Genomic DNA, 125,472 nt, shown 5'->3' with positions numbered 1-125,472 from the left:
TCATCCATCCTCTCCCAGGATGCTATCTTTGTCTACTCCCTCCATCTTGTCTATCAGCCCAGCTGTCTCTCCCTTGCTCTCTGTCCTTCCCATCTGTTGCCAGGCCAATAGCTTGGGTAGTTCCCTCTTAAGATGGCCCAGACTGGAGGCCTTGGACCCCTACTGCCCTCCCCTGCCCTACTCCAGTGAAGAACAACGACCATCTCCAAAGCGTCTCTGAGTCCAGATAGGAGTGCAGCCCTGGGTCCTGAGCTTCTAGGACAGTATGGGGGAAGATCTTGGGAGGTGGCAGGAAATTAGATGTCTTATTGCTCCCATGAATCTATAACTTTTGCCAGAAAGAAGTATCTTTGGCGAGCACCCAGGAAGCAGATACCGATCTTGGTGAAAGGAACAGAGGGGATAATCATTACTAGTAGCAGGCTCTACTTATTGAGCACCTACTATGGGTTAAGCACCATGCTAAGTGCTTTATAGGTATCTTCTCATTTAACCCTCATGACCATCAGCGAAGTGGGTACTATTAATATCCCTGTTGTATAGCTGAAGAAACTGAGGCTCATGAACGTGATTCTATCCCAGGTCAGACTTCAGAGGCCAGCCTACACCCCACTCCTCCTCAAAAATACTGCTGTGGATGGGGAAACCTCATTATCATAAAGTTGTCCACTCTTACCACATCTATAATTGTAGCACACTTCCAACCAAAATCCCAACAGGGGTTTTGTAGAACTTGATAAACAGATTCTAAACTATATGGTAGAACTAAAGGCCAACAATAGCTGAGATAATTTTGAAGAGCAAGATGGGAAACTCACTCTACCAGATACTGAGATTTACATTAAAGTAAGATAACATGGTGTCGGTGCAGTGATAGACGAGTGAACCAAAGGAACAAAAGAGCATGGAAATTGGTCTGGATATATAATGACATATAGCATGACAAATCAGTGAGGGAAGGATGGACTTTGCCATAGCATGGCAGGAACAAGTGGTTAAATACATGAGGGGGAAAAAACCCATAAAATCAGATCCAATGGAAACGTCTCTCCCTGCAAATTAAAATTTGTGGCATGGCCTCTATCATTACAATCAGGATTTTTGTTGCAAATAGACTCACAGATCACTGGAGCTTAAAGGACTTCTACAATATTGAGCCCAAGCCCCTCACTGTTTTGAGGGGGACATGGAAGCATGAAGAGGGTTGGGTCTTCCTCAAGATTACACAGCAAGACAGTAATAGAGCCAGCTCTAGAAGCTAGGTCTTCTTACTCTTTCCACACATTCTGGCCAGCTCTCCTGCCCTGTTGTGACCCCTTAGCTCTGCACAAGGCTAGAATAAAGTGAGGTGTGGAGGGAGCAGGTGCCAGATGGGGGCAGGATTGAAGACAGGGGTTAGTGCCTCTTCAAAGCTAGGTTGTGGGAAGGATGATGAGCCTAACACCTGGGTTGGGTCACTTCCAGTTTTTGGAATTAGTCCTTTGATGACTGTGCCAAGGATGCAATGAGAGAACATTGGGTTAAGGACCTATTTCTGCCCATCGCCCAGGGGAAAGAGGAAGGTTTCCAAGAGACCCAGCTCTTAGCTGATTTGGGACTTTCTCTCTAGAGTGGTTGACTCAACCAGGAGTACGAAGCTACATTTTTGCAAGGTGGTAGAGTGTGACAGGGAAGACATTGGGCTCTAGAATCTAACAGACCTCATTTCAAATGCAGTGTCACCACTTCCTGGCTGTGTGACCTTGCACAGTTCTCTTTGCCTGTCTGAACCTCAGTTTCTTCATTTCATTATTATAGAAATAATAATCTTTACCTCATGTTGGTTGTGAGGATTAAATGCAACAATACTTGTGCAATGGAACAGCACCTTACTTGGTCAAGGTGAAAACTGAATGATGTCAAAACTATCCTGGACAGCTACTGCATTAAATGAAGCACTTGGATTGCAAGTAGGGATCACATTATACCAAAAAATGTATATCTTTAAATATTAGAACCATATTCAATGTAGTAGGACATTCACATCAAGAAAGTCATCTGGGGCGCCTGGGTGGCTCAGTGGGTTAAGCCGCTGCCTTCGGCTCAGGTCATGATCTCGGGGTCCTGGGATCGAGTCCCGCATTGGGCTCTCTGCTCGGCAGGGAGCCTGCCTCCTCCTCTCTCTCTCTCTCTCTGCCTGCCTCTCTGCCTACTTGTGATTTCTCTCTGTCAAATAAATAAATAAAATCTTAAAAAAAAAAAAAAAGAAAGAAAGTCATCTGGAGGGGCGCCTGGGTGGCTCAGTAGGTTAAAGCCTCTGCCTTCGGCTCAGGTCATGATCCTAGGGTCCTGGGATTAAGCCCCACGTCGGGCTCTCTGCTCTGCAGGGAGCCTGCTTCCTCCCCCCTCTCTCTCTGCCTGCCTCTCTGCCTACTCGTGATTTCTCTCTCTCTGTCAAATAAATAAGATCTTTAAAAAAAAAAAAAAAAGAAAAGAAAAAGAAAGTAATCTGGATACTGAAGACCAAATGCAATTGCAGATTTCCATCTTTTGCTGACTCTGTCTCTAGAGTAGTCATTGAACAGGAGACATAGTTGCCAGCACTAGTGAAATTCATCTGTAAGAGGAATGAAGATCATGCATCAGTTCAGATCTATTCACACAGGGCTGGCACATAAATGAAAGTGAGTCAGCAATAGTGTAGTTGGTGTTGATAAGATTTTTATTGACTCTTCAAATAAAGATAATTCAACAGAACATTTGAAAAGAACTCTGGATTGGTGGAGGGAACAGGTGTATTGGTTTCTTTTTGTTTGTTTGTTTGTTTACAGGCACTATTACAACTCAGGGGGTTGAATCAAATACAGCAGACTCCACAAAAATCTCTGTGCCTAAGGGACCTACAGCATGCTCACTGAAACCTTGGCTGTATCCAACAATGGAAGAGACAACAGCTCTGCAGTTCCCCTTAACCTCTCACCAACAACCAGGAGGACAGTAATGTCAGAGTCCAGAAGAGTACACCACTAGCTACTCCTCCCATTTTACCACAAGCCAACAGCTCTGCTGGGTCCACTGAGCAGACTACCCCAATACTTGAGACTCCAAATGAGAGATCCAGAAGCACAGCCTCATCTAGAACAGCTACTTCAGCTAAGCACTAAAACAAAATCAGAGAGCTCCAATCAGAGCCCCATTAGCATCAAGCTCCATAATCAATGGATTGGAATCATCAGTGTCCACTGACTCTCAGATATCAGCCACGATCACAGTTCTAACAGCATTAAGCATACCAGGTGATGGCGTCCTATCAATGGGGTCCATGACAGCCACTGTGTCTGAGGAGTAAGCTACAATGATTTCCCCAACCACACTGAACAAGATCACTAATGGGAAAGAATCTCTACCCACGACAACCAGTGCGGTCATCCACACCACTTCACTAGCCTTGACCATCCTAGGGATAACTGTTCCTGGAACAAGCATGTCCGGGACTCAGCAAGGGGAAAGTACAGCTGCGCACCCAGCCCCAACAATAGCCCTCATGATAAGCATACTGTCCAAAACACATCACAGCGCTGCCACACAGACACCTTCCTGGCCAGTGGAATCAGCCCGAGTGTTGGTGCTGCAGCAGCCTAGTCACCTGAGACAGTAGCTGCTCACTCAACAGCCCTCATCACCCAGCTCCTCAGGGACAGCAAAGTCCTCTGACTTGAATGGGTCCAGTCAGGTGTCCCTAAATGCACCGAGAGCAGTAGTCCCGGAGCAGGAGCCCATGCTTTGGATGAGTACCCAGCTGGTGGGGGTGTTTATACGTGCAAGGACAACTACTGCGCCCACTCAGGTGAGTCGGAGCAGCTCATGTCTCTACAGCAAAGAAGAGGCGGGGGCCAGAGTGGACACTGTAACTCTGGGAAGGCCCAGACAAAATGTGCGTCCAGCGACTATGGGAGGACCAGTGAGGTTTGGCCAGACACTGGCATCTGAAGAGTCCGTTGGGGAGAGGTGATTTTCTAGGAAGAGGACAAGCAGCCGAGCATATGTTGTGACAGTAGGTTTAGCCTGCTGGGAGAGAATACCACAGACTGGGCAGCTTTTAAAGAACAGAATTTTATTTCTCATAGTTCTGGAGGCTAGAAATCTAAGGTCAAGGCACCAGCAGATTAGGTATCTGGTAAGAGCCCACCTCCTGGTTCGCAGTCTTCTCTCTGTGTCCTCACGTAGTACACGGGGCAAGAGGGCTCTCTGGGGTCTTCTTTATAAGGGCAATAATCCCATCCGTGTGGGCCTGTCTTCATGAACTAATCACCCCCAAAGTTCTTACCTCCTAATACCATCATTATTCAGTGTTAGGATTTAACCTAACATAAAAATTCACTCTGTAGCAGAGCTAGAATGGACAATTCATCAGCCCCCAACCCCTGGGACCCCAGCTGACCAGAGAATGGGATTTCAATGTTGGATTTCAACAGATGTTTCACACACTCAGAAGGGTTCTATTGTTAAATATATTGGGAAAATACCAGATTAAACAAAATAGTTTCTTGACTTCAGGACTTTTCAGAGCCTTTAATATTCCAAGACTCCCTTAAAAATAATATTTTTAAAGCAGATCATAGCATGCATTTCCCCAGAGTATCTGTTCCTAGACTCCTCATTCTGAGGAACACTTATGCAGCCCCTTAGAATATACCCAGCTGCAGAGGAGAGGAATTCAAATGAAAGTAGAGCAGCGTGGGGCAGGCAGAAGTGACTGGGGTGACTAGCCCAACCCGGGGTGGGGTGGGGGTTAGTAAAGCCCTGAGTATGTGCTGGTGCATTAGAAGGTTGTCCATTTGTCAACAAACCGTATTGGTGAGATACTTGCAAAATGCTGTAAAATCCTTCCCTAGAAATTAGGAAGTATATCATTGTGTTTTCATGCACTGAGAATGAGACAGCTTTTGTTTTGGTGTTAATTTTTTTCCGGGTTGGTAGGAACATGGACTCTGCAACATAGACTGTCTGGGTTTGAACTACGCCTCATTTTCTTCTGCTGGGAGTAATAAGAGCATGTTTACTGCATAGCATTTGTGTTTATGAGGGTTAGCTTTATTGATATGATTACTTGGCATTCTGTATCACAAGATACTGCTGACTGCAACAGCAGAAAGTTATATGACTGAGTTGACCCCCACCCTGCCCCGCCGAGCACATATTGGTACAAAGCACCTGCTCTTAAATTATAACCCAATCCTCCAACCAAACCTGCCTGCCAAAACAGAAAACAGTGGGCTTTTAAAAAGGAAAAGGAGAAAAGTCTTTAAATTCAAAATAATAAGCCCAGATGCATTTAACACTAGTATCTCCATTATGTTTTGCTTTTTAATGACCAGATGCATTTAACACTAGTATCTCCATTATGTTTTGCTTTTTAATGACTTTTAAACAGTTCATCCCAAATTCAGTAGGAAGTGTGGAAAGAGGGGGCGCCTGGGTGTTTTAGTTGGTTAAGCATCTGCCTTCGGCTCCAGTCATGATCCCAGGGTCCTGGGATCGAGTCCCACATCCCATTCCTCAATGGGGAGTCTGCTTCTCCCTCTCCTTTTGTCTATTGCTCCCTCTGCTTGTGCTCTCTCTGTGTTAAATAAATAAATAAAATCTAAAAAAACCCCCACAAAACTTGGAAAGAGCAGGCACAGAAAGAAGGGAAGGGTTAAGTATGAGCTTCTCTTTCATCACCCCAAAAGCATCACTGTTTGACATGTATCAGGACACTGTGTATTGCAAGTGGCAGAAAACCCAACTCTGACTGGCTTGAGCCAAATAGATAGATAGATAGATAGATACCGTGAAAAAAAATAAAACAGAATTTGTTGATCCATGAAACGAAAATGTCCTAAAGAGGACTTGAAGATGCAGACGCCGCTGCCTCCTGATTCCCAGAGTGAGAGTGACCCCTCCCCACCTCCTCCCTCCTTCCCCTCTACTCCTCTCCCTTCCCTCCCTCAGGGTTGTCTCTTCATTTGTTTCAAGATCTTATTTTTAAATAATCTCTACAACAAACGTGGGGTTTGAACTCACAACCCTGAGATCAAGAGCCCCATATTCCACGACTACAGCAGCACGGCACCCTAGTGCCGGGCTTCAGATTCGACTTTTAGGAGACAAAAAGAGCCCTTGACTTCAAACAGTTTGGGTCCTTCAAACACCCCAAAGCCCAGACTGCCTGTTGGAATGAGAGAGAAATCAAAGAACAAATCAAATTAGTATCTCTAAACAAACAACCTTGCCAGACAAGTAACAGAAACCCAACTGGGCTGTTCAGTGAAGACAGGAGAACTTATTATAGGGTGTTTCCTGGGGGCTCCTGAGTGGCTCAGTAGGTTAAGCATCTGCCTTCAGCTCAGGTCAAGACCCCAGAGTCCTGGGATTGAGTCCTGCATCAAGCTCCATGTCAAGGCCTACTCAGGCTCATTGCTCAGTGGGGAGTCTGCTTGTCCTTCTCCCTCTGCTCCTCTCCCTGCTTGTGCTCTCTCTCTCTCAAATAAATAAATACAATCTTTAAAAAAAAAAAAAAAGTGTCTCCTGGAGGCCAAGGATAGGCTCCAAGCAGGTTCTCCAGAGACTAGGACTTGGAACTTCCAAGTGGCAGGAATCAGGGAATTCCCCTTCTCTCTCCTCCCATTCTTTACCTGAACCTGCTCTGTTCCTCCCTCTATACACTGGCTCCCCCACCTCTTAGCACACATGACAGAGAATGGCTGTCTCAGAATCTCGAGTTTTATACCACCTTCTTTTTGTTTTGTTTTGTTTCAAAATTTTTACTTATTTGACAGAGAGAGATCACAAGTAGGCAAAGAGGCAGGCAGAGAGAGTGGGGGAAGCAGGCTCCTGGCTGGGCAGAGAGCCCAATGCGGGGCTCGATCCTAGGACCCTGAGACCATGACCCAAGCTGAAGGCAGAGGCTTAATCCACTGAGCCACCCAGGTGCCCCATACCACCTTCTTAATTTAGGTTTAGTTCCTAAGAGATTGTGAGTGGATCAGGGTCCCTCAGGGCCATCATGGTGTAAGGGTTTCACCTCCAATACCCCCACAACATCTCTACCCAGATTAGAATAGTACCCCTTCCTATGTCCTCATCCCAGGAAGCTCTGAGATGTCATACTGGCTCTGGTCCTCCTGCAGACCTGTCCCTGGTGTAGGTGGCCCTGCGTAGACAACTGAGGTGGTCCTGAGCAGCCGCTTGCTGAAGATTCACTGCTGGATCCAGAGGGAAGGTGCCTTCTTAGGATGTCTCAATGTTGGCAAGACAGAGGAGGGTTGTCACCATGTGTGGGTTTCCATGATGGAGAAGAAGGAGGGTACTTGTGGACCACGCTTCTCTGTAAGCAAGCTGCCTGACAAGAATGGGGGAGTCTCTGGGGGAGAGGCGGGATGTGGAGAGGACTGCGAAATAGGTGGTTGGTGCCAGTCATGACTTTATATCCATCCATGGTCAGAAGGAAATGGAAAACAGTGATTAAAGGTATGGGTGGGCACAGCAACCAGGCTACTAACTGAAGAGACTTCAGCAACGTATTTAACTTCTGTGAGCCTCAGTTTTCACATCTCCTTCAAAAAGAAAGGGTCAGGGTGGAACTTGGAATGGATTTACTGATGATGAGCTTGAGCCCTGGAAATAGAGACCATGGGATAAAAAGATTAAATGGGTCCCAGGGAGTACATGAGACAGAGATTAAACAGGTGATCCCCTAATGCCCACAGGAGGTAGCATCTGTGCAGACAGGTACTTGGTGGGTAAGTAATTTGCTGTCCCTTGGACTTGTGCATTAGTTGTTTTCTCTTCCTGGAAACCCTCAACTCCCTGATACCCATAGAGAAAACTCTCATCTCCTTCAAGTCTTTGCTAAAATGTGACCATTTCAATGAAGCCCAGCCCACCCATGCTGTTTAAAATTGCAACTACCCTCCACTCATCCATTCTAGATCAGTTTCTTTCTTTTATGTATCACCTCCTAACTATATGCCATATTATATGAGATCATTTGCATTTTTAAAAATGAAGTTATTCATCTAAAATTAATGATATACTAGCATATGTTGGCTAATTGAATTGAATTGAAAGAAAGAAAGAAACAAAGAAAGAAAGTTATTAACTGTATGCCCTTACCCACTAGAGAATGGGAGGTTTGGGTCTGTTTTGTTCACTCATGTTTCCTAATTTTCCCAAGGACCCAGAATAGAGTCTATATATAGTAAGAATTTCTTTCTGCCATGCACTATACAGCACAGGCCTATCCAAATATTATTGGTTATAGAAGGGGTTACATTTAGGTTACTGTCACCTCAAAAAAAGTCACCATGACAATAGTGTGGACAGTTCATACCACTATTTCCTAATCCCTTAGCTCAGAATTTTCTTTCTTTCTTTCTTTCTTTCTTTCTTTCTTTTTTTCTTTCTTTCTTTTCTTTCTTTTTTAAAAGGATTTTGATGGGACACCTGGGTGGCTCAATCAGTTAAGCTGCTGCCTTCGGCTCAGGTCATGATGCCAGGGTCCCCTTGCTCGGCAGGGAGCCTCTTTCTCACTCCACCTCTGCCTGCCTCTCTGCCTGCTTGTGCACTCTCTCTCTCTCTCTCTCTCTCTGACAAATAAGTAAATAAAATCTTTTTTAAAAAATTATTTAAAAAATTTTTGCTTGTTTATTTGACAGAGAGAGACACAGCAAGAAAGGGAGCACAAGCCAGGGGAGTAGAAGAGGGGGAAACAGGCTTCCCACCAAGCAAGGAGCCCAATGTGGGGCTTGATCCCAGTATCCTGGTATGACCTGGCAGACCCTTAAGGTCTGAGCCACCCAGGTGCCCCAGCTCAGAATTTTCTATGTCTATCAGAGTTTGCCCACCAATCCCTACATTGCCACCAATAACTGAGGTTTATTTTTATTTTTAATTTTTTTTCCAGTTTGGAGCAATTATTGCTAATAAGTGATGATTGATAAACTATGCCCAATCAAGCAAACTTTACCGAAAGAAGAGAGCCTTATAAAAACAAATAAAATTAAGACAAAGAAAATGAAAAGATTGGGGCACCTAGGCTGGCTCCATCTGTTCAACATTAGACTTTTGGTTTTGGTTGAAAATCTCAGGGTGGTAGGATAAAAACTCTCAGCGGGGAGTCCTCTTCTCTCCCTCTGGCTCTGCTCCTCCTCCCACTGGTGGGAGAAAGAAAGAAAACTAAAAGATCATCGTGCCATGAATTATCACCACCACACCACCAAAGTAATAGTGAAGAGAAGAAGAAACCAAAACACAGAGGGAGAATAAAGATAGAAAGAGAAAAGGAAGAAACAAAGAAGAAAAAAGAAAAGAGAAAAAGAAAGAGGGAGGGAGGGAGTAGGCGGGAGGAAAGAGTCAGGGGAGAGAGAAAGAGAAAGGGAAGGGGCAAAAGTATAATCTTCCGCCTAGGATTGATTCGAGGATGGAATGAAATAATGCACGTAAAGTTCTCAGTTGGAGACGCAGCATCTACACTCAAACAGCACAAGAGAAAAGAAGGGAAATCCATGTTTCTGCGCCCACAGAGCCAGCCCAAGCCGGGACTCCAAACAGTGAGAGACGCTGCCTCTCCCTCACAGCTGCCCAGTCAGCAACTGGCTGCTCAGAGGCTGCGGGCCAAGGGGGCCTCTCTGCCAGGGACGCTGGCCTTCATTCAACGCGTTCCACTTCGTGACCAACGACACGTTCTACCTGCACAGCCAAGTGACCTTGTGTGACGAGCGAGAGGGATACCTGTGCCAACCAGTAAGCAGGCAGCCCTGGAGATTCCAGGCCGTCGCGGCTGGGGCGGCCACTGGGCACCGCCACTGGGGAGCCAGACGCCTAGCAATATACCAATGCTGCCATCCTGGGGGCGGGACTAAGGAGGGGCCTGGAGGACAGCGAAGTTGGGGATTGGCTTATCTTGCCAGGGGCGTAACCAAGGTTGGGGCTTGTGGAGCGCGGGGCCGTGGATTGTCCCATGGGACGGGATTTTGGAGAAAACACCTAGCTCCTTGCTGTCTCCCGCAAAGGCCTTCCCTGGCTGAGGCTGGGAGGGACCTTGCTACCTTTATGCTGTGTCCTCCGCAGACCTGCAGGCAGAAGACCTCACCTGGGAGACCCCAGCCCAAGAGCTCCTGGAGAGCGGCGCAGGCTGGATGGTGTGCGGGCCCAACCGGATAAGCGGTTACTGGGTCCTTTAGGAACTTCCTTGACTCCTTGCAGAGCCTCCCAGGGACCTGCTCTGAGGTCCCTAACCTCCTTGTCCTACACTCCTCCCTCGGTCCAGGCTCATATCCCCACCAAATCTATATCCTCAGCTTCTCCTCTGCTCTGGAGGCGTCCCCTCCCTTCACGTATCCTGTTCTCATTCAATTTCTACTCCTCCTCCATTCCCACCTTTCCTGCCACACCAGTTCACTCTTCTAGTCTGTCCCTGCACCAGTCTGCTTTTGCATATTCCTGCTAGTCTGAACAGTCTCTTCTTTCTATTCCATTCCATCTTCATTTCTTTTTTTTTCTTTTTAAAGATTATATTTATTTATTTTTGACGGAGAGAGATCACAAGTAGGCAGAGAGGCAGGCAGAGAGAGAAGGGGAAGCAGGCTCCCCGCTGAGCAGAGAGCCCCACGTGGGCCAGATCCCAGGACCCTGAGACCTTGACCTAAGCTGAAGGCAGAGGCTTTAACCCACTGAGCCACTCAGGCGCCCCTCCATCTTCATTTCTATTCCATGAGAGCTGACCCTCAGGGGAAAGCCTATCTTAGGAAGTCCGTTCTAATTAGAGGCAAAATGGTCATCATCACACACTTCTGAGGCCCTGCTTCAACAAAGGGTCAGCCCTTTCTCTCTATCTTGTTGAAGCAATGGGAATTCTGTCAGGATGGTTCATCAAGCTCAGTCTTTCTTTTTATGGGGTTTCGGAGTCCAATGCCTCCAGCAGATGGTGCTTAGCAGGTTGGTGCATAGGGACTGGTGTGAAATTCTGGTAGGTGCACCAGGCCTTGGGGGTGCACACTGGGTTCTGGATGGTGCTGGTCTTGGATCCTGTCTCTGCTCAACTCTATGTGACTTGGGAGAAGTCAGTTACCCTCTCCAATTCTCAGCTTACTCAGCAGAATATGGCAGAGTTGTCATTGTGGGGTTGTTGGTGGTCACAGAGCTTTACACCTCATCAGAACCTAAGACTATTCAGAAATGACTTAGAGTAGGGGGTTAGGGCCAGGCAGGTAATAAGTGAGGGAGGCTGAGTGGGGTCCCCATTGAACTAGAGAGTGCATTTCATCCCTATACTCCATCTGCCTCACCCCCATTTTAAGGGAGGGACTGTCAGAGAGTTGGGACAGTGGGACCCAGGAAAGCTTTGTTGAAAGAATGCTTGACTGGATGGCTAAATAATCCCCCAAAGTGGAATATTTAAGCCTAAAAAGTTTCCCAGGCTCCCAAAGCCACTGAACCCTATTTGTAATCATTTCTTTCTTTCCTGCAGGAGCCTGGATGACTGACTTTCTTCTGCTAGGCTTGCTGCTGGAATAAAATCCTGTCCAGATATTTCCCCCAACTCTAGCCTTTGTCTTCTAGTTTCATTGTCTGAGCTAAGGGTGGGGTGGAGGAAGACTTAGGGAGAGGGAAGTAGTCTGTCCTTTTTTTAGGGAGTAGAGATGGAACCCCTGTGTTTCCCAACTACTGTCTGGTACTTCTACTATCTTGAGCTGAGCCTTGAGCGGTGCTTCCTCATCCCACCATCCCTTGCCAGCTCTGGAATTCTTCCAAAGGCAGGGCTGGGCTGCTCAATGTGGTAGAGGGCTAGGCAAAGAGAATGGCCAATAAACAGCAAGGAATTCTACTTTGACCTCCCTTTCTGTGTAATCTGACTATAGATCTTGTATATATGTGAAAAGTCACTTTCTTCTCTATGGCTTCTGGTTCCTCTATATGTGAAAGACTTTGACCAGATCATCTCTGTCTCAATGCAGGGACTGAATGACTGGTTCCAGGGAAGGTGTCTGGGCATTGGCCAATTGGTCCTGTCTCCTCTCTTCTGCAGAATGTGCGGAATGGACACTCAATTTCAGAATTAGGATTAAATGATTCCTTCCATATGATATATTATCGTGCATATTAATTACTTCCGACCTCATAATCCCCCTCTCCTTAGGAGTAGAGGGGGATATAGGGAGCAGTGTTTGTGTTACTATCATTTATCCATTCAAAAATGGGCTGGAATCTACTATGTACCAGTTCCTGTGTTAAGCCCTGGGGATTAAACAGTACATAAGACATGCTCTTTGGACCTTACAGAAAGGACAGGTGAGTCCAGGAAGTAGGTGATATGGACCAGGAAATAGGATAGGCTTTGTAAGCTGGCAGAGGTGGATCTTTCACAAAATCACAAGAAGGCCTCTTTTTTGTTGTTTTGTTTTTGAAATACTACTTTTGATTGATATCTGTGATCATTTTGGAAATTAATTTCTTGGGAAAATATTTTGGTACAAACAATAAAAGCTAAACTTAACAGTCCTGATGTTTCATTTGCAAGAACCTTTCTTGTCATTTAATGCTTTCACAGCTCCTGAAAATAATTAAGTCGGATGATCAATACATTTTGTATTTTTAGGTACACCAAAATCACACATTCATTAAATCAGCACGCAAGTAACTACATTTCATTGGGAATTCATATTCACTTTATGGGTCTGGAGTAGTTTGTTTATTTATTTATGAGTAGACTATTTAAATAGACCTGTTGGTGAGGGCATTAACCTATGCTCTTATTTAAAATATACCCTGGGGGCACCCGGGTGGCTCAGCTGGCTAAATGTCTGCTTTGGTTAAGCATCTGCCTTCAGCTCAGGTCATGATCTCAGGGTCCTGGGATCTGAGCCTTCTGTCAGGTTCCCTGCTCAGTGGGGAATCTGCTTCTGCCTCTGCCCCTCCGGCCCCCACCCCCGTACTCTCCCACTCTCTCAATTAAATAAACAAATCTTTAAAAATAAAAAATTAGGGCACCCAGGTGGCTCAGTGGGTTAAAGCCTCTGCCTTCGGCTCAGGTCATGATCCCAGGGTCCTGGGATGGAGTCCCGCATCGGGCTCTCTGTTCAGCAGGGAGCCTGCTTCTCCATCTCTCTCTGCCTGCCTCTCTGCCAACTTGTGATCTTTGGCTGTCAAATAAATAAAATCTTTAAAATATAAAAATTAAAATTAAAAATTAAATAAAATATATCCTGGAGGATAAAGGCAAAAAGATTATGACTATACTATACTAAATATCTCCAAAAGAAAATAGAATGAAACAAAATTAAGTAAACAAGGAAGCTATTGAACTTGAACTATACTTGGTTGAGCACATGAAAGAAACCTCTGTGCTGTGTAACAATAGATGCTTATAAATTAAGCCACTGGACAACACTAATGCATGTGAAAAGTGGTAGCTCTAATGATATGATTATAACTAAAATTCAGTTGGTTTTCTCATGTTCTTTAATTAAGCTGAGGTGGCACATATCTGGCTAACCTTTTTCAGTCATGTCAGGTGATAGTTCCATTGACATCTTATTTTTTTTTTCCATTGACATTTAAATTCTCAGCAAGTTTTTTTTTTTTTAAGATTTATTTATTTTGGAGAGAGAGCGCATGCACGTGCATGTGTGTGTGTGTGTGTGTGTGTGCAAGCAAGCATGGAGGGGAGAAAAGGGGAGGATGTGAGAATCTCAAGCCCACTCCCTGCTGAGCTGTGGAGAGCAGTTTGGGGCTCAAGCCCACAGCCCTGAGGTCATGACCTGAGCTGAAATCAAGAGCCAGTCACTTAACCGACTGAGCCATGCAGGGACCCCTTTCAGCAAGTCTTTTTAAAATAATAGAGTAACTGAAGATTTAAGACTACCTCTTATCTAAAAATTGATTGTGAATATTCTCTGAAATTAACACCAAATCGTGGTAAAAATATGAAGACTCAATCCCATTTGAAAATTAGTAGTATGATAATGGAGTTACTTTTAAAATACAGATATCTGGTTCAGTCTGTTGGGCATCTGCCTTTGGCTCAGGTCATGATCCCAGGGTCCTGGGATCCAGTTCTAAGTTGGGCTCCCTGCTCAATGGGGAGCCTGCTTCTCCTTCTGCCTGCTGCTCCCTCTGCTTGTGCGTGCTCACACACTCTCTATCAAATAAATAAAATCTTTTTAAAGATTTAAATATTTATTAAAAATAAATAAAAATAAAAAGAAATAAAATACAGAGATCTGTATTTTTAATAAAAAGAAATAAAATAAAGAGATCTGGGGCACCTGGTTGGTTCAGTTGGACCATGCGACTCTTGATCATGTTGTGAGTTCTTGGGTGTAGAGATTACTTAAAGATAAAATCTTTAAAAAAAATCCACTGGAGGGGCACCTGGGTGGCTCAGTGGGTTAAAGCCTCTGCCTTTGGCTCAGGTCATGATCCCAGATCAAACCTCTGCTCAGCAGGGAGCCTGCTTCTCTTTCGCGCTCTCTCTCTCTCTCTCTGTCTGCCTCTCTGCCTACTTGTGATCTCTGTCAAATAAAAAATAAATAAAATCTTTAAAAAAATCCATTGGAGTAAACTGTACAAATGCAGTATTTGCCATTTGTAAATTTAAATCTTAGCACTACCACTATGTTTCCAATTAGGTTTGTCTTCCCTTCTCTGCATCAGCTCTTCAAATCCTCCCCGTTCTTCTCAGACCTCTACAGGTCCCTGTTCCCTCCCTCTTCACAGATGTTTCTCACAAAAGAAACAGAAGCAATCAAGTAGATGTTTCCACCACCCATCAGTCTACTTCCTACCCACTAGTCCACAAATTTATTCATTTAGATACATATCCTTACCATTTATGTTTTTTTAAAAAGCGTTTGGTCCTAATTTCAGAGAATACCCCCTAAATGCATCTATCACATCATACCCTGATTCATTACCCATTAAGCCTATTTTATGCCTTCTATATGCTTACCTTAAAATGTTATATGAAGCTGGGGGCGTGGTGGGGGAACGGAGCAGAATTTTGGAGCACATCCCCAGAGTCCTAACTCTGAAGTGAATTTCATCCGGTAATTAACTCTCTTTAAGTCTGGTTCTTCAAAGTTAAGAAATCACACAAGTTTTCCATGCCTCTTCCTCCCGTCAGGTTTCCAGAAGCCTGGAATTTATCACTATCCTTTGGCTGATGGCTTTGTTCCTCTTTTTAATAATTCCCCAGTGTGATTCTTAAGAATATATTAATGCAAATGAACTTAGTTCTTTTCCTGGGGACCGAGGTTGAGTAGGGAGGCAAGATCGATCTGTTAGTTATCCTTCAACCTGAGTTCTGGTCACAGTCTGACCACTGACCCTAAGCCAGCCCAAGCCCTGACCCCAGCCACAGACAGCACTAACCCTGACATGGCAGTGACTCGGCCACACACTAACTCGGGACCACTACCTGACTGACCCCTGGTTCATTTCAGATGGGAGTACTGACAGGCCCTGGGGAATGGGAGAAGGGTGGGGCAGGTGTTTGGGGATGGGGCTCCCAAATGATTTTCCCTGGCCTCCAGCTCCTCCAACCGCCCAAGCCCAGCAAGCCACTCCAGACCCGAGAGACGAGGGCTCTGCTCACAGGCGAGACCTGGCGAGAGGCTGAAGAAGAGGTTCGGAGGAGCGGAGAGGTCATGCGCAGAGAGATCCGGCCGCTCCCGGCGCGGAGCGCAGCGTGCGGGGGCGGGACACCGGCGCGGCCAGACTCCTGATTGGCCACAGGCGGGCAGAAAGGGGCGGGGTGGGGCGGTGCGCGCTCTGAGGCGCGCGGCCTGGCGGGTGTGTAACGGCCGTTAGGCGAGCTGAGGAAGTGAACCGTCGCCCGCGGCCGACGTGGTGGCCGCATTCGGCGTCCCTGGGTAAGGGATTTCGCCGCCCGCTTTCGGCCCTATGTAAGTCCTGCTCCCCTCGGGAGCCCTTCTCGGGCTAGGACACCCCGCCCCACCTTGGGGAGCCCGGGAGGAGCCTCAGAGGAGCTCCAGACACTCATGACCTACCTTCGGGGGCCGTGGGAGAGCGAAGCGCATGCGCAGAGCTATTAAGTCGGCGCGTCTGGGTTTTCACCGGCTGGGCTTCCTAAAATAATGCCGCGCACACGCCCCCTCGCGACTCGCTTGCCTCCCTGCCCTCTTTATGTGGCTTTCTCCAACGTTCACTCCCTAGCTGTTGCTTTACCTTTGTAAAGGGTAGGCCCTGTGCCAGTCGCCGGGGGAGGGGATGGCGGGTAGCGCGTTGCTTGCCTTTGCGGAGCGGACGGTCCCAGAGAGGAGTAGACGTGAAGCGGGTGACGACTCGGTTAGCGCTGCATGGTGTGGGCCGGAGAAGTACACAGCACTAGGCAGAAGGCGCCGGTGTAGTCCGAGAGGGCGGGGAGCCCTCCCTGAGGAAGGGAAGTTGGGACTGGGGGTTACAGGATGAATGGGGACTTAGGGTTGGGAGACAGCTCTCGTGAAGGCGTTAGGCTGGAGTTTCCCAGCCCGCACTAGTAGTTGACAGTGTCAGGAGACATTTTCATTTGCATCAACTCAGGGATTGCTGCTGGTACTAGTGGATAGAAAGGGCTGCTGCGAAACATCCGACTTTGTGCAGCACAGCCCCCCCCCCACACCCCCCGGCCCCCAAGCAAAGATTTATCTGACCTAAAATGTCAAGAGCATCCAGATTGTCTAGACCACCCTGCTCTAGATGAGGCAAGGAGGAGCTGGTGCTTTGGACGGACCACAAGTTTAGTGGGTTACAACGAATTTGTTCAGTAAAGGGTATTCAGCACTCCCATCGCGCTAAAACAGGAAAATCAGAACCCCGTTTGCCTTTTACATCAGGGTATTTCCACCACATGGCACAGAGCCAGGCGAATAGTAGGCCCTCAGTAAATTTTGTTTGATGAATCGAATACTGTGTGCTAGGTACGGAAGGGTGGTGATACCAGGATGATTAAGATAACCGTGCCTCATTATTTGCCCCTAGGCCTTGTAGGTTTTATAATGGTCTGGTGGTAGTGTAGGTCTCAAGACTTTGTAAAGGCAACTTCTTGGGAAGAATTTGGCTTCTCTTTCTTTTGGTCTGGTTTAATGAATGATCAAGGTCATGAAAATACTGCCAGGGTGTGAGATTCCTTTTTTTAATTATTATTAAAGATTTTACTTATTTATTAGAGATCACAAGTAGGCAGAGAGGCAGGCAGAGAGAGAGGAGGAAGCAGGCTCCCCACTGAGCAGAGAGCCCAGTGTGGGGCTCGATCCCAGGACCCTGAAACCATGACTTGAGCGGAAAGCAGAGGCTTTAACCCGCTGAGCCACCCAGGTACCCCAGTGGTGTGAGATTCTTAATGTGCTTTTGTCAGCTGCGTATCCCTTCATATCCTCTCCTGTCTTGATGTGCATTCTCAACAGCTGCACAAAGTGTGACATTCCACACTAACATAATTCTTCAAGGGGAGAAATACTTAAAACAATCAAAACCTAATTCTTGGTAGGCAACTTGGGAAATAGAGCCGGGGTGATGACCAAGAGCAACATGAAGAAATTGTATTGTATGAGCTGTCCCTGCTTCTAACTACCTTGGGGCTTTCAGCTCTGGCTGTGTCTGAAGCAGAAATTCCCAACTTATGGTGCCTTCATAACTACCTTTATTTCTTTTTGTCACACAGAGAAAGAATGCAGACTAGAATCTCTATAGCATTAGAACACAGTCCTGGCTTTGAAGCCTCTTCCTAGCTATATGACCTTCCCTTCTCTCAACCTTCATTTTTTTTCATCCATAAAATAAGGGTAATAATAACTGCCTCATAGATTTGATGTGAGCATTAAGTATAAGACATTATACCTGTAATAGAGTCTTTAGCACAGTGCCTTGTGGGTAGTAAATATTCAGTACTTGTTAAATTTGTTGAATGAATACTTCAATAGTTTAAAGGGCTTTGAAGGTAGAAACCATCAATGTGGGTGTTTTTTATGTCTGCTTCATTCACTCCTACCTTTCTTGGCTGTGTAATCGGTTATTTTTGTTACTTCTTGTACATTCATTTCTCTTACTTTTATCTCAGGAAATCTTTATGTCCTTCAGATGGTCCTAGTAACCATCAGTAGCTCATCTACTTCTGAACTTAGTAGGAAAAACTCAAGAATTACCTCTTCCAGGGGCACCTAGGTGGCTCAGTCGGTTAAGCATCCAACTCTTGGTCTTGGCTCAGGTCTTGATCTCAGGGTTGTGGGTTTGAGCCCTATATTGGGCCCCATTCTGGGCTTGGAGTTCTACTTAAGAAAAAAGAGAATTATCGTTTCCATACAGTTTTACTCCTTGTGGGAGTCTTTCTTTCTTTTTTTTTTTAATTGAGGTAAAATTCATGTATAATAAAATTCAGTTTTATGTGCGTACAATTCAGTGGTTTTAGTACATTCACAAGGTTGTGCAGCCACCACCACTATCCAATCTCAGGAGATTTTGATCACCCTGGAAAGAAACACCATGTCCATTAGTAGTTGTTACCCATTCCCTGACCTCCCACCTCTTAGTACTTGGTAACCATTAATCTGCTGTGTATATGGATTTTCTAGTTCTGGACACTTCATATAAATGGAATTTACCTGTTTATCAGTTGATGGACATTTGAGTTTTTTCTGCTTCTTAGCTATTATAAGTAATGCTACTGTGAATATTCATGTACAAAATTTTGTGTGAACATGTTTTTATTTCTCTTGAACATATACTTAGGAATGGAATTTCCGAGTTACAGAGTAACTCTTTTTTTTTTTTAAGATTTTATTTATTTATTTGACAGATGGAGATCACAAGTAGGCATAGAGGCAGGAAGGGAAGCAGGCTCCCCGCTGAGCAGAGACCCGGACACGGGGCTCGATCCCAGGACCCCAGGACCACGACCTGAGCTTTCGAAGGCAGAGGCTTTAATCCACTGAGCCATCCACTTTCTTCATAAGTGAAGAAAAGGATTTTGATATTGACCATTTGATACCACTGCTAGGTAGATAATCTAATCCTTCTGTGTCACCATTAACACACTAAATGATAATAGCCATAAATTGAAACTTTTACTGAAGAGTCATTTCTTACCCACTATGTGAAGAACTGGGATGTCAGGGGATGGTACCATTTCTGTTTATAGATGCCTTGAATTAGTAAGGGTTTGTGTTGTTGTTACTAAGAGAAAACTATAGAGGTCAGTAAAGCACATTAAAGAAATAGTACCCATATAGCCTTTGTTTTCTCACCAAAGTTGAATTTCACTTCTAAGAATTGTGATCTACCAATTGAGTTTGTCCCAGACTCTTTAGGGACTCTTATAAGTTTCTAAATTCTTGGGCGCCTGGGTGGCTCAGTGGGTTAAGCTGCTGCCTTCGGCTCAGGTCATGATCTCAGGGTCCTGGGATCGAGTCCCACATCGGGCTCTCTGCTCAGCAGGGAGCCTGCTTCCTCCTCTCTCTCTCTGCCTACTTGTGATCTCTCTCTCTGTCGAATAAATAAATAAAATCTTTAAAAAAAAAAAAAAAATAAGTTTCTAAATTCTTATCAGTTTCCAAATTCAAACTGTATCTTCCTAGGATGATCATATCTCATTTTTTATTGATATAAACTGCCAAGTAATAATAATGAAAACATAATTAATCACTTACATGTGTCAGGCACTGTTGTGAGTTAATTTTAAATGAATTGGCATGAATTAGGTCCTGTCTTTATTCTAATTTTTATTTATTTTTATTGTTACTATTTTAAGTAGGCTCCACCCCGAGCATGGAGCCCAACACAGGGCTTGAACTCACAGCCCTGACATCAAGACCTGAGCTGAGATTAAGAGTTGGACGTTTAGGGGCACCTGGGTGGCTCAGAGGGTTACGCCTTTGCCTTCAGCTCAGGTCATGGTCCCAGGGTCCTGGGATCAAGTCCCATATCGGGCTCTCTGCTCAACGGGAGCCTGCTTCTTTCTCTCCCTCTGCCTATCATTTCCTCTGTTTGTGCTCTCTGGCAAATAAATAAATAAAATCTTAAAAAAAAAAAAAAAGAGTTGGACGTTTAACTGACAGACCCAACCAACCACTCCTATCCTCATTTTCACTTATTTTTTTTTTAAGATTTACTTATTAATTATCTGAGAGAGGGAGGCAGTGAGTGCATGCACACAAGCAGGGGGAGGGACAGACGGAGAGGGAAAGAGAATCTCAAGCAGATTCCCTGCTGAATGCGCAGCCAAACGTGGAGCTTCATCAAAACCCTGAGACCATGACCTGAGTGGAAATCAAGAGTCAGATGCCCAACTGACTGAGCCACCCAAGTGCCTCCATCTCATTTTTATTTATTTGTTTAAAGATTTTGTTATTTGAGACAGAGAGAGACAGAGATAGCATCAGCGGGGAGGAGAGGGAGAAGCAGACTACCTGCTGAGCAGGGAGCCCGACTCAGGACTCAATCTCAGACCCAGGACCCCAGGATCATGACCTGAGTCCAAGGCAGGTGCTTAACCAACTGAGCTACCCAGGTGCCCCCATCTTCATTTTTATGTGAAGGAACTGAGGTATAGAGATACTACAAAATTTGCCCAGCATTACACAGCTAATGAAGTCAGACTTCAAACCCAAGCTGTCTGATCACAAGTACATACTCTGAACCACTTCCCTGTATTGCCATGCCTCTCAGGTACTATGCAAATATAAGATATTATTTGCTACTGTTAGTTACAGTTATTTAAGGCTTTTGTTTACACAGATATTAATCAGACATTTGCTGAATTTTCACAGCCTACCATTAGAATAAATATAAATGGGAAGAAAATCTTGTGTTCCCAGCTGCGAATTGGGGTTCTTCTTATGACCAAGAATTCTATTTGTGCATCTTATTTATTTTTTTTATGCATCTTATAATTAACTTTCATTACTGGAGGAATTGGGGAATTTATGTTGATAATTGAGTCATAATAATACACTGTTGGTTTGGTTATTTAGTTCTTTCTCTACCCTACTCTCTCATCCTGCTTCCATGGCTAAGAAAATCTGTGGTAAAGTGTGTTAATTGAGAGTAATATTATGGGGCACGTGGGTGGCTCAGTCAGTTATGTGTCTGCCTTCAGCTCAGATCATGATTCCAGGGTCCTGGGATTGAGCCCAGAGTCACTGGGCTCCCTGCTTACTGGACAGCCTGCTTCTGCCTCTCCCTTTGCCCCTCCTCCTACTCTTATATGCCTGTGCCCCTCTCCCTCTCCCTCTTGATCTCAAATAAATAAATAAATAAAATCTTTTAAAAAAATAAAATGAAAATAATATTATTTTTAATTTTTGCAACAGTTGAGGAATTCTAGGACATATAGGATCAGTATTGAGAATCTCTATTTGGTTCTAGATTTTCTCTCATTTTAGGAAGAGAAATAGGATGGACTATTAGGAGTTGCTTTGCCTTAAAAAATATCTGTAGGAAAGGCACCTGGGTGGCTCCATCAGTTAAGCCTCTGCTTTCGGCTCAGGTCATGATCCTGGGATCCTGGAATTGAGCCCCGTGTTGGGCTCCCTGCTCAGCAGGGAAGTCTGCTTCTCCTTCTTCCTCCATCCCTCCCCCGGCTCATGCTTTCTCTCTCCTCTCTTACATAAATAAATAAAATATTTTTTAAAAATATATATTTAGGGGGCGCCTGGGTGGCTCAGTGGGTTAAAGCCTCTGCCTTTGGCTCAGGTCATGGTCTCAGGGTCCTGGGATCGAGCCCCACGTGGGGCTCTTTCCTCGGCAGGGAGCCTGCTTCCTCCCTCTCTCTCTGCCTGCCTCTCTGCCTACTTGTGATCTCGGTCTGTCAAATAAATAAATAAAATCTTTAGAAAAAATATATGTATCTTTAGGAGTAAAATATGTGGAAGACGAATCCTGTGTGGGTTTGACAGTTTCAGTTGAATGGGAGCGAGTTACAAGGAGTTAAAAGATAATGGAGAGCTCTGAATGGTTATTCCTTCATTTTACAGTTGGCTCAAATAACGGTGTTGATGGCCATGCAGGAGAAATACCCAAGTGAGAGGATTTCTCATGCCACTTCACCAGGTGAGTAAGCAGAGTTTTCTGACTTTTGCTGTGTTTTTTCGTAACAGAAATATCCTTTAAAGGAAATACATAGCAAACAAACATTCACTAAAATGCTGGTACTTGAAGAACAAAAATAATATGAGGCTATATTGAATAGAAAAACAGGCCTCTCCAAAAGAACAACTATTTATCTCTGGTCCTTCATGACTTCCAAGAAGACCACATGACTGATGGGGACGGGAGGACACATTAAGGAACAGAATGACTTTAGAACATAGTTCCATTTGAAATCAGAAAAACACAGCATAAATTACTGTGTTCTATGTTGTCTTTGTAGTCCTGTGGGTGGGTCAGTCATCTGCTAGCCCACAAAGATTGGAATTCTTCTTGGATGCCAACAGTCTCAGTTATGTTGTCACTAGAGACTCAGGAATTTATCTTTAGAATGGATTGACAAGATTTTGAAAGCTCAGTAGATATATTAAGTGGATATATTAAATATATATGTTAAATGTACATAAATATGTAAATAAACACAGATGTGGTATATTTAAATAGAAGGTAGGATAGAAAAGTAGCTTTTGGAATTCTGAGTTGTTTATGAAGAGAGGGGTACCTTTTTTCAACTAAGGATATATTTTATTTAACTTTAAAATCCTACAGTGCCTTACAGCATGTATTAGATGTTTGTTGTATTCTCCTGGGAGTGCTGCTTGCATAGATTAAGCATTTTGAAAAACATTTGTTGAATCAGTTCAAGATACCTTCAGCAAATATTTATTGAACGTCTGCTACATGCCATTCACTGTTTTGGGGCTGGATTGTATAATTTCTAATGACAATTATGTTATAACACACAAATTTGGGGGATGTAGCAATTTCTAACAAAACTCACTGCTTTTCTGATGACTTTGTCTTTAGTAGTCTTTCATTTGATTAATAATAGTCTTAATATTTTGATTAAAAATATGTTAGTGATAGGACATATGACATAACAAAAAAATTTCAGCTTTCAAATTTGAATTTTGAAATAAGCATAAGGCTCTGTACCTATACCAAAATACATTTTAAAAAGTTTTATTCATTTACGTGATCTCTAGGGCTCCTGGGTGGCTCAGTCCGTTAAGCATCTGCCTTCGGCTTGAGTGGTGATCCTGGAGTTCTGGGATCAAGTCCTGCATTGGGCTCCTTGCTCAGCGGGGAGTCTGCTTCTTCCTCTACCCCTACCCCATGCTTATGATCTTTCTCTCAAATAAATAAATAAAATCTTTAAAAAAAAAAAAAAAGTGATCTCTACACCCAGCATAGGGCTTGAACTCACAACCCCAAGATAAAGAGTTGGATGTTCTACCAACTTAGCCAGTCAATTTACATTTACAAAAATGTAAAATACATTTTTATTTTAGCAAATATCTCTTCAGAATTGATGTATGGAGTGAGCAGATAGAAAAGTGGTACTGGTAAAGAATGGAAGGTTAGTAGTGGTAACAAGAAGTAAGAGGCCAGAAAGATGGTAATAGAGGCCCTCAATCGATTTTCAATATTTTAGAAGGCCTGGAAATTTGTCTACTGGCTAGAGAGATAACACCATATAGACTTACCTAGAAGTCAAATTTCTTTCCTTCTAGCTAGAATTATGCTTATATGTACAGATAGTAACACCAGCTAATCTTAGCTAATCAAATGCTCTGATCATTGGGTATGTCTTATGAAAGATTATTATAGATTACTGCATGAATATAGATTCTTTCACATCAGGCAGTCCACTGTGACCCCAAGAATAAGTCCTTGGGGAAAGTTAGAGTGCCTTCAGTAGAAGGCAGAGGGTAGCAAAAGTAGAAGAAAGTGAGTTAAAAAGATGGGAGAAGCACTATAATTGGAAGAAGAGAATAAGGTGATTTGTGTTCCAATATCATTTGCTTCCCATAAATCAAAGAGTCTGTAGAACCTCGTTTTCTGATTTCAGCTAAAACTCTGACATTTTAAATGGATAAGTAGCCATCATTACGTTTTTGTCCATTTGTTTACATGGATCATCAGATACAGTTTAGAAAAATTATAGTTTTTTTTAAACAATAAATACTAGTAAATCAAGTGTTTATTGAATGCTTGCTACCTATGGCCCTCAAGTAGCAACCTAATAAAGTTCAGTAAATCTCCTCAGTCTTGGGGCACCTGGGTGGCTCAGTTGGTTAAAGGATTACCTTCGGCTCAGGTCATGATCCCTGGGTCCTGGGATTGAGCTCCCTTGTGGGGAGCCTGCTTCTCCCTCCCATCTGCCTGCCACTCTGCCTACTTGTTCTCTCTGTCTGTCTCTCTGTTGAATAAATAAATAAAAATCTTATTTTTAAAAAATTTTTTTTTATAAATAAAAATCTTTAAAAAAAATGTCCTCAATCTAGTTTTGTCTTACCCACTTAGAAATTTTAGTGGTTTATTTGCATTGCATTCAAAATAGTGTTAAACTCTTCAGATTGACTTTTAAGGCTTAACCTTGATCTGGATTCACCCTGCCCACTAGGTATCCCAGTTTAGTCAAGCAACGGTTTTCTTCTTTTTTCTTTCTCTCCTTCCTTCCTTCCTCTCTCTCTCTCTCTTCAATTTATTTATTTGAGAGAGAGCCCACATGCACACGAGTGGGGTAAAGGGCAGAGGGAGAGAAGCAAACTCCTTGCTGAGCACAAAGTTCAACATAGGGCTTGATCCCAGTACCCCTAGATCATGAATTGACTTAAAGTCAGACACTTAATCAGTTGAGCCACCTCGGCACCCCCAAGCAATGGGTTTCAACAAGAGACTGGACTGCCTGTTACCCTAAGGAGCATTTGGAAACATATGGTATATTTTCATGTTTCATAGTGATGGTGGAATAGGTTTAGGGCTGCTACTGGCATTTAATAGGGACCAAGGATGCTAAACCATCCTGACATGTATAGACTACACATTGAGGAATTGTCATGCCCAGTATGCCAGAAGCACCTACTGAGAAATCCTTTAATAGGAAAGAATGTGGATATTGTAATCAAAACAGCCTGGGTTCAAATCTTAGCTCTGTCTTCTGTTAAATGGGGTGATGATTCTAAGTAGATGAGATCATGTTGGTAAAGTGTTAGGACTTCTAGATTTCAAAAAATGGTAGCTACTGATAGATTCCTAGGTTCTTGATAAGTCTTTTTTCTGTCTGTGAACATTCTCACATCTCATGCTATTTCCATTCAAAATTAACTAATTTAGAGAAGCTGAAAAAGGCACAGGAGAGAGAATGATGCTGTTTTTTCATAGGTTTAAGTGCTTTATTTAAACAGTCTTGTGGGGTTACATCAACTGGTTCACACTAAAGATGGGAAATGCCGCTTGTTTCAGGTTCCGGTGTAATTCAAAAGGGTAGTTCCCTGGGAACTGAATGGCAGACCCCAGTTATCTCAGAGGCTTTTCGGAGTCGCTTCAGCCGCTGCTCAAGTGTAGCTGACAGTGGAGACACAGCCATTGGCACATCATGCTCAGACATTGCAGAGGGTAAGTTTGGATTACTGTTTTGATTACTAGTATGTGTTGTCCTTTTCAGATTGTGTTCCATGTATACTGTCAATTCCAGAATATTCATGACTTGGGCCCTTCAGCCAAGGAGTTTGCTTGATTTTTTTACTCTGTGTTTCTTACATTTGGCCCTTTTCTTTCAGTTTTTACTGTTTGTCCTATTTTAATAACTTTTCATAGGTTTCTTGTCCTCAAGTCTTTTTCCCTCTACTGCCAGGTTAATCTTTCTAAAAGCCTGGTTTTATGGTTTCCCTTTCCTGTAAATCCTCGACTGCTTGTTACTTGGAGGATAAAGTTCAGAGGCCTTAATTTTGTGATCTGGCTTTCCCACCCAATCAGACATATTTCTTACTGTTACAGAGTGTGGTGTTTTCCTATGCAATGAAAACTTTTTTTGTTGTTTTTGTTTTGGATATCTGAGCTCTTTTCTTCTTTAATCCAGGCCCATTTTTGTTGTTTCCACCTCTTCTTGCTCTTCCCAGCTGTGCTGATCTTATTTTTCAAAATCTAGTGAAGTGTCTGACTAGACTTTTCCCATCCCTTCCACCCATTACATCTCCCTCTCTGCAATCTTTTTATTTATTTTTATTTTTAATGTTTTAAAGATTTTATTTATTTATTTGAGAGAGAGAAAGAAAGAGAGCATGAGAGGGGGTAGGTCAGAGGAAGAAGCAGACTCCCTGTGGAGCAGGGAGCCCTATGTGGGACTCAGTCCTGGGACTCCAGGATCAAGACCTGAGCCAAAGGCAGTGGCCTAACTAAGTGAGCCACCCAGGTGCCCTGCAATCTTTTTTAAAAAAATAAGATTTCATTTATTTTGAGAGGGAGAGTGGAGAGAAAGAGAGAACAAAGCAGGGGGAGAGAGAAACAGACTCCTTGCTGAGCAGGGAGCCCTATGTGATGCCTGGGATTATGACCTGAGCTAAAGGCAGGCACTCATTCCACTGAGCCACCCAGGCACCCCTCCCTCTCTGCCATCTTGTAATCTTCATTGTGTCTGTCATTTGAGGGGCACTTAAATTAAGTAATAACTGTCAGACAGTGTTTTACAAGAGTATTTCTTTTTTTAAAAATTTTATTTATTTAAGTAATCTCTATACCCAATATGGCTTTGAACTCACAAGCCAAGATGAAGAGCCCCATGCTCTACTGACTGAGCCAGCCAAGCATCACAAGTGTATTTTATTTTTTCATTTAGATAGTGAGTTCCTAGAGGGCAGAGGAACTGATGGTAATAATAACTATTTATTAAATACTTTGTGATGGACACTATACTAAATTTTTTCTACATTTTTTCATTAACATCTTTGAGAACACTATGAAATATTATTTCCATTTTACAGCTGAGAAACCTGAATTGCTTTTTTTTTTTTTTTTTAAGATTTTATTTATTTATTTATTTGTCAGAGCGAGAGAGAAAGCACAAGCAGGCAGAGCGTCAGGCAGAGGCAGAGAGAGAGGCAGGCTCCCCACTGAGCAAGAAGGCTGATGCTGGACTCGATCCTAAGACCCCAGGACCACCACCCAAGCTGAAGGCAGTGGCCCAGCCAACTGAGCCACCCAGGCATCCCTGAATTTCTTTTTTTTTTTTTTTTCAAAGAGTTATTTATTTGGGAGAGAAAGAGAAAGATCATAAGTGGGAGGAGGGGCTGAGGAAGAGAATCTTCAAGCAGACTCCCTGCTGAGTGCAGAGCCCTACACAGGGCTAGATCCCACAACCCTTGAGATCATGACCTGAGCCAAAACCAAGAGTTGGACACTCAACCAACTGAGCCACCCAGGCACCTGGAGAAAGCTGAATTTCAAAGTGATTAGATTACTTGATTAAAGTTACAAAACTAGTCACTTTAGTACTTTATCAGATGTCACACCCACTATGATAGCTATAATCAAAAAGATAATAACAAGTTTTGGTGAGAATGTCAAGGAATTGGAACCTCTATACATTATTGGTGGGAGTGTAAAATGTTGAAGCTGCTTTGGAAAGCATTTTGGCAGATCTTCAAAAGGGTAAAACATGGAGTTACCCTATGACTCAACAGTTCTACTCCTACCTATATACCCAAGAGAAATAAAAGCATATATCCACACATAAACTTGTTACAGGAATATTCATAGCAGCATTATTCATAGTAGCCAAAAAATGGAAACAACCCAGATGTTTATCAGCTAGTGAATGGATGAGTCAGATGTAGTATATCCATATAATAGAATATTATTCCACAGTAAGAAATGAAGTACTAATACCTGTTACAAAATAGTTGAACTTTTTAAACATTTATGCCAAGTAAAGCCAGACACAAAAGGCCACATACTGTATGATTCCATTTATATGAAATGTCTAAAATAGGCAGATCCAGAGAGACAGAAAATGAGTGGTTGTTCAAGGCTAGGGAAGTTAGGATAAATGGAATGTGACTGCTAAAGAGTAAGAGGTTTCTTTTTGTGATAATAAAATATTCTATAATTAATTATAGTGATGGTTACACAACAATGAATAATAAAAACCATTGAATTGTACACTTCAAGTGGGTGAATTGAATGTTATGTGAATTATGTTTCAGTAAAGCTGTTTTTTAAAGAAAAGGATAGGGGCGCCTGGGTGGCTCAGTGGGTTAAAGCCTCTGCCTTCAGCTCAGGTCATGATCCCAGGGTCCTGGGATCGAGCCTCGCGTCGGGCTCTCTGCTCAGCGGGGAGCCTGCTCCCTCCTCTCTCTCTGCCTGCCTCTCTGCCTATTTGTGACCTCTGTCTGTCAAATAAATTAAAAAAAAAAAAGAAAAGGATAGAAATGTTTGAAAATAGAAATGGGTAAAAAAAACCAAACCAGTTATCTACTGTATTGACCCTTAGACACCTGGCATTTAATAGTTTGATAGCTGTGTGTATATGGCGTGGTGCTCATAAATGTTGAGTAGAACTGAATCATAGATGTTGTTGTAGACGGACTTTGAAAGTCATTTAATCCAGTTCCTTTTTGCTGGTGAGTAACAAAAATTCTCCAAGGGGTTAAGTAATTTGCCTGATGTCACACAACTAGTCAGATTCAGGTCTCCCAGCTGTAGTATTTTTTCTGTCACTTCTGTAATCAAGTGTTATTCTCAGTTTAGTTATTTGTTAAGGTTTTGTCTACATTGCAGTCATGGGACCTTTTTCATTTTGACTAAATAGTTCTTTTAAAAATCAAACAATGGTCTAGATTTCCCCCTATTAAATTTAGTGACTGTATTTAATTCAGTCATGTTGTTACACAGATTCTGTGCTTTTTATTCCTTTGAGGGGGGAAATATATTTCCAGTATAGTGTATTCTTTTTAAATTGTAGTAGCCTTGATGTGATGCCTTTTTTTTCCCTTTTTAAAGGATCCAAGGTGGGGCACCTGGGTGGCTCAGTCAGTTAAGAGTCCAACTTTGGATTTCAGCCCAGGTCATGATCTCAGGGTGAGATTGTGAGATTGAGCCCTTCATCGGACTCCACATTCAGTGCACTCTGCTCGAGATTCTCTCCTTCTCCCCCTACTTCTACACACACACTCCCTCTAAATAAATATATAAATAAATCTTTGAAAAAAAATAAAGGATCCAAGATGTCTTCTCTGCCATGTTTGTTATGTACAGTGGTCTTTATCTTAACCCTTGCTTATTGTGTCCGTCCATCTAGCTTGGTTTTATTAGGAGCCCAGTTGACAAGAACCCTTATGACTGGTATAAAATATAGTTCATTGTTGCATCTTCTTTTTTTCATCTTTAAAGTGAACAGGTTGCTTTTGATTCTACCCTTCATTAAAATGTTTTACCTCGAGGGGCACCTGGGTGGCTCGGTTGTTAAGCGTCTGCCCTCAACTCAGGTCATGATCCCAGGGTACTTGGATCGAGCCCCGCATTGGGCTCCCGGCTCGGCAGGAAGCCTGCTTCTTCCTCTCCCACTCCCCCTGATTGTGTTCCCTCTCTGTGTCTTTCTCTCTCTCTCTGTCAAATAATAAATAAAATCTTTAAAAAAAAAAGTTTTACCTTGACGAATTGTAAGGGATGGGGTAGGGGTGGATACTGACGACGTCAGAAGACTTTCAGCTTTTTGCTAAAGACTGCAGTAATTGGGCGCCTGGGTGGCTCAGTGGGTTAAGCCGCTGCCTTCAGCTCAGGTCATGATCTCGGGGTCCTGAGATCGAGTCCCGCATCAATCAGGCTCTCTGCTCAGCAGGGAGCCTGCTTCTCTCTCTCTCTCTCTCTCTCTGCCTGCCTCTCTGTCTACTTGTGATCTCTCTGTCAAATAAATAAATAAATAAATCTTAAAAAAAAAAAAAAAGACTGCAGTAGTTAACTGGCTTAGTTCAGACTCCCTTACTTCATAAACCAGTAAGAGATATAGACAGAAGTGATCAAGATTTAGTAATAGCTAAATCTACCCCTCACTAAGAAAGCGTGGTTTTTAGAAAGAATTAGGGAGTGGGGCAGAAGGTATGGTTGAAGAGAGTAGAGATTTAGAAATATGAATATCCTTAAAGTGGCAAAACCCCAATATTCTGGTAACTGTAGACTTCTTTAAAAATCACATATCCCATACACTAAATTTTGAGTCTTTGAAAATTGTAAAAGGTAAGTGGCCCTTTTGAAAATGAGTTTTGTGGGACACCTGGGTGGCTCAGTCGGTTAAGCATCTGCCTTCAGCTTAGGTGATGATTCAGGGGTCCTGGGATTGAGTACCACATCAGGCTCCCTGCTCAGCTTCTTCTCTCTCTCCCTCTGTCTCTCCCCCTGCTTGGGCTTATTCTCTCCCTCTCTCTCAAATAAATAAATCTTTAAAGAAAAATGAGTTTTGCTGTTTTGCTTCAAAATGTTTCAAAATACAAACCAGACTTAAGGTGTAACTTGACATTTTATAGCAGTTTGTCAGAATTGCCAGTTTTCTGGGTCCCTGGGTGGCTCATTCAATTAAGTGGCTATCTTCAGCTCAGGTAATGATCCCAGGATCCTGGGGTCCCTGCTCAGCAGAGAGCCTGTTTCTCCCTCTCCCTCTGCCTGCCGCTCTGCTTACTTGTGCTCTCTCTCTGTCAAATAAATAAATAAATTCTTTAAAAAAAAAAAAAGAATGCCAGTTTTCTTACTATAAATAAGCTTAATAGATAAGTGACATGCTGAAAAAGATTTTTATTTTTTTATCAGTGGATCAACCACACTTCTAGAAAGTTAGAAGTCCTGGGTCATTTGATACCTTTCCAGGCTTTGGTTTTGGCATTACTACTTTGGGGGTTATGGGCTCAAAACTGAATTTGGTGAGTCTTGAGAGTAGGTGGTGCTGTAGATGGAGAATGGAAGGAGGGGTTACAAAGTTCAGCACAATAGCAGTCCTTCATATGCTACAACTTCATGATCTTCTGTTCCATAATTATACTTTGAGAGCAGAGACCCTTGGTGAGAGTGAATATTATGGTGCCGTTACAGAGGGTTTCAAGTAGAGAGCTTGCTATTCTTGGAAGTTTTCATCACCACAGTCTACTTTAGCCTGTTGCCTATTCCTGTGTATAAGTTATGGGACATCAAAAACTGTGTCCTTAGCCTCTGAAATGTTCTTGGTCCTTAGAAGCAGACACATTTATCAGAAATTACTGTTGTTTTGTTTTAGTATGGCCTTTTATATATATCCCCAAGATCATCTAAGTATAGGAAATTAGATACTTTGCCTTATCCCATACATTATAAGGGATAATTTGGCATGTCCAAGGTTTTTGGGTTTTTTGGAGGGGGATTGTTTCTGTGTTTGTTTGTTTGGTTTTTTTGTTTGTTTGTTTTTTTAATTTTTTATTTTTTATAAACATATATTTTTATCCCCAGGGGTACAAGTCTGTGAATCGCCAGGTCCACACACCCCACAGTACTCACCAAAGCACACCCCCCCAGTTTTTTTGTTTTTTAAAAGATTGTTTATTAGAGCGTGTACATGGAAGGAAAAGGGAGAGAGAATCTGAAACAGACTCTGTGCTGAGCACAGAGCCTGTTGCAGGGTTTGATCCCTCAGCCATGAGATCATGACCTGAGCCAAAACCAAGAATTGGACACTTAACCAACTGAACCATCCAGGTGCTGCCTTTTTTTTTGGTTGTTGTTAAGATTATATTTATTCACTTATTTTAGAGCGGCGGGGTCAGGGCAGGGGCGCGGGGCACTGAGGGAGAAGGAGAGATCTCAAGCAGATTCTGCTCTGAGTGTGGAGTTTGATGTGGGGCTCAGACCCTCAATCCTGACATCATGACCTCAGCCAAAATCAAGAGTTGACACTCAACCAGCTGAGCCACCCAGGTGTCCATGGTTTTAAAGAGCTACTTACAAACCCATATGAGAAGATGGTAGCTGATGGTAGTAATTCTGGAAAAGATTATAGTATCTGTCCTCATTAGCTGAGTGTGTTCTGTGTTGGTTGATGGAAAGAAAAAAATGAATTAAATTGGTTGGCCACTCTTCATGGTAGATGTGCTTGGTTTGGAAAGAGTATTGGACATAGTTGAAAAAGGAAGACAGGTGCCTGGGTGGCTCAGTCAGTTAAGCAGCTGCCTTCGGCTCAGGTCATGATCCCAGAGTCCTGGGATTGAGTCCCACACTGGGCTCCTTGATCAGCAGGGAGCCTGCTTCTCCCTCTCCCTCTGCCTGCCACTATGCCTACTTGTGCTCACTCTCCCTGTCAAATAAATTAAAAGGAAAAAAGAAAAAGGAAGACATTTATATTCCTTGGCCCCTTACTCAGTTTATTCCCTGCTAAAGGTAATAGGTAGGGGTGCCTGGGTGGCTCAGTGGGTTAAGCCTCTGCATTCGGCTCAGGTCATGATCTCGGGGTCCTGGGATTGAGCCCTACATCGGGCTCTCTGCTCAGTGGGGAGCCTGCTTCCCACTCTCTCTCTACCTGCCTCTCTGCCTACTTGTGATCTCTGTCAAATAAATAAATAAAATCTTTAAAAAAAAAAAAAAAGGTAACAGGTATGTTTCCTGACATTACTATCTTGTTTGTTTGCAGCCCACTGCCTTGACGCATTAATTCCGTGACCCTATAGTCTTTTTCAGAGTAGCACTTGAACGTTGGAAATAATGTAGAAATGTGTACCTTTTGTAGCAGGTCTAATGAGAGAGTTGTCCTCCAAAACCAGGCAAGAGCTAAAGGAAGCAGAAATTGAGTATGAACAAAAAGTGAAAAGCCACAGTTGGATATAAACAAGGGGGAAGTGAAAGGCAAAATATAAAATAGAGGATTTCAGTGTGTACCCACTTGAGAGTGCTCCCTGTGCTAGAGTGAAACCTGAGAGTTACTAAGAATAACTTCACATATCCAGGCAGTCAGGTCTGGGGTGTGGGGGAGAGAATAGAATCCTGATTCAGATGCTGTACTCCCTGTCCTGGATACAGAGCAGCACTATCTATCCACTTTGCCTATTCTTCGGATAGATTCATTGCTTACCTTCACTGGGAAGCTTTTGGAGGCCACAGAGAATTCTGGCAGCCCTTGGAAAGAATATTTTTATTGGATTGGATTGTAGCTTGAGAGTTGCCCAGCTCCCAGAAGAATAGGACCTAATCCATTTCCGTTAAGTAAGTGGTTTTTTGGTTTTTGCTTTTTGGTTTTAAATTTGTTTCTCAGCTTTGTTTGTTGACTGGCAAGATTTTCTTCAAATAAAAAGGACAGTGTAAGTTAAAAATAAAGCTATTATTGCCTTTTGTTGATTTACCTTGTGAATGACATTTGAGATCCTAGAATACATGTTAACTTCTCAGTTAGGCTGCCTTTCTGCCTGATACTTACGATGATCGTTATCTATTCTGCTTGGTCTCAGTCAGGAGAGAACATCTGGCATAGCAGCCAAACTCAAAAAATCCTGCTGCTGGGGTGCCTGGGTGGCTCAGTCGCTAAGCAGCTGCCTTCAGCTCAGGTCATGATCCCAGGGTCCTGGGATGAAGCCCCACGTCAGGCTCCCTGCTCAGCAGAGAGCCTTTTTCCTCTCCCTGTGCCTACCGCTCTGCCTACTTGTGCTCTCTGTCTCTCTGTCAAATAAGTAAGATTTTTTAAAAAGAGAGGGAGAGAAAGAAATCCTCCTGCTTCAGTTCTGACTTACAGAAGATTATTCTCTTTGCAGATTTTTGTAGCTCAAGTAGCAGCCCTTCTTTCCAGCCCATCAAAAGCCACATAACCATTCCAACAGCCCATGTGATACCTTCCACTTTGGGGACCTCTCCTGTCAAGCCAAATTCTATACCTGCTGGACTCTCTTCCTCCAAACTCCCTTTGTCAGGGCTGGCTGAAAGTGTGGGGATGACAAGAAATGGAGACCTTGGTGCAATGAAACGTTCTCCTGGCCTGTCTAGAGATTTCACTTATCTTTGTGGTGCTACTGGAGAAAATGGAATTGAGCAGTCCTGGTTTCCAACAGTGGGCCATGAAAGAGAAGAAGAGGTGAGGAAGTTTGATATTCCCAATATGGAGTCTACCCTAAATCAGTCAGCAATGATGGAGACACTTTATTCTGATCCCCACTACCAAGTCCACTTTCACAACCCAAGAGCTGACACGAACAAGGAGTTATACAAAGTGTTGCCTGAGACCAAGAAGGCACCGGGCAGTGGGGTGGTATGTGAGCGGAATGGACCTCACCCTAATAGCAGTGGAGTGCTCCCTTTGGGACTCCAACCTGCTCCTGGCTTCTCCAAGCCTCTACCCTCTCAGGTATGGCAGCCGAACCCTGACCCTTGGCACCCACGTGAGCGATCTTGTGAGCTCAGCACCTGTCGGCAGCAGCTGGAGATGATCCGTTTACAGATGGAACAAATGCAGGTAGAGACCCTTCTTTCGTTGGGTTTTGTGGGTTCTTTGCAGATCTTAGAACTATATAGGTTTAGTCCCATAAGTTTTGACTCTAAAGAAAACATTTGTAAGACAGACGGAAGATGTTTATAGATGGGAAATGAAGGCTTGTGAATGCCATTGAATATGTTGGTCATCTAATTAAACACCAGATGGGTCCTCCAGAGTAGAGAGTTATAACAAGACCCCAAAAGGTGTGACATTAACCCTGATTGTGTACTTATGTATCAATAGGCTAGCTACTTTCACATACGGAATCTTAATTTAATCCTTGTAGCACTTTGATGAGGTAAATGTAGAAATTTACCAGGTTCTTAGAAAAAGTAATCTCTCCAGGGTCACAAAGCTGGTAAGTAGCAGAGCTAGGATTTAAAAACCATCTCTGAACCCGTGTTTCTTCCATTATACTAATTTTGTGTTTTAAAAAAAAAAGTGTTGTGCTGCTTAAGAGTGGGAAGGAAAAAGGCAAGACTTATTCTCCTTTCCTGGTTGGTGAGGACATCTTAGCTCCTGCTTTGCCTCTCTTGCCAGATAATGAAAGATAAGTGACCTTTTCTTAGAAACTAGAGCCTTCATGAGCAGGGAGTGTCCAATTGGCAGAAGTCTCCCTGGCAGGTTCTTTCCAGTCATGCATCAGAGCTAAAATTATTTCATGAACACTGGGCCACCTCAGCTGAGCCAAAGTGAGCCTTGACTAGAGACCCAGCTGGTTACTGCTCAGGTGCTTTCCAGGTGTCTGTGGGTCAAGATCAAGCCCCTCTGGGCCTCCTTGTCTTCCAGCTTCAGAATGGAGCCATCTGCCACCATCCTGCTGCTTTTGCTCCATCATTGCCCACATTAGAACCAGCGCAGTGGATCAGCATCTTAAACAGTAATGAACACCTTCTGAAGGAAAAGGAGCTCCTCATTGACAAGTAAGAGGTTAAGGGGTGCCCTAGTACCAGGCTCTGCTCTCCCAGCCCACACTGAGGGCACCTAATGAGGTCTCTCCAAGGGTAGCACATCCCTCTCTGTTTGGGTCTGTGCCTTCCTTCATGGTCAGGCTAGGTTGACAAGCAACCTAGTTCTGTATTTGAGTAATGGGATAGGCCAATTGTGTATGCTCTGGAGGGACTCTGGGAGTGCCCAAAGCAGGCAGCCAGTCCTTTGTAGCTGATCTTTCCTCATTTCCCCCAAGTCAGCTTTCTTATTTGCTCTTCCTCCTTCAGCAAGACAGTACTGTCCAGATGCAAGGCCTTTTTTGGTTTACATAGTATGAATTTTATCCACTTAAGGAAAGTGGGGGCTCATGTTGCCAGTGGGTTAATGTCAGTACCCTGGACCTCATTCTACTGGCTTTTGTAGGCAGAGGAAACATATCTCTCAGCTGGAGCAGAAAGTACGAGAAAGTGAACTGCAAGTCCACAGTGCCCTTTTGGGCCGCCCTGCCCCCTTTGGGGATGTCTGCTTGCTGAGGCTACAGGTAAGCATTGGCAGCCAGAATGGCATTCTGGTTGTCATAACTCAGTGTCTTCCCTTTGCTTGGTACTACTAGGTATCCAGGAGATAGAAAAGGGATCAAGTGATATAAGGTGCCCTTGCCCTTAAAAGGGTAGGCATCCTAATTATAAAACATCCCTCATTCTGCCTTTGTGGAGGCAGAAAAGGCTCGAGGGTAGAATAAGGTATGCCTTATTGGTGTCAGGACGTACTTGGGAAAAAAATGAAGGCAGAGCAAGGTACATAGTAAGCTTCTTGAACTGGGTGATGTTCTGGTAAGTCTTAATCTACTAGCTGTAGCCAAATGGAGGGAGAGGCAGAGGTAATGGGATTTAGAGCCATTCTCATTTTTAATTTTTCCATGTCTAGGAGCAAGTAAAGGTAGCCATATTTTCACTGAGGGCAGTGGCTCCTAGAAAAGCTTGCTTTGCTTACTTCTTCTGCAATATGGGCTTTTGAGTGATGAGTATTAAACAGATTATAGTAGTGTCTTTGCCACGTAGTGGGCCTGTCAAGACAGTGTTCTATCTTATAGAATCAGAATGTTAGAGTGAGAAAGACCCTTATATAAAATCTGGTACAGTCCTCTAATTTACTGGTGAGAAAATTGAGGCCCAAAAGTGAGAAAGAACTTTTGCCCAAGATCATATAGAGAATGAGTAGAGGAGAAAATGTGAGTGTGCTTCAGAATCACCTGGCGGGCCTGTTGAAACACAGATTGTTGAGCCCCATCCCCAGAGTTTCTGAGTCAGTGGGCTGGGAGTTGGGCTCAAGAATTTTTATTTCTGACAAATCCCCAGGTGTTGTTGAAGATGTTAGTCCTAGGACTACACTGTGAGAAGCACTGCTTGAGGAAATTCTTAGAGAAAGATGATATTTGACCACAAAATAGATCGAGGATAAGTAAAGTACATGGGACTGTAAGGGTGAGGAACCATTATGTATTGAGAATCTTTATGCAGGAATTGCAGCGAGAGAACACTTTCTTACGTGCACAATTTGCACAGAAGACAGAAGCCCTGAACAAAGAAAAGATCGAGCTTGAAAAGAAACTCTCTGCTTCAGAAGTTGAAATTCAGCTCATCAGAGAATCACTCAAAGTGGCATTGCAGAAGCACTCAGAGGAAGGGAAGAAACAGGAAGAAAGGGTGAGCTAAGGAATTGGTAGCTTTCTAATTCACAAAGGAGTTGGCAGTCAGCCTTCTCTTGCCAAATCCTAAGCTGTTTCTGGCCCCCCTCCTTGGAACTAGGAGGAACCAGTTGGGTGAGATCCTACATTAACTTTTCGTGCAGGACTGGTCTGTTAGAAATGGCACTCCTCCTTTTTGCTTTATCTCCACAAAATTGCCACAAAGTCCCTCACTGCCCCGGGTTGTGATGGGCCTCCAACTGACCTGGATAGAAAACCAGCCTGGGCAGTCATACCAGATGGTACTATTGTAAGATGTTTAAACATCTGTGGTAAATTTACATCATCCAGCCTGGTTTTCCCTTATTCTACCTAAAAAGTAGAAAAGAATTCCGTGTGTGCAGCCACTTTGGGAATTTTTAACATTTTTCCAAGGCTCTTAGAATCGCCTTAGGGTAAGATTGGTCATAGATGGAGCTGATTTGCTTCTGTTTCATAGCTTGCTGTAATGCAGATGTCTTGGAGGGCCAGTTTAGTAATGTTTAGCTCTGGACCACGTGCATGAAAATCAACAGCAGTGCTGCTTAAACTCTAATGTGCTGAAGAATCACTGGGTTATCTTGTTTAAAATGCAGATCCAGAGGCACCTGGCTGCTCAGTTGGTGGAGCGTATGACTCTTGATCTCAGGGTTGTGAATTTGAGCCCCACATTGGGTGTAAAGATTGCTTTAAAATAACATCTTTTTTTCTTTTTTTTTTTTTTTAAGATTTTATTTATTTATCTGAGAGGCAGAGATCACAAGTAAGCGGAGAGGCAGGCAGAGAGAGAAGAGGAAGCAGGCTCCCTGCCGAGCAGAGGGCCTGATGCGGGGGCTTGATCCCAGGACCCTGGGATCATGACCTGAGCCGAAGGCAGAGGCTTTAACCCACTGAGCCACCCAGGCACCCCTAACATCTTTTTTTCTTAAATAAAATAAAACACAGATCCAGATTTAGTACTTCTAAGGTGGGGTGTGCCTGAGGTCCTGCATTTTTATCAAGCTCCCAGGTGTTGTTGGTGTCACTAGTATATCAAGGATTTAGAGGCTTGTTAAAAAAGAAACTTTTAGTCAAAATACATGTATCTAAGTTAAATAACCTAATACCAATATAATAAAACTTAGCTCTGTACCCAACCCCACTCCACAAAGATTTCCATCCTTAACTCTTTTTCTCCTGTCATATACCTCTGTATTTCTGAGTATTATTCTTGAGGTTTTTGCTATTTTTGTTTCATGGGTGTAGTATCTTCTCTCTCTGATGACATTGATTATATCTTTTGGGATGTCTGCCTCTGCTTATAGTGTTGTTTCTTGTTTTTTTATTTTGCTTTGTTTTTAGAACGTGCTCTTTTGTTTTAGTATCTTTTGTATTAGAGGCTTGGTGATCCTTGAATGAATGGGCACTCATGTTTAAGAATGAAATATTTGAAAGCTGGGTAGGAGCTCTGGGTTCATGGTAATTTCCTCCTGGACTGCATTGTAGGATAATCAGATTTAGACTGCCTTCTCACTTGGGAACCAACTAATAATAGTATCTGAATGTCTTAAACAACTCTGTCCAAAAAAAAATAAATCTTCAGCCTGTTGCCTAGTTGGGAGGCCAAGGACAAGAATGCTTTTGGCCTTTAGGATCTCAATACTGAGAAGGAGATTAGGCTTAGAGTACCCCAGTTCTGTACATAGATTTTTACTTACACTTTAAACCCAGTGCTGCACTTTCTCTACTGTGACTGATATCCCTGTGTTTGGAATCTCCCTAATCTGATTTCTCCAGAGAATAAATCTCCACCAGTCTCCTGTTGGGAAAATCTATGGTAAAAATGGTATCCAGCTAAACTGTGTGTAGATTTCCAGTGAGTGCCCTGTTTTCAGATCTATGGCTGATACCTGCCACAGACATACCTGGTACTAAATACAGAGGTACTTGTGGGGTTTGAAGGGCACATTGTTTACCAAGTTGTCTGTAACTCCCACTGCAGGTTATAACCCTTCTCTTAAGTAATTTATCTGCTGTCTTTGATTTTCTATAAACACATTGAAATCTCTCATACATTTGTGTCTCCTATTAACTTTTTAAAATTAGTATTTTATTTCCTTTTTAGAGACGTAAATCCATCCAGTGGGAGTAATCCACCACTTTTTTTAAAGATTTTATTTATTTGAACGACAGAGATCACAAGTAGGCCGAGAGGCAAGCAGAGAGCGGAGAGGGAAGCAGGCTCCCCGCCAAGCAGAGAGCCCAATGTGGGGCTTGATCCCAGGACCCTGAGATCATGACCCGAGCTGAAGGCAGAGGCTTAACCCACCAAGCCACCCAGGTGCCCAGTCCACCATTTTTTTTAATTTAAAGATTTCCCCAACAGGAAACTGGATATTTATTCTCTGGAGAAATCAGAAGAGGGAGATTTCTCAAGGATATCAGCATTTTCAATAAGCTTCCCAGTTGAGTCTGAAGCATATTAAAATGTGGGAATCACTGGTTTAGAGCTCGAAAGGGTACAGGTTATACCTGGAGTAAAGCCTTTGGCTGATTTTCAGGTATCTACTCTTAGTACTTTCTTATCTTTGGATTAAATCAGGTCTTTGATTACTTTTGATATCAGGAGATCTGCATTTTCTCTGCTTTCTCTTGCTTCCTTCAGCATCCTTTTTTCATAACCCCAAATAAAAAACATAATACTGAAGAAAAGTCTCCATTCAGCAAATCTGGAGACTTGTGCCCACTCTGTGCCAAGCATCGTGCTTGGCACATCATATTGGGGCTATGATAATGAGCAAAATAGACACAGTTCCTTCTTCTAGAAGTTTAGAGTCTCATTAACCCTTCCAGATGATTGCTTAACTTTTATATCGTGTGGTGTTTGGGGACACCAGGACAGACCAGACCACTATAAATAACAAAGACATTCCTATTATTTGGGAAATTCTAAGAGTTTAGAAGTGTGGGCTGGAGAAGTACACAGCACTAGGCAGAAGCCAACCGTGTAGTCTGAGAGGCAGGGAGCCCTCCCTGAGGAAGGGAAGATCATAACCTGAGCTGAAACCAAGAGTTGGATGGTTAACCAGCTGTGCCATCCAGGCATCCCAGCAATTAAATATTTTTAAAGACATGTACATTGTTGTTTTAGATATAATGCTACCGCACACTTCATAGACTAGAGAATAGTGTAAACATAACTTTTACATGAACTGGGAAGCCAAAAAATTCATTTGACCTGCTTTATCATGATGTTCACTTTGTCACAGTGGTCTGGAACCACACCTGCAGTGTCACCCAGGTATGCCTGTATATAGAAGTGCGACCAGTTTTTAAAAACTGCCCAAGGAGCCCTCCTTTTCTGCCCTTGATTGGAAAGTTCAGGTGTGTTAACTCTGCAGTTAACTCTGCCCCAATCTTAAATGGTAAAATTTGATCACTTCCCTGCCTTCATTGTAGTAGAACATTTACAGTCCTAAGGGCAGAGACGGTGGTCACTTCAGAAAAAATGTGATGTTCAGAGTCCTAGAGGAGTCAGTAAAGACAGATTCTTGACACTTCTTTCCCTAGGTAAAGGGTCGTGATAAACATATCAATAATTTGAAAAAGAAATGTCAGAAGGAATCAGAACAGAACCGGGAGAAGCAGCAGCGTATTGAGACCTTGGAACGCTACCTGGCTGACCTGCCCACCCTGGAAGACCATCGGAAGCAGAGCCAGCAGGTAGCAGCAATATCTGGGCATATCTGGGGCAAGCAGGGAGTAGCCAAGCGGGGGCACTGTCTCAGCTTCTCCAGTACACAGTTACACTGTGGTTTCCTGAAAGGAAAAACCCAAAGGAGTCATGTCCAGACTCACATGTGTCAAGTTAGCAACTCAACTGCAAAGTTTTTGGGATACCCGGACAGTCTTCCTTGGCTTGTTGACCTAAGCATGGAATCTTATCTCTCAGCTTAAGGATTCTGAGTTGAAGAGTACGGAGCTGCAGGAGAGAGTGACCGAGCTGGAGAGTTTGCTGGAGGAGACCCAGGCAGCCTGCAGAGAGAAGGAGGTTCAACTGGAAAGCCTAAGACAGAAAGGAGCAGAATTCTCCACTAGACATAGGTAAATATGCCAGTGTGGCTGAGGAAAGGAGCAGAGCTAAGTTTACCCCACTCACTACCTGTGTGACTTTGGGCAAATCGCTTTACTTTTCTTTGGAATGTCAGTAATAGGAAAACTGCTTATGGGTAAGGAATAGGTCTTTGGGATGGAGAGGGGAGGATGTAGTGGTACAGTGGGGGCTTGTTACCATATCCTTTGGAAGGTCCAACCTAGTGCTCCGGCATAATACTGGGTAATAATTTCTGAGTATGTATGTGTTGAATGAGGGGAACCACTTTATAAACTGGGAAATAAGCTATCCGTATATTTGCAAAGCAGATCCTGGTGTTAAGAACTGGGAAAGGAGGGGGTTATCTACATTTTGAAGGTTATAAGATAAAGGTTACCAGGAACATCTGTTTCTCTTCAGCCCTAGGGATTGTTCTTGATGGTCACAACAGGTTCTAAGAACAAAACAAGATGCCATAATGTACTCTCTCAGGATGTCTTGAGAGCTTCTTACATATTAGTTGCCATTTCTCTAAATGTGATGGCTGTGTTTCAATAGCCTCTTGAACCAAATCCAGTTTCTAATGGGGTGGATTGGATTTCTCATCCCATATTCTATCACAGTGGCCCTGTTTATCTCAGCAGATGAACCATGATGTAAGTGATTGTGGGGATCTGTTGGAGGAGACCATTGGTTGGAGTCAAAAGAGAGGTTGGGGTCAAAGTCGACTCTGCCCTAGACTTTGTGTGCCAAGAAAAAAGGTTTTTTTTTTTGTATTTTCCAAAATTTCTGCAGTATACATGTATGACTTTTATAATCTAAATACATGTGATGAATGTTTATTTTTAAATATCAAAACAAATATAAAAGAGCTTTGGGCACGTAGAGAATTGGTGGCACATTAGACAGATGCTGGCATCTAGGGAAGGGAACTAACGCATTAGGCAGCTTGTGTGTGACACACCCTATGTTATAACAGACCTAACATTATGCCCAGCTACAAGTTGGAAGCACCTAAGTGTCTTGCCCAAAATATACAGTAAATAATGGAATCCGGAGTCAAAACCACATCCGTCCAACTAAAATTCTTAAAGAGGTCACTGCTTTTCAGCCTGCAAGATAAGCAGAGTGTGGAGGAGGCCAGTGGAGAAGGTCCAGCCCAACAGGGAGAAGGTCCAAAGGTGGAAATGGAGTCCTGGCAGAAAGAATGTGATTCCCTTCGAAAGGTGATCGAGCATGTCCTGGGAGCAATAGAGGGCAGGCTGAGAGGAAAGAAAAGATTGTGTCCTGGGAAGGAACCATGAATTTCTGGCCCTGGGCCAGAGCTTTCCTCCCTTTTCTGAGAAGTCACCCCTGCATAATCTTTCATTTAGGGATTTATCCTTATAACAGGCAAGCAGAGTTAGGGGAGGATATGCTTCTGAACATCCAAACTAGATGCTCCAAAATGGTGCATTGAAGCTTGGTGCATTTCATTCATGTTTAGGCCCCATACAGACCTGTTTCATTGGGCAGAGTTCTAACCAGTGAGGTGGCCCTAATTCAGCAGAGAAGAAAGTCTCCAAACCTGTTGATGAGACTGATGTCAGGTTAGCAAAAAATAAGATCCAGAAATTGTTCAGAGAATACCTGAGGTCTCAGAGGACAGGAAACTGGGCCTGTTCAGGTTCTCTCCTTAGTCATTGTGACCAAAGCTATAAATAATAGCATCCATCACAGCCCTGGATAGGATAGATTTCATTAAACTGAATTTTTAGTCATGTCCTTTACTGAAGAACCAGAATATTCTCTGGTTATATATGGAGTTCATTGCACTCATCAGGGTGGGATCCTCCTCCCCCGCAGTAGTGGTTATAGGTCCACACTACATTCCTGTTTAAAACTCTTTGTGAGTAGAACACAGAAATGTGAAGCTAGTTAGCTAGGACAGGGAGTCTGGATTATACTTCTGTAAGTAGAACTAAATTGTCTTCACCCTGGTTTCACTGTTGATTGCCTATAGCCAGTGGGCTAATAGCCAGACTACAGATCCTTGTGTAGCTTCTTGCAGTCCGACCTCACCATCAGCCCATGCTTATAGCCTTCCTTGATAACTTTGCCTTTCAGATTGTGGAGAAGCAACAGCAGAAAATGGATCAGCTGCGTTTACAAGTACAGGTGAGCTGGTGTCCTTGTGATGTGGTACACAGGACTCTCTAGAATTTAGCCAACTCTTTATTCTGTGTCATACAATTTGCTCAGTGTTGGGAGTATAGCAAGAATGAGACCCGATCAATGCTTTTCACCTACAGTCATTGTTGGGAAGGGGTTTTAGCACAGTCTTGTGAGCTCAATGTCATGTTACTTTGGGGGAACATGGAAGAGTCAGTCAGAGCAGGGGAGGTTAAAGAAGGATTTCTGGAGATGACGAGCCTGGAAGGAGGATGAAGAGTTAGCCAGGCAAAGAAGAAGAGCTGGATAGGTTGGTTTTGGAATTCCAGATAGAAGGAATAGTACTGATGGGAACTTGGAGGCATGAAACAGAGTTTGCACACAGAGTGGCAAGCAGTTTGATATTGTCGAAGTAAGGGGGTGTGAATAGCAACTGGGCTATGGGAGGGCTTCATCTTTCCAACTGAGTTTGCTTTTATTCTTTTGATAAGTGATGGGAATCTACTATAAAGATGTATTTATTTATTTCAGAGATTTATTTACTTATTTATTTCATAAGCAAGAGGAGGGGCAGAGGGAGAGAGGGGGAGAGAATCTCAAGGAGACTTCCCACTAAATGTGGAGCCTGATGCAGGGCTCAGTCCCAGGATTCTGAGATCATGACTTAAGCTGAAATCAAGAGCCAGATGCTTAACTGACTGAGCCCACCCAGGCGCCCCATGGGAATCTAGTATAGAATTTAATTTGGATGTGATGTAATTAGGTTTGCAACTCAGGCTTGAGTGTGGAAAGAAGAGTGGCATTTGGAGAGGGACAGGGCTGGAAGCTGGAGGAATATTGCAAATCCTGATGAGAGATGAAGGAACCTGGCACAAGGCAGCATAACGAGGAGATGTGAGGGAACAGATTTAAGTGAATTTTAGAAGGTAAAATTGAGAGGAATCAGTGATTGACAAGATGTAGGGAGTTAAAGAATAAGGAAAAATTAAAGATGACTCTTGGTTTCTATTCTTGGCCAGAGTGTGTGTGTGTTGGGTAGGGGGGTGTCCTTAATTGGATTCTCTCAAGAAATCCTAGGTAGGTATAAATTAAAAAATCTTAAAACAAAACAAAACAAAACAAACAACAAAAAAAAAGCAAGCAAAATATCCTAGGTAAAGCAGGTTCACTCAGTTTGTCTTTGGATTCCAAAAAAGGTTTTCACATCAAAACAACTGAAATACACTCACTCTGAGAACAGCTCAAAGCTGCAGTTCTGCCTTTGCCATCATGTGGGTCAGGCTGTGTCTGTCTAGTTCCCCTATTTCAAGTCCTGTAAGGATAGTCAAGCCTAGTGAGTGTTTATACCCATATAAAATCCCAGATTCTTGGTAGAGTTTCTAATGGATCTCAGATACATTTCCTGGAACCCACAGGTTCCACAAAGGTTGAAAAAGCCCAACACTTAAGTGGTACATTTACCCATGGTGAAATTCCTCAGGCAAATTAGGGTTTATCAGGTGAATTTGCTGGAATTGGATAGATTCAAAATGGCTGCCTAGGGTATTTCATGGTGATGAGATGTTCTTCTTTGGCAGTTACATTTTTTTATTAATACAAAATTGAAAATTCAGAAAACTTTTAAATACTTGATTCAAATAAGTTTCAAAATTGGGGGAGGGGATTGGAATGAATAGAATGAAAGGCAAAAAAATAGCAAACATAAATACCTCCCTCTCCCTGACCCTGAACATCCCTACACAAACACACTCTTACTCCCTCCCTCCCTCCCAACTAGATTAGGTGCCTGTGGGAGCGCTCTCCTTCCCTTTATCTCTGTCAGAGCATGTAGTATACAGTATTCTCAAGGGCTTTGGCTATGAGCTCCTCAAAGACAGGTATTGTTTGTATCCTCAGTATCCTCAGTGAGTGTCACAATAACTGCTCAGTAAATACCGAGCTGAACTGAATGGATATTTCCTGCCCTCAAGAAAGTTATGGGGGTGGGGCGCCTGGGTGGCTCAGTAGGTTAAAGCCTCTGCCTTCGGCTCAGGTCATGATTCCAGGGTGCTGGGATCAAGCCCCACATCGGGCTCTCTGCTCAGCGGGGAGCCTGCTTCCCTCCTCTCTCTCTGCCTGCCTCTCTGCCTACTTGTGATCTCTCTGTCCAATAAATAAATAAAATCTTTAAAAAAAAAAAAGAAAGAAAGAAAGTTATGGGGGTGGGTCGGAATCACATGCACAGCCAGCAAATGTACAAAAGAACCATGACAGAGGTATGAGTAGCAGGGAGGAGGATCTGATTTGCAGATCTGGGCCTTGAAGATTTCCTGGGTGACAGGCAGGGAAGAGTAGCCTGCGCAAAGGGGAAGGAGAGTACACAACAGCATTGGAGCTGGAGCCTTTGGGAATGAAGGCTTCCAGTCATTTGATGTGACTGGAGTGGAGGCTGTGGGGAAGGTAGAAAGATATACGGCTAAAAAAGAAGGTTAAGGGCCAAACTGGCCTGGAATGCCTTGCTGAGAAGCTGGCCTCTAGTGAGTTCATGGTCAGCGACTACAGGAGGGTTTCAAAGGGAAGTAGCAAATCAGGGCCATTCTAAGGTCGTCTCCCAGCCGTGTGTGTGTGTGTGTATGTGTGTGTGTTTATGGTGGGGTGGGGCTTTACTGTGTAGTCCAGGCCAGAGGTGATACCATCTGAACCAGATTTGCTGCTACTCCTGTGTCATCCTACCATTCAGACCCTAGAGCAAGAAGTGGCTCAGGAAGAAGGAACAAGCCAGGCCCTGAAAGAGGAGGCCCAGCGGAGGGAGACAGCGCTGCAGCAGCTACGCACGGCGGTGAAGGAGGTGAGCGGCATCAGCTTCGCTGTGGGGTGCTGCCTCCACGGTCCTGATTGCTCTGTGAACCGGCCCCGCATCCCTGCTTCCACAAGAGCCCTCATGTCTGACAGTCCCAACTGAGGTTTTTTGGCAGAAGAATGGGAAGGGACATTGCACTATCCTTTATTTAAAGGAATATTAATAATAATATTAATATTAATATTAATCCCATCTTAGAATGGCCATAATTACCCAGGAATGCTTTTTGGATGTGAGAAGTCTGTCTCTCTCCCTTTGTCTTTCTGTAGCCCCAGGTTTGTGGGGTTGGCGGGGAAGGGTTCAAGAAGACTGAGAGCTTGGTGTCCTCATGGAATAAACAGAGCTGTCAGCAAGGGGTGACCAAGTTCACTGACCTACAAAGGAATCTCCCAGCTGGGATTGTCACATGGCCCAGTGAGGGTGAAGGGCTGGGACTGGAGAAGGAATTGTATTCAGTGTCTTTAAATCAGAATAGAGGTAGGGAGGGGAGAATGGGTCAAGGTGTTAAGGGAGAAGGGAGGGAAGGAGACCTGGACATACATGAGTAGCTGGTCTTTATAGAGAAGCCTGACTCTACTGAGGTGAAGGTGTGAAAAGGCAGGCAGGACACTTCTAGCACTGTGTTCTCCAGCTTTCTGGTTTCTCCAACCCCCACCCAGTGGCTGGCTGCTAGCTGTATTGTTGTCTTTCTTGCCCCCTTTATTCCTCTCACACACTCTGATCAGGCTGGCCGGTGGCCACTTTTGTCAGGGTGGCAGGGAGAGATTGAAACCAGTGTCTCCTCAGATTTCACAGTTCACGTTAAGCCTTCTCTAATAGCCTGGTTAACAGAGTTGGCTGAGGGACTGGCTTCAGATAGAGTTCCGAGGGGCGGGAGTATCTTCTCTGGTTCCTGAACAGAAACCTGGAGGCTGGTGACTCAGAGTCTGCTGGGGAGTGGTTTCCTCTCCAGTGCTGGAACCCTACAGGCCCGACCTACCTGCGGGAGAATTTAGGCCCAATTTTGGGATTGGGGGAGTGCTAAGCCTGTTGGTAGGGGTTTAGGAGGGGGTATCACCTGTGACTCATACATAGCCACACACAGGTACAGATATTCTGCCCTTCCCTGGGCGTGGTTTAACATGTTTGCCCATCTATCTGCTCAGCTTTCAGTGCAGAACCAGGACCTGATTGAGAAGAATCTGACACTCCAGGAACACCTGCGCCAGGCCCAACCAGGGTCCCCGTCTTCACCAGACACAGCCCAGCTGGCATTTGAGCTGCACCACGAGTTGGCCAGTTGCCTTCAAGATCTGCAGGCTGTCTGTAGCATTGTGACCCAGAGGGCCCAGGGCCATGACCCCAATCTCTCCCTGCTCCTGGGCATTCACTGTGAGTCTTCAGGCTGGTCTGGGACGCAGGGAAGAGTGGCTTTCATTCTCTTGTCACCCCCACCCAACTTTCCCATCAGTTATGGTAATGTGTGAACAAGGCTTTGTAGGCCTGGTCACTGCCCGCTGGGAGTTAACTAACGTGTTTAGCAGAGTAGACAGTAAATCTGTTTTGGAAACAGATTGGATACCTGAATGCAGAACAAACAAAAAATGGCCCTGAGGCAGCAAGTTTTTAGCCCACTATTCCATTTGCTTTTGTAAAAGCATGCTGTGTCCTGGGATACCTGGGTAGCTCAGTGGATTAAGCATCCGACTCTTGATTTTGACTCAGGTCTTGATCTCATTCAGGGTCATGAGTTCAAGTCCAGCATGGAGCCTGCTTGAAACAATGTGCCATGTTCCCAGATCATGGGCCTCAGAGAACTACTTATCCTTACTGTCCCCTCCATGAAAGCACCTCCTAACTGACTCACTAACATTCTCTTGAAATGCTCTCCTACTCAGCTGCACATCACCCGGGGACTCAGCTGGATTTGCAGAAGCCGGATGTGATCAAGAGGAAACTAGAAGAGGTTCAACAGCTGCGCCGTGACATCGAGGACTTAAGGACCACCATGTCAGACAGATATGCCCAGGATATGGGAGAAAACTGTGTTACACAGTGAAGAATGCTGGGGGGTGGCACACGCTCTGTTCCCCCAGGGAAGATCTGGTCTGTTGAGCGCCAGTCTGCCAGGTTCTGCCCTGACAATCTCTTGCCTCCTGTCTGCTGCTATTCCCAGAGAGAAGGGGTGGAGGGGGTTAAGAACCTGCGTCTGGGGCGGTGGGCTTATTAAGGAACGGTGTGAAGGGTGCCTACCCTGCCCCATACTGGCTTTGCATTGTTGGATTGCATTTGTCCTGTCATTGGATTTACCCTTTGAGGGTGAGTTACTAATTAACTTCAGGTTACCTGATAAGTCCTCACAGACTGTTCCAGCCCCTGGCTGATGTCAAAGTTAAACAGGCTGCTCAATTCCCTTTTCCATCCTCTGGGATGGATCTGTATTCATTCCCACTCCATACCTTGGTCCCGCTGATGGCAGAGTTCAGTAAAAGGGCCTGGAAAGTCTGAGTACCAGTCATGATGGCCATGTGAGAATTCTCAGGCCAGTAGGTCAGCCTGCCTGGGATCTGAGCTGGCTTTCTTGGGTGTTCTTAGGCATGGCCCCACTGCTGCTTCCTCAGGGCTCTTGTTCTCACAGACACCTCAGGGTGATCTGTTTATTAGCAAAGTTCCCACTAGAATTGGCCTAAGGATTCTATCCAGGTCTCCTCCATCTGTGCTGTCATGCCATTTTGTAGGATGCGCCACTCTCCAGCTGCCCTGTCCTTTGGGGGCATGGCCATGTGGTTAGCATAGCTCCCTTCTCTTTTGTTCTCAGGCCAGTCAGGTAGCCCCCTTGCAAACTCTTCTTTATGGTTCTGGATTTGAGCAGGATTTTCCCCTAGAATACCACGGGGCAACTGTCAAAAGCTGCTTGCCTCCTCCTCCTGGTGTCTAAGGGCTGGCGCCCAGCCCTGACTTGTGCCTCTCTTTTGTTTGTGGGCAGGGTCCTTTCCTTTTCTTGCTCTGCGGCTTCTTGAGAGTTCAGAGTACCCAGTATAGTTTGGCTCTAAGGTATAGCTTATTTGCTGGGTTTTGTTTGGGGCCTTTGGACCCTCTGCTTTCCGGTTTCTCTTGCCTCCTCATTTAGGGGGCATCTCTCAACACAATTGTTCGTATCTGGTTGTTGGGCTGGCCCCAGACCTGCGCTAGATCTGGAGCCAGCCAGGGCCTTGGAAGGGTGTGCAGGAGCAGAGCAATCCCAGAGCCAGCCACCAGGAGTTTGTTGGTAAGCCTTGAGCAGTTAGAGAAGCATCCTGAACCTCACTCTTGGGTCTGAATGAGACTCCTTAAGTGTTTTTACAGATCTGTGTCTTATTTATGGAGTGATGTATCCCTTCCATTCAGAACAGCCCCACCCAGCGGTCCTCCTCAGCCTCTGGGCTCCTTCCTGCCTCCTAAAAGCAGAGCTGCCTGGTTGGTCTCCACCCTGTTTTGGGAGCCCAGCCACCATGCTCACGGGTATTTTTCCTCAAAGTTTATAAGCAGTTATTTATATGAATCCTTGTTATGTCAACTGGTTTGTATTGCCTATTTTGATTACAAAATAAAATATTTAACAAACTCTTCAGTTTTCCATCACCATCACCACCATCCCTTACTCCACCCTTCATTTTGGCTTGTTGGGGCCAAGGGCTGGGTGTTCAGCCAAGTTCCCCAGATGGCAGCAAGGAGGAACCTTTGGCAGGTCCAGTCTCACGGCTGTTTCTACCACTTCCGCTCCTCTGTTCTCTGTGGGGACAAATAAGAGCCCTTCCCACACGACTTTCTATTGGGTGAAGTTGCCCGAGTCATTGAGCAAGTCTGTCATTGGAAAGAGTTTCCGTAATCATCTGAGAGGAAGTCAGCTGCCTCTAGGTTGCTGTGAGGTGGCAGCTTCTCTGGAGCCAGGCAGGGCACTGTTTGCTTTAGGGAGCTGGGGTTATCTTCCTGGGCTGCCATTCAAGCCCTGGACCTGGGGAGGACTTGTGAGGGGAATCCTGTCCCACCCCAGCCAGCCAGCCAAGCCTCCAGATTTGGACTGGTTGCTAGAGTCTGCTCTGTCTGAACCCCTTCCCATTTTTTCTGGGAGCAGGAGCAGCTTTAGAATGCCATCTGGAGTTGAGGTTGAGCTAGGGCCTCCCTAAGATCATCTGTGGGTATTTCACGAGGGTGGGCCAGGCTCTCAGGAGTGCTGGCCAGCCTCTGCCTCCACCCTTTCTAGAGCTAGCAGCCTCTTACCTTGGCCTCCATCTGGTGCCTTGAGGGTGTGGCCCTGTCTCTGGCCACCACCCTTCCTTGTCTAAACCTGCCTGAGTAGAGAGGAACTTTGGGGGAAATCTCCTGGGGGGGGAGGGGAGGTGCTGTCCCTGTTTTGGTGTGCCACGGGGTTACCCAGGTGTGAGTGTCACCCTGGGGACTGTGGGAGGGGGTTCCTTAGAGTGAGGTCCCCTAGCCAAGGCACTGTACGTTCCAAAACGCCCCAAGCCTTCAAAGCTCTGAGCTGGGCTGCGCTATCGTGGCACCAAGCGGTGGATGGCTGGGTGCAGCTAGCTCGGGGGAGGCTGAGGAGGCGCCTTTGCACACCCTCACCCTCCCTTCCCTGGCCTTTCCGGCCACCCAGGCTACTCCCCAGCCTCACACTGAGCCCCAGATCTGTGGAAAGCCGTAGGGGGGGGCCTCGCTGAGCCCTGGGGTCTTTGGCAAGCCCGGCCACTGAAGGGGGAGGGGAGGGGGACAGCGGCGCGCAGGGCGGGGTCGCGCAGGCTCCGCCCCGGCCGCACGCCTACCCGTGCCGCCCATTGGTCCCGAGAGCGGTGACTCGCGGGCTGAGCAGGAAGGAAACCGCTCCCGAGCGCCGCGGCGTCGTCTTTAGGCCGTGCAGCTCCCGCTACAGCCGTCCGTCCGCCTGTCGGCTTGCCCGTCCACCCGCAGCATGAGCGGCCTGCGCGTCTACAGCACGTCCGTCACCGGCTCCCGCGAAGTGAGTGCACGCCTGGGCCGCGCTGGCGGCCGGCGCAGTCTGGGCGCTACGGCCCCCGGCTCCCGAGACCCACCCCCAGGGCGGGGGCAGGACGGGGGTGTGGGGGGGTGACGAGGTGCGAGGCTCGGCCTCTGGGGTCCGGTCCCGAGGTGGGCTCCAGACTCGAACCCCTCTTTTGGGCATCCTGGAGCCTTAGCAGCCCCAGCACGAGCTGCCCACGCCCATCCCGTTGCTCCCACACGCACTCCCTGCAACCCCACTACCACCCCATCACGTCCTGATGGTGCCCTTCGTCTCCTCCAATTTGTGCGTACCTGGGCGGGGGTGGCCCCTTACCAGCCTCCACCCAGGCGTGCCTTGCCTTCCCCTCGCTGAGCTCCTCTCTCCCCCGCCCCCCCCCCCCCGAACTTTATCCCACTTCCCTTCTTCGTCTAACTCTCCTCCGCATGGTGGTCCCTCTTCTCCTGCACCACCGCAAGCCTGACTCATCGTCCTAACTCCCTAGTGGCCAGAACGCTGTGGAGGGGGACAAAAACTACTGGCCACAGCCGCTTTCTTTCTGCCCGGGGTTCCCTCGTCAGCCCTCCAGTCTGCTCACTAACCCCTGCCCGCCCTCTACCCCCAGATCAAGTCCCAGCAGAGCGAGGTGACCCGCATCCTGGATGGGAAGCGCATCCAGTACCAGCTAGTGGACATCTCCCAGGACAACGCCCTGCGGGATGAGATGCGAGCCCTGGCGGGCAACCCCAAGGCCACCCCACCCCAGATTGTCAACGGGGACCAGTACTGTGGGGTATGGGCCCCGGGGGCTGGGAGTGGGGAAGTGTAGGAGGACTTCTGAGTCAGAAGTCAGAGTCAGACCTGAGACAAAATGCCAGCACTCAGGTGACCGCCTCTCCCCTCCCCTCCCCTAGGACTATGAGCTCTTCGTGGAGGCTGTGGAACAAAACACACTGCAGGAGTTCCTGAAGCTGGCCTGAGCCCGCTGGACTCCCGTCACCACATGCCCCCCAGCCACCGCCCGGCCATGAAGGACCTTATGACCAACTCCCTGTTATCCTAAAACCTTCTGACCTTGGAATCTTTCCCCCCAACCCAAGCCCCTTCTCCTCCCCTCCCTGTTCAAAGGCAACATTCCTTACCCACTAGTTTCAGAAATTGTCTTAAGCAACAGCCCAAGTGCTGGCTGTCCTCAGCCAGGCCCTGAGGCTGCCACCCTGCCTGGCCCTGGCTGATGGGTGCCTTTGCTGGTTCCATTAGCCAGGGCTCTGCCAAAGGCCCCGCATTCCCTGTCCTGGGAGCACCCTAGAGACAATTAAATGTCCCATTCCACTGACAGCATGTCTGTTTGATATGACCTGGGCTCTTGCTCTGAGCGAGGCTGGTAGACGGGACGGTGCTGAGCCTGTGCTCCTGAGGGCAGCTCACCTGAGTGGTCTCCCGTGTGGCACCCGTGTGTGTGATTGTGCATGTCTGTGGGTGTATGTCTGGCACATGCATACCCATGCAGACCTGTGTTTCTGGAACCAGTGTGGGTGGGTCACCTCCTGATTCACACGCAAGGGATGGTGTCCTGACACACCTGACTTGGTGAGTGTGGCACATCTGTGTGCCAGCTGGTAATGTGGCTGTGCCATGTGGCCGCTGACCAGGGCTCCAACAAACTGGCCCTGAGTGCATGTCTCATGGAAGTGGGTTCACCCAGTTTGGGGACAGTGCAGAGTGCAGAGGCTTTGTGCAGAGTGTTGAGGAAGTGTCCCCATCTGCGCACAGGGATCCGCCCGCTGGCACACTTGCACAGGAGATTCTTCTAGCCTGCCGAGGCTGAGCTGGAGCCCGCCTTCCCTCCACTGGATCTGCTTAGCCCTTCTGGGAAGAAAGAGGAACCTAGAGGACAAAGACCCAGCAGCCAGGCCTGCCAGCTGGGGCTCATGTTACAGAGGGGGCGGGTCGGTACCGCCCCCCGCCCCAGCCTAGCTGGGCCCCGGGCCTTCCCTGGCGCCCAGCGGGTCTGCCTGGCCAAGAGAGCCTCATGGAGCAGCCTGTGTGGGAGCAGGCTCTTTATTTGGAGCTGGGGCCTGGAGCCGGCGGCGGGGCCCGGCTTGTGCGAAGCAGCAGTGCTGCGTTGGGCACCAGGCCCGCGGCCTGCAGTGTGACTGTGTTGTCGCTGTAGACCGTGGGTGGGAAGGTACTGATGATCTCGAAGCTGGTGGTGTCCACGGCCCTGGGGACGGGGCAGAATGGATCAGACTGAGTCCTGGGCCCAGAGACCCCTGTAGCTGCCAGCCCTGCCCCATACCCACCTGGCCTTTGCAAGCAGGGTGCGCACATCACCAACAGTGTCCTCGGGCCGCATCATCAGCAGGAAGGCCTTCTCACCGTTCTCAGACTTGATGCGCAGCATGGAGAGCAGAGGTGCTGGTGACTCGGGTGACTCCTGGCTCCTGTGGGCCTAAAGGCCATCAGTGCCCCCTGGTGGCCCAACCCCAAGTTCCTCACCTCCTCACTCTGCCCTCACCTCTCACGCTCAGCAGCCAAGGCTGGTGTCTCCACCACGATCTCTTGGACCTGGGCCGGCCATGGGCAGCAGTTCTGGAAGGTATCGATGAAAGGAGACAGAGTCCTGGGTACTGCCAGAGACAGCTTTCCCCCCAACCCTTAGAGGGGACTTCTCCTGGACAAGGGTGGATGAGACCAGTGAGCTAAAGGGGGAGGAAATGGAAGGAAAGCTTTGGGACGCAGCCCCATCATTCCCCTAAGAAGCCTTAAGTTCCCTCAGGCTAGTGGGGGAGACAGAACCCCACACGATGACTGGGCTGGAGGCCTAACCCAGCGTGGGTCAGGGAAGGCCTTCCCTTCACCCTAAGCCATGACTAAGGATGAGGAGGCCGCAGAAATGGAATGCAGGGAAAGAAGCCCTGGTCAGAGAAGCCTTCTCTGGGAGATGATACGTTTGAGAAAGTGTTAGCCGTTCACGTGGCTGAAGCTGAGAATCAGGTTGAGCTGGAAGAAAGAAAAAGTTAGACAGGGCAAGGGGACCGGCAAGGGATGGTGGGCCTTGAGTGCCGGGATGAGAGCTTGGCCTTTTCCAAGAACCACTGGAGGGTTTCAACAGGGAAAGCCCAGATCCAATTTATGTTCTCACACACACACAGACTGCTGGGGGAGGGCAGCAGGCAAGGCAGGAGTGGGGGTGACAGGTCAGCGAGAAGCTACCACAGGTGTCTGAGACGGCCATTCGGGGGCTAAGGCTAGGAAGGTGGGCAGAGGGAAAGGAGAGAAGAGATGGATTTGGGAGGTGTGCTAGAGATGGACAGATCAAACAGGACTTGGAGGAGGTAGAGTGGTAGGAAACTGAGGTTTGGTACCTTTCACAGGTGGAGATGCGGGAGGAGCAGCAGGACGGGGAGGGGGGAGGGAGGATGATGTGTTCTAAGGACCGGGAAGGGGAATCCAGGACTGATTTGGATATTCCGGACTGGACGTCGAAGAGGTGGCCTAGTCCTTGGGCTCATGCCTGGCCTGGACTTTGGCTTTCCGCCTCATAGCCACAAGGCTGCCAGTCCAGCCCCTCTCTGGGTGCCAGCCCAGAGCCCTCCCCACACTGTTTTCAGGAGACAGTGAAACTGCCCTGAGAGCCTCATCTCTCCGTCCAGGCCCTCCTCAGCAGCCCGTGAGCCCGAATCTCCAGACAAGCCTCTTCTCGGGCAGGTTGGTCCAGGGAGCCTAAGAAGGCTGGGGGAGCTAGGGCTGGCCTCACCTGCAGGGTGTCTCGGATGGGTCCCCGGATGTCAACCACTTCGCCTTGCCGGATCACAAACTTGGGGAGCCTGTTCAGAAACTTCTCAGGAGTCATCTTGGAGCCTGCAGGGAGTGCATTGGGAGCCTTGGCCTGGGGAGGGGCTGTGAGGAATGGATGATGGTGGAGGAGGCTACCCGGAGATCATCCCACACCGTGTCCCACCACCAGGCTCAGCCTCAAGTCCAAGCTAACCTGGGTGCTCCATCCTGTCCGGCAGCTTGTGAATCCTCTGACGGCCCACCACGCGGCCCTCACCTGGGAATGGGTCCAGCCCATTCTCTGGGTAGACCTGATTGCGCAGATCACTCACCTGGCAAGAAGGGTGGGCAGCGGTGGGCCTAGACCTTCAGCCCTGGGCTCCACCCTACTCTTGCCCAAACAGAGGCCTCCCCACACCAGCCCCCACCACACCCTCCCCCCAGTAATAGGCTCAAGGGACAGTCTGAAGCAATCCCCATTTTACAGATAAACTGAGGCCCCCAAGAGAGCAGAGAGCTGTAGTTCATGCTACTGTCCCCAACCTGGGCCCAGCTTCTGCAAGCATGCCGGCTGGAGCTGCGGTACTGCCATCCTCCCAGAGAGCCCCTCTCGGGAGCCAGCCAGGAAACAAGGCACCACAGTGTTAGGAGAGGGCAAAGCCCCGCCTTGGCATGGACTGCCTCAAACACCCCCAGTCATGACTCACGGTTTTCCAAGCCCAGGTGGTGGCGGCGCACACGCCCTCGCGTACCCTCACTGTGCAGTGACACACCGCACCCCCCTCCCCATGCTCCCACCACCACACCCCTTGTCTCACCCTCACCCACCCCTGCCAGCAGGGGGCTGGCACATGCCCTGTCCTTTAGTCCCAACGTTTGTCCCCCATAGCACTGCCTTCCACAACCAACAGATGGCTTCAGGAGCCTCCAGGGCAAACCAGGCCACGTTTGCATAGAACCTCGGGAACCCGGAGCCATCAAGGTATCTTGGATGCTGGGGAGGGGCAGTGGCCCTGCAAGGCTGAAGGCTGTGCCTCCAGGGTGCCAGCAGGGGGCACTGCCTGCTGCTTAGCCTCCAGCCTGCGCCCTCGCTGAGGGAGCAACTGAGACCCCTGCAGGCTCCCTACTCCCCTCTCCACCAGGCTGAGGCTCACCCTCCTCCCAGAGGTCATCAGACTAGGGCTCCCTGCGGGGGGAGAGTGGCTTCCCACCTCAGACTAGGGGACGCCCCCACCCCCTCCAAACTCCTCACACAGGGTGGTGTGAGGAGCAGCCCATCACCTTAAAGGGAACCCCATTGGGGTACAGCCGCTGGAGCTCTGAAGGAAAGAAGCCATCCAGCAGGTCTCTGAGGCAGCGCTGCGGCAGGGATTGAAAGAGTGAGGCCCAGCTGGACCAGTGCCGTGCCCCATGCTCTGCTTCCCCTCTGGACAGCCAGCCCTGGGCCCTGGATTTACCCAGTGGATCACACTCTGGATGTTCTCAGGGCTCCAGGACTTGGGGGGGGTGGGGGTTGGGGGCACAGTCTGCAAGTTGCACGTGGACTTGGGTACCTATGGAGGGTAGGTTGAGCTGCCCCGCCCCCATCTCCAGCTAATGGTCAGGGAAGGCAGGGCAAGGCCACCAGAGTGGCCTGTCTCCCCTCCCCACAACACCTACCTGTGTGGAGGGGTCACGGAAGGGCCGGAAGGGCCCATCGAACATCATGAGGCCATTCCGATAGAGCTTCAGTGGGATGGGCTCAAGGACATGGAGCCGTGCTCCACCAGGCATTGGTGTCACCTGGGTGTCACCGTCTACCACCAGCTCACTGAGATCCTTCAGGCTGGCCAGCAGCCTGTCAAAGTCCACCTCGGGGGGCGCCAGTGAGTCCCCTGGCAAAGAGGATAAACAGTCATGAGCCTCTCTTTGGGCAGCTGCACGCTCCAGCAGCCCTGACTTCCATGGCCCCGGCTGGCTGAGCGGTGGCCTTGGCATCTCCGTCAGTGGCCACCTCGCTGCGGGGGAAGAGGGAGAAGAACAACTGCCCTGCAGAACCGCCGTCTTCTGTTGATTCCTCACTTGGGCTAGGGGCTCCAGACCTCTCGTGCCCCTCTTGTCCTACCAACCCTTATGCTGTAGGGGCTGTGCTCGCCCCCATTCTTCACATGAGGAGACCACAGGTTAGAGAAGGCTAATGGCTGCTCTTAATGGAGCAGGGGTGGGATCTGTTCCAGCTCCACACCCGTGTCAGCTCTGGGGATCCTCTGGGTTCAAATCCCAGCTCTTCAGCTTCTACCTATGTGACCTTGGTCAAGACATGAAAAGCTGTGCACCACAGCCTCCCCTCCTACGTGGGTCCAGGAAGGTGACCGTGAGAGGGCCCGCTCGGAGCAGGCCCTCTGCCGTGGGGGTTATTGTTACCAATTCTTGCCTTGTGCCAACGGGCCTCAGGCCAACCTAGAGGCTATGACGCAGGAGTCATTTATCTCCATTTGACACATGAGGAAACAGGTCCACAGAGATGAAAAATGACTTGCCCCAGGTCACTTGGCAAGAGGAGGGGCTGACTTTTCCCACCCATCCGCACCATCAGGAAGCGGGGGTTGGGGTAGGGACGCATGGCTGTTGGGGGGTAGGGAGGAATGTTGGGACAACTGCTGGACAGAACACATATGCGGCAGACCTTGGCCTGTGCCACTATTTGTGGGCCACACACCCCTCTGAGAAGCTGACAGACATTTGGGCCCCCTCTTCTGAAAAATGTGTTGCACACACAGGTGTGCCTAAGCTTCAGGGGGCAGTGGGGACAGCCACAACAGACACCAGAACAGAAAGGCTGGAGGGCAGGTGGGATGCTGGAAGGGGCCAGGCCGGGGCCTGTTGTGGGTCTTTGAAGGGATCTAGCTCCCAAGTCCGTCATCCCCTGGAGCGTAGCCCTTACAAAACCTCCTGTTTTCACCAGGACAGCAAGGCCCCAATCCCTTTCCTCACAGCAACTGACAGGGGGGTCTGGAGCTATGGGGCGGGGCGAGGAAACACCGATGTGGGTGGCTTTGTTTCCTGTTGCCTTTGTGGCTGCTCAAGGCCCCAGCGGGACTCCGCCCTCCCCTACATCTGCCAGGTGGTACGGGCTGCACCTGCCCCCCACCTCATTCCAGGGTCCCCTGGACTTCCCAAGACGCCCAAGAAAAACTCACAGAACACCCTGGGCATCCCCGGCATGAGTCAGAACAATAGCAAGGCACTTTTCTCTTTAACAACGAACTACATTCGGAACACACTGGTAAACCTAAAAATGGCATCAGAAAAGCTCATCTCCTTGAACCCCTGCCTCTACCCCTATGTTCGTACAGACGGGAAAAGTGAAGCCTAGAAAGGTCAGAGGTCTGGGCCCACACAAACCACACCACCAAGGACCACTCAGATACGCTGCCTCAGATGCACTCAGATCCAGCTGCGTCCGGGAGCCAAGGCTTTTCCAGGGAGCTGAAGGACAAGGGGTGATGGACAGGGAGGGGCCAGGTGGAGGCCCAGGGGAGGATGCCAAGAAGCAACTGGAGGGAAAAGAGTTTGCTCAGAAAGTCAGCCCTGGAGGCTCTCAGCCAGTGGGGCTAAGGCGTGGGGAAGTCACCGTGGGGTGGGCCGGGCGGGCGCCCGCGGCGGCAGCAGCCTGCAGGGAGTCCAGGGGCCCGGGATACAACTGCATCTCCAGGCAAAACAGGCCTGAGAACAAGGCAGCTAGCCTGGCATTGGCACCAAAGAGCAGGGAGTGTGCCACAGAAGCCTGGCCCATTGCCAGGTCACATGGGGTAAGGCAGGTCAGAGGTCTGCTGAGGCATTTCCTCTCAGAGCTGCAGCTCTCCCGTCCATGGAATGGGAGAGAATAGGAACTTTTGTCCCATCCAGCAAGATCCAGCTGGGGGGGACTGACTGTAAGGACGACTCAGTGAGGGTTACTTCGTGCCGAGCACCTAGAGGCAGGTATTACCACTCCTGTTTTAGAAATGAGGGGACAGGGCCTTGTAAGGTGACATGCTCCTGCTCAGGCAGCTTTCAGGGCCCAGGTGACCCTATGCCTCTATTCTCAGAGACCATGCAGGCTGCCTCTGGGACACTGCTCCCTGGGCTCCCTTTCTAAGGAGGGGTGTGGTGCAGGGAAAGATCATCTCTGAGCCTTCATCCAACTTTGAGCACCCGTAAGTTTATTAAACAGGGGAGTAGAAGGGGCGCCTGGATGGCTCAGTGGGTTAAAGCCTCTGCCTTCGGCTCAGGTCATGATCCCAGGGTCTTGGGATAGAGCCCCGCATCGGGCTCTCTGCTTGATGGGGAGCCTGCTTCCTCCCCTCTCTCTGCCTGCCTCTCTGCCTACTTGTGATCTCTCTCTGTCAAATAAATAAATAAAATCTTTTTTTTTAAAGTGGGGGGAGAGTTGGGGAGGCATGGAGATCAAGACCAAGTTCCTTGGCCTAAAGCCTGAGACCCCTGGGACCCAGGTTCCCCATCCTCCCCTCAGCCTGCTCCTCCATCACTCTCTGGAGCCGTCCTCCCAGGGCTACTGCTTCCAAGCTGTGTGATCCTAGACAAGTGGGTTGACCTCTCTGGGCCTGGGTCCCCTCTTCTATGAAATTAAGACAGTTACAGTCTCTACTTCACAGGTGGCTGTGAGGCTCAGAGGAGGTGCCTGGCAGACGGTGGCCTTTGTTGTCACTGACACCCTACCCTCTTGCTCCCCACCGGCTCAGGGAACCACCTCTGAGAGGCTTTGCCAGGAGCCCCCGCCTCAGAGACTCAGCCTCCTGAGTTCCTGGAGCCCTCAGGCCCACTGGGGAGCACGACACGTATCCCAGGCCGTTGTCCTTTCCTGGTTGCTTGTCTTTCCAACCACAGCGGGCACTCCCTGAACACAGGCTACAGGATCGAGACCTGGGCCTGGCCCGGAGTGGGAGTTCAAGAAGCACATACTGGATCCATTCCTTCCTCCCTCTGTCCCGCCAATATGTCCAGACTGCCCAAGCCCTGCTGGGCCCTGAGAATCATGGCTGTGCCCACACCCACAGTCCTGCCCTCCTCACGCTCATACTTGAGTGAAGGAGACAGGGTGACGCAATGACCATGCACGTGGTTAGTACTGCTGCAGAGGCCACGGAGCCCAGAGGAGGGCCGGCCCGGGCCGCACTCAGCAGGGGAGTGGTGGGGCTGCTCTGGGCTGGCTCCTCACACATCAGGCAGGGCCACCTGCTGCTGCGAATACCACCACGGTGCCCTGGGGCCCTGGCATGCCTGTCCCCACCGCTTCACGCAAAGGCCGGGCAGGAACCAGACTGCTGTCTCCAGACCTCCGCAAGCCTGGCCCTGCTTGGGGGAGCTACATTCGCTCTGCTCTCAGCGGGGCTGGTGGAAAAGAAATCAGGCCCTGAGAGTCTGGTCCCTGCCGGCTCACAGCCAATCCTCTGGCCTCCGCAGCTGAGCACCGTGCACCCCGTTCCCACTGTTCCCACCTTGCCCTGTGCAGCAGGTCGTGTGCCGGACCATGCAGGCCTGGGCACACAGGCCCGATGCCCGGGCCCCTGGGCCAGGCTCCATGCTGGGTTTTCTGCAGCCTGGCAGGGGCTAAGTAACCATGGCTCGGTCATTGTTCATCCACCATCAGTGGCCTGCAAGAACCACCACGTGCACAATGGCATTCGGTGCTCTCAGATGAGGGGGAGGAGGAGCTTAGAGGGAACAAGGATGAGGGGGAGGAGCTTAAGGAACAGGAAAGGGGGAGCAAGGAGCTCAGGGAACAGGGAAGGGGGAAAGCAAGGAGCTCAGAGGGGACAGGGACGGGGAAGGAGGAGCTCAGAGAGGACGGAGCTGAGTGAGAGTGGGGAGGACGGAGCTGAGTGAGAGTGGGGAGGACGGAGCTGAGTGAGAGTGGGGAGGACGGAGCTGAGTGAGAGTGGGGAGCTCTGAGGCGATGGTGAAGGGAAAGCAAGGAGCTCTCAGCCCTGAGGCTCAACACCTGGCAACGGGTTGCACCAGAGCAGGACCATCCCTTTCAAGTCCCCGCACACCCTGGAGGGCCTGGCATCCTAGTTAATGCTCAGTTCACGGGTAGAGAGGGTAGGGAGGGGTGAATGATCCAGCCGGAGGCCACGTCCTTGCAAGGCTTCCCCTGGGCCGGGTCCCCTTTGTGGGACAGAGAACCCTTCTCCCCAGGGCGAGAGTCCTGGTTCTGGACCAGTTACCCCATCCAGATGCCCAGCCCACCTCCACGGCCGCCTGGGGCCTACAGGGAGTGGTGGCCAACAGAAGGAGAGCCAGAGCAACGATCCAGGGCATCAGGGCCACAGCAGGAGGCTGGCTTCATGCCCCTGAGGGCCCTTGGGGCAGCAGCAGCCTGGCACCTGGGGACAAAGCTGGGGGGGTGGGGGAGAAGCCAAGGAGGTGGGGGCGGGGGGTGCGGCGCCAGGAGGAAAAGCTGCTGGAAATGAAGAGTGTTCATTTCATTCCAGAAGAGTGTTCATTGTTCAGCTGGCAGCAAAGCTAAGCTGAGGCCCCTCCATGCTGAAGAAGCAGAAAGCAAAGAGGAGGAGGGCACACAGTGGTTTTCACAAGTTGCTCTAGCTTTGAAGCACTAGGCTTCAGAGCCAGCTTATTCTGGGCGTAAACATACAACACAGCAGAGCGGGGCCTGCCCTGTTCTAGGAGCCCACAGAGCCAGGTCCGGAAGCCAGCTATCTGGGCTGACCCCCAAAGGAGCCAGGAGGTCCCCCCCGGCCAGGAGGAAGGCTGCCCTCAAGCCGACAGGGGCATGCGTGGGGTCCAGGGTGCCATGGTGGCTGACCCCTAGCGCTAGACCCCAGGAATGTTCTTAGAGCATCTGGCAGTCGCCTTTCAGGACTTCCCCACCTACCCGGGAAGGGGTGTCCCAGGGCCATCCCCGATTCTTCCTGTCCGCTCCCTGATGCACAGTCTCCGAGACCATGGATTCCACTTCCTAAATCTGCCCTGCTCCTCATCACCGTGCCCGCCAGGACCCTGCCTCTGGACGTCCTCTCATCTCCTGCCTGGATGACTGGGACCACCTCCTAAACGGGCTCCGAGCCTTAAGTCTTGCTCCCTTGGCTCAACAGTCTCCAGACTTCTTAAGTGATTCTCATCTATAAAATGGAACAACCCGTGGCTTGTGTCAAGGCTGTTGATGAAAATGCTTTGAAAGCTACAAATATTGTACAAGTGGGAAGTGATGTTTTTAGAAGAAGCAGTGAGGGAGCTGTGCCCTGAGATTTAGGGGGATCTGGCCAAAGCTCAGGCCTGAATGGGAGGCAGCACTCTCAGGTTTTGAATGTTATTAAATCAAGATGGTGTTGTCACTTTCCAAACACTCCCCTCGGGAGCCATGCTCACCCACGCTCCCGGGAGGCTGCCACTGGCACGTCACCGTGGAAAACAAGCAAAGCCCCGCCTGTGGGGCTGATGACATGCAAGGTGAGTGCCAGATGCTCGGCATCGACCCCGCTGATCCCTTCAACTCCGCAGGGAAGAGCGCACCCCCACTTACTGAGGGGGACCTGGAGGCTCAGAGAGCAGAAGTCACCCGCCCAAGTCCCACGTGGAGTGAGCAGTAGAATGGAGACGAGCACCCAGTTCTGACCAGCTCCAGAGCCTGGAGAAGTACCTCAGGGCAATCACCTCCATTCTTTGAAGAGAATGGACTTTCAGAAATGGCCAGATCTACAGCTCCACATTTGTGGAGTTCATTCCTCTAGACCAGGAAAGGTCAAGTTTAGAAAAAAGAATGGAGGAGTCCCAGAGAAATAGGGCGAGTTCAATGGCTTGGCTACAGCGAGGCTGAAAAGGGAACGCAAAGAGGGGGTCAAGCCTGGCTCTGAGGGCAGCTTCCAAAGCAGAGGACTCGTTTTTTAAAAACTTTGGGATGGAAGACATTTTGTAAACTATGGAGCCCAACACAAGTGAGGTTGTCTTGTGTCTCGTATCTCTTGGGTCTCTCAGGCCTTTGAAAGATGAGCAAGCAGGGGGTCTGAGGCAAGACCAGAGGAAGAACATGGTGGCAGGTCAGGTGCTCAGTGATGGAGGCAGAGCCTGTCCTCCCTGCTCCTGGGTCAGTGTGCGAATGAGACTGCCTCTGGACAGCTGCTGGCCCAGAGTGGTGTTGGAGAACTCCTTTTGTAGGAGGGACTGGGGGCAGACCCCCTGCTCTACCTGGTTTCCAGAACTTCTTGGCTGTCATCCAGTCCCTCTTGCCATCCTCTGAGTCTGCCTGGTTGTCTGAGCCCTCCTGGTCCGCAGACTCGCCCACCCACTGCAGCCCGTAGTCACCGAGGAACCGCTGTATGGAGAGAAGGAACAGATGGGGGGTGGCGTGGTCAGCTCAACCCCCCAGAGAGCAGCCAGCAGCAGTCTGGTCCCCAGCCTCAGGCCTCAGCAACCAGCGCCCACTGGGCGGAAGGCATGGGCCCCTGGGGTCTTGGCTACTTCCTGGCTGGAACCTTGGGAAGCCATTTCACCTTCTAGAGCTGTAGGCTTCTCCCTGCCCTAGAAGCATGCGAGGAGGACTCAGTTAAGATCACTCACATAGAGTGCTTAAAGCACAGTGTCTGGCGCCAGGAAGACCTCACTGAAGGTGGCCCCAATGGCAGTGGGGCACCCGGTGCATCTGGCCTGAGTGGAGGAAGGGCAGGGACACGGGCTTGTGCAGGACCCAGAGGACTTGGTGAGCCACATGCAGCTTCTCTAGGGCAAGGCCTCCCATCCCCCCAGCCACAGGAAAACTTCTGTCTTGTCTACACTTCCTGTCATTCGTTGCTTCTTCGACTCCCTCTCTCTCCTGACCCCATTCTAGCCCCGTCTCACTACTGACTGGAACTGCTCAGGTGCAACCACCAACGGCCCGGCCCGCCCAGTGCCAAACCCAGCGGGTTTCTGTCGTCAGCCCCCCAACACGTCTCGTTCCTTCTCACTTGCGCCCGGCCCGCCGGCCACACTTCAGAGGTCTCACAGGCATTTCAATATGAACTCGTCCCCAACAGCCTTAACTCCGTTGTCCCCATCTCCCAAACCTCTGCCCCTCCAGATCTCCAGTCTCAGTCAACGGCACCCCTCCACCTGGGCCTCGGCCACGACGCGCAAGGCCTCTGAGCACCACCAGCGACGCAGACTCGGATCCCTCCGCTCTGCCCCAGCACCTCGCTCAAGACCCAGCTATTCCCCCCCCCGCACCCCCCCCCCCCACGACTCCAACTGCTCTTCCATAGGCCTCCCCGTCCACGCCTCCAAAACCTTCCCGTGGCCTCCCATCCTGGAGGACAGAATCCAGCCCCGCATGACGGGTGGACAGGCTCCCCCGACGGTCCTTGCCGTCTCTCCTTCTCCCTCTTGCTCTCCACAGCCACAGGAGTCTGTGTGGCATCTCTTCGGCCTTGATCCTCATTCCCTGATCACCTCTTTATTCTCCAGATCTGCCTGATGCCACCCCGCAGAGCGGCCCAAACTCCAGCTTGCCCCTATCCTGTCACCCAGCTAAACACAGAAATATTTGTGTACCCACGTCCTTGTTTATGTCTCTGTCCCCTTCAGCCTGCCAGCCCCAGGGACAGGGACCACGTTTACATCCCAGCACCTGGCCGGCTGCCTGGCACCCAGAGATGCTTTGTTTGAGTTAAATGAAGGAGGAGTCAATGTGTGAAGGCCACCAACGTGGGAGCCGGAGCCAAGATACCTTCTGCCCTGAAGCTGTGGGCGTGGCCCTCACCCCCTGTGGCAGCAGCTCAGAGAAGCCCCCCCAGGGCCCCCAACCAGCACTCTCAGCAGAGAATTCAGGCAGCCCTGGGGTATGGAATAGGCCCCGGGAGCCAAGGGCCCTCCCGCAGCTGTGGCCTGGTCGCTGATTCTGTGGTCTCAGTTAGGATGGGGCTTTGGAAGCCAGCTCTGTGAGAGGGAGAGATTTTGGGGGTGGGGGAGCGCCAGTCATCAGGGGCAGGGGGGCACTGAGGAGGCATGTGTACCTAGTACCCTCCTTTGGGCCTATGGTCCCTACAGTTCAAGTCTGGCTTGTGAATAGATAAGTCAGTAGGGGCAACAGGTGGCACCTGGTGGGTGAGATGCCATGTTCAAAGGCAAGTGATGGCCATGACCCACCAGTAACCACACATGACCGGGCGCTAAGCTTGGTCCTGGCTGTGTAGCAGCGACCAGGAAGAAAGCAGTCCTTGCCTTGGTGGGAGCTCACTGTCCCACAGGGGAGACTGAGGCCCCCTGGGAAGGGCCCCCACCCCTGATGTGAGACTGACGATGACTAAAGACCCACCAGGGGAAGGTGGAAAAACACTCCTCAAGGAGAGGAAACAGCATGGACCAAGGTCCTGTGGTGGGAAGAGCTCAAGGTGTCCAGGGAACCAGAGGCAGGCCCGTGGCTGGAGCCGAGAGGCTCCCAGCGAGAACGAGGAGGTCAGGGGGCCCAGCGGGGTCAGGGCGCTAGATCCTCCCCGGCTCTTCAGACTCTGGGTTAGTCCTGAGGATGGAACCATGGGGCGTGCAGGGGCTGGAGGACCCAGAGCCAGGTCCTGAGGGCCAGATAGCTCTGGGCCACTGCCTCTCTCACCTCCATCTCCTCAACCTGGCGCTGGAGCCGCAGGCATGTGGTCTCCAGGTCCTGCTGCTGCTGCGTCCTGACCTGGCCTGCAGGGAAAGATCAGCGGCAGGGAGGCTGCCGGACCACCTCTGGCCTTGCCTGTCGTTCTGCCCTCACTGTCCTTTGGAGTAGCTGCCCCTTGAGAACTCAAGGGGTCCCCTGAAAACTGCCTCTGGGCCTCTCCTCCGACCTTGAGAGGGGAAGCCCGGACTGACTCTCAGGAGACCCCCCACCCAACCTCAGCCCCCTGAGGCTCCCGAGGGGCCTGTGTTCCTCCACACTTTCGATGGCGTGCCCAGTGCTCGGGGCTGGGCTACGGCTGCGCTCTGGGGACTCAGTCCCACAGAGGACATCATTGTCCTGGTGTATCATAACCACTGTCTGGGCTCAGCTGTCCAGGACCCATGAGGGCTTGATGCTCATGGAGCCCTGCTGCCCAGCAGCCACCAGCCCAGGGGAGGTGTCCTGGGAGGGCTGAGCAGCCGACCAAGAGAGCCTCTTACCCTGGTGCTCCTGGAGGTTCTGCACCATTTCCTCCAGGGCTCGTATCTTCCGATCCTGCAGCAGCAAGACAAGGAGGGACAGGCAGACCTGGGGGTTCTCAGAGCGCAAGGGAGCCCCTTCTAGATGGGAAGACCCAGACTTCTTGCCTCTGTAGAACACTGGGGAGTTTAAAGACCCTGTCCCTGCCCCCCTTTGGCACAGCCACTGCTCCTACCCCTCAGATACCCTTGTGGTTCCACTGTGGTGAGGAGAGGCAGGGAGCACCTCCAAGTGCCCCACAGCCAGCAGCCACTGCTACCACCTTGTCCAAGGCTACCGGCCTCACTCAGCTGTAGAGAAGACCCTTAGCCTCTCTGCTCAAGTCACAGGGACCCAGATCAGCCCCAGGCCATACCTGGGGCTTGAACTGGGAGGTTCATTGGGAGAGACGGTTCTAGAACCCATCCGCCCTGGCCTACTATGGTAGTAAACTCACTGACCTCCCCAGCCTGGGCCCTTCTACCGTTCAGACCAGACCCTGGCCCTGTCCCTACTGGGGTCCCACCTTGGACAGCAGCTCATCAGTCTGAGACCTCACTTGCCGCTCCAGATCCCGCATCTTCTTGGTCAAGGTGGCCACCAGCTCCGAGTCACGGAACACGGGGACTGCCAAACAGACAAAGTCCTGGAGCCCAGGCCTAGAGTGGAGGCTGAAGTATGGGGGTCCAGTGGAGGGCGATAGGGATTCCCAGAAGCAGAAAGAACAGTAGTAATAGAAGCTGTCACTTAGATATTAGAGATTGTCCAAAATACTTTGCCTGTATCAGCTCATGCTGTCCCCACAGTGTGCCTCAGTTTATAGGAATGCAGCAGATAGGGGAACGAGTCAGCACAGAGGACAAGCAAGCACCAAGATCTGTGTGTGAGCTCTTCGAGGGACATATGGCCCGGACTTCTGAGAGTCAGTTTCATTTTAATCTTAAAAAGGCAAGGACAAGGAAGGGTGCATGGGTGGCTCGGTTGTTAAGCGTCTGCCTTCAGCTCAGGTCATGGTCCCAGCATCCTGGGATCGAGCCCCATATCGGACTTCCTGCTCAGCAGGGAGCCTGCTTCTCCCTCTCTGGCTCCCCCATGGTTGTATTCCCTCTTTCATTGTGTCTTTCTGTCATAAATAAATAAAATCTTAAAAAAAAATAAAAAATAAAAAGGCAAGGACACTGTTCTACAGAGGTATAACAATCAAACGCAATGCCCGACCCAGATTAGAACCTAGATCAGGAAAAACAATAGCCAGAAGCTAATTTTGGAATATAGGAAATCTGAGTGCAGAAGAGGGGCTCGAGGGCGTCTCCGAGTCATCCACATTCTCGGGGGCTGTCCCTGTCCTGTGGGCATGGGTTCCCTTATTCGGAAGAGATACTCACTGAAGCATTTAGAGGTGAAATGTCATGATATCTGAAATTGACTTCTAAATGGTTCATCAAAAAAATACATTTACATTCATACATATGTGTATATGGACAGAGAAAAAGCAAATTAGTGGCAAAATGTCACTCACTATTGCATCTAGCTGGCAGACATACAGGTGTTCACTATACTATTATTTTAATTTCTGTATAGGCTAGACATTCTCCAAAATAAAGTCTAGGAAAAGAAACCAAGGAAGACCCAGAGGGGAGGAATGGGCCCTCTCCTTTCCTGGCCCGCTGCCCTATGTATGGGTGAACCAGGAACTGCTTGTGTCGCCACACAGCCATGTGGGCAGACAGGCCAAAGATGGCTCAGTGGAAAGACAGAGAAACCTGAACTTTTTTTTTAAGATTTTATTTATTTATTTGAGAGAGTGAGAGAGAGAGAGTGAGCACAAGCCAGGGGAAAGGGTAGTGGGAGAGGGACAAGCAGACTCCCCGCTGAGCCCGACTCAGGGCTCCATCCCAGGACCCTGAGATCATGACCCGAACTGAAAACACACGTTTAACCAACGGAGCCCCCCAGGAACCCCAAAACTTGGCCTTTCAATGATGTCTTTGAGGGGATGGATTAACAACCCTGGAGTTGCCTCCTGGATGTCGTGCTACGCGGGACAGTAAGTCCTCCTCAATGTCCGTGCTAGCTGAGTAAGGGATTTCTCTGCCTTGCAGTCAAAGCCCTATAACGGCTCTACGGACCTCCGAACCCCATCCATGCCTACAGCGCGGATGAGCTCACTGAAGCAGGAGGGGGAGAGAGAGAGAGATGGAGAGAACCCAGGGGAGAAGCATCCCCACTGAAAAGCTAGGAGGAAAAGAAAAAGCTAGCAAAGAGAGGGAAGAGCCTGAGAGGCGGGAAGAAACCCGAGAGAGTGGCGTCATGGTGGCGAAGAGCCCAGAGCGATGTGAGAAGGAGGGAACGGTGACCCTTGTGGAATGCTGCTGTGCAGAGAAGTGAGACAGGACAGGCGAGTCCTTGTTTGTGACCTCGATGGGGACAGACACTGGCTGAGAGTAGGGTGAGGAGCAGATGCCAGGGGGAGAGGCAAAGAGCACGCGGGACAGCTCCTTAACGGGAGGAGCTGGGTACTGGGGTTGCTAACAAGTGTGTCCCCAGCCGGGCTGCAGGAGAGCCAGACTTTGTGCCTGTATGGTTGTGGGGCCAGGCTCTTCTGGTTTCCTTTTACAGCCTCAATTCCCTGTTCTATCCCATGGCAGGGTTCAGAGGAGGAGTGTCTCCCCACTCATAGACAAGGAAATGGGAGGCACAGAGATAGAACATTGCTTACCCAAGGTGTTACAGCTGGTGGAAACTTCTAGTCTTGTCCCCACTTCCTCTGGGCTTGCAGCCGACTCTGATGATTCTGCCCAGGTTTCCCCTGTGCCCGGGCCCATTCTACCCTCCACCGGGAAGCTGCCCAGTGGGCCCCTCTGGGCACCTCTGAGATCGGTGTCACCATGGTCCTTTGGGGACAGCGCAGGCCAGGCGAGGAGAGCTGTCTGCGGACCAGGGGCTCACCCACAGCAGGCAAGAGTAGGTCCATGCCTCTCTGGGCCTCACCCCCTCCCTGAGACCCTCTCTTGCTGCTGGGGACCAGACCCGTTTTAGGCCTCTGTTCTTACCTTGTCTGCTCACAGGCGCACCAATGCCGCCATAGCAGGAAGGGACAGCGATCTTTTCTTCTGGGCCAAGTCCATTATTGAGCACGTCTGCCTCGTCTTCTGCAGACAGGGATGCCCAGGTCACTGCTCTGGGGCTGAGGCCCAGAGAACACTGGGGCCCCGGGCTCTGGCCCAGATGAAGCAGCCTGTACTCTGTACCCCCAAGTGTACACAGATAGAACACGTGGGATGTCAGGGAGCAAGGATCCAACCAGAGCAGGCTTTCTTGCAATTCTCCCAGCCTGGCTCCCAGGAGGACCTGAGTAGCCGATGCCAGCCACAGGGTGGCAGCAAGAATGGGCTTGGGATGCAAAGGTCTGAGCCTGCGGTTGGCGGGGCAGCCAAGGGAGGATGGGGCTTCTGGGGGGGAAAAGGCAGGATGGGCTGGAGGAGGCTGTCAGGGGAAGGACTGCTGGGGTCTGACCCCCATGGCTTCTTGGCACCCACTGGCCAACCCCACAGTGAGTGGAGGGCTTCCCATGTTAGCAGTGACATCTCTGCTAAGGGTGTGGGGCCTCTGAATCAGAGAGCTGCTGTGGGTCCTGTCCTCAGGAAGGCGTGAGGGCCCTGTGGGTGAGCCAGCTGTTCTGACAGTGGCTGCCATCTTGTCCCTTCTCTCCATCTACACGACCCCAGAGACACCCAAGAGGTGTGAGGAGAGGGGACATGAGGGCAGAGCCCGCACTTACCATCTCCATAGATTTTTATCCCTCGCCTGCTGGAAACCCGGGCAGGAAGGAGAAGGAAGACAGACAAGTTAGGACCCTCTGGAATGTCATCAGGGGAGCGGCTCCGGCCCTAGGGGCCCAGCCAAGCCTAAATGAGATGGAGGCTGGGACTCTGCCTCCCGAGGCAATCTCCTCCCCAGATCCCATCCTTGACCCTGGGGCAAACCAAGGGACAGGCTTCGAGGTGTCCCCTTGTCCCAGTGGGGAAGGGCAGGGAAGGGCTGAACAGGGCAGGGGGGGGCAGGGGGTTTGGATGGAAGACACAAGCACTCCCAAGCCCAAAAGCCCAGCCCCAGCTCCGCTGTGAAATGGCTGTGGGACCCCAGGCCTGTCGCTCAGCTGCCCTAGATCTCCCTGGCCTTCAAATGACTCAAAGTGGTGTTCAGAAGAGCAAGGAGAGGGGTAAAAAATGCTTCAAAAGGATAAAAGCGGGAGGCAGATGTAAAGGATTCCCCTTACTGAGGGCTCAGCACGGGGCCGGGCCAGAGAAGCTGCCCATCAGTTTTGATAAACCGACCCCAGAACTCTGTGTTCCTGGGGGCCACGCCACTCCCACCCAGCCCACACCCTGGCAGAGGGCCCCAGGCAGCGTCTGCTCCGACGAGCTATGGAGCCTCTCTGAGGAAGTGGTACAGAGAAAGATCCAGTGGTCAGGGAAGGTTATGTAACTCCTGGTTTTTGCCCTAAGACACTAGGAGCCATCCTCCTAGTCCACAGGGGCCAAAAGGCAGAGACACCAACACAAAGATCCCCCCACCCCACCCCCTAACCCCCGCCCCCTCGCCCCAGGCAGGTTCCTTACGCTGGATTCACAGGCTCTGACTGCAGGGGCACTCTTCGGGTCTTGCCAAGGGAGGCCAAAGGTGAGCCCATAGTTCTACTTCGAGACACTAGCTGTCAGGAACTCCCTGAAAAGAAAGAAGAAAGTCAGTCCTTGGGGAAAGAGGGGGCCCAGGGCTTCGGGACCAGGGAAACTTCCTCTTCCATGGTTTCTTTTCCCAGGAAGAAGCACTGTCCAGGGATCAGCGCCCCTCACTTCTTCCCACCACCCCTGCAGAGGTTTCTGGAAGTAGCTTGGTCTCAGGATCCTTGTGCTTGATCTTGGCCTGAGCCTCTGGATATCCTGTTCTCTGTTCTGACCCTGGAGGCCCCTGGCCTGGTTGGGAAAGGGTGATGGGAGTTGGGGGGTCCAGGTCCAGAGATGGGCCAGGAGCCTGGGATTTTCCCCCACTTGTGTCCTGGCTCCATCCTTCAAGGAGCTGGTTGACACAAAGCTCAAGTCCTAGGATCAGGCACTGCATTTGATCGAGAATTAAATAAATAAATTATAATAAAATAAAAAATAAAAATATTTAAAATTAAAAATAAATAAATAAAATCTTTTTTTTTTTTTAAAGATTTTATTTATTTATTTGACAGAGAGAAATCACAAGGACACTGAGAGGCAGGCAGAGAGAGAGAGAGAAGGAAGCAGGCTCCCTGCTGAGCAGAGAGCCCGATGCGGGACTCGATCCCAGGACCCTGAGATCATGACCTGAGCCAAAGGCAGCGGCTTAACCCACTGAGCCACCCAGGCGCCCCAATAAATAAAATCTTAAAAAAAATTTTAATGTGGCTGTTGTGGCTTTTGTTACTATACACTGAGGAGACTTATACATGTCTGTCCCCCTCCTTCTCTCTTCTTCTGTTAAGATGAATGCACGTCAGGGATGGGATTAAAGGCCACTACTCTATTCAGTGAATTAAATATATTATGTGGCTAATATTTAGATACCCTAGAACCAAAGGGGCCCATCAGGGCCTGAATCAAGTCTTTTTAGGACAAATCCAAGACAGCTGCCCTTTGAAAATGTGTGGCATGGCCTCCCCCCTGCCCCGAAGCTGCCCAGCAAAGGGAGCTGTGCCACTGGGAGGCAACTTCTCTGTCTTCACTCGAGTTTGGGACTCCTGCCCCAGACCTGGCCTTTCCTCACTCCCACCATCGGCCTTCCCAGTCTGCCCCTGGCCTGCCCCAGTCCCTGCCTTCTTGTCCAGGCATCCTTTTGTTTTGTGTGGCCAAGTGTGACAGCCCTTCCTGGTTCCCTGCACAGGTTTCCAGCTAGAGGGATCTTCAGAAACATAAAACTAATATGTCATCTCCTTTTTTTTTTTTTTTTTTCAATATGTCACCGCCTTGCTGAAAGCTCCCAGTGGCTCCTTCTTGCCCAGAGAAAAGAAATTCAAAAGAAGAAATTCAAAATTAACAGAGATGATCTGGTCTCTGCCTGCATCTCCTGACCTCACTCCCCCTCACTCCTACACTTGAACCTGCCCGACCTCAAATGCTCCCCTGGCCCAGAACTCCTTCCTAGAATGGAGTCCCCACTCCGACCTGCCCCCTTCCTTCGGTTGAGCTAACTCCTCTTTTTTTTCTTTGTTTTTGTCTGTCCTTTAGTCATATGTTAAGTTTTTACTTTTAAATTACTATAGATTCACAGGAAATTAGGAAAACAGTATGGAGGGGATCTGTGTGCCCTTCACCCAGATACTCCCAACAGTTACACTACATGTCTGTATCCTTTTATGCTTTGTCACCCCCATGGACATTCCAGGTAACCGCCACTATAGTCAAGATAAAGAACTACTCCATTGGGACGCCTGGGTGGCTCAGTGGGTTAAAGCCTCTGCCTTCAGCTCAGGTCATGATCCCAGGGTCCTGGGATCGAGCCCCACATTGGGCTCTCGGCTCAGCAAGGAGTTTGTTTCCCTGGCTCTCTCTCTGCCTGCCTCTCTGCCTACTTGTGATCTCTGTCTGTCAAATAAATAAATAAAATCTTAAATAAATAAATAAATAAATAATTTAAGAAAAGAACTACTCCATCACCACAGAGATTCCCTCACCCCAAGGATCTCCCTCATACCAGCCCCTTCCGGTCACACCCATACCATCTTCAACCCTGGCAACCACTACTGTTTTCTTACTTCAGGAATGTTACATTAATGGAAACATACGGTATTTACCTTTAAATAAAAAACAGCTTTATTGAGATCTAATTCACATACTTAACCCTTTTAAAAAAGTACAGTTCAGTGGTTTTTGGTATATTCACAGAGTTGTGAAACAATCACCACAGTCAATCTTTAGAACATTCCATCATGCTAACAGGTGATGTTCCTCTCCCAGCTAGCACTGTTCTACATGAGTTTCCTCTGGCCCCAATTACCCCTCCCTTCTCCAAATTCTTATCACCATAACAGCCCCTCAAAAGAAACTAGTTAAAAAAAAGACAGAAGTGAACAAGTGTTGGTGAGGAGATGGGGAGATTGGAATCTTAGCTGGAGCAGAAAATGGCGTGGCAGCTGTGGAAAACCGTCTGGCGATTCCTCAGAAGGTTACTTTATGGCTCAGCAGTTCTGCTCCTGGGGATCTACACAGGATGAAAACTTATATCCACACAAAAACTCACCTACATGTTCACGGCAGCATTATTCATAATGTGCAAAAATGGAAACACCTCTAATGTCCACTAGCCAAGGGACACATAACTCTGGTATGTTCTTACAATGGAGTATTAGAAAGCAATAAAAAGAAATGGAAGCCAGGTCACCATGTGAATGGACCCTGAAAACATTATGCTAAGGGAAAATCACAAAACACCACATATTGTTATGAACCCATTGGTATAAAATGTCCAGAATAGACAAATCTAGAGACATAAAATAGATTGGTAATTGCCTAGGGCTGGAGGCCGTTCGAGGGTATATGGTGTAGTTGATAAAGGGTATAGAATTTCTTGTTAGACAGATGAAAATATCTAAATTGATTGTGGTGGTGGTTGCCCAAGTCTCATGAATATCCGAAAAACGGTTGAAGTTTATATTTCAAAGGGTGAAGTATATATTATGGGAATTATTATCTCAACAAAGCTCTCTCAGAAAAAAAGGGACACAGTCCCCAAACCAAACTCAACATCTTCCTTCAAAATAAGCTCCTCCCACTTCCCCCTTCTTAATGCGACCCCATCATCCAAGCACAAAGTTGTCCTCTCTTTCCTCTTCTCTTAATCCCATCCATCGCCAGACTTTGCAGGTTAAACTCTGCAACGTCTCTCACACAGCTCCTTCTTTCCATGCCCACTTTGGTCATCCTCGTGGGGCTCTCAGGGACCTTCCTTGGGGCTGTCACGATAGCTGGCAAGTGACTTCATGCTTCCTGTCTCGCTTCAGACCAGCACACTGTCTCCAGATTAATTTTCCCATGGATTATAAGAGACCCCTGACTTCTGGGGCTGGGTCTCCTCCTTCCTGAGACCCGGGGCAGAGGTGGGCCTGAGGATAGAGCCACGTCTACTTCCCTCACATGGGGGCTTCCAGGGACTGACTGTTGACTTCCCCCTCAAGCTGGAGACGCCTACAGGTTGGACTGTGTCCCCTTCAGGCTGGGGCTTTGAGAGGAAAGCTGTGTCCCATGCCCCTACATCTTTAAGACCCAAGTCAGGGCGGTGCTTGACTGATTATATCCTCCAACAGACCTACGCGGTCCATTTGCACAGTTCACCCCAGGCCCAGTGCTTTCTCCAGCGGACAAAGCCTGGCAGGCTGCACGCCTTCAAGCCCTCCATCTCCAGCTGGAAGCGCTCACGACGCGACTTCAGTCACGACCTAACCCCTCCCCGGGAGCTGCGTCGCCTCCTCCCGCCTCCTCCGGTAGCCACGTAGGCGGGGACCTGAAGCCGCTCCCATGACGCGGAAGCCTGCTGGGCCACCCAACCGCTGGACTCGCGGGTCCTCGGGCTCTCGGGGCGAGGGCCCCAGCCTGCGTAGGGGACTCCGGGGCCGCAAAACTTTGAACCGGGACTCACCGCGTAGTGCCACGGAGCCGCCCCACGGCGCCGCCATCTTGTTGTCACGCGGTTTCCCAGGCGACCAGAACCCGTGCGCTTCTCATTGGCTAATTCGGCGGATGGGGGCGTGCCACCGCCTGTGCTCGAATTCTATTGGCCCACGAGTCTAAACTCTTCGCGGGATACCTCAAATCCCAGAATCCACCACCGTGTACGCCCTCGGTGTCTGGAGAAGTGGAGGGTTCAATTATACCTCCCACTCCCCAACCTCGAAAAAGGAGAGAAGCTGGGGTTAGATTCCCGAAGCCTCTGAATCCTGAATGGGTAATCCGACAGAGCAGCCGTTTTTGCTAAATTTATTTGGGGGGAGATTAGCCCTCTGAGTCTCTTGTTTCTGCATCCGATCAGCGCAGTACATCGCGGGGCTTTTTTGAACATGAATTGAAATGATGCCAAGTACTTAATAAATGTTTCCTAAATCCGAATTTCTCTGCTCACTTCGTGACCAGGGATGCTGAAATCCTAGTTCCTTCGTGTTTAAGTTCAGGTGAGACTCCCTTTGCCTTTGGATAAGACATTGACTTTGGGTGAGATATTTACCCTCCCCAGCCTCATCTAAATAAGTAAAATGTTAGAAGAACTAGAGGCAGTTTAATTAAGAGCATGGACTTTGGCCTCAGGAGTCCTGACGCCTTACTTGTGTGTCCTTGAGCAAGTTTTTCGTTTCTTCATCTGTAAAATGGGGATAATACCCACCCCACAGGGTTGTCTTGAGGATTAAATGAAATAATTATTCACAGTAACAATCACAACACCCATACAGAGTAAGTTTTCAAAAACATTTCCTGCTTTTAACTATCTTTATCATCATCTCTCAACCTTTCAGCGGTGATGGTCTAAAAATCAATGACTTCTACTGGCAGGCACCCACTTCCTTAGGCCTGGGCTCAACCACCAAAACCCTTGCATATCACAGACTGCACTTTGTAATATTTTCCATTTGACTTTCTGGTCTGCCGCATGCAGGGGAGGGCCAGCTCCTAGAGGCATTCCTTACGAACCAATTGGAGGCTGAAGGGAGCTATGAATTAATGAGTGCCTTCCAAGTGTTGGATGCCAACATTATGAGGTTTGCAGATGAGAAAACAAGCTCAGAGAAGTGAAGGTATTTGCTCGGGACCATGCAGGTAATCAGTAAAAGTGGTTTCAAATCCAGAACTGTCTGCCTCCAGAATCTGTGCTCTTTCTAGAAGCTCCCACTTTGGTGAAACGGGCAGACAAAGATAGGCTGAGGGGCAGGTGGTACAGGCCCACAGCCAAGGAAAGGGTTCCTGTGGAAAGTGACTGGAAGTGGGAGGTGGAAGAGCCCTCTTGCCACTGAGCTTCTCCCAGAAATTTCTCTGAGGCTTGAAGTATGTGTGTTGAGAAACCATTAGGTTATGCTGGGCCTAGCGTTTTGAGGGGCTTGGAGCTCTGATCAGCAAATTTATAGTGTCACCTTGCTTATGTTTGTTCTGCTCTTGAAGGTAAGCAAGGACCAACAGCATAGGAGGTGGGGCTAGGGGGCTGGTAGTCAGCCTTCATAAGCCCTGCTGTGGTGTGCCTGCTGTCTCCCATCTCAGTGAGACTGGGGAGCATGGACTGTCATTTATCTGGGCATCAGGATTTGCCACATTCCTCCTTCCTACCCAGGACCTGAAGCACAGCCTAAGATCCTGGCGCTCAGTAAGCACCTAGTTCATGTCTAGGTCTAGTTCATGGCTAGAGAGAGGTGAGAGCCCTTGACCCTGGTAAGCCAGTTTATTAGTTTTTTTTTTAAACATTTGTTGGGAGAAGTCAGAGGCTTATTATAAAACAAGTATACATTTTCACATAGAAATTTGGAAAAGAGGGGCACCTGGGTGGCTCAGCGGGTTGAGCCGCTGCCTTCGGCTCGGGTCATGATCTCAGGGTCCTGGGATCGAGTCCCATATCGGGCTCTCTGCTCAGCAGGGAGCCTGCTTCCCTCTCTCTCTCTCTCTCTGCCTGCCTCTCTCTCTGTCTACTTGTGATCTCTCTCTGTCAAATAAATAAATAAATAAAATCTTTAAAAAAAAAAAAAAGAAATTTGGAAAAGAATTATAGCCATCATTTATTGAGGATATATTATAGGCCAGCATAACTTATCAAGTCTATGAAGCTGGGATCTGTCACTTGTAACTTGTTCCAGCTCAAGCTACTTCACTGAGCCTCAGTTTCCCTACTAATAGAACCCACCTCATAGGATTTTTTTAAAAGATTTTATTTACTTGAGAGAGAGTGACAGAACATGAGTGGAGGGGTGGGGAGGGACAGAGGGTGAGGGACAAGCAGGTTCCCTGTTAAGGGGGGAGCCCAATGCAGGACCCCATCCCAGGACCCCAGGATCATGACCTGAGCCAAAGGCAGGCGCTTAACCAACTAAGCCACCCAGGCACCCCTTACCTCATAGGATTATTGTGCAAATTAAATCTCATAACACTGTCACATTATTGATTTTAAAAACGTGTTTTCCAGAAAAAAAGTTATGAAAACAAAATCAGAGTCTAAGCTCACCGAATAGTTATTTTTCTTAGATTTCACTATCCCTCATTTTAGATAGTTCTGGAAATCTTTGCAAGGGCTCTAAGCTCACATGAGACTTGGGTGTTAGGAGGACATTGGAGGCCAACTCTGTCTAGTTTCCAAGGATTCCCTCTGGACTTCTGGGGTGGGGGCCACTCAGCCTCTTCATTCCATGCCAGGGAGGGTGTTCGCTGTTTGACAACAGTGGACAGACCCTGGACCAGGAGGAGGGAAGTCCTGAACAAGTCTCTCTCTGGGCTTGTTTTCCCACCTGTGAGATGAGGAAGTAGACCCCCGATATAGCATTAGATGATTCTGGAAATCTCTATTCTTGGGAATGGACAGAGTCCTCTGCTTTAGGTCATTTCCTTAAAGATCTTTATCAATTATGACCCCTTTGGGGTTAAAAAGTTTATTGGTTCCAAGCAGCTAAGGAGGGAAAGGTAAATAATAGAGGAGAGAGAAGCCTTCAAAGTCCATACATTCCTTTCAAAATAAAACCCTGGCCATCTCTCCCACCTTCCCTTCTTCCCACCCACATCCAGGCCATTTTATATGTCTTTCATGCCCTACCATCTCCAGTTTAACTGACATTTAAGACCTTCTAATTATGAGTTCTGCCCTCCATCCTTCTCAGTATTCCAGAAACTATCATGCTTTCTCCTATGTTTAGGCCTCTCCTTCCAGTGAGAACATCTACCTTTGCCTTTTTCCCCTGGGAAAACCCCTCTTAATCCTTCAAGGACTAGCTCAAGTGCTCCTTCCTCCATGGATACGCTCACTCCTCCCAAGCAGAATCACACTCTGCATTCTAACTGTCCTGCTGCCGTTATAGCATTTCTTACTCAGTCTTGTGATTATTACAGTTTGTGTCTCCCTCTGAGACTACAAACTCAGGTGAAGAGACCCTCACTCATTCATCTTGCCTGATACTCAGTAGGAATCAATAAATTGCCTGAAATGGATGGATGGGCAGATGGAGGAAGATTTACCTTAGAGTGCTCTGTGGTACTATGGGATCACGTCCTTCTCTTAGTGGGGATGTAAGATGCAGGGTGGACCATATTGTAATATGCGTTGCAGTCCCCTTCCCCTCCCTCCCAGGGCTTGAACCCCAGTGACAGATAGTTGAGGGCTCATCCCAGTTCTCTCCTGAACCAACAGCACCCCCTGCCCAGGGGCCTCAAGACTCCTGCCCTCTCCCTCCCCCTCCCTACTTCCTGGCTTTCTCTCACCAGTCTTCACTCTCAGTTCTTTTCTCTCTCTCTCTTTCTTTTTATCCAGAGATGGAGCCCCCTAAGTGCCCACTCGGTTTTTCTAAAGCTTGCAACAGGAGGCTTAAAACCAAAGAAGGGAAGCGAAGGGGGTTTCTTTTACTACCTGGCATGCAAATGAGGCAAAAAGAGACCATGGAAGGGTGAGTGGGTGAGACTAGAGCTGGGCTTCAGAGACAACCACTGTGTCCTCTAAGGGGGAGAGGGGCAGGGAATCAGTGACTACGAGGGCAGCCCCCGAGGTTACATACATGACTGTGGCTTCAGACAGACCTGTATTCAAGTTCAAATGAGGCTGACTCCACCATTTACTACGTTGAACAGGTCACTGAATATCTAAGCCTCAGTTTCTTCATCAGGAAAATGGGGATAATTGGAAAACCTATTGCAGAGCCCCACTGAGAGAATAAAGTATATAAATGAATGTATATATTTATATGTATAAAGGTATAAAGAATGTATAAAGAATAGAAAGAATGTATAAATATATAAAGAACAGAGCACCATCAAAGCAGCTTTGTGATTTTTCTCATCCTCCACCCCTTGCTGGGACTTGAGGACCATCCCCACTCCAAATCTCTTCCGCTACAGTTTAGTCACCTGCTTGCCCTCCCCTAGCCCTCCTCCCATCCATCCTAGATTGATAGTCTGAAAATTAATGAAGGGAAACCTCATTAGGTGTGGTCAGGAGGCCAGAAGGGGGAGCTCTCACGCCATTCCATTCAAGGCCAATTACAGGAAGACCTGTCAATTACAGACCCCAAGAGAAGAACTGTGGACAGAAAGAATCATCAGTTACAGGCCCAAACATGAAGAGATGTACATTGCATCTCCTACAAGAAATCAAGTACCCCTGCAACTCAGCCAATGAAAAACTGTCATCACCTTGAACTCGTGCTTTTCTTCATTGGACTTTTCCAAACTACTCCTCCCAACTTTCTCCTTCTTCTCCATAAAATAATGTTTCTCTCCTTTGTTGGACTAACCTATGGTATTTGCTGTAGTTTGTTTGTCCTAAAGTGTAATTCTCTACTTATGCCCAAATAAACCCATTTTTGCTGGTAAAATAACTGACAGTTTTATTTTCAAGGTTAACATCCTCTGGTGTCAGAAGTGGGATCCAGAGACGACTCTTACTGAGTCTTTCTGCTGGACTTCGAACTCCATTCTCATTGTGTTCTGTGCTCTCCAGGTTTTATTCAGGATCTGTTTCAAGGATTTGTCCTTTCTGAGAGTACTTGGCTTTTGGTTTGACTTCTTTGGGGAACCAGGCTATTCCTATTCAAACTATGCTATTTAGGACTTTATCCCCTCCCTAGAAAAGCCTGTAAGAAATGGGATCCCAACAATCAAAATGCTTTGACAGTGCATCCCCCTTTCCGGCACCCCAGCTGGTTTTATTTTTAAAAATTTCAGTCCCTTTTCATATGCATATCTAACTAAATCACGTAACCAAAAGTAATTTAAAACACAAAAGCTCATTATGGGGAACTTTCAATCACCCCAAACTTACTTTTTTCAAAACTGAATTGAACAACCATGGCTTAAAAATTGTCAAAATGACATGGGATGCTGCATGGCTTAAAAATTGTCAAAATGACATGGGATGCTGCTTCTGATGTCTTAAAGCTTCCAAATGTTATCAGGAATCTAAAATTTCCTCTCTGAAAAATACACTTTCTGGACTGAGGCAAACAAACAACTAAAAATAAAAGGACTTATGAGGCCTCTCTTTTCCCTCCCCCATTTCCTTTGTTTCCAAACATACAGTCCCTTTAAAATTAAGTCTTCTGAGGATTCAAATAACCCCCAGATGTCTTCTGTTCCCTGGAGGAAGGCCAAATTGTGAGCCATAAAGAATTTTTTATGAAACTGACTGAGGATCCTCATGGGTTTGCTGAAGAATTAATAGCTATTCAAACTTACCAGCCTGGTTTCTCAGATTTGTATCAGTTAGTTTGTTGCTGAGGACCAAGCTAACCCTTGGCTAAAACTAGCCTGATGGGCACATCATAAACAGGATTTAAAAAACAAGCCCCTAACTTACAGCAAGCACACTTGCTGAAAACCTCCACTGAGCAATTGCAATAGCTTTCCCTCAGTCTGTTAATTGGAGCAGAATTCAGGCTTGCACACAAAAATCTGATGAACCTGTCCATGACCGTTATAATCAACTTCACATTGTTTTCAAAGAAAACTATGGTCTTCCTTTAGATGTTGGATCCTCTTGGGGAGAGTTTATTCATGGGCTGAGGCAAGATCTTTCTCTTTCAGTTAAAAGGACCAGGATGGAACAGGAAACTATGTCCACCCCAGACTTTGTTAATTTGGCAAACCAGGTCGCTGGCACCCTAGATGAGGCACCTAAAAGAAAGACTGCTAAAATTAATTTTCAACGCTGGCAAATCAAGGTCCCTAAACAAAACAAAAACGTCCTAGTTTCTGCTGTTATGGCAAAGGGCCAGGACACTGGACAAAACATAGTTATAAAGTGCTCCAGGCATCTTTGGCCCCCTAGGCAGCCTTTCCAGTGTCCTCCCAATTCCCAGGGTTGGGGCTCTGAGGAACTACAGAGGCTCTTCCCAGTCCTTCCTCTATATCAGCTCAGAGAAACCACTCTCCAGAATGAGAGGGAATCTCTGTCCTTACAGATACCAGCCCTACACTACCAGTGCTCAGCCCCACGGCAATAAAACAGCACCTGTCTTGGAGTGCTGAATCAGTCTGCTCACCTAGGCAGCACATACACTAAAACTGGAATGATAGGGAGATTGGAAAGGCCCCTGCTCAAGGAGAAATAAACAGCTCACATGGAAGGATCTCTAATAAATCACAACAGGTTCCATCTCTGTTCCTTTTCTCTTTCATTTAGGCTCTTTGAGATACACACACATTTTTCTCTGAAGTTCTTCTGTCCCTATTCATTCATTAGGCCAAGATTTCTATTTTTTTTAGTATTTTATTTATTTGAGAGAGAAGGGCCACAAGTTGGGGGGAGAAGCAGAAGGAGAGGAACAAGCAGATTCACGTTGCCCAACATGGGCCTTGATCCTACAACCCTAAGCCTAAGCCGAAATCAAGAATCAGACACTCAACCAACTGAACCACGCAGGTGCCCTATCAGGCCAAGATTTCTTTAGAGAAGTATCAGGCCAGGATTTCCTTCTCCCAAAAGGGGGAAATAATTCTAGAATTTGAGAGTAGCCATCAAAATAGCCAAGCAAGTGAATTAAGTGACCATTTGACTTTTTAAATTTGCTCTATTTCTAATGACACTATGGCTGAATCCGGGGACATGGATCATTAGTCCCTATTGGATCTGGTACCACCCTTCTTATGGGCAAAATCTTCAACTGATATTGGCAGATTCCATAGGGCCTACCTCCCCTGTCCCACCTGTCTGAAATAAAAATCCAGGGAAATCAGTTGGCACTGCTTCCAGACACTTTAAATGGCCTAATGGACCTTTTGAGTTTTGACAAATAGACTTCATACAGCTTGCCCCATCTCATCAGCATAAATACGTTTTAGTCATGGTTTGTGTGTTTTCTCACTGAATTGAAGTCTTCCTTTATAGACAGTCCATTGCCTCTTCTATGGCTAAAATCCTGTTAGAAAAGATTATCCCTGCCGGGGGAACCCCTCTTGAACATCACAGTGATTGGGGAACCCATTTTACTGGACAGGTGCTTTGACAAGTCTGCTGTGTGGTCAGTTTTGCAATACTTTCATTGTGCATACCATCCTCAATCCTCAGGGCTAGCTGAACATGGCACTTTTTTTTTTTTAAGATTTTATTTATTTGACAGAGAGAGACACAGCGAGAGAAGGAACACAAGCAAGGGGAGTGTGAAAGGGAGAAGCAGGCCCCCTGCCAAGCAGGAGCCTGATGTGGGGCTCAATACCAGGACCCCTGGACGATGACCTGAGCCAAAGGCAGGCACTTAAGGACTGAGCCACCCAGGTGCCCCATTAATGTGGCACTATTAAAACTCAATTAGCAAATTTGTAGAAATGCTCCAAATACCTTGGCCTGATGTATTGCTACTGTTCCTTCTAAATCTCAGATCCACCTTCTTGAGAACCTGTAGACTCTCACCCTTTGAGATAGTCACAGTAGGTCCAATGCTCTTGGCCCCTGCCTCCTTTGACCCACAATTAATAAAAGATGTACTTCAATATGGTAAAGGTGCAATTGCTTCCATGAAAAATAACCATGCTGGGTGGTGCTGGCACAAAAACAGACACAGATCAGTGGAACAGAATAGAGAACCCAGAAATGGACCCTCAACTCTATGGTCAACTAATCTATGACAAAGCAGGGAAGAATGTCCAATGGAAAAAAGTCTCCTCAACAAACTGTGTTGGGAAAATCAGACTGCCACAGGCAGAAGAATGAAACTGGCCTTTTCTTACACCATATACAAAAACAAATTCAAAATGGATAAAAGACCTAAATGTGAGACAGGAATCCTTCAAAATCCTAGAGGACAACACAAGCAGCAACCTCTTTGACCTCAGTCACAGCAACTTCTTGCTTGACACGTCTCCAAAGGCAAGGGAAACAAAAGCAAAAATTAACTATTGGGACTTCAAGATAAAAAGCTTCTGAACAGCAAGGAAAACAGTTGACAAAACCAAAAGATAACCAACAGAATGGGAGAAAATATTTGCAAATGTCTTATCAAATGAAGGGTTAGTATCCAAAATCTATAAAGAACTTATCAAACTCAATACTTCGAAAAAAAAAAAAAAAACCCAGTCAAGAAATGAGCAGAAGACATGAACAGACATTTCTCCAAAGAAAACATACAAATGGCCAACAGACACATGAAAAAATGCTCAACATCACTCAGCATCAGAGAAAAACAAATCAAAACCACAATGAGATACCACCTCACAACAGTCAAAATGGCTAAAACCAACAAGTCAGGAAATGACAGATGTTGGTGAGGATGCAGAGAAGGGGGAACCCTCCTACACTGTTGGTAGGAACGCAAGCTGGTGCAGCCACTCTGGAAAACAGTATGGAGGTTCCTCAAAAAGTTGAAAATAGAGCTACCCTATGACCCAGGAATTGTATGACTGGGTATTTACCCAATAGATAAAAATAGTGATCCAAAGGGACACTTGCACCCCAAAGTTCATAGCAATAATGTTCACAAAAACTAAACTAAGGAAAGCCCAGATGGCCATCAACAAAACGAATGGATAAAGAAGGTGTGATATATACATGCAGTGGAATATTACTCTGCTATCAAAAAATGAAATCTTACCATTTGCAACAATGTGGATAGAACTAGAAGGCATTATGCTAAGTGAAATAAGTCGATCAGGGAAAGCCAATTATCATACAATTTCACTCATATGTGGAATTTAAGAAACAAAACAGAGGATCATACGGGAAGGGAGGGAAAAATAAAATAAGACAAAATCCGAGAGGGAGACAAATCATAAAAGACTCTTATAGGAAACAAACTGAGGGTTGCTGGAGTGGGGGCTTGGAGGATAGGGTAACTTGGTGAAGGACATTAAGGAGAGCTTGAAATGTAATGAGTGCTTAGTGTTATATGCAACTGATAAATCACTGAACTCTACCTCTGAAACTAATAATTTACTATATGTTAATTAATTGAATATAAATTAAATTAATTTCATTAAATTTTTAAAATAACCATGGTGGGGTGCCTGGGTGGCTCAGTCAGTATCCAGCTCTTGATTTTGGTTCAGTTCATGATCTCAGGGTTGTGAGACTGAGCCCCACTGGGCCTGCTTAAGATTCCCTCTGTCCATCCCCCCATCTTCTCTAAACAAACAAACAAACAAATAAATAAACAAATAACCATGCATTGGTAGAGCAATCTTTTCATCTTGCACTCTTGGGAGATTAAGATCTTAAACACCACTCCTTGCAACCTGAAGATTTTGTCCACTAGAAATGAAACCTCCAGAAAGACTTTTCAACCTTGCCAGAAAGGCCCCTCTCAGGGGTCACTAGCCAAATTCCTGGGCCTAGAATCTTGGATTCACATGACACAAGTAAGGAAAGCACCACCTGGTGACCTGAAAATCAAGATTTCCCAGAATCAGAGAAGAGCACATCCAACAGACAACGTTCCCAAGAAGTCCACACCAGGCCTGTTAGAAGGTTCAGGATTCACCGAAGTCTCTCTTTTTCATGTGGACTGCTAACTTACTAACTAGTAGTCTGAATTCTTATTCAGACTCTTCAGAATACTCTTCAGAATACTCTGAATTCTTTTCACATTCACATTTTCTGAATTTACAGGTTTACTGACATTTCATGTCAAAGAATTCTTTTAAGAATACCATTCTTAACGGGTGCCTGGGTGGCTCAGTGGGTTAAACCTCTGCTTTCAGCTCAGGTCATGATCTCAGGGTCCTGGGATCCAATCCCATGCTTCCTCCTTTCTCTCTGCCTGCCTCTCTGCCTACTTGTGATCTCTGTCTGTCAAATAAATAAATAAAATTTTTTTTAAATACAATTTTTTTAAAAAACCTGTTTTTTTTTAATTTATTTATTTATTTATTTATTTTAATAAACATATAACGTATTTTTATCCCCAGGGGTACAGGTCTGTGAAAAAAAAATACCTGTTTTAAAACATACTTGAAGTTTTGCTATTTTGCAAAAACTTCACCAAAGTCTTGCTTCCATGGTCATACCTGCACTGTATCTTCACCAATGTCCTCAGTGAATTCTTTCAAAGAACGCTTGCAGTATTCACTATTCTGCATTCACCGCTGAGTTAAACAGGCACGTCCAGAAGGCATAGGTCACTGGGGGTTTGCCTCCACTGGGAGAACTTTTCTCCCGTATGCTGGCATAAGTTCCAGTATTTTCAGTTGGCTGCTTTCAGAGCCTGGTTTTGGAACCACAAACTGTATCTTTGGAATCGTCATATTACTTTTGATTCTGTACTTGTTGCCTGTCAGACCTTTCTAAAACGATGTGCCAACAAGGAGATGGTCTCTGATACTACGATCCTGATTAATGGGAACTGTAAGCGGGAAGTGCCTGAGAGTTCTGCTTCCCCTCCTTCTTCCTCAAATGGGAATTTCCTATCGGCACAATTACCCTGATTTGGGAAATAACACTCAGGGAAGGCCCCTCCTGGCACCATGGGACAAAAGGCCACTGAATTAGGAAAACCGGACTATTGATATGGGATAGCTTTGGAGAAAAATCTGGATGAAAAGGAGGAAATGTGGAAAGAAAAGGAAACCTCACGAAAATGGAGAGAGAGGCCACCAGGAGGAGCTCTCAGGCCATGTCGCCCAACCTCAATTACAAAAAGATTTGTCGGTTACAGACCCCAACAGGAAAAGCCGTTCATTACAACTCCTGCAAGTAGCGGACCACCCCACCAGCGCAGCCAATGAGAAATCATCACCACCTGGACTTGCCTCCTTCTCTCCGTTAGACTTCTGGTCAAAACAATTCCTCCCAACTTCCTCCTCCAGAATTCTCCATTAAATGAGGTTTCTCTCCTTTGTTGGGCTAGCCTCTGGGTTTTGGGGTACCTTGCTGGTCCGGAATTGCAAGTCTCTGCTATTCCCAAATAAACCCGTTTTCACTGATCGAATAACGGTTTCATTTTTAAAGTCTACAAACAACAAATCTGCTATTTTTGTATCTGAATCACAAAATTCTAGGCCTTAAAATAATCATCCATTCCAGTCTTCTCACTGGAAAGGTGAAACATGAGACCTGGAGCGAATGGGCTCACCCAGAAGTTAGGTCTCCGGATCCCCTTTGATTTCACAGAGAACTATTAACGCTAAGTTTTCATGGTCCCCAAATGTTTGTTCTGAACCTGTGAACCCAGCTAGATCCTTACCTTGAAACCTAAGCCTATCTCAGCCTTCTTTTCAGCTCCTGTCCCCTGCTCCAATCTTCCTAATTTTATTACCTTTAGTCCTCTGACAGCTCTTGTGTTAAAGATTCAAAGAGGCCAGTTGCTAGCCCAGGTCTCCGGGTTGAGAGGTGGTTATTTCCCTGAGTGTTATTTCCCACTCTGGACTCCAAGCCCAGGGCCCTGTTTGCTGTCCCACAGATGCTCCCTTGGTTTGCCTACCTCCCATCTTGACACGTGCCTCAGTCCCTATCCAGAACCTACCATCTACGGAGGGCCTTAGAACCTAGGGCCTGTTGTCCTCAATCATGAGGCCTGTAGAAACGTAGAAGCACCCCACCCCACAGCCTGGGCCCTCCTTCTTCCTGCTTCTACCCCGCCTCCTCTGCCTCCTGGTTCAAAAGTAGACAAGCCAAGAGGCCTGCAGACAAGCCTGAGCTCATCTCTAAAAGACTGCTGCCAAGACAGCCACAAGATTCTCCAAAGATGAAGGGCTTCTTCTTCCTCCTACTTACCATCAGTGTCCTGGTTATGATTCAGGTAAGAACAGCCCCTTGGAGCCCCCTGACACCACCACCCACGACTCCCCAGACCTGCCTGGCAGGAGAGGGAGGAAATGCAGGCTCCTGGGCACTCAGCCTCCTTCCAGAGGGAACACAAGGTCCAGCAGGTAAATCAAGGACTCAGGGGCCCTGGTCCCAGCCTTCCAGCCCTTTTGGCTGGACAGACTACTTGGGGGTGGGTACTGACGGGGTGCCGGGCACAGCGAGGCACACCGTGGGCTGACATGGAATAGGAAAGACGAGGCTCGGGGAGACAGCTGGGAGTGAGGATGGCACTGACCCCTGGGGAAGCGGGGGAAGTGGCCCTGTAGGGAAGGGGCCAGGATAGGTTCAAGTGGAGCCAGAGCTGTTCCTGGATATCGGGGGACACACCAGGGAGAAAAGCCTGTGTGTCTGGGAATGTAAAGAAGACAGAAATCTCCCACTCCAGAAACAGCTGGATTCTCAAAGTCAACTGCTGTTTCAGGAGGCAGCCCTGGCAACATCCCATGTGCCCTCATGGCGCTAGTCCACATAGGAGACTAGAGGCATCAAGTTCTAGATCAAGAACAGCTCGATCAAGCATCAAGAACAGCCTAATCACCATCAAAAACAGCTTCATCTCCATCAGGGGCAACTTTACTTGTAGCCTCATCAAGCATTGAGAACAGTTTGCTCACCATCTGGCAATTTCCTCGGGCAAGAGGTCACACCCTCCCCACCTCCTCGCCTGCCCACACTTTGCCGGTGTCTTCTCCCCAGCCCTGTCTCACACGACCTCAAGACTGTGATGGGCTCATTCAGGAAACGAGGAAGCAGGCTCAGAGAGGCTAAGCACCCTAGCCCAGTTAGTCAGGTCAAGGGCTGAAACCACAGGTTTCTTGTCTCCTACGTGTTGGAGGAGCTGGTGGCTTGGCAGAGGTGAAAGGAAGGTTCCGTGGGAAGCAGAAGAGGGACCACTTTTGAAACTGCCTGTTGTCAAGGCAGGAAGGTCCTGTCCCCATAGGACCTTGTGGTAGAAGTTGTGGTCATGGGGGGGACAGAGAACGGAGATCTGTCATATCAGAGTGGGGGAACTAGGTCTCTACATAACGTGAGCTTCGAAAGCCCCTGAGCTTGCCCTTACTTCTCTTGCAGATACAAACTCATGTCCTGGGAAGCAATACAACAACCGCTACGACCACCAGGAAACCCAAGAGTGCGACCCCAGCACTCAGCAGCTTCGGTGGTGGCGGTGTCCTTCTCTTCCTGGCCAACACCTTCATCCAGCTCTTCTATCTCAGCTGAGGTGACATGCCTCAGCCCTAGCCCCAGGCCCCCTGAGACAGCGGCCACCATCACTAGCAAGAGAAGCTCCCCCCGCCACCATTGCCACCACGTCCCCGGGAGGGGTTGATGCCAGAGATGACCGGGCTGTAGGAACTGAGAGGCAGTGCCTTGGAGGCAGTGACCCTCACAGGGAGGTACTCATACATAGGGGCAAGCGCCACCCAGCTGGGGGTCAATAAAGATGTCCTATATTTGGCCTAGGGTCTTGTGTGTGGTCACTGGACATCGCTGGGCTCCGAGAGCCTGGCTTGCAGCAGCACCAAGGATCTGCCCTCGCCCCGTCAGAGGAGCGATGGCACTGGAGAGCTCCTACCCTGGTATTCCAGCTCCCAAATTCCAGGGCGGAGGCCTCTCCCCTCAGGCTCACCTGGCAGGGACATGGCCCTGAATCTGCCACCCTTTTTAGTTGCATTGGCTTCCCCCATCTCTGGGTGTTTGGGAATGACGGTCCCAGAGGATCACTCCCATCCTACCCCTGGCCATCCCAAGCAGCAGAGGCTCAGAGAGTCCCTTACCCTAATCCCTGGGTGGGTTCAGAACGCCAGATTCAGAGAAGCACCCGCCCGCAGTCTCTTGGGGTCTCAGCCCCCAGCCTCGCCCCGTGGGAGACAGCCCTCCTGTCCTCACTGGACACTGGACACTCGTCCACCAGGGGTGCTGAGAAGGATGAAGAGAAGGCCATCCACTGATTCCCCACCGAACCCAGGCTGGGAAGGCAGGAAGGACACACAGCTGCTCTAACCACTTCTATGCTCCTGGATCTGCAGTGCTGGTCCTGGGAGCTGCGAGGAGGGAAGGGAGCCCCAGAGAAGCCCCAAGGGCCTTGACCTTCTCTGTCTCTTCCTAAAGGACCTTGGCCAAGGGGCTGAGAAGTGCCTGCTAGATTGGGGGATGGAGGGAGCTGCTCCTCTTCGATGTCCTGCCTTCTCTAGGCTGGGTTAAGAACCCAGACCCCTTGTCCTGGCTTCTTCGACTGAGAGGCCAGAAAAAGTGTGGGCCTTGAGACTGGAGTTGGGGGAAATTAAGAGGAACGCTGGTAGGCAAGGTCCCTGGGGGTGGGTCTCCCATTCAGCTCTCCTGCCTGATCCGCTGCGACCCCATCACACCAAGCTTCCAAGTTTTCATGTCTTGACTTACCTGCATCCCAGAACACTCTTCCTCTGCCACCCCCTAACCTAGCTGTTCCCTGCCCTTCCTCCACATCCCAGCCGATTATCCCTTCTTCCCAGCACCCTGCCCTGTGCTCTTAAATGGTTCCCGTCCCTCCCCTGTGTACCCCTCTACTTCCCTTCTTATCCTGTTGCTGAGTGTATCACCCTCCCTGTTGCAACCCTCCAGCAGCCTGTGAGATCTCCGAGGTCAGGTAAACACTCTCACAGTTCGTTTGGGCCCAGGGCCCCCTCTGGTGGCCGAGGGAGGCCTTACACCTGGGCCATGGAACCAGGGCTGGGAGGAAAGAAGTAGGGCACACACGTGGGAAAGGAGGCAGGTGAACAAATCTTCACCCCAGCCCCAAATATCAAGGTGCACAAAGATGAAGATACCTGGGAGCATATTAGAAAACAGCTTATGTTACAACAACAACAACAAAAAAAAAATCTACAAAAAATATTTCATCCCATGGAAAGCCTCCAGGGCTGGGGAACGGGAGGCGGTCAGAGCACATGGACGGTCCAGATCTGGGACGCCCGGTCCTCGGCCAGCTCCCACAGCACCGCGTGGTCCCGGTCGTAGCCCCGGCCACCTGGCAGAAGGAGGGAGATATGGGGAGATGCTTCTTTGGACCCCAGTGGCCACAGCCCCCCTCAGGTGCCTTCTCCCACATACCAGCCCCCTTACCCTTCACATCTAGGATCCGCCCTTCAAACATCTGGCTGCAGATGTGGCCCGATTCGCTGATGCTCCACGTCTGGCGGGGGAGGCGGCTCTCAGCCCACAGCACCGCCTTGGAGCCCGTGCTGGGAGGCCCGATCACCTGCAGGCTCATGGTTGGGGCCACCTGAGGCCCCAGGAGGTCATCAGTGACTCCACCAAACCCCATACCCTTAGCATACACCCGGCTTTGAATCCTGGCTCTCACGGACTGTGACCCTGGGTCAATCTCTTAATCCTTCTGAGCACTGGGTTCCCTGGGGATGGGAATCTCTGCACGCTGGCTGCTGCAAGCCTTCAATGTGAAAAACCGTGAAAGGTCTGGAAAAATGGCTCCTCCAGGAAGCCTCTCATGACTGACTCCCAAAGCATAAGACTTGGCATAAGACAAGCTTTCACCTACTATTGTCTGTGTGACTTTCGGCCTGTTACTTAACTTCTCTGTGCTCTAGTTTCCTCATCTATAAAATGGAGAGTATGGCAAGACCTGCCTCATTGTGCCCTCTGAGGATCGTACAAGGCATTCGTGTGAAGGGCTTACCACAGCACCTGCCACAGGTTCTCTCTTGTTTCAAATAAAAGGCGCAACTCCTTCAGTGGCCTACAAAGACCCAGAGCCCTATAACCTTTTTGACCTCCTCTCTTGCTACTTCCCTCCCTAGCCCTCCCATGATGTGAGCTGGCTGGTCCTGTTGCAAGGCGGGTTCCCACCTCAGGGCCTTGCTGCTGCTGTTTCCTCTGCCAGGAGAGCGCTTCCTGCGGACACCGACATGGCAGCCTCCCTCACATGCTGCCTTCTAGAAAGGCCCTCTCTTGTCAGAGCTACAGCCACTTCCCAGCCCCCTTTCATTTCTTTTTCCCCTAGTGCACCTCTTGCCCCCCAACGTATGGAGATGTTTTACTCATTTAAATGGTTTCGGTCTCTCCCCACTACGATGTCAGTTCTGGAAGGCAGGAGTCATTTCTATTCCGGGCCCCTAGCTCATAGTAGGTGCTCGGGAAATGTTTGCGGAGTGAATCTATCTTTATTAATAGGATCCAAGTTCTGTCCCAGGATATCAGAGCTGGGAGTTCCCTTAGAAGTGTCTGGTTCTACACTCTTGTTTTGCAGATGGGGAACGGAGGCTCAGAGAAGAGCCCAAACGGCCCAGGGGAGCAGAGCCTGCCGTCTCCCCCTCCCCAGGGTCCTGGCAGTTGTGTGTGTCTCTCTGTGTCTTTCTGGCCTGATGGCAGATCCCCACCGGCTGGGACTTCCCCACACAAGGAGCCTTCGAGGGCCTGGGACTCTAGGGTCCCCTTCCCAGACCCTCAGCTGGTACCTGGTTCTTCAGTAGCCCATCCTCGTAGTACCAGACGCAGCTGCCTCCCGCTTGAGGCTCGGAGACCACCACACGGCCTGCCTTCATGTCCTCTACGTGGTCTGGCACTGCCAGGAATCCCCTCAGGGCGGCATTCCAGAGGCGAAAATAAACCCGGCGCTGGGGGGGGGGGTGCAGAGAAGCTGAGAGTGAGAGGCCCCCCCCAGCAGGGCTGCTCCCAGCTGGGCCCCTGACACCCTCAGCTGGGGAGCCGCAAGGATCCCCAGCCCTCTAGTCCCTCCTCCCTGCCAGAACCCCTCCTTCTAAGCCCCTTCTTCTCTCACACATGGGTATCAGAGGGGCAGCCGAGGTGCACACCCGTGACCACAGACACCTGTGGCCACGTGCTCGGGGACATGTTGCCAGGTCCCCGTGGTTGGGCAGAGGTTTGCAGCAGCCACAAACACACGGACACACACAGCCATGCACACACAGCCCACCACCCCCCAGCCGACTCCACACCCCATGTTTGCTAACAGGACAGACGCAGGTAGGCACATGGACATGCACACACACACTGGGCTGAAGAGCCATGGTGGGGCGGACCCACCTGGTTGTCACACATCAGACCAGGCTCTGCCACAGATCAGCCAGGGGTCCTGAATTGTGGTGACGGCACTAACAGAAGAACCGCACCTAACGGGTGCTGAATGCTTACCCACACGAGTACCCTTCTAAGGGCTTTGCAAACATTATTTATTTTCAGTCCTCAAGACAACTCCATCACATGTGTTATCCCCATTTTATTTCTTTCCTAAGATTTTCTGTTTGTAAGCAATCTCTGCACCTGAGATTTTTAGTCCTAAGTGGATAAACGTACTGCTAAAAATTTAACGGTAATGCATTTATTATAATGCCAATGAAAGAAAAATCCTACACACACACACACACATCACACCCATGATTTTATGGGTATCACTCCTTAGAAGGAGGATAAAGGGAAAACAAAAAGTGAGTCAGTTTAGAAAAAAATACTGAGTAGATAATGTTTGAAGAGGCACAACGATGTGGCAAAATTGTGACAGAAGTACCCCAGTGCTGAGTTTGGGCAACATGGGAAGGGCATGGCGCGACAGAGCGGCACGGGCATGTGTGAGCCAACATGCTACTGACCTGCCTGATGGGGTAGAGGGAGCCCACCCTCTGCGTCCCGCTGTACGTCAGCCAGTTGGTGATCTCACAGCTGCCCACCAACCACTGGCGGCCCCGGAAGTCACTGTGCTCACACAGCACCCAGCTGGGCCCCACAGGTGCCGGAGATGCAGAGAGAAGACAGACAGACAGACAGACAGAGGAGGAGGCACAGATGTCAGAACATTCTCCACCTCCTTTTCTCTCACACTGAGACTTCTCTGCCTGGTATTAGGGTCCCAAGTGTGGGGAGGGGGTGCCGGGAAGTAGATTTGGGGTTTGCAGGACAAAAGAGGGTCCTAGAGGATCCAGGCTGGGGGGTCCAAGGCCCTCCTCCCACTACCCCACTCCCTCCCTCCTGGCTGTGGGGTGGGGAGTGGAAGGGAAGAGGGGAGGGACAAGAGGCCAGGAACCCAGCCCTCACTCCCCGGCAGCCCCCACCCTTGAGCCCCCCTCAACACACTCACATGCCCCCGCTGATCCGCACGGACAGCACGTGGTTGTTGAAGCCCTCGGCTTGTAGGCTGCGCACCTCCCTGTCCAGCTCAATCTCTTTCCCCTCGAAGCACTCCAGTCCATACAGGAAAATGGAGGGCTCTGAAAAGTGCTGGGGCCGGGGGTTGGGGGCATGGAGAAGGGCTGAGGCCGAGAGAGCCCCGGCCCCTGCCTTGGCCCCCAATTCCAGATACTCCAATTCCCAGATCCGCATTTCAGGCCCTCTTCCCTCCTGAGCTCCGCCCCACAGGGCCCTGGACTCCCGGACACTGGCGCCGGGGTGTCCCGCAGACTCTCAGATGCAGCAGCAGGTGCCAGACTGGAACCCCACCGCCCCCTCAAATCTCATCCCAGTGCCAGTGAATGGCACTTCTAAGAACAGTGATGAAAGCAGTAATTACAGCAATTCTCACGTGTTTAGGGCTTAACCACTGGCTGGATTCTGCACTACGTGCCTTCCCTGATTTCTTTACAACTTTTCGACATTTCTCTAAGGTAGGTGCTAATATTATCATCCCTGCTTAACAGAAGGGAAACTGAGCGGGGTGCCTGGGTGGCTCAGTGGGTTAAAGCCTCTGCCTTCAGCTCAGGTCATGATCCCAGGGTCCTGGGATTGAGGCCTGCAGCGGGCTCTCTGCTCAGCGGGGAGCCTGTTTCCCTTCCTCTCTCTCTGCCTGCCTCTCTGCCTACTTGTGATCTCTGTCTGTCAAATAAATAAATAAATAATTAAAAAAAAAAAAAAAAAAAGAAGGGAAACTGAGTTTGGAGAAGATTAAACCCCTTGCTCAAGTCCCTAGAGCTGGGCTTCAGAACCACATCTGTCTGCCTTCAGAACCCGATGTATATTTGCGGAGCTTGGACTCAGCAGCTGGGCTGCCTCTAGGAGAACTCGGCTCTGCCTGTTACCACCTTTGTGGCCTGGAGCAAGTTGCATGACCTCCCTGTGCCTCAGAGGCACATCTGGAGAAGGGAGATAATGGCAGTAACGAACCTCACGGGGTTAAATGCCTTAGTGCCGGGGAAGCCTGTTAAATGCTGCCTGGAGCTGGTCTGTGCTCCGCAGTCAGCTTCCGGGGTGCTGCCACGGCCAGCCCACCCTATCCTCCAGACTCCGGTTCCTTACTGTGGATGGGCCACATCCCTCCACCTCCTCCCTGGTCCAGGACATCATCGTTTGTTCCTGCCTACGGGAGCAGCAGCCCTACTGCCTCATCCCCACCCACCCACCCTCCCCACACAGCAGAGCCAGCTCTCCGTAGGCCTCCCTGCACAGAACCCCCAGTCTGCGCTCCGGGCCCTGCCCCCAGCCCACCCGAGTGCTGCTCCCTCCTGTCCCCACACCACCTCTAGATCTGGACACACCACTCTGCAATCTTCTTTATGTCAGTATGGCTGTGGGTTCCAGGAAGGCAGGGTTGGGTCTGATTCATTTCAGCGTCCCCAGGACCTGTCACGGTGGGCCCTCCATAAATCTCTAGTGAGGGGAACTACCTTTGAAGCCAGGGGCTCAGGGGGACCTGGGCAGTTCTGACGAAGACTGGCTCCAAGCTCTGGCAACCTCGCCCACAGTGAGAAGAGACTTGGCACCCAGCAGCCCCCACTGCTTCAGGGGCTGCCTGGACCCAGACAAGGTGACTCACCAGGGGTACCTTCTGGAGAGAGCCCAGGACCGTGGAGGCTAGGCAGCCCATGGCCGTGAGAGTAGGGAACTCGCCCTCGGAGAGAATGTGCTGGTCACCCTCGAAGTTCTTCTCATCAAACAGGATCCAGCTGGGGAAGGGGAAGAACGGGGGGATGTGAGTAGGTATCTGAGCTTGGCCCATCCTGTACTTGGCCTGCCAGACCCTCTGACATGCAGCAGAGTGGAGGCAGACTTGATTGTGACCCCCACGCCCCCAAGCCCATGAGAGGCCAAGGGTGTTCAGGCCCTGCAGCAAGAGACTGAAGTCAAGACTTCAGAAATAATGGAGCACCTGGGTGGCTCAGGGGGTTAAACCCTTGCCTTCGGCTCAGGTCATGATCTCAGTGTCCTGGGATCTAGCCCCGCATCGGGCTCTCTGCTCAGAGGGGAGGCTGCTTCTCCCTTTCTCTCTGCCTGCTGCTCTGCCTACTAGTGATCTCTGCCTGTCAAATAAATAAATAAATAATCTTAAAAAAATACAAAAAGACTTCAGAAATGACTACATAAAATCGCACGGCCTCTAGGGAGGAAAATCAGGCAACACGAAGCAAAGCTCTATGTAGTCACTCAGCAATCCCATTTCTTGCAATCTTGAAACCTTTAAAAACCTGAGATGGCACCTGCACAAAATTCTTTGTGCAGCGCTGTTGGCCGTGGCCGTGGGGAGGCAGCCCACAGGCCCATCAAGAGGGGACAGTCAATTAAACTAAGAATATAGATCAGCAGCTTTCTCTACCCACAGGTCCTGTCCCCATGCCTTAATAAACTGCTATTCTGCACCCCGAAAAAGCCCACCAAAAAATAAAACAAAACAAAAGCCCGCTAAGAATGTAGAGTATAATAACAGAGCAGTGAAAAGGAATGAGGAAGAGCTCTTAAAGGGATATAAAGAGATCTCCACACTGTTAAGGGAAAACAAACAAGGGCAGAACAGTGTCTGTAGCATGCTTCCCTTTTGAAAAACTGTGATAGAACCCACATAGCATAAAATTCGTTCTTTCAAGTGTACAATTCCGTGGTCTCTAGTATATTCGCCAGGTTGGAGTGTACATCTTTTTGTGTAAGAAAATAGGGGGAGGGGCACCTGGGTGGCTCAGTGGGTTGAGTCTCTACCTTCGGCTCAGGTCATGGTCTTAGGGTCCTGGGATCAAGCCCCGTGTCGGGCTCTCTGCTCAGTGGGGAGCCTGCTTCCCCCTCTCCCTCTGTCTGCCTCTCTGCCTACTTGTGATCTCTGTCAAATAAATAAATAAAATCTTTAAAAAAAAAAAAAAAAAGGAAAGGAAGACACAGGAGACACAGGAGCACTTTCTCCACCACATGGGAACATAGGAACAAATCAGCTCTTTGCTAGCTGGGAAGTGAGCCCTCCCCAAAGAGCTGAGAATGGGCCTGTACCTTGACCTCCCACTTCCCAGTCTCCAGAACTGTGAGAAAATAAATTCTCATTATTTAAGTCTTCCAGAGTATGATATTTTGTTGTAGCAGCCCAAGCTAAGACAGGGACACTGTAATTTTTTATTTAATTTAAAAAAAATTAGGTAAAAATGTAAAGTATTCCAAAAATTTAAATAAATTAAATTAAGGAACCTGAGCATATACCAATATGGTTGGTGGCATAACCACACACATGAGAAGTATTATTTGAAATGTCTTAACAATGATATTTTGAAGTGGGATGTTGGTGAATGTCCTGAGGACAAAAAGAACCACAGAGAAACCTCAAACAGCATTCAATACTTTTCACAGTTAGTAGTAATATTAGTATTATAGTTTTGAAACATTCAGGTTCCATATAAATACCACTGGAATTGGAATCCCTTGGTAGATAACTGATTTCAAGATTAAGGCAGAAATGTACAAAATTATCCTGGAGCATCTCATTGTACCAGAAAAACAAGGAAGTTATAAAAAAACTGCTGGAGTCATATCAAAAGCAGACAATTTGAAGGGGCTCCCAACTGCCAAAGACAGAATGATTAGGGCACACAAGAGAATTAGTTACTCCAGTGGATGGAGGCATTTCAATTACATATAAATCCATGAGTTCATAACAATACTTTAAAAAAAATATTTCCCTAGTCAGCTCTGGAGGTTGCTAGGGCACCAATCCAGAAATTATTCTGAAAATTGGTCAAGAGAAATTGATCCTTGGCAAAGGATCAAACTGCCTTTTTTGTATAAACTATTTTGGGTAAACAAATAGTTGAAAAGGGAACGCTCTTTATAGATGTATTCCAGCTAACACATGTAGAAGGAATACCAAAAATCTTAAAATCATCATTTTGTGACCTCTAAAGAAACAGTGAGCCTAGGCAATTATCATCAGTGGATAATAAAACCACTAGATGAGAGAGAAATGGCAAATCTTATTTTTTTTACATGGCAAATCTTACAATGTAGAGATTTTTTTTTAAGATTTTATTTTATTTTTTTTTAAAGATTTTATTTATTTATTTGACAGAGAGAGAGAGATCACAAGTAGGCAGAGAGGCAGGCAAAGAGAAAAGGGAAAGCAGGCTTCCCGCTGAGACCATAACCTGAGCCAAAGGCAGAGGCTTAACCCACTGAGCCACCCAGGTACCTGCAATGTAGAGATCTTGTTATCATTAAAAGTGGGACAACCAGGCATGTGCCTGACATAATGCAGTAAGAAGTACAAGGTACCACCTATATAGTCTTCTTGTCAACGGAACAAAACACCCTTACCCTCATCAAGCGTCCAGGCCTACCAGTTTACAGGAAATACAGGACACAAAGAGAAAAAAGGCACCAGAAGGAAGCAATAAGCCAAATTCAGAAGAAGGGAAACTTACAGGGCAAATTATTGGTTTTCTTATCTTTTCTTTCTTTCCTTTTTTTTTTTTTTTTTAAGAGAAGGAGGGATGCGGAAGAAGAGAGAGAATCTCAAGTAGGCTCCATCCCCAGCATGGAACCAGATACTGGGCTCGTGGGGCTCTTTCTCTCACCACCCTGAGATCATGACGTGAGCCAAAACCAAGAATCTGTGGCTTAACCAACCGAGTCACCCAGGCACCCCCTATTGGGTTTCTTTAAACAAATAAATGGTATAAAACAAAAAGAAAGGAGCAGAACCACTATAAATTAAAGATCAAATTGACCAAAAGCAGTGTGTGGACCTTGTTTGGATCCTGAGAAAAACAAACCAATTTCACAAAGGCATTTTTTTAAGACAGTGGGAGAAATCTGAACATGGACTGGACATTAGGTAATATTAACAAACTACTGTTAATTTTATTAGATGTGATAATAAATTGTGGCTGTGTGGGTTGGGGAGGGTCCTTTTTTTTTAAGAAAAGATTTTATTTATTTATTTATTTTTTACATAGATCACAAGTAGGCAGCGGGATGGGGGGAAGGAAACAGTCTCCCTGCTGAGCGGAGAGCCTGATGTGGGACTCGATCCCAGGACCCTGGGATCATGACCTGAGCTGAAGACAGAGGCTTTAACCCTCTGAGCCACCCAGGTGTCCCAAGAAAGGCCCTTTTTTTTTTTTTAAGATTTTATTTATTTATTTATTTGACAGATCAGAAGCAGGCAGAGAGAGAGAGTGGGGGAAGCAGGCTCCCTGCTGAGCAGAGAGCCTGATGTGGGTCTTGATCCCAGGACCCTGGGATCATGACCCAAGCTGAAGGCAGAGGCTTTAAACCACTGAGCCACCCAGGCGCCCCGGGAAGGTCCTTTCTTATTAGAGATATATACTTAAGTATTTGCCTGTGCAATTTTATGTCGGGTCGGGGGATTTTAAAATGTTCCACTAAAAAAAAAAAAAGGCAGAGAGATAGATGAAACAAGATTGCGGTTCTTTATGCTATACTATCTACAAGTTTTATGTTTTCCATTAAAACTTTATTTTGCTTTGGGGCGCCTGGATGGCTCAGTGGGTTAAGCCTCTGCCTTTGGCTCAGGTCATAATCTCAGGGTCCTGGGATTGAGCCCCGCATCAGGCTCTCCACTCAGCGGGTCAGCAGGGAGCCTGCTCCCCCCTCTCTCTGGTGACTCTCTCTCTCTCTCTCTCTCTGTCAAATAAATAAATAAAATCTTTTAAAAAAACCCAAAACTTTATTTTGCTTTAAGATTGAATGATTCGGGACAGAATAGCTAATCTCGAGGAGGAAAAATCATTTCACAGAAAGACCCTCCTGCAGCCTGGATTTCCAAGCTGAGTTAAGTGCTCTGGGCAAGTGGGCCCCACTTCTACCCTCTCCCCATGTCCTCACCTGCCCCCGTGGACTCGGCAGGACTGGGCCTGGAAGGAGGCGGGCAGGGAGACCTGGTCATCCTCGAAGGAGATGTGGTCGCCCAGGAAGTCGGGGCCGGAGAAAAGCTGAATCTGCAGGCAGAGACACGAAGAGAGGAGAATGGAGGGCGATGGAGTGGGACAGAGAGAATGGGAAGAGGAGACATGCCCCCCACCAGCTCCTTACCTTTGAGACAAAGTGCAGATTGTGCTCGCCGACCTAAAGGAGGGCCCAAAGTTTCGAGACTTAGGGAGGGTACCAGCCTCTAGCCTCAGTTTCCCGACCCTTTTCACTTTTCACAGCTCTCGGGTAGCTCCCCCGTTCCAGAGGCCCCGCCCCGCGCTCCAAGCCCACCCCTTCCAGCCCCGCCCCCCAGCAGTGGGCTCCTCCCAAGACCCAAGTCCCCGCCCCCAGGGCCCCGCCCAGCGCGGCTGGCTCGCACCTGCAGGACGGGCTGCAGCGAGGCGAGGGCGCTGTTGCCGGCGCCCCAGTCGTCGCAGTTGCGGTACACGCCCTTCTCCAGCACGTACTGCTCCCCGGAGAAGCCCACCTTCTCATAGGCCACCCAGCTGCAGGGAGGGCGGGGCGCGGGTCAGCGGGGCGGGGTCGGCTCCTCCGCGGGAACCGATCCTGGCCCGCCGCGCTCCCAGAGCCCGGGTCACTCACACGCCGCTGAGCACGTGGATGGCCTGCGTGTGGGGGCCGTGTCGCGCCAGCTCCACGTCCGGCAATGCCTCTCTCACCTCCACTCCATGCCCCTCGAAGTCCATGGCCTCAAACAGCACCACGGCCGGGTCCCCAAAGTCCTGGGCCCCAGGGATAGTCAGATCTCTCCTGCCCACCCACGGAAACCCCCGGGAGTGCCCAGACCCCGGGGACGCAGCCCACCCGGGGATTTTGGAGTGAGGCGATCAGTATGGCTTGGGAAAAAAACAGCAGAAAGGCAAGAGGCTAGACCTCAGGGAACACTTCCAGGCGCTCTGGAGAACTGGGAAAGATGGCACAAACTCTTCCTTCAACAGACTGTACTAGGGGCGAGGCTGGGGGGCATCTGGCTGTGGCCACAGGCAGAGAGATGGCCCAATTGTTCTTGCTTACCGTCCGGATGACCCGCAGGGAGGTCAGCGCCTCGTCATAGCCTCCCCAGTGTGACCAATCAGCATATTCCCCCTCCTCCAGCAGGTACTGGTGGCCCCGGAAGCCTGCCTTCTGGTAGCCCACCCAGCTGGGGGAAGGCGGAGGGACAAACAGACTTGGTCATGGAAGGCCCATGGCTGTGTAAGACAGCTGCCCCCCTCCCCTACGCAGCCGGGGCCATTCCCCAGCCCCCACTGTAGAGGCCAGAGGGGAGGATGAAGTAGGAGGAAAGGTTCTGAGTCCTCACCAGCCCCCAAGAACCCGCAGGGACCCCACAGAGGCCAGGTGGGGGCTCTGGCTGTCCTCTGGCTGCTGAAGGTTGTAGATGTCTCTGCTCACTTCCCAGCTCTGGCCCTGAAAGCCTGTGGCTTTGTAAACCACAACCTGGGGAAAAGCGGGTGGTGTGAGGGTGCTGGGGAGCCATCTGGACTGAAACACACCCAGCCAGCCAGGGAGGCCCTGCCTTAGTTAGCCCAGAGCTAAGTCCTCCCACTCTCACTGAGCTCCATTCTCTTAGGTAACTTCTGTTTCTTTTCTCTGACCTCTGACCTGCTTCTTACATCAAAAGCCAGTTTCCAACGAGCCCGTAAGATTCCACCTTCCCAAACCCAGCTTCCGTTCCCCCGCACTCTCCTCCCCTGTCTTCCGGTCCAGGCTGTGATAGCCACCCGCAAATCCCACACACCCCACCCAAAGGCCCTCTTTGACCCTGCAGCCCAGACTCTTACCTTGGGCTCCGCTGGCTTCTCCACATTTGGGCAGCCCTGCAGAGGAGACAGAGCTGAGACACCAAACCAGAGGTAGAGGAAGAAGAGGGAGGACGGGTAACCCAGGATTTACTTGGTCCTGAGATCCCTAAGAATGGCCAACCCCCTGTCTTCCCTCTGTCCCAGCTGTTGGGCTAATTCCCCCTCTCCTCAATCCCATTCTTAGCAGGAGACCCCCAGGCCCTGCCTCTTCCCCACAACCTGCAGGGCAAGGTAACTTGTGACCACTTGCTCCTTACCAGTCTCATGGGCTTCAAGGAGCCCACCGTAGGGTCCAAGGCCCCCCAGGCCTCTGAGGTGAGGTACTCTCCAGGCTCCAGGATGCAGGGAATGTCTTCAAAGTAGGGCTTGGGGTAGAGCAGCCACCTGGGGGGAGAGGAAGAGAGACAGCTGTACCCCAGAGACCCAGGGACACAGATGGGGAAAAGGTTGAGAGGGGGGAAGAAGCCCCCATCAAGATGATGCGGAAGGACAATTCAGACCTCCATAATCTCTTGCAGTAGCCACTCCATCTGCCCCCTTCCTCTGGCCTGGCGCTAATTTCACACAGCTGGAGAGTTCTTTCCAGCACACATACCTGCTTAGGGACCCCCAGTAGTTCCCTATTAGCCCCACAATATGGTCCAGCTGCACAGAGGCCCTTTGCTATGTCTCCCTTCCTGACTCCTCACATCTCCTCACCTTCTGCTTTCTTGGGCCAGACTGAACTTTCGAGGCTTAGTTCTCTCGCCTCTGGGCCTTTGCAGGTGCTATTCCTTCTGCTAGATATACTCTTCCCCACACAATTAACAAATATTTAGGGGAATCTATCCCATGCCAGCCCCTGCTTCAGGCATCAGGGAGACAGTGATGAACAAAACAAGGGCAATCCCTCCTGCCCTGCTCTCCTTATGCTAAGATTCTCCTGTGGCCCACTCATCCCAGCTGAGATGTCTCTTCCTCCAGGAAGGCTTCTCTGACTTCAGGCTGGTTTGGTGCTTTTCTGTGCTCCCCCATCCCAGAATTCTGATCACCACCGCCTTCTTACTTGCCTGTCCCCTCCAGTAGAGTAAGTACTGCCCGAGGGAAGGAGTGTGTCCTATCAGCTCTGTGTCCCCAGCACCCTGCACAATGAATGTTAAAGGAAGGGATTCCAGAATTGCCCAGACTCACAGTCCTGCAGAGACAGTGGCGGATGCCACCTGCAGGGGCCTGTCCAGGCCCTGGGAGTCCTCCAAGGCATCCATTAGCTTCACTTGCTCCCCCTGGAGGCCCTCCTCAGAGTACAAGATGATCTCTGGGGTAACGTAGTCCTGCAAGACAGAGGTGGAAAAGGGTATGTAAACAGCCCCCCTCAGAGACGACCCGCGCCCCCCCCCCGCCCCTAACAGCTTTCCCCAAGCCTGTCTAGCCAGGGTCCCAGGGCGCTTCTGGGAGACCTCCGTGGCCATCTCCACAGAAGCCAGGAGGGTGACTGGGGTGTTCTCTGCAAGGTTGGCCAGACAAGCCTGAGACCAAAGCCCTCTCTTTGGCACTGGACCTTTGGTACCTGTGACCAAAGTTCCCAGTGGGAGCCTGCCAAGTGCCATGCCATTCACCTTGCTTCTGGGTAGCCTGAAAATCCAACCCAGAGAGAAGGAGAATGGACAGCTGTCACCTGAGGTCTAACTTCGGCTCTTCCTTTGTAAACCATTCCTGCTCTAGTCCACACTGGCTTCTACCTGCCTCTCATCCCAGGCAGCAGCGGATGCTCTCTGGATTCTGGGTGTTTCTTTCCCGCTAAGACCATTTCATTCCCTCGCTCCCTCAGCAAACGCTTATGAAGCATCTGCTGAGGGCAAGGCACCATGGAAAGGGCATGTCCTACTCCATCTCAGCCGGCCCTCCCAGCGGGCGCTCTTACTTCACTCACAGGCTAGGAAAGTGAGGATCCGTGCAGTTGGGCGGCCTGCCTGCGGGCACACAGCCCGGACGTAGCAGAGCACAGAACAGACCTATGGAGTGTGTGTTCACTGTTGCAACCAACCCCTCCCACGTGCCTGGCACACACGAGGAGCCCAGTCCACGCTGAATGAATGAAATGAAACCAGGTCCGCCCGACTTCAAAGCTCTCGTTTTTTCCTCTTCTACCTCATTACCTCCTACATGAAGATGCGTTTATTGTGAGAAGCTCACAATAAATCGTCCACAAACATTTGTGTGTTTCTGGAGAGGCTTTCAAAACCATCTCCTCCTTTGCATAGCTGGGCCACTGCCCTGGTTAAGACTCGTCCGCTCTCGCCCTCTTACTGGGAGGATTGCAACAGCTCTGTCTTGGAGGTGCTCATGCTTTAATTTAAAAAAAAAAAAAAAAAAAAGTGTGATAGGCCCTGCTTTTAGGGTTGGGCTTTCTCTTCTGTGTCTCCCTACTGGCCAAGACAGTTTTGTCAAGCTTAATTTCGGTAGTCTGTACATCTGTGTTACAAAAACTATTTTGTTTTTTCCCCCACTTTACAGTATGGAACTATAATATTGACTGGGCCTGTTCAAACCACGCATTTCTCCCTCCAAATTCAGAGGTGCCCCTCACCTGGAAATCACAGCCCTGCCTGGTCTTCCTGAGTCCCAGATTTCTCCTCCCCACAGCCAGAGGGATGTTTATGAATCCCTAATCTGATTATATGGCTTTCCTGCCTCAGGTCCCACCCTCATACCCTAGCTTGACCATGAGTCTGACAGGGCAGAGAGCAGGTCTCCCCCGCCCACCCGCTGCCTGGCACGGTGCCTGGTACACAGCAGACATTAACCAGCATCTGTGAGCAAATGAACAAACATCCGTGGCACCCTGGATCTGACCTTGGGCCTGAGATCCCAGGCCCAGGGCAGGGGGGCTGGCACCTGCAGCCACTCCCAACCGTTTCTGTTGCTCTCACGAGACCCTTCAAGCCAGCTCCAATTTCCCCAGGCTGCTTTCCCAAGCTGGGACTTGGCCTCTGTCTGCCTCCTGCCTCCCCAAGGCAGGTCGAGCACCCCAGAACTCCTTTCTTCCCCAGGTGGAGCTCTGAGATCAGGACTCTACAGGCGAGTCCATAGTGAGCTCCCTTCAGGTTCCTCAACCATGTGAGCTCTCCTGGCTATTCCAACTCCAGGCACCTGAGGCTGTCCCCATCCTCAAGGGCTGGGGCCTGGGGAAGACGGGGCAGCATCTGGTGTCCACTCCCAGCCACTCACCCGGACAACTCGCCTCAGGGAACCGATGCCTTGAGTGCTCCACACAGACTCCGGAGCTCCTAAATCCACCATTCCTTCAGCCACAACCAGCTTCTGGCCCTGGAACTCGGGCTCTTCATAGAGCACCCAGCTGTGGGCACAGAGACCCAGGGTCACCGGCAGGGAGAGGGTGTAGCCACAAAGCAGGGTGGCTGAAGGGGTTTCAGCCAGGTTGGCCTAGGCACATCTCACCACCCTGGCATCCCCCAGGTCCACAAGCAGCCCCCTGCCTCGCCCTGGCAGTCCGCACTCACCAGCCTCGAACTACCCTTACGGAGGCCACGTGGGCCCATCCGGAAGTGTCGGCAATGTCGTCCCAGACCTCCCTGCGGCTGCCTTGGCAGCCAGGCTCTGAGAAGAGGATCATCTAGAGAGGACACAGAGGGAATCCTCAGGCCCCATCCCCAGATCCTGGCCCCCTGCTGCCCGCCACAGCCTTCCCCCCCCCACCCCCACATGGCGTTCCCCCCTTACCTTTCCAGGTCTGATGTTCAACTTGCCCTGGGTCTTTAATGCTGGGCTCTGGCATGGAGGGAGGTGATAAAAAGTCTTATGGTGTGGCCTCCTTACTGCCTCCCCATAATCTGTCATTCCAAGGATCCCACATGTTCCCTACTGGCCTCCACTCCACTGGCCCACAGAGGATGTCACCAACCTCCAGGGAGCTCATCACCCCATCCCAGGGGTGTGGGTGCCTATCACTCCTTTCCCCGAGCTTCCAAGAGATCAGAGCCACCAAGCCCTTTGAGCTCCACAGTGCAAGCCTTCTGCTGTGTGAATAGGGAAACTGAGGCCCAGAAGGATGTCGCTTGTATAAGATCACACTAAACCAGACATCAGACTCAAGGCTCTGGCTTCTCGAGACTCTCTTCCCAGTGTCCCGGTCCTGATACCATTCAAACCCTGCCCCAGGTGAGTCCAGCTGTCCCCCCCACCCCCACCACCTTGCTCATCCAAGGCCTCACTCACCCAACCCTCCGGAGGCCAGGCACAAGCAGGCTTCTCCAACGGTGACCTTTCGCTGCAGAGCAGGGGCAGCTGTCCTGGCACTTTCCTGAGTCCCGGTGTCCCGTGGGGCGGCAGGGCAGATAGTTTTGTACCCAGTGGTTCTGAGGCGGGGCCCTCCTGGGGGGCAGCCACCAGCCCACCGAAGAGAAGGCTGCCTCCGAGACGGGAAGTGGGCCTGCTCCCTGCTGGCCAGTCTGGCCCCAGCGCTGAGGGGGCGCCCTTAGCATCTGCCACATGTTTCTTCATCATCTCCAGAGGAGAACGAGAGACCTGGGGGGGCCTCACAGGGCGAGAGTCCCAGGAGGGCCTGGGCCCAGCTTTCTCCTGCCTGCGCTGGAGCTTCTCATCGTCGCTCAGGTAGGGATTCTCTGGTTCTTCCTCCTCCTCTTCCTCCTCTTCCTCCTCCTCCTCTTTCCCTTCTAGTGTGGGTGCCTCCTGGAGGCTGGGTCCCAGCACCCATGGTCCAGGCTGGTCCTCCTCGATGGCGGGCAGCGTAGCGTACATGGCCAGGTAGGAGGAGCGGGGGGCTCGTGGCAGCCGATGAGTGCGGAGGATCTCGGGGGGCTCCATGCTCCGCAACGTATCCAGGAAAATCTCTAGGTCGGCAGCCAGGGCCACCTCCTCCAGGGATGTCTCTGGGACCATCTCGCCCTCAGTAGAGTCAGGGACAAGCCGGGACTCCGGACTGGCCTCTGCTACCATCAGCACCAGGGCAGGAGGGGCTCCGGTGCTGGGGGACACCTCGCCCCCTGAGGAGGGGGCAGGGAGAACAAGAGCATCCGGGACAATCCCCTTCTGCGTGGAAAATGGGGGAGCAGAAGCACTGGGATCCTGGACAACCTCTTTCTGGGTGGGAGATGAGGTAGGACTCACCTCGGAGCCCTCAACAACCTCATCCTTTTGGGGGGATGGGAAAGAGGAAGCAGTCAGGCCTCGAACAGCCTCGTCCTTACTGAGAGAAGCAGCAAGACTGTCTTTAGTACCGTGGACAGCCTCTTTTTGGGTGCGAGGGCTGCCTTCTGGGGCCTGGACAACCTGGGCGGGCTTGGGGGGTGAGGCAGCAGGAACACCAGGACCCTGTACAACCTCTTTCTGGGCGAGGGATGGGTCGGCATGGACCCCAGGGCCCTGCGCTACCTCTTCCTGGGTAAGGGAGAAGTTAGGGACATTTTTAGAGTCTTCAACAAACTTATTCGGTGGGGAGGAGGGAGCAGAAAGCCCTCCTGAGCTGGGGACAGCCTTCCTTCTTGTAGAGGATGGAGCAAGAGGCTGTCCAGGGACTGTAACAGCCACCTCGCTCTTCACCTTGGGCAGGATGGGGACAGCAGAGGGATCCGTGAGCCCTTCCCTTTTCACAGAGTGTAGTGCCTGGGGTCCCCTGGACTTGACAGTGAGCTGGGTCCTGGGGTGAGTGGGCACCACAGGCTGCTCCGAGGGGCAGACTGGGTCCAGGGAGGGGGTAGGGGTCTGGCGTCTAGGAGAGGAAGGTGACAGTGCCTGGCCCTGGGAAATCTGGAGAGGGGGCTGGGGGAGACTGGAGGCTCCCTGATCCCTTGGGACCTCATGGGCTCTGGCATCAGGGGCTCTGCTCTGGTCTTGGTCTGGGCAAGCTGCAGGGACATCCTGGTTCCAAGGTGGGTGGACATCCTCTGGGATGCCCACAGGGACCAGAGCAGCTTTGTCCTTTGGCTCTGCTGTCCCTGTCTCAGGCAGCTGCCCTAAGCCTGTGCCCCCTGCACTGCCCAGACCCGGACTCCTTGGCACAACAGCCGTGGGCCTGGGAAGCCGGCTGGTGGCGGGGCTACGCTCAGCAGGCACAAGGCTACTTAGCAGCTCCCGGGCTTGGCTGAGGCTGGGTGAGCCCTCGGCCTCGGGACTCACCACCACTGCTCGCACAGTACGAACAACTTTGCGGCCCCTCGGCGGGGCCTCGCCCGACAGCACCGGCCCCACGGTCACAGAGCTGTTCACCCGTCGCTCCGTGTGCCCTCCCACCACCACGGTGGTCTGCACGGTGCGTGTCACCCGACGCTCTTCGAGGCTCCGGGGGCTCCCACTGATGAGACTTACACCTGGGTGGGGGCTTGGTTCACGGGGCCCAGGCAGGGGCACCAAAATCTCATTCCTGGCCATGGCTCCCAGGTGTGGTGGCTCAGTCCTGGGCTTGGGGGGGCTGCCATCACCCTGGTCTACAGCCTCCTTCAGCCTTCCCACTCGCCTTTTCTCCTTGGGGAGTAGTGTGTACTTCTTGGAAAAGATGGGCCCGTGGCTCTGACAGCTCTTGGAGCCGGCCCCATCCCGGGGTCCCTGGTAATTTATAGTCGTTTCTTCCCGTGTCACAAAGCCATTGACTTCCTCTCGACTGTGGCTGTGCTCAAACACCTCCTCCCGGGGGGCTTCTGTCTGCGCCCCTGACACCAGGGACACCTTATGAAAACGGTGTCTCATTTCTTCGTGGGCAGGGGGCGGCCGCCGCCATGTCAGCGTGGTGCTTACCACAGGAGTCTCAGCCTGAGCCAGGGGCCCACCTGCCTTCTCCATGTTGGGCCCCGGCGACCTGTCTTGAGGTGTCCTTGGCTCACTGTGCTCCAGCTCCCTGCAGATGGTGCCGGGAAGAAGAGAGACAGGGTCAGGGGGTGATGAGGGTGGCTCTCGGCAGTGCAGAGTAACAACCCCTGCCAAGCTCAGGCTTGGTCACCCCAGGCAACCCATTGGACTTTTTGGACCTTTGTTTCTTCATCTGTAAAATGGGCGTGATACTCCCAGCTTTCCCACCATCTCCCCACTTTCAGATGATCCCCAATGCCAGGGTCCTTCAAGGGGTGAAGCTGAGGCCTGAGCCTGGAAGGAGTGAGAAGGGAGAGAGCAAAAAAGCATATGGGTGGGGGTGTGACTCTACCCAAGGAGCCCTGGATCTAGCCCTCCGGAAACCAAAAACTAGAAAACCAGGCAACTGTTCTGACCCTGTTCCTGGCCATGATAAAGGAAGGAAAGGAAAGATGGGCTACGGCCTCTGGCAAAGCTAAATTTCCCCTGACCCCGTCATTTACTAACTGGATGACCTTGGGCCACAGCCACTTCTCCCCTTCAAGCTTCATGGGCCAGGCACCTTGCTAACTGCTTAATAGTCATTGTCCTTCTGAATCTTCAAAAGAATCCCATGCGTTTGATACCTCAAAGAATCAATTATAAACATATTCCCATTTTGCAGATGAGGACAAAGAAGACTCAGAGAGGTTAAGAAACTTACCCAGAATCACACAGTGGCAGAGGCAAGACTTGAACCCAACCCTAAGCACTTGACCACCATACTAAACTCCCTAATATAAGTATCTGGTGAACCAAGCTCTGTGGTTTAAAGATTTACTTTTAAGGGGGGGTCACAGTAGTCCTGGAGGGATCACCCAGCCCCCACTCCCACTTCCAGGCTGTGCTGACCAGGACAATCCTATTCTCAGATCCCAAGGACCCAAGAGGCAGCCCCCAGGCCATTTTAAGGGAAGCTAAGACCAGAAATGCACCCCTACCCCCAACTTCCCTCCCCCATCTCTATCTTCTTCTCGCCTGAGAAGCCAGTGGAACCCAGAACTTTGATCCTGCTCTGTGGCCCTAGCAATGACTCAGGTTTTATGAGGAACAGAGATGAAAGGGGCTGAGGCCCAGGGAAGCCTGACTTGACTCCAGGAACCTTGGGAGCTATGATAGGGTCTGAGTGGCATATTGGGGAAGGGAGGGAGCTGACATGAATCCCAGACCTTTCCCCAGACCAGAATTCCTGAGAGCAGGGCACAGCCAGACACCTGAGGCCCTAGATCAGGGCCCTTTGCCTGAGGCCACGACCCTCTCCCATCCTCACTAAGGAGCCCCTTTTCTTCCAACAGAACCATGGCCTTCTTGTTGGGATTCCCACCTTCTCATTGAGCCCCCCACTGAGTTTCCTCTTTACTTCTGCAGTAATAACTAGGATTTCCCTGAGATTCCCTGCCCCTGAGGCTATTAAGTAGCCGAGCCTGGGTTCTAAGTCACTGATTGATTGATTGACTCATTCATTCATTCATTCATTCAGGGCTAATTGTGTTAGGTGATGTGCTGGGCCCTGGTTTGGTTCACCCAAAGGCGGTGTTCTAGGAGTCTGCGGTCCAAAGAACCGGACGTAAAAACAAGAACCACATCGGTTTTGGCAAAGCAACAAGAGAACAGCTTCAAAGGAAGCCATTGGTCATCAGATCAGATACTGTAAATGACCTCCCAGCAATCAAAATTCCACGCCTTTCTCAAGCCAGCCCAGCCCCTGAACAACAGCCGGGACAGTCACTCATTCCATAAACATGTGGTCATTGGCTTCTGCTTGCACACTTCTGGGGATACAGAGGTAACCATCTGACAGCATCTGATAGGACATCTGTCCTATCCCTGGACAGTCATAACTGCTAGAGTGTTCTTCCAGCTGTGCTGGAATCTGCCTGCCCACAGCTGCCCCCTTTCAACCTTGCTCTGAAGACACAACACACTCCCATGGCCCAGGATGCCTCCGAGGCTAGCAGAAGCCCTCAGCCCCCAGAGCCCTCTCTTCTTCAGGGCCCCAGACCAGAAATGGATCTGTTGGCAGGCTGACTGTGACCTCCAAACAAGGTGTGTGGGGCCGGGAAAGGGAGAGGCTGAGGAGGGGGCGGGGGGAGTGTGGGAAAGAGCCTGGTCTAACCGAACAAGTCCTGGGTTCTCCCCGCTTACCTGTGAGTCACCCCCAAACTAGGCCAAACCAGTCCACAGGCCCACAAACGCATGCTCCGTCACACAGACATATACCGACACCCAGACAGACACCAGCACAGACCCACCAGGTCCCACGGGCACAAAAACAGACCTACACACTTACACAGACAGACACGGTCAGACACACAGCGTTACACACACTCAGAGACACAGTGGACACACGCATCAGACACACACACACACACACACAGAAACACACAGACACAGTGACATGTGCCCATGTTCACAATACACATGGTCAACTCACAGCCCTCCTCCCTGCTCGGGAAATCTGCCTACACTCAACACAGCCACACATGAATGCATATATGTCTTACACAGCCCCGCATGCAGCCCCGACTGTGTCCCACCTCCCTGCCCCTACCCCAACATCTGCCAGTCCCGACCCAGGGAATGCTTCCCCCAGAAAGGGGTCACAGAGGTCCGGTATCCTCAGAGGTCGACTTCCTGCTTCTCTAAGTGAGCCCCTAGCCTCCAACCAGAGTCTGTCATTAGCTACCTGGTCCCAAAATAGCCAGGGAGTGGCAGGGAGAGCCCTAGTCCCCTCAGCTAAACCTGCTGCTTCTTCCTTCTCCTCTCTAAGGCTTGCCTCCTCCGCGTACCTTCCCTCTCTCTGAAGCCCTTCTCTCCCAGCTGGGGCACCTGAGCAGGGCTCTGGACCACCCAGGGTCCCACCTTTCCCCCTCCCTTACCACAGGACGAGTTACCCTGACTCCTGCTCAGGGGCCTGGGCGCTTCTGATGCTGCCAAACCCACTTCCATGGGGTCACTGAAAACCCTGTACAGCAACCAGTCAACCCTGCATGGACGGCATAAGGCCAGCAAGTCCTCTGGGAGAGGCAGGTGGAAGCAGTGGTTAAAGCACAGGCACCCAGGTTCAAGTTCCGACCCCTTCACTTTCTACTTGACTTTGGGCAAGTGATGTGATTTCCCTGAGCCTTAGTTTCCCTATTGCTGGTGAAGGCAGTCAATAAGATTAGTCCCGCTTCATGGGGCTTTCTGAGGATTTAAAGGAATTATGCTTACAGGGCATCTGGGTGGTATAGTCGGTTAAGTGTCTGACTCTTGGTTTTGACTCAGGTCATGATCTCAGGATCATGGGCTCAAGCTCTGTGCCCAGTAGGAAGTCTGCTTGAGAGTCTCTCTCTCCTTCACCCTCTCCCCCTCCCTCCTATGCTAGAATGCTCTCTCTCTCTCCCTCTCTAAGATAAATAAATCTTTTAAAACAGTAAAATTTTAAAAATAAGAATTAAGCTTAGAAAACAAGCCATGGGGCATCTGGGTGGCTTGGTCAATTCAGTGTCTGCCCTTGGCTCACATCGTGATCCCGGGGTCCTGGGATCAAGTCCTGTATTGCATGGGGGTGGGGGGTGGTCCCTAGTCAGCAGGGATCCTGCTTCTCCTTCTCCCTCTGCTTACCACTCCCCCTGCTTGTGCCCATCTCAATCTCTGCCAAATAAATAAATAAAATCTTTAAAAAAAAAAGCCATAAATAACAGCCACCACCATCATCATTAGGAACTTTTCAGAGCCCTATTTGAGCCCCAGTGCCCCTTCCTGGTGACCCTAGAGACATCACCCCTCCTCAGTGAGTTTCAGGGGACCCATCCTTCCCCCTTTGGGCCTATGAGGCAGATCCAGGGGAGTCATTTCAATGCAAATAAACACCAAGGATTGGGAACCTCGTGCCTGTTCCCGAGGTCGCCACCCCAGAGCCAGGTGGGGTCATTATCGCTGCGACTGCCGCATTAATGATAAGCATTCCTGCTATTTGGGTGGCCCAGCTCCCTGGAGTTCAAAGCACGTCCTGTGACCACCTCCTCCTTCCTCACCTCCAGCTACCAAATCTACTCAACAACTCAAGGCCCAGAGAGGTTAAGCTGCTGGTCCCAGGACACCCAGCACTTTGGCTGGGCACCTATTCCTAGACTGAGTCTGTGGTGGGGTATCACTGAGGAGAAGGTCACTCTCCCCAACCCCTCCATGACAAGCTCTGCCTCTCCTCGGGCAGACAGGGAAGAGCGGCCACAGTTCCCCCAAGGTGGCCTGTGGGTGAGGGGAGGGAGAGGAGGCAGAGCTGAGTGGGCAGAAGATGGCCGAGTTAGCTCGTGCTTGGGGAGCCAAATGAATGGGCCTTGGTTTGGAAAAGCCCAGACACCAGGCAGAGACCCAAAAGTGGGCAGCCAGGCCAGTTTCCCTTCCCGTCATCGCCCCATGTGGGGCCTGATGTCTACTCACCGTCCGTGTGGGGAGCTGGGCGTCCAGCGGGCCTGGTGCTCCTGCTGCTGGGCTGTGACCTCCTGATGCGGTGGGGCTCTCAGCCGGGGCTCCTGGGGCTGGTCTGTCAGGCACCCCGTGATGGGGCGGGGCCCCTGGGGAGGCTCCTGCCAGCCCCTGGATTCCTCAGGGCCGCAGGGGTGGAGAGCTGGTTGGGCAGGTTTAGGCTCTCCACCCTCCTCCCCAGGTGCCCGCCTGTGGCCCTGGAGGGTGATAGCGATGTGGTAGCGGGTCCTCCTGGCAGAGGGACACTTGTGTAGGGTCTGGGCTGGATCAGGCAGGACTGGCCCCGGTGTGACAGGCTTGCCCTTTGCCCCCTCTCCTGTGGGGAAGGGTGCTGGGCGGGGCAGCAGGTTTCCCAGGTTGCCGGGTGGCTCGGGCCTCACAGGAACCCCTGGGGTAGGGTACGGAGGTTGCAGACAAGTGCAGCCTGGGGTCCCTTGCTCCACACATCCGGGAGCTGGTGCCGGGCATGAGGGGCTCTCCAGTCCCACGGAGGCGTAGTTGGCCAGGTCAGAGGCACTGCCCACGGCTGGCCTCTGCAGACGCCCCAGGGGTTGATGGGGCTCCCCTGAGCTGTGTCGTCTCCTCCAAAGCCAGGAACCACGGCTCCCTGTCCGAAGGTCCCATTCTGAGCAGCTGTGGGATTGGGCCTAGGGAAAGCAGAGGCAGGCGACTGGTGACAGCACTTCTCCTTACCCTCCCAGCGCCCCTCAACATGCTGGACGGTCCTCCTCGGCACGAGAACTGGACAAAAGGGCAGAGCTCTGGGAAGCCGCTCAGTATTTCACTCACGCCCTCCCATTCTGCCTATGAGGGAAGTGAGGCCCAGAGAGGACACTGACTTGACCAAAGTCACTCACTGACAGCCCTACTCTCAGGCCAACTGCCACCTTCCCAAGCATCCACAGGCCTCTGGCCCTTTAGCAGCAGCTTCTTTGGGGATCAGAGGCTGCGTGCATGTGCACGATATGAGTGTCTAGAGCCTCGGCCCCCTGCAAGCTTTCAGAGAGCTTATAGATGCCTCCCCTATCCCTGGGACCCTCACAGCCTGAGATTGCTAAGCACATCCGGGAGGAGGCACCTGGGCATAGAGATGTACCTGGGCCATGAGGGAGTCGGGGAAGAGGGTTCCCCCGAAAGTGAGTAACTTCCATCTACTATCTTCCCTTGGGGCCCAGCCTGGCCGTGGGAGGGAGGGGAGAGGGCCAGTGATCCTGGGCCCATATGGACGCTGCTCCCCAAACCACGAATTCTCAGGAGCAGGCTTGTGTACTTGGCAACGGAGGAGCCAAGTCTGGGACCAAAAGTCCTCTCTGCAGGGGCCCTTGATCCCAAATACCTCAATTTACTCATTTGAGAAATAGGTACAGCCTTTTGCTCCCCAGGGGCTAAATACCTCAAGAGACAGGAGGGCACCGTGACTTAATGTGGGGGCCTGGAGCCAGGCAATCCAGGCTCAAATCACAGATCAGCTACTTCCTAGCCACAATCTCAGTGTCCCTGTGTGTAAAATGGGTATGATAATAACAGTACCTGCTTCCTGGGAGTGCTGTGAAGACTGAATGAGATAAGCCATGCAGAGTAACCAGCACCTAATGAGTACTCAATTAAATGTGAGTGATTACGAATGGTATTCTAGACCACAGACACACGGCTGCTGAGCCACCTCGAGGAGGCCTTCTGCTCCTCCAAAGAGAGGGCACCCTGTCACTGCTCGAGCCATGCCTCAGGTCCACTGAAGACGGGGAACTGTGCCCAGTAGGTTAAACCACCAGCCCAGCTTTGCCCCTGGGGCTGCAAGTCAGGAATTGGGGAAAAGAGGCCAGAGAGGAGACAAGGGAGTGTAGAAAGGGGGCCCCTGGGTACAGGTACTGGCCCTCCAGGCTTCCCAAAGGGCCTGAGCATTAGGAAGCTCAGGCTTCCAGAACATCTAGACCCTTGCTGGATGTTCTACATCTATGACTTTCTTTCTCACAACTCTGAGCAGCATTATTGTCCCCATTTTGCAGATAGAGAAACTGATGTGGGGAGTGATCTGCGCAGGGTCACACAGTGAATCAGTGGCAGAGGATTAGAGAACTCCAGGTGCCTGACTTGTAAGTCAGGGTTCTCAGGGCCAGCCCTGCCCTTCCCAGAGCTTCTGACCCCACTCCTTTCCCACCTCTTGGGATTCTCTCTTACCTTAAGGCTGACATTGCTGGTGCTGCCCAGGTCCTGGGCCAGGTCAGGGCAGCTCCGGCCACCCCAGGGCCTAGGAAGGAAGCACAGGAAAGGGAGTGAAGTAGCCTTCCCCCCTCCCATGCTCAGACTGGACCCTGGGGCCCTCCCCAGGGCGTATAGGCAGGCTAAGCTTCTGAAACCTTAGGAGTGGGGCAAGGTCTACACAGCAGCCTCCCCTCTGCTCCCTCCCCCAGCTGTCTACTCCCCAAATGAGAGGACAGACAGATGAGCTTGGGACAAGAGTGGGGACTAGGTCTATAGTAGAATCAGAATATAGAAAAAGGATAGCGTCTCATAGTTCAAAAGTTTGCCATGCACTGAGGCTCTCTGGGGGCCAGGCTTAGCCTTAGATATGGTGCTTACGTGATCTCCTTTGAGCCTCAAAATAATCCTAGAAGGTGGATATTATGCCCCTATTTTTCAGATGAGGAAACTGAGGCCCAGAAAGATGAAGTGACTTGCCTGGAGTCACACAGCTGGTGAGCCTTGGAGTTAGGACACTAGGACCATCCCATTCCAAAGACTGGTTGGACATCATGGCACTAATGGGGGCAAGATGGGGAAGTGCCTTGACCGTCTCCCCCGTGCACCCCGCCCCCAATCCCGGGCAATCAGCAGGGATCAGAGAGGCCTGTTCCTTAGTGCTGGAGTCCCACTCCCACATCTGGTGAGAACCGCGTCCAAAGGCACACGCACGGGCTGCATCATCAGGCTGGCCCCTGAGCATGCGCAGTCCCTCCCCTGTCCTCCCAACCCCCGACTCACCAGCAGGCCAACCCTGCCTCCTCTCAAGTGCGGAAAGGGAGGGGCCATGCCACCTGGGCCCTATAGGGCAGGTTCTTGCCAGACCAGGTAATGGGAGAGGGCGTGTCTCCCTGCTGGGGTGGGCAGGGCAGTGATAGGGTGTGGGTACCCCCTGGGGCACCCAGGCTTCCAGGCTTTCCAGGGTGGCTAGGCCCTCCCCTCCCCCTTTCTCTTTGGGGTGAGAGAACAGCACAAACCCCTCCTCTCCCTCTGCGCCTGGTGCTCAGGTACCCCACCCCTCCCACAGCTGCTAAAGACAGCCGTGTCATGATAAGATCAGAACAAATTGCCTGGTAACTACCTAGAGACACAACACCCCAATGCCTGCGAGCACATTCCATGCGAGCACATTCCATGCTCTTTTCCGATACGGGGCCTCTGAGCCACTGGGGTCCTCTTCACTCTCCCCCTCCCGGCCATTCAGCTTTGCCACGCAGAGCATTTTCCTTCCACTCCGACGGTGGCTACCAGCAAATGGGCTCAGAGAGAGGAAGCAGTATGTTCAAGGGGACCAGGCCAGCGGCAGCTGGGGATAGGACGGAGCTCTGCCCAGCCCCCCACCACCGGCTTGCAGTCCTGGAATCTCTCCGGGCAACAGAGCAGCCCAGTGCTTCAGGATATGGGCTCTGGAGTCAGACTGCTTAAGCTCATAACCTAGCCCCACCTCCTCCCAGCTGTGTGACTGCGCAGGTGACTTCACCTCTCTGAACCTCCATTTCCACATCTGAATCACACGAACTACACTTGCCTCATAGCGCTGCTGTGAGGATTTAAATGAGATAACCCACGTAAGGCAAGAAGCAAGTGGCAAATAAAGATTTATTGTTACTACAGTCTGGGGCGACAGGGGAAATCGTGCCATCTGAGGGCAAACGTAGCGCGGTCTGCGACACCTCAGGGGCCTGTCACGCTCATGAAGACGAGAGGGAAGCTGGCCTAGGATGTGACAAAGTCCACAGCGGCGGGGGTGGGGGGGGGTGGGGGCGCCTACGTTTGTCTTTAAACTATCTCCGGAGAAGAAGTCATCCCCCCTCCCGCCGCCTGACTTCAGGAATTGCAAAAGTTGTTTTAAAGTTTCAAAAGAGCGCGGGTTGTATCTAAAAACCATATTCACAGTCATATATCCAAAATCGTAGTACACTGTCACGTGTATTTTTATGCTCTCAGACACTCGTACACGCTTATTTGAACACTCACTACCCTCTAACACACACACACGCACACACCCCTAGAGCCCAGGGGTGCCCCTGCAGACCTCCTCCATCCCCCTCACCTATCCCGGGCTCTGGCCTCCTCCCGGGTCCGCTTCCCCCGGCGCTCCCTCCGCAGCCCTAGCCTGGCCAAGCCGCGGGCCAAAAGAGCCCCCAGCCCCGCGTCCAGCTCGGCCATGGCAAGGGCAAGGCCCCGGGCTCCCTGGCACTACAGCCCTCCGGGGCCACGGGGGCCACCCGGATCCGCTCCTCTCCGCTCCTCCGCAGAGAAACGCCTTCTCCGGCCCGCCCCCTTGAACAAACAGGGGCCCCGCCCGCAGTCTGTTCGGGCGGGGGACTGACCCCGAGGCGGTCCTTGCCCCAGGACACGGGGTGCGTTCCGCAGGGGTCGCACCGCCTGAGTCCCACTTCTCCCCGCTCTTGCCGTGCTCTCCGCATGGACGGCGCTACTTCTTTAGGCCTCGGGAGGCTCCAGGGGCACCGCGTGCCGGCAGCCCCCACGGTGGCCTTGGACGAGGTGGGCGGGAAGGAGGAACATCGGGCCAGGGAGGCAGCGCTGAACCAGGGGTCTCTGTCCCCCGAGGAGGAGGGGCTAGAACGCAGGGGCGGGGTCAAGACCAGAGGGGGCATGGTCTTGTCGAGTGGGTGGGGCCTTGTCCTAGTGGTTGGCCTATGGCACAGGGCCAAAGAGGTGACGGAGTGGGCTTTACACCGTGATCTCAATTACTGGGCGGAGGAGGCGGAAGCCGAGCCTGCCGTTACCTGGACGCCGTGGGCTCCTGAACATTATCGCGCGCGCACCTGGAGGGCGTGAGACTGAGCGTGAAGATCGCTCAGTCCCCTGCAGGGAAGCAGCTCTCATACCCACGAGGGCGCGAACGGAGCCCCTTGCTGGAACGGTTATGAATGGACGCTGACCTCCTTGTGTTCCTGCCCCGCCACCCCCATGGTGATTGGGGGCTTAGATCCTGGCATGTACAGAGGGTGAAGCACACCCCACTGGACCATGGCAGGGAGTACCAGCGAAGCAGGCACACTGGCTTCCTAGGAACTGAGAGGAAAGTGGTGGGAAGCAGCAGACGTACATCTGGGCAGGTGCTGGAACCCTTGTTCAGGAAAGAGAGCAATGTGCCCAGTGTTTGGCAGCACAGTCTGTACCATGCTGAGTCCCAAAAGGCTGGACCACCCGCTGGCAAGCTGAGATGGGAGGGCCAGGACCAGGTCAGGGAGCAGGACCCAAATCCAGCCGGATGTGGATGGCTGCCAGCGCCCCTACCCCATGAGCGGGCATCACAGGCTCTCTCTGGTTGCATTCCCTGACCTGCTTCCAGGTGAGGTGTGGAATCTGACAGATACACAGTGGCTTCCCCCTCCGCAAATGAAGTCCCAGAGGCCTCAACTTGTCGCAAAGAAAATCTTTTAATTGTTCTGCTCCTGCCCCCTCCCCAGGGCAGTCCTGGCACCAGGGCTCAAACTGGCTGCCCGCACTTTCCCCCAGATGCCAAGGACCGCTTTGACCTTTTCCAGATCCCAGCCCATCTGCCTCTCTGATGGCAGCGCCACCAGATCTAGGGCTTCCTAGTGCCATCGGGCAAGGCAGGCAAGAGACGCCAGGGACAGGTGGGCGTGAGCTAGGCGGGGAGGCTGTGGCACGTGCAGGCGGTGGTGCAGCTTCAGGTGAACGTGCTGGGTGAAGCGCCGGGGACAGACACTGCACCGGAAGGGCCGGGCCCCAGAGTGCAGGCGCAGGTGGGTCTTGAGGTTGCTAGAGTTGCTGAAACGTTTGTGGCACATCTGCCAAGAATGGGCACAGGTGTCAGCTCTGCCCATGTGGCTGGCTCCAGATCTCTGCTCCCACTCTCTACCTTGGACACCCCTCCCCACACCACCACCACCACCACCTCCCTGTGCCTGCCCAGACCCATGATTTCTCCTGGGACACAGTGTCTGGCACATTGGAGCCAGGCAGACCTGGGTTAGTATCATGATTCTTACTCCCTGTGTGACCTCGCATAGGTGACATCTCCTGTCTGAGCCTTGTTCTCCTTATTGGTAACTACTAATTTGTGACTATTAATACCTAACCTCATAGGTATGATGGACCGAATGAGATCATCACACAGGACCCTTAAGCATGGGCCTACAGCCTTCGTGGGCGTCATTAACATTTACTGGGAGCTGCCACATGCCAGGAATTGGTCTCACAGAGTCTTCCCGGGGACCCTGGAGAAGCATGACTGAGTCCTCGTGTAACTCCTCTAATACAGTGAGAAAGCAGCGGCTCAGAGGAGGAGAGCCACTAGCCAAAGGTCACACAACCTGGAGGGAGAGCTGGGATCTGTACCCAAGTAGCCCAGACTTAGAACTACGGTGCTTCTTTCATGCCTGGGGAAAGAATTTCTGCTGTTATGACCTCCCAAGGGATGGATCAGGACTCAGAGGGAGCCGGAGCTAACACCCAGCTGCTGTTATCTCTAGTGTTTGCATACTTCGCAAGCACCAGGCCTTCTCCTTCTCCAGCAACCCTGGGAAGTAGGTTACCGGTATCCACTCGCTGGGACCTCCCAGCTTTATTATCCTCCTCCCTTAGACACAAGTCTCTAGTCCACGCTCCAGGCCTAGGGAGGGACCTCCAGGTGCACTTTCTGGCCCTTCCAGGCTAACAAGGGTCATTGTCACTTCCCTCCACCTCCCTCACTGCCTCCACCCTTGCCTCCAGTCCTGTCTCCACTTGCTCAGGAGCCCTGGGGAGAGCAGGCTACAGGGGCCACCGGTCCGAGAGCCTGGAACTACTCACCAGCCTGCAGGAGTACAGGGAGGGGGAAGGAGGGTCTCACCAGGCATTCATGGGGCCGCTCCCCCGTATGCACCAAGTGGTGCTTCTGCAGGTGGGCCAGCTGGATGAAGCTCTTCTGGCACAGGCCACATTGGAAAGGGCGCTCCCCACTGTGCACACGCAGATGGACCTGAGCCAGGTGTGGGAGAAAGGCTGCCAACTGCCCAGAAGCCTTCAGTAGGTCCTGTCTAAATCTCTCCCCACATCCCCACAGGACCCCTATTTGGCATCAAGTTTTCTGAGTGCCCTTGCTACCCTATCACTGCCTTCATGGCCTCTCTCCCATTTTTTCAGGATGCTCTTACTCTTTCTGGTGCCCTGTGGGCTGGGAGGGGACAGTGATCAGAAGGCTAGGTGAGGGATAGCCCATGTAGATCTTTCCCGAGCAGTGCTGCTCTAAGTGTGGTCCACAGGGGCGCCTGGGTGGCTCAGTCAGTTAAACAACCAACTCTTGGCTTCAGCTCAGGTGGTGGTCTCAGGGTTAAGCCCTTCATTGGACTCCATGCTTAGTGCAGAGAGCCTGGACTCTCTCTCTCACCCTTCCCCCTGCTCTCCCTCTCTCTCTCAAAAATATTTTTAAAGATTTTACTTACTCATTTGACAGATCACAAGTAGGCAGAGAGGCAGGCAGAGAAAGAGGAAGGGAAGCAGGCTCCCTGCTGACCGGAGCGCCCTATGTGGAGCTCAATCCCAGGACCCTGAGATCATGACCTGAGCCGAAGGCAGAGGCTTTAAGCCACTGAGCCACCCAGGCACCCCTCAAATAATCTTTTAAAAAACATTTATTTAGGGGCACCTGGGTGACTCAGTCATTGAACATCTGCCTTCAGCTTAGGTCGCCATCCCAGGGTCCTGGGATCGAGCTTCATATCGGGCTCCCTGCTCAGTGGGGTGTCTGCTTCTCCCTCTCCCACTCCCCCTGCTTGTGTTCCCTTTCTCACTGTTGTCTCTGTCAAATAAATAAAATATTTTTAATTAATTAATTAATTAAAAACATGTATTTATTTTTTTGAGCACGAGCAGAGGGAAGAAGCAGAGGGAGATGGAGAAGCAGACTCCCCGCTGAGCAGGGAACCCCACCCCCCAAGCTGGGTTTGATCCCAGACCCAGGATCATGACCTGAGCCCAAGGCAGATGCTTAACCAACTGAGCTACCCAGGTGCCTCCTAAAGCAAATAATCGTAGGGAAAAAAGTGTGATCCACAGACCAACAGCATCAGCATCACCTGGGAGTGTGTGGAAAATGCACATTCTCAGGCCTTGCCCCAGACCAGTTGAATCCAAAATCTCTAGGGCTGGGACCTAGGAATCTGCATGTTTCCTAGCTCTCCAGGTTTGAATCTCATTAAAGCTTAAGAACTCACACCCTCGAGGACCGCAAAGGGCCGTTCTTCAACTTCAGTGTGACCAGCATGTGCATAGAGCCCTGACACACAGACAAGGGCCCTGGTGCCCCGGCCCTGGTGCCCCTGCCCCGGGTGATGTGGATGACAATGCCCACAGTGACACGCTGCTTTGTAGGGTGCAAAAGGCTGGTTGTCAGGTCATCAGGTCCATGCTCTAGACTCACTAAAATCTACCCACCCCCCCACTGGACCTTCAAACAAATAAGCAGGAGGAGGCTTAACGGGAGATCCAAAAAGGTAGTTAGTTGTTCAGGAAAGAGGTTTGCAGTAGACCTTGAGAAGCTAATATCAAGGCCTAACCTCACCCTGAAGTCCAAGTGACCTCAGACAAACCTTTCCTTCAGTTTTCCCCTTTTTTGACTGAAATGAGATGTGCTCAAAGACAGTGTCTTAGGGCGGAGAGGACATTTGTGGCCATCTTGTCGTGGATCCCCTTTCTGCCAACATGACAGTGAGGGACCCAGTGAACCATTCCAGCTCACAGCCTAGGGGCTGCCCAGAAGTTGCTCCAGCTTTCAGGTCCTTGATTCTGGAAGCAGGATAGGAGGGGGCCATGGAAAGATGCTGAGGGGAGCAACAGAGCCCGGGAGGTGGATACCTTGAGGTTGGAGAGCTGCCCGAAGTTCTTGCTGCACACGTTGCACTCGTACAGGATTTTGCCATTCTCTTTCTTCAGTGGGTAAGGCAGAGCTGTGGTGCCTGGCCGGGAGCCTGTGGGTGCCCGCCTTGCTGGAGCCGCCCTGCCCACGAGCTTTGGCCCAGGGGAGAGAGTCCTGGCAGTTCCAGGACCTCGATCCCAGGCCGGGGAAGGTTGGCTTTGGCCAGAGGCTTGGGAGGCCCCTGGGTAAGGATACAGGGTCTCCCTCTGGGCAGCGGGATGCCCAGCCTCATTGACACTCATCGGCAAGCTGGTGGCGTAGGAGGGGTCTGGGGGCAGCATGAAGAAGGGGGGACATTGGACAGAAGGTAGGGCCCCGTGGGTGAACAGGTGAGGTGGAGGCAGAAGTGGATACCCAGGATAGAAGGGATAGAGGCAGAATGGGAGTTCTTCGGAGATGGGAGTAGGCAGTGGGCAGGAGCAGATGGCCAAGGGCCTGGGGCTCTTCCTGTTCTGCCAGGGGACTAGGGAAGAGCCGCTGTAAGGCGAGAGGGATGGGCAGAGGGCCCCCTCGCCAGCTCTTTCCTGCTGGCCTCCCCTCTTGTCCCTGCTCGCAGGGTACTTGGCCGTGAGTTTCTCATCATCAGTGGAGCCGGCCTGCAGCCCTGGTGGCTGGTGCTCTGAACAGGAAAAGAAAGACGGTCAAGGCCCAGCAGCCTGGTGGAAAGTTCTGCTCCGTATCTATCCGGCCCCCTAGCTAGCTGGGGGTGGGGGAGCTCTCTGGCCTGCCAGCCTGCTGGAGGACTCAGACAGAAGTTCCCCTTCTCGGAGCCTCCCTGGTCTGCACTTGCCGACAAAAGCTAGTGTTTATGCAGCGCTCAAGCGTTTTAGGGAGAGAAAATGATTTGAGAAGCTTATTAGACATCCAGGTGGAAAAGTCAAGTAGGCAGTTGGATGAATCGGTTTGGAGTTTGGTTGGTTCGTTGGCTGGTTTAGAGTTGTAAAGAGAGGTCCAAGCTGAAGACATACGTCTGGGGGCCTGCCTGATGAGACCACCAAAGGGTCAGCTAGATCTGCTGTGTCCAAAATGGGTAGTCACTTGACACATGTGACCCCATTTCAATTAATTAAAATAAGTACAATCAAAAACTCAGCTCCTGACTCATATTAGCCACATTTAAAAGGCTCGGGAGGTATGGTAGCAAAGAGCACAAAAAGAGACGAGTGTCCCTGATTGCAGGAAGTTCTATCAGACCGTGCTACTCTCCAGGAAGTGGACAAGACAGGAGAGGAGGGAAAGAAGGGGAGAGAGGAGACCAGAGCAGGGGAGGGGAGGGAAGAAGGCTCTGGGCTGAGTTCCGGAGCATGGCATTATTGAGGAGGTTAAGTAGAGAGGAGCTAGCAAGGGCGACGGAGATGCAACAGCCAGGGAGAAGGGAGTAATAAGCGAGGAGGGACCTCAAATGAAATACTAAAAAGAAAAAAATGCCACAAAGTAGACTGTCTGCTTGGGTCCTCGTTTATTCACTCAGCCAACCTCGCTGAACTCTTTTGCTCGGTGCTGGGGAAATGCAGGACGTGGCTGCATGGTTCCCACCCTCCCGAGGTCACAAGTGTGCAATGAAAAGGTGCATTACAGTGCAACAAATCTAGAGCAGCTCCTGCACTCCCGCAAGAAGCAACTGGCCTCAGCGATGTGGCCGAAGTCACAGAGCCAGAAGGGGCAGAACCAGGACTCCACCTCCGTTCGCTGGCTCCCAGTCCGCGCTCCTGTCCTATAATAAGGACCCCTCTCGCTCACACATTCTAGGCCAACAAAGCTGCGTCAATGCCTGGGACGTTGGCTACATGTACTCCAGATTTCCCTGCCTGAGAAAGCCCCTGTCCACCGCCTGTGACTCAGGTGTCGCCCTGAAACCACCCCCCCACCAAGGCTGGGACTCCAGGCCAAAATGTGGAAGTAAAGCATGCCTGAGGCTCTGTCCTCATCGGGGACACTGGGTCCCCTCCCTTTCCTGTCCTGGAACCTAGGAGTCCTCTCCCGCCTCCCACCTCCAGCCAGGTGCGGCCGTCTGCCCTGGGCTTACTTGTACTCAAGACATCACTTCTGAGACTCTGCGGAGCTGTGCTCAGTGGTGTCAGCTCCAGGGTCCACAGGTACAGGTCCAGGCCCTGGGGGGCTGGTGCCGGTGGCAAGGGGTGCAACCAGCTGGCCCAAGATGAGCCACGGGAGTCCACTGTGTCAGAGGGTGGCCTGCAAGCTGAGAAGACCTGGAGAGCAGGAGGCAAGGGGCTTCGGGGTGTGGGGCTGGGGCACCTGTGTCCCCGGAGTGGTTCCAGCTCTAGTTTGATTTCCAAAAGGAGAAGAAAAGCTAAGAGCTGCCCTCCACCACGTCTGTCACCCAAATGGCTTCCCCAACCTTCAACTGAAAATTTCTTTCCTCAGGGACTTTCATGCCCATGCCAGGATTGCCCTCCCCCTCCCCTCTAGAACCTCTCACTAGCCATGTGCTCTCTCCCACCCCCCCTTCCTGACCACCCTGGCCCCACTGGGTCTCAGACCATCAACTCTGCTTTGAATGGAGCCAAGATGAACTTGGAGAAAATCATCATCAAAGACTGAAAGCCCCCAAGGTGGCCCTGTGCGAAGGCCCAGACCACATGCTAAGCCAAGCATCCCACAGGCCCCATCCCTTCTGACACCCCACAGGAGGAGTCCAGCCCCTGGGGCCTGGGAGAGGACCTCTGGCACCTCAAGGGCCCTTTGCCACAATGTGCTGGGTGGGGTGGGGATGCCCAGGACCAGGGAACAATGGGAATCTGGTTCCTTCAGATTTTTCCCCACTTCATCCTGACATCCTCTCCCTTCCATAATCAGGCTGACCTCAAAGAGGGGGCTGGGATCCCTCCTTACCTGGTCACTTTGGCAGAGCTGGAAGTCCAGGCTGGAGGACAGGGAGCCCCCTGTCTGCCCTAGAGGCTGAGCCTTCTGGCAGCAATGCAAGTCTGGAGCAGATTCCCCCTTCATGCCCTCACTACCTGGGAAGACAGATCAGTCCCAGTGAGCAGGAAAAGACCTTCAAAGAGGAGCCTGGCTTCTAGAGCTGACCCTTCCACCAAGCCATCATGTGACTTGAGCCAGTTGCTGCCCCTCCTGGCCTCTGCTTCCCTGTCTGCAAAACACAAGGGGTGGACAGGTTGTGAGGGCTCGTACTGACACGTAGAGGCCAGTGACAGCTCTCTTGGTAGGTGCTGGAAGAGGACTGAAAGGAGACACTCAGAGGTGAGGGGCAGAGCAGGCCTGATCCTCATCCCTAGGGAAGAGGAGGATAGAGAGGAAGATCCTCATGGAGGTTACTTCTAAACGAACTCAGAGACCTGAAGGAACATTCCAGATTTTCTGGAGAATACCAGGAATTGAGAAGCCACTCCCTTCCATGCTGGGAAAGTCGTCTGCCTCCGTGACTCTGCCAACCACAGCCTCCCCACCAGTGGGTGCCCCTGCACCCTTGATCATCCACACGACTTTTCTGGGCAGCTGAGGGACCCTTAGGGCCCTGCCACCCAGACTGCCCAGGCTCAGGTCCCTCAGCAGGAAGCGTCCGAGGGAGTAGGCCAAGAACCTTCTGGGTCCCCTGACTGGCCTGACAGGATGATGCGCCGATTCCTCTGCTGCCGACTCAGCCAGCGGCCCCCTTCTCCACCTTCTCTCACTGCAGGCCACACAGCACAGGGACCACCTCAGCTCAACAAGTGATCCCAGGTTCCTTCCCATTCTCAGGAGTCGCACCTCTCTTCTCCAGCGCACCCGGGACCCTAGCACATAGCCTCGGGTCTCTCAGCCTTCCAAAACCCAGACTCCTTTTTCTCTTCCCGGACTCCTCCCAGCCCTGCCCAGCAGAGGCTTGTCACCTGCCTGCACGAGGCTCGTCACCTAGTTCTGCACAGGTTCCCTCTGGGGGATGCAAGGAAGTGGGCAGGCGGGCAGCCGCTGCGGCTGGGGCCCAAGGGAGTGTGAGAGATGACAGGAGGTGTTACACTTGAAGTCGCCACAAATAGGAAGAAGGGGGTAGGCGGGCAGGCTGGGGTTGGGGGGCCCTGCAGGACCTGGTAAGAGGGAGCCACCCAT

General features: G+C 50.1%; 5 protein-coding genes across 20 annotated transcripts; 2 read left to right on the top strand and 3 right to left on the bottom strand.

Annotated features, from left to right (window-relative positions):
• Nucleotides 1-15,784: 15,784 nt before the first annotated feature.
• Nucleotides 15,785-52,449, top strand: CEP85 (centrosomal protein 85). 5 transcript variants are annotated; one of them, XM_032361738.1, is made up of 16 exons: nt 15,788-15,926; nt 21,990-22,065; nt 25,411-25,563; nt 33,699-34,015; nt 34,286-34,393; nt 35,204-35,337; nt 35,768-35,885; nt 36,865-37,050; nt 40,620-40,772; nt 41,002-41,153; nt 42,254-42,368; nt 43,249-43,299; nt 46,013-46,120; nt 47,278-47,503; nt 48,010-51,113; nt 52,028-52,449. In XM_032361738.1, the coding sequence occupies exons 2-15, from the start codon at nt 22,011-22,013 to the stop codon at nt 48,168-48,170; spliced, it is 2,037 nt and encodes a 678-aa protein (XP_032217629.1). In that variant the 5' UTR covers nt 15,788-15,926; nt 21,990-22,010; the 3' UTR covers nt 48,171-51,113; nt 52,028-52,449. The 5 variants fall into 5 exon arrangements, with proteins under 5 accessions (XP_032217627.1, XP_032217629.1, XP_032217628.1 ...); XM_032361737.1 differs by having other exon boundaries at nt 34,271-34,393; XM_032361736.1 differs by having other exon boundaries at nt 15,785-15,893; nt 33,699-34,393.
• Nucleotides 50,968-52,449, top strand: SH3BGRL3 (SH3 domain binding glutamate rich protein like 3). The gene is made up of 3 exons (XM_032361750.1): nt 50,968-51,113; nt 51,739-51,906; nt 52,028-52,449. Exons 1-3 carry the CDS (start codon nt 51,066-51,068, stop codon nt 52,091-52,093), a joined length of 282 nt encoding a protein of 93 aa, XP_032217641.1. The 5' UTR covers nt 50,968-51,065; the 3' UTR covers nt 52,094-52,449.
• UBXN11 (UBX domain protein 11) lies at nt 52,122-74,769 on the bottom strand. Of its 11 annotated transcripts, none has more exons than XM_032361740.1 (15): nt 74,692-74,769; nt 70,653-70,758; nt 69,812-69,840; nt 69,084-69,182; nt 66,557-66,657; nt 66,012-66,108; nt 65,479-65,555; nt 63,081-63,207; nt 56,553-56,767; nt 56,175-56,252; nt 55,108-55,225; nt 54,874-55,016; nt 53,632-53,705; nt 53,443-53,557; nt 52,122-53,337 (listed from the first exon to the last, which is right to left on the bottom strand). In XM_032361740.1, exons 2-15 carry the CDS (start codon nt 70,721-70,723, stop codon nt 52,924-52,926), a joined length of 1,758 nt encoding a protein of 585 aa, XP_032217631.1. In that variant the 5' UTR covers nt 70,724-70,758; nt 74,692-74,769; the 3' UTR covers nt 52,122-52,923. The 11 variants fall into 11 exon arrangements, 10 of the variants coding, with proteins under 10 accessions (XP_032217631.1, XP_032217634.1, XP_032217633.1 ...); XM_032361743.1 differs by having other exon boundaries at nt 54,874-54,977; XM_032361742.1 differs by having other exon boundaries at nt 66,012-66,099.
• Nucleotides 74,770-89,828: 15,059 nt separating this feature from the next.
• CRYBG2 (crystallin beta-gamma domain containing 2) lies at nt 89,829-117,287 on the bottom strand. Of its 2 annotated transcripts, XM_032302354.1 has the most exons (22): nt 116,566-117,285; nt 114,450-114,519; nt 112,227-112,918; nt 105,177-107,811; nt 104,682-104,729; nt 104,462-104,574; nt 104,169-104,298; nt 102,132-102,271; nt 101,219-101,345; nt 100,941-100,976; nt 100,460-100,596; nt 100,174-100,300; nt 99,742-99,881; nt 99,518-99,644; nt 99,262-99,294; nt 99,055-99,167; nt 94,775-94,904; nt 93,107-93,246; nt 92,622-92,745; nt 91,470-91,628; nt 90,118-90,277; nt 89,829-90,022 (listed from the first exon to the last, which is right to left on the bottom strand). In XM_032302354.1, exons 1-22 carry the CDS (start codon nt 116,679-116,681, stop codon nt 89,934-89,936), a joined length of 5,586 nt encoding a protein of 1,861 aa, XP_032158245.1. In that variant the 5' UTR covers nt 116,682-117,285; the 3' UTR covers nt 89,829-89,933. The 2 variants fall into 2 exon arrangements, with proteins under 2 accessions (XP_032158245.1, XP_032158246.1); XM_032302355.1 differs by lacking the exons at nt 89,829-90,022; nt 90,118-90,277; nt 91,470-91,628; nt 92,622-92,745 and having other exon boundaries at nt 93,164-93,246; nt 99,522-99,644; nt 116,566-117,287.
• Nucleotides 117,288-117,903: 616 nt separating this feature from the next.
• ZNF683 (zinc finger protein 683) lies at nt 117,904-125,249 on the bottom strand. Its single transcript, XM_032302356.1, has 6 exons — nt 124,988-125,249; nt 124,258-124,378; nt 123,431-123,614; nt 121,344-122,023; nt 119,341-119,469; nt 117,904-118,297 (listed from the first exon to the last, which is right to left on the bottom strand). The coding sequence occupies exons 1-6, from the start codon at nt 125,116-125,118 to the stop codon at nt 118,082-118,084; spliced, it is 1,461 nt and encodes a 486-aa protein (XP_032158247.1). The 5' UTR covers nt 125,119-125,249; the 3' UTR covers nt 117,904-118,081.
• Nucleotides 125,250-125,472: the final 223 nt, after the last annotated feature.

The sequence above is a fragment of the Mustela erminea genome, chromosome 10 (assembly GCF_009829155.1).
Source record: "Mustela erminea isolate mMusErm1 chromosome 10, mMusErm1.Pri, whole genome shotgun sequence".
In the NCBI taxonomy this organism is placed as follows: domain Eukaryota; kingdom Metazoa; phylum Chordata; class Mammalia; order Carnivora; family Mustelidae; genus Mustela; species Mustela erminea.
The sequence above is the reverse complement of the archived record's forward strand: the minus strand, read 5'-3'. Positions and strand labels throughout refer to the sequence as shown.

Excerpts from the sequence above, each read along its gene's own strand:
- CEP85 (XM_032361736.1), top strand. The coding sequence starts at position 22,011 with ATGGCCATGCAGGAGAAATACCCAAGTGAGAGGATTTCTCATGCCACT. Across the intron at positions 37,051-40,619 it reads GGAAGAAACAGGAAGAAAGG|GTAAAGGGTCGTGATAAACA; the intron begins GTGAGCTAAGGA and ends TTCTTTCCCTAG. Across the intron at positions 43,300-46,012 it reads AGCTGCGTTTACAAGTACAG|ACCCTAGAGCAAGAAGTGGC; the intron begins GTGAGCTGGTGT and ends CCTACCATTCAG.
- SH3BGRL3 (XM_032361750.1), top strand. The coding sequence starts at position 51,066 with ATGAGCGGCCTGCGCGTCTACAGCACGTCCGTCACCGGCTCCCGCGAA. Across the intron at positions 51,114-51,738 it reads CCGTCACCGGCTCCCGCGAA|ATCAAGTCCCAGCAGAGCGA; the intron begins GTGAGTGCACGC and ends CTCTACCCCCAG. Across the intron at positions 51,907-52,027 it reads ACGGGGACCAGTACTGTGGG|GACTATGAGCTCTTCGTGGA; the intron begins GTATGGGCCCCG and ends CCCCTCCCCTAG.
- UBXN11 (XM_032361740.1), bottom strand. The coding sequence starts at position 70,723 with ATGGGCTCACCTTTGGCCTCCCTTGGCAAGACCCGAAGAGTGCCCCTG. Across the intron at positions 69,841-70,652 it reads TCAGAGCCTGTGAATCCAGC|CAGGCGAGGGATAAAAATCT; the intron begins GTAAGGAACCTG and ends CCGGGTTTCCAG. Across the intron at positions 65,556-66,011 it reads GAACCTCCAGGAGCACCAGG|GCCAGGTCAGGACGCAGCAG; the intron begins GTAAGAGGCTCT and ends CTTTCCCTGCAG.
- CRYBG2 (XM_032302354.1), bottom strand. The coding sequence starts at position 116,681 with ATGGCCGAGCTGGACGCGGGGCTGGGGGCTCTTTTGGCCCGCGGCTTG. Across the intron at positions 93,247-94,774 it reads CTCTCCAGAAGGTACCCCTG|CACTTTTCAGAGCCCTCCAT; the intron begins GTGAGTCACCTT and ends CCCCGGCCCCAG. Across the intron at positions 90,278-91,469 it reads ATGGGCTACTGAAGAACCAG|GTGGCCCCAACCATGAGCCT; the intron begins GTACCAGCTGAG and ends CTGGGGCCTCAG.
- ZNF683 (XM_032302356.1), bottom strand. The coding sequence starts at position 125,118 with ATGGGAAGGAACCTGGGATCACTTGTTGAGCTGAGGTGGTCCCTGTGC. Across the intron at positions 124,379-124,987 it reads TCGGCGCATCATCCTGTCAG|TGAGGGCATGAAGGGGGAAT; the intron begins GCCAGTCAGGGG and ends CTTCCCAGGTAG. Across the intron at positions 122,024-123,430 it reads AAGTGATGTCTTGAGTACAA|AGCACCAGCCACCAGGGCTG; the intron begins GTAAGCCCAGGG and ends TTTCCTGTTCAG.